The sequence below is a fragment of the Anopheles cruzii genome, chromosome 3 (genome assembly GCF_943734635.1).
Source record: "Anopheles cruzii chromosome 3, idAnoCruzAS_RS32_06, whole genome shotgun sequence".
Lineage (NCBI taxonomy): Eukaryota > Metazoa > Arthropoda > Insecta > Diptera > Culicidae > Anopheles > Anopheles cruzii.
Window position 1 is genome coordinate 70,463,761 of NC_069145.1, and position 142,949 is coordinate 70,606,709.

Below are 142,949 nucleotides of genomic sequence, written 5' to 3' on the forward strand. Positions count from 1 at the left end.
GGCTGGCAACCGGCGAAGAAGTTAAATTCGGTTTTCGCTCGGCATCAAAGACGCCCGCGCCGTGCACTGAGTTGCAGTCGGTCGCAATATAAACGCTTTTTGCCAACTACCGAAAGTGAATTCGGTTGAAGATAAAAACGTGAAGCAAGGAGAAGAAGAAAAGAAAAACCAGTTACTCCGGTTGAAACCGGTGGCCATATTATTTTTCTCGTTTTTACTTTACCCAGTCCATGGATTATTGGCGGGTGGCCCACCGCCAACACGGACGACGACGGCGTAAGTTCGAGTTGGCCCGGCGTAACTCCGGCTGAAATGGGCGAAACTTTTTTCATTTCACTTTTGATCCCCAGCGCCGAACCGGGCCGGGCCGGGCGCCGGGAAGTAATCACTCATCCATTGCCATTGTCAGCGCAAGATTACGACGCCCGGCGGACGACGTTTCGTCGAGCGGACTAGGGAAAAACATGGAGCCACTCCACCGCGCGGATAACGGCGGTGGCGCGAAAGGACGAAATGAAAGGAACAGTTAAGTTATACTTGATCGTGTCTTTAGTGAATATGTTGAGCAGAATTGATGGATTCCGGCCGGGACCGAGCACCAACATGGGCATCGCCGCTGCCGCCGCCGCAAAAAAACTATCGCAAAAAAAGTTAGCTCAATGTAACTTTCAGCGGATTCCGTTATCATGGTTGATGGCAATTCCAGGGTTGCTGGACGGTTTTCGCTCTCTGCTCTGCCGCGTCGACCGGCGTCGACAGCGATCAATTTTCCTAAGCTTTTGAATTATGCCGAGCCAAGCCGGGGGCCCGGGGCAAGGAAGTTTGCTGAAATGCTGCCACACTTTATTGAGTGATCGGATGCGGTAATAAATTCATCACCTGCCGCAATCTTGGCCATAAATGTTCAACGGACGGCAAAATATTCCTTGCGGCGTTCGGAGCAGTGGTCGACAAAAAACAAAACGGAACAGCTTTTGAAATGCTTTTATTAGCGTAGTTTTTGTGTGATTGTTAAAGTTACTATTGGTTCAAGTGCGTCTCAATCAGGCGCTCCGACTGCAGCACGACAGATGCCACCGAAGTGAGCAACTTAATTAAATTTGAATTTTGATTGCTAGTAACGTTAGTTGACCAAATAAGTTTCACTAGCTTGTGAGAGTTTGTTTTAGTTTAAAAAACGTTAAAATAATCATGAAGTTACTAGTACTATAATGATATTGCTATAGCGTAATGAGAAAAAAAGTTTTAATTAACTTTTATTTGATGCCAATGTTTAAAAAAAAGTTCACAAAGACCCATTACCGAAGTCAAAGTGATTCGAGTGCCGCCACGATGCGACTGCGTTTCTGTTAATGTTTGCTAAGAAAAGTGTAAACTTTTAGGCTCAAAGTACCCATTTTCGACGTTTTCGAAGGCACCCCCAAAAGTTCTCAAGAATTTCCAAATAATAATGACATTTCGAGTTTCAGTGCCGGAGCAATGCGTTTCCCTTACGGTAGATCAATATTTCAATTTCTCCTTCGTGCACACAATGGCCCCGAACGACTTGGGTGATGTAATGTTTGATGAACACTCCATGTGCGAAGTTGTGCGATACCGCAGGCTAAGCGCCCGCAAAAGATCTGCCACAGAGGTCCGGATGTCTGATGGAGTAAATGATTGGTAAAATGGTAGCGCTTTTCCTGTTAGTGGTAACGAGCTTGCAGAAGCCAAGGGCCTGATGTGCCGTGGCGGACGCGGCGTATTAATCTTCCACGTTTGATTAACTGAATTTTCCACCGACGCAGATACTACAGTTTGGATGGCGTTACACCGTCACCAGGGTACCAGGCCCAGGAATGGTGAGTGAGCAATCCTTTTTCTTCTCTCATCCATCATACACTTGTCATCCGGCTTTTGTGGAAGCTCTGATGAATTTCGAGGCACTCCGAGGAACGTGATGCACGGCCGCCACCGTTTCGTTGGCTGATTTTGGCTACGCCGAATGCCGGAGCGGAGCCAACTCCATCCAGGTCACCCGTCGTTGCGACTGGGAGTTGAAACGAATTTAATTTGCGTTGCCCATGACTTCCGGACAGCGACCGTTGGCGTTGACCGTAGAAAGCCCTTGAATTTCAACCCTTCCGTCGAGTGGGCGAACCAGTCGGACCCGCTACGATGCGGTTCGGTTGCGATCGCGAAGCTGAATCGAAATTCTAAATACGCCGCCGGGAATTTATGTTGCGACGGCAGCAACCGGTCGACCTTCGGACACGTAACCCACTTTCGGGGATTCGAGGGTTAACATTGTACTCATTAAAGGACTGTGGACATGTGGACAAAACCACCGCATGGTGGTGCTTTTCGCTCGATTGTCTGCAGTGGGCCCAAAAATGGGTCCCCAGTGGGAGCATCAGGACGAGGCCGGTGCAATGCTGGTGTCCAGCTGCAATGAAGGTGTTCGCTGACAGTGCGGACACTGCACGAAGTTCCCATGCAACTGGAGCTTTTCATCGCTCGGTTCCGTGATCGTGACGATGCGGATGGGTTCAAATAGTTTGCCCGTACGAATGCACAGCATAGCACCGTAAAGTGGTTTTGGGACGTCTGCATGTTGGACGATAATTAAAACGCACGCAGGTGTAGCTAAATATGGTTACATTTTACATGCGAAAGTCTTCAGCTACTGTCCACTGACAGGGGAATTGAAACTTTACTCCAATTTGCTCCAATTTCAGTCATTCAGCGTCGTAAGTGGATAATAGTTTCAATCGTATTCCAAGCAGGGTCGGAGCTGGATTTCATCATCATCTCATTTCCATTTATGATTGATCAAATCAAACCACAGCAGATTGGCAGAGCAAACAAAAACGTCGAACATCGAAACAGTTCCGCGTAGGAACCGAGGTGGCCACTTTTTGTTGGATTTACATATTATGTAAAATAGAACAACTTGTTTGGACAGTCCATTGTGTGCAGCATAATTGTTGTGCAGAAAACTACGCTACGCAAAAAAGGTTCTCCACAAAATCTGACCATCTCCGGGGCTCCACTCCGGGTGACGGCTTAATGAACTGTTCATTACGAATGGGGCCCTTGATTTTCGCTCACAGGACTTCGCACCTACTTCCGCCGATAACTTTCCGGCTTCCTTCGGCTGGATGTCCGAGGAAAACTTTTCGGGAGCGCGAGCGGTGGGAAACAAATGGACTCTGGGGCTCTTGGGTCCTGGGACCCGGCGATGCCACGGTTCGGACGACAAAGATCGCACCTTGTTTACCGGTACGGAGCGCCCACTCCGTGTTCTGTCGAACCATTCCGAGGGCGCGTCCTGCCCGAGCGTCTGTCATTACGAGAAGTTTCCTCATTTCAATTTTCAATCCCACCCAGCCCAAACCCACGGCCGAATGGCCACAATAGCTAGGTAATGTGGCCGAGAACGGACGGTAGCTTTTTGCCACCGTTGTTTTACGTGCAACTTCCGCGGTGCCGCTGGGCGGCAGTAGCAGGACTTGTTCGACTTCTCAAGGCTCGCCTTCGTCGCGGGCCTTCGTAGCTTTCTGGCCGGCCGGTGGGGCCGTTTGTAAAACCGCTTCTCTCGGTTTCGATAGTAAAACGGTTTCTATTGGTTTTTTTGTGTCTGTTCCGGTTTCAGTGGTACGGGCGCACTTTTTCGGGTCGCACCATCGTTGGTGTCCGGGCGTGAGAAAAGGGTCTTTGCCAGTTTGTAGGAAACGAAAAAGTTCCCACCGCTCGGTGGCCGCTTTGAAATGGGACACCGATATTACGCGAATCGATCAGGCTCGTGTTCCGGCGCAAGGACGCACGGCGCACTATGGGGAACGGACGATCATGAATCGACTTCACCGTTTGAGGATTTCAGTTATTTTTTCGTAAAATAGATAAGTCAACTATGACTAATCGGAATGTTTAGACTTCTGTGTTGCGTAGATTCCGAGAATTGTTCGGTCCAAGTCGAAAGAGTAATAAAAAGTGCTCTTTTAAGCCACCTTTTAATGACTACTTCAAAGCGACCACTTGCATGGTTTTCAAGCGATTTATTATATCCTTAGGTTATCCAAAAACTAAGTTCAATTGCCTTAGGTTATAGGCAGCACAGAAACAAAAAGCTTAGTCTTCCTAATATAGTTACAGATATTTTTAATTACGGAACAAACCATTAATGCAAATATCTCGATTGACCATGTATTCAATCAAGTACATAATGTCGATAAGAGTTTGTTTGAAGAAATAAGCTAATGACTATTCCTTATCAGAGCAAGTGTCGGGCAGATTGCATAACTTGGAGTACAACAATACCTGCTAATATCGAAAAATGGCTAATTTTGTATACCAAAACATATGCAAAGCAGCCAAAAAAAGGTTTAAAAAAAGTTCGTCGATTCTTCTTAAAACCATTTATGTCCGCCTGCTCCACACAAATTCCCCATTGTGCAATGCTGGCCCTGCCACTCTCGAAGGTGTCCACAGTTCGCCTTCACGCCTGAAACTATCAGTTCCAACGATGCCACTCTAATCCAATATCATTTTCGGGTGCCCGACAAGAAAAACTCGCTTCAACCGAACCCAGTTTCCATCCTCGCTGGCGCTTCAGATGGATCTCTCAGTTGTTTTCGGTTATTTGGTAACTGTTGGAGATTACTTCCAATTTTTTTGGTCGGTTCGCCCATTCTCTCGATCTTGGTCTGGGTGGAATGGATTACCTACAAACCAGTGGGACGGACCGGAAAACGAGTGTTGAGGAAATTACAAGCTTCGACAAAGGTGCGGAAATATACGAGTTTGTCGCATTACTCGAAGTTCGCACTCGATCACTGGGCCCTTCGGACGAAGAAACCACATCCTTTCGTTTTCCCTTTTTTTTGCTGTTTGTGTGGGAAAACTTCGACCTTTCGGTGGAGGTGTTGCAACAGAGGATCGTTCCAAGACCACACACGGCCACTGAAGCTGTTACAATTTTATCTTCCGACCGGATTTTTTATTGCCCTCTTACTGCAACGTTTCGGTTCTACTTCCTGGTAGCTTGGGGCTAAAGGTGCAGAAAAATATGTTACTATCATCTGCACCATCGATTGTCGGGCGTTCCGAATGGGGTCCGTTTCGAAATGGAACCCGTAATGGCGCTCGGCCCTGGTTTAATAACTTAAACTTTTGATTAAAATTTATTTCATCGGAACATCACGTCCGCGCCGTTTTAATGTTGAACAAAACTGGCGTTCTGTTGAGAAAATAAGCAGAAAAGTTTGCTCAAAACACCAGCGATGCAGCGTACTTTACATCGGCACCGGCGGTCTCAATCCATGCGAAACAGTTTATTGCTCAGCATGAATCGACTGCAAAGTGCATCGACCATAATGAGCAATGTTGGACCGGGGTCGGTTGGCCGACGGCCGATTGCCAAGTTTCCCAGCTTTCCAGCGTTCAACCAGACCAGAAAACAGATGTTCGATCCCGGTCTGGCGTTCGAACTTTCGCTCGGCACAATATTCATCCAGCCAGCCTTCGAGGTTTTTCTTTCGCCTAATTGGTGCAGCGAGTCGAGGTTATCATGCCTTTCGCTCGCCCGTTGGCACGTTCCATTGGGAAGTCAATGGAACGGATGCTACGATACGGGTGCAGGTTCACGATTATGCTTTCGAACAATTTATGCTCTGCAAGCACCGAACGGCTGCGTCCCTTTCTGGCCAAAGTTCGGGTGCCACAGTGCAGCCAAAGACAGGACTGAGACCGAGACTGAAGCGTTTTCGGCGATAATTCTTTCCACATAACTTTGCGTTAAATTGTGTCGCCCGTTTTTCTTTTTCGGTAGGCAGCCGATCCTGCGCCCTGGAAAACTTTCGAGCAATGTTGGCCGATTTTCCAGCCAGCAAATAAGCCATCTTTTTTTCTCAATTTAAAACAAGATACGAGCGCGGTGTAATACCTTCGCGTTGCTCTTCGGCAATCGACAGTTTGCAGCAACGCGTGAGTTGGCGTGTCGGGCACAGAACGGAAGCTTCGGGTGCGGAACCGAATGGGAAAATAAAGTGCAAACATGCCATCGTTTATCAGATGACTGTCCTCTCGGTTTACCCGCTGACGGTGCGCCGGCAGCCGAATGCTGCTTCTTAAATGAAAGAAACAAAATTTATGGCCCTTACCGTCACCTTCACCGGCGATGCGATCGTGTTTTCACTTTCTTCGCTTTCCGTTCGGTTGTTTGGACGCAACTTTTTCGACTTTTCTATTTTACCCGGGGATGAATATCGAAGTCAGGGAAAAACCGAACGACCGTTCCGGAGACTCAAACTGGCGGAGGCGAGCTCGCTGTTCACTTCTTCGCTGGCAGTGGTCGACAACGAACGAATTAACGGTCATTATAAATTTTATTCTTTTACCCTTCGCGAAGTGGTCGGCCGGCTGATACGGTTCATTAAAAATTTCGCTTTTATTAAAAAGTGGTGTCAGATTGGAGCACACGAAGAAAGGGTTCCTAATTCCAGCACAGGCTTCCCAGCAAAGCTAGGTGCTTGTTAAAATGATCTAAATTGATTTTAAGTTCAATCGTAAAAAGGTTTTACAAAACTCATACTAATGCCCTTCCGACAGAGGGTGAAAATTTGATGCAGTTTTCCGAAATATTCAAAGTATGTTCAGCTCCATTCTGAGCTACTTGGAGCGGTCATCACGAGTGGTTCCGAGAATCGTTTTCTGTTCTTTTTTCTTGTCTTCGCAATAAGCCCCGCAGGAGAGTGCTGCCATAAATCTTGAACAGCAAACACGGCCCTCGTTATGCTGCTTTCGACCCACCGGCAGGCCATAAAAGGACGGGCACGAAGTGTACATTTTCAATTATCAGCTTGCGCCGGTAATTTACTGCAAAGAAGTGAACCATCCCGACGCCAAGTCAATTGCAGCGAAAATCACCGATCGCGAGTGCCCCGCGGGCCACGAAGACAAGAGGCCCAAGAGACTGAAACCTAACGCAACGAGTGGCACAATCTCGGTTGTGGTTGGGTCGCCTGAGGGTGTTTCGGGGGAAAGGGATTTTTCTTTTCTCTTACTCCGAGCAGGCCGCGCACGAACCGCCGGGGGTTCGGATATTTTCAATGCTCGCCTTTTAATTTTCTTTTAACCGCACACTCTTTGCTTCTGATGGCTTCGCGACTCGAGCTGCTTCAGCTCGCCTTTGGCAGCATAAGCTGACAGCCTCGGGGTGCCGTGGGTAGCCGATCGCTGACCCGCGAGTGGGTCAATCTTTTTATCTCCTGCCGAAGCCTCGGGACAGAAAACTGCAGCAACGGCAGGATCACTTCTTTCTGGCTCAACTTATTTGCGCTGGACTTGTGGGTCGGTTCATAGTCGCGTTTGTGTGCGGGTTTCTGCACACTGCAGCCAGAGCTAAACGCTGAAATGGTGGCGTCTCAAGTAGCGCAGCACTGCTTTTCCGCAGAGGTTCACCGAGAAGAGGATTGCGGTTCTCAAGTAGAATCTTATCACAAAACGAAGCACCACCTTCCGGGAAATGTATTTTTGATTGCTTCTTTAATCGTAACGGGCTTTCGAGAGGCAGCTGTAGAAAATCTTGACAAAAAGTTCTCGACAAAATATTTGAATGAAATTAAGCATCTTTCTGGAACCGATTCCGCTTAACCCGTTTACCGATGAGCGGTACCGATAAAAATGCCACGTCAACGCTTTAATTCGCCCGCTTTTTTCTCCTTTTAATCCCATCAAGTCAATTGACAAGGATACATTTTGGGCTGGTCGCTCGCTTTTTTTGTTATGCTCCAACGACCCCAACAGCAGTGGTGGCGACACGTTCGCTGTCCGCGCGGAGGCAAATAAAATACATCAAAAACCCCGTTTCATATTCTGTCGCGCGCGATGGCCATTGGTGCTGTTGGCGAATAATGAAAAAAATTAAAATGGATCAGAAAAAAAATAAAACCAAGCAGCGCCACGTCCATCCATCAATCGGAGGCCGGGGGCGCCGTGTTCGAGAATCGGCCCGTTTAGCAGGGTGAAAACATTAACCTCCGCGCGGAAGTGAACGTGATTGCCCGGCCCGTTTGGCCCGATAATAATAAAAACATCCCGAAAACGTGCGACTTTTAAACGCACTACAACGCACCAACCGCCTGGCGCACTTATGGGCACAGTTCGGTAATTTCGTCACGGCCAATTTGAATATTTATCGCTCTTCATCTTTTTCGCGGTCGCTGTCACAATTTATGCGCCCTTCGGTAGGCAACCCGCCAAGCACCGGGCGAAGCGATCGACGAACGTTCACGCACAAACGATGGAATCCCGGTGGAGGACACACAATCTCATTGTGACAATTCCTGCCTCCCGAACGTGCGAATTTGTTTTTATTATGTGCTTCGTAATGTTTCTTTTTGTGCGAGTTGCCCGTTTTATACACTTCATGTTGGGCGGCGATATTTTTTTGCGCCGCGTTCGCATGGTAATTTATGCAAAATTCTTGGCGCTTAACTTTTACGCCAACATTCGGCGGCAAAGATGGTGGGACAAAGTTTTCGGCTCACCGAGCGGAACGACCGGCGCGATTTAAAGTTCTTCCCGCTGAACAAATCATTGTTGATGATGCGATTAATTTTCGAAGGAATGCAGTTTGTGGTAGCAGTTGGCATCCGATGGCAAAGTGTCTGTCAGTTAGTTGAACTTAAAATGGCTTCTCGCAGTGTATTTTACAAATTCCGCACGCACGCAGTGGCCGATGACAGCGGCCGCTAGCGAACGCCGAAGGTTGTCAGTGTCACGTGATTGTGTGAAAAATTATTTCATTTCCACATCCAACGAAACGGGCCAAAACTAACACCTCTTCAACGGAAACCTTTGACAGCCTCCGCGACATGACATGACGCGTGCGGAATTGCATTCGACGCCCATCGAAAACCGATCGTGACCGACGGAAGTGAACCACGGAAGTGCGTTCAGTCCCACGGCACGGCGAATTAGATGATTCGACGAAACTGTCGAGCGGAGCACAAAAACCAAAACGAATATAAAACGCAAACTAAATATTCACAAAAGTAAAAAGCTCAAACAACCAACTACACACACACACTCAAAGCGATACACTGATTGACCCTCCGGTGGTCACCAGTCGCCAGTCGCTCCACCGCCACCACAAACACCGCCATCGCCGACACCGGAAACGCGCTTGACATCGGGCTGCCAGTTTTTGTGTATCTCCGGCGGCGCCCTCCGGATGCACTCGCTTCCGATTTCAGCGTATGGTGCGCTTCCGGGTTTTTTGCTGTTGTTGTTCATACGAGTTTCCGAGCACGTTTTTTTGACGCGTCCGTGTCCATGCCCGACAGCACAAAAAAACCTCCGATCCTTGGCCGCCGCATCGCCAGGGCAGTAGCAGTGGCTGGCTGAAAAGTGAGCTCCAAACACGACATCAAACACGTGCACGGGACGGATGATGCATATCCTTGGCATCGGCTCATATTACACGCTCCGACCGGCACGGACACGGCGGAGGGGATGAAAACTAAATCCTCGGTTCCTTCGCCGAAATCAAAGACCCAGGATGTGCGATGTGCGGTGGCCACAGGACACACTGCGTCCAGCAGTCGCTACGGTCGCTGTGCCAGGATGTGATGTAAGTGATGGACCTACTGGAAACTCAGCGGCGCATAACGGCTTTGACCCTAATTCCTCCGGCCGGGAGTTTTTACACTTCCGACGTTTGTCGTTGACTGAAGGGTACGTTACACACTGGTCACGGTGAGTTGGCCAGTCAATTTACTGGCATCACCACCACGGTGTCCCGGGACTGTCAAACCTATCGGTGGAGTTAAAAATGTTCGGCAATAGTTCCGCAATTTCCACCGTTCAGAAAAGGTCAGCTTAAAAGAGCCTCGATTGGTGACGATTGCCGAGATTGCCCGTTATTCCTTTATTGCCACCCCGAAAGGCGGCGCTTAGGTGTGTTGACAATAACGTGAAGGTCGGGTGCTGGTGGCCATAGATTATAGTCTCCCGGGGTTGCGTCAGCGTCAGTCCGTTACATACGCGCCCGCCACGGCTAAGCTGCATATTTACAACCCCCAAAGCGCACCGCTTGCCGACACGTGTCCTTGTGGCGTGTCCTTAGCAGCACGAGCGACTTAACTGTCCGTCCGGTTCGGATCAGCCGTCGCTTATGATTGATGAATGAAGCGGGCGAATGGCGAACGCGTCAGGGGGCCACCACCGGCACCAGCGAAACTGTCACACGTGTGATCAACGGGGCTTTTTCTTGGCGTTCTGTCACACGCCAGCCACGGCAACAGCTTTCGGTTTCGGAGGCTACCAAATCAATGAACACGGACACGGGTTGGGCTCGGGGATCCCCAGTAGCCCAGTAGCCCAGGATTGCACTTAACACTTTCTGGCCATCCTGGAATACTGCGCACTTTTGCTTCGGGTTGCGGCCACAACCACACCATAAATAATGTTTCTTTGTTGTAGAAAGAAAGAGAAGGCTGGATCCAGATTCACCGACATGGCAATCCTTTCGATTGGTTTGGAACTAAGCCTTCCACACACGTTTGCACCGCTTCGAGGGGACTTCTTCGGAGCGCTCACTTATCCTCTTACTGCGGCAGAAGTTTATTTATACCTGACCACCGGAGAACCGGAAGTCGTACGATAGTTTCCGTGTGGACCACTGGGGTACACGGTGCACGGTGGAGCGCATCGTTGTAAGAAAGATTCCAGGCGTAATCCTAGGAATGCTTTTCAGGCCATTTGAATGGGCTCTCCAGTTCACCAGTTGACCAGCCCAGCAGACCATACTCGTAGAGGTCAGGATTTTCCAGCGTTTCACAAATCCTTCCAGATTCAAAACAATCACGCCAGCAACTAGAGCCTCTGCGACTACATTAAGAGCACGGCGGAGCTTCAATCTATTGCATTATTTATAAGGAAATGCATTAGGCACCACCCGGCTACTATCACCGGACCGTGAGTCAGGTCGGTGGTTGAGACTAGTAATGGTTTTTGATTAAAGCGGCGCAAAGAACGTGCGAGAGATCGATACATTTCCGGGCTCCGGTGTGCGGCTCAAGGACAACCCTTCAAAAAGATGTCTAATAACAGTGGAGTACCTGAACGCATCGCTTGAACGCTCGCGATCGGTTGTCAGCAGTGCCAACAATCGAACGAATAATGCCCGGTTGCCCGGTGGCTAGGAGCACGATGCGACCGGAAACGGACCGGGACCGGCACACAAACTCACACCATGCGCGAACGCACGGTCTGTGTGAGTGGTCTCTGACCCGAGGGAGACAAGGTAAACCGCACCGGAAGCTGCGGCGGACTCGACGGACGACCTTTCTGGTGCGCTGGCAGCAGCAACTGCAATGCGGGATGTGCCATCCTGGGAAGCCGGCGCAGAGCAGGCGGGTTGCGGTAGATTTATGTTTCATAACATCATAAAATGCAGCGATGTGAGCTTTAGAAATATTTAATTTATTTCCCATGTTATTCAAGCAGCACAGAGACTGCCGGGCGACCATCCGTCACGGCTCATCCCCAGGAGGTTGAGCGAAGCGGGGAATAAAAACGAGAGTTGAATAAAGAAAACGCGTTGTCTCCGTTCGATGGAGCGATTCGAGCCTCGCCGGGCTCACCGGAAGCTGAGGGTCGATTGGTTTCGAGTGGGAAAATGAAAGCCACCGGAATAAAAGTGGAATGCACTGGCCTATGCCAATCGCCACTCGGCGTCCACTTCGTCGAAAGTCCGAAAGTGAGAGACGGTGAAGAATGGTTAATTATTTTTTTGGTTCACCACTCGAGGGCTGCTTACGCCGTGGAGAGTCAATTTTACGTCCATCATGTGATGAAAGTGCACTCAAAAAAGAAACGAGAAAATGTATGCCATTTTCACGTCGTCGTAAAAAGCGCAACGGGTTTCATTCGAATCGTTTTAAGTTGATTAAACGCTTCGGTACTTGGGCGAAACTATTTTTCGGTGCATCGCGATCGGTTGGAAAAGGCCGTGGAATAGTTTTGCTTCCAACATCGACCATGCTCCCGGTTTCGGGAGAGTCTAATTAATGTTCTGGGTTTGTGTACTGGGCTTCTGCTTTAAATAAAAAATTAAGCAAATATTTTATTGCGGAAGCCAGCAAACCATAACATATCATGTGCTGATTGCTTCCGACGGCGACGTACACAATTCCTGCTCACCTTCGCGCAAACTGACGCCACGCTGGTATCCTTTTTCGGAGCCAACTAGCGTTTGCCAGCCCAACTGATACGAACCTACCTACGGGTGGACCTTCGCAGTGCTGCGAAGTGGTGTAATAAATTCAATAAAGCACAATAAACGTCTGATGAGCAAGTGCTTCGCAGCAGCTCGACCGGTGCTCGAGTATCCCGCCAAGACCCGCTCCGTGTCGGTGTAATAAAATTAAATCCCGAAAGCGTTCCTGAAACTGACCACTTTCTCTGACCCCACCACACACACATACACGCCTGTCACCCTGTTGGAAGCAGCGCCTGAGGCCCGGAAACGCGCAGCATTATCCTGCTCCGGCTCAGAAGCAGAACAGATCCCCCCCAGTACGATTTAGTTGTGGCCGTTGTGCCACAAAATGCTTTTGTACCGTTTTCATTCTCTCTCTCTCTCTGTCTCTCTTTCTCTCTTGCGCGCGCTCTGTCTCGCGATGATGGTACAAAAATCCTGGTGGCTTTTGGCTCCCGTTTTCCTTCCCGGAAAACGGGCAAAACTTTTCCCACCAGCCACCAGCGGGTTCTGTGTTCTGTGTGTGTGTGTACTGTTTACTCACTCACTCGCCAAACTCGCCGACTGGCCCCGAATACAATCGCCCCGAGACAGTGCGGCCTTCGAGGGACTCGAACTCGAACTTGTACGGCCGAACACGCTGGAGAAGGAAATAGAAATAAATGTGGAAATCAAATGGAAGTTAATAAAATAAATAACAATCATTGCCACCCCGGGGCCCGGAAGAGTGGTGCCGGGAAGTCGCAATGAATTACCGATCCGATCCTGGTTGGTTCGCTGAAAGAAACAAACTTCGATCAATGCACTCAGCACAGAGAGTGCACCGGAAGTGGTAAACTGCACCGCTTGGCAGCGTCGGACCGATGGTCGGTACCATCTGTTGGCCACCTGGAAGCCACCCCGAGGAGGCTGTAAAGCCTTCCCGTTCGGAGTCGTATTTCATTCGTTCTGTAGATGGCCGATTGGGCGTAGCAAATTGAATTAAGCCTCCCGCATCCCCGATCACCGGGATCGGTGAAGCAGCAGCTGCAGTGGACGCCTATCTTTCCGTCGAATTCCGAATCGAGAAAGATTTGTGGGCTGCCGTACCGTGCCGGGTGCCGTCCATTTGTGGTCGAAAGAAGTACATGGTATTTGAATTAGTTTCGAGAAACAATCGGTTCACGTGGCTGAGAGTGCAGCGGAGAAAAGCCGACGATTTGGAATGCATTTGAGACGACTTTTGCCTCCAGGAGGCAAGGTACGTACGAGGCACTTGCCGAAGTGTGAGTTGCCTGTTAGTTGCTTGTTGCAACAAAAAAGGGCCAATCATGTTTGCGACTCGCTCAACTTGAATTCGATGAGCGGTGGATCAATCTGGCCTCCTGGTGGATTCTCGGTCGATCCGTAATCCGGTACGTGTTCTCACGTACGGTGGATTACGATTGGTTATTTATAGAACCACTTCTGATCGGTTTTATCAAAACACCATTAAAGTGTTCAAAAAGGCCTGTTCAAATTGTTCGTTTGTTTAGTTGAAATGATCCTATTTATGGGAAAATTTCGATCCACAAGCAAAATTTGCTGTTGAGTTTCTTCACTTTAATACTTCGCACCCTAAACGTCACTAAAGCACGTTTTATGAAACGCATTTTCATGTTGTTCTTTACAACTCAACACACCTCATTTCACCCAATAATGGGATTGGGCGTTCACTGTCGCCAACATTTGCTCAGATTATATCCACCATAAAAGGCTAGTTCCGAGTCATCAGGTTGGGAAATCCTGTTGCATCCATCATCATTCTTTTACCTCCGGTGAGCCGCGCGCCGGAAGCCAACAACCGTGCCCTTCGCCACGTGTGGATGCATTTAACGATCGTCACATTATTCTGTGCCACGAATAAGCCATCTTTAGCCAACCGAGCCGAGCCGCACCGAAAATGAACTGCAAACCACCGGGGCAAGCATGGCGGCCTCTTATCACACCACAGACCACCCTCCCGGAGAGAGCATATCTCGTCAATCTGAGGGCATAAAGCAGAATAAACTCAATTGTTCACCTTGAGCCCCCCCGGGGGAGTGCAAGTGGCCCGAGTGCCGGGTGCCGAGTCTTACACAGGGACCTCCGTCGCAACGTGTAAAAGGATGAAGTGTCGCAGTGCACACACTCGCGGCGAGGCGGCGCACGAGCGCCTTTTACGGCCAATTAGTTTACGCTAATTAAACATTGATTGTACGTGAGGCTGCATTTAGATTGGAACATTTATGTTGCGAGTGGCAAAACCTGCACCAAAAAAAAAAAAAGACGAGACCTAAAATGCCGCTCCGAAAACTTCTTCTCCCGGCTCGCGGCGCGGGTTGATTATGCCGTTCGAAGGATGTTCTGGCGCTTCTTACCGGGCGCTCGATGTATACTTTGTGCCTTTCCCGGTTCCCGCCAAGGGCTGCACACACACACACTGTGCGCCACTTCGTTTCCGTGCGCCGAGTGCAACATCGTCGAAGTGCGGTTCCGGTTTGGGCGTCACGGCCCGCCCCCCATTAGGGTGCCCGTGAAGGTGCACCACGCTGACGGGCGCGGACCGCAGACGCTGTTTCAACATCCGGCGGTGAGTTACGGCGGTGAGCCTGACGGAACCCGAACCGACACAAAAAAATAGCTCGGCACTGGATTTGTTTCCTTTTCATCATGCCGACCGCAAACGGCCACGCTCGGTTCGCTTCGCTCGGTGATGAGGAGAAAATTGGAACATTTTACGACACCCCGCTCGGTCCACGCGGAAGGTGGCTCCCGATTGCGGTATTTGTAGTACCATTTTACAGCGCACACCGCGCCACGAGAACGATTGGGCTGAAGAGATGCTTCAGCAGGTGGGTCCGTCCGCGGTGGTCCGCCGCTTGTTAGTTTCGGTTCGTAGCCTTCGAGGAACACACACACCGAGCCCAGTGCCCGGGGGTCTTCAAAGTCTGACGGGCGCCCTAATGTGCTCCGCGCAAGACGCTGGAGCCGCAAAAAGACGTAACGTCCCCGAAGGGCAAATGATAAATGAAGCTTTTCGCGGAGGAACTCCCCGCTTACCGGGGCCGTACTAGGGAGGGTTGGCCACGGCGCACGGAGGCATTGGAGTACGATGAATTTAATAAACCACCATTTTGTGGTCCCGGATTCCGGGCTCCTTCCGGAGGCGTCGAGAACGTTTCGGAATCCCGGAGAAATCGACCAAAATAAAACCAAAATCATCACCGTGCGTGTTCCCCGTGCGGCAGGGTGGTGCGTGACGCGGCGGGGGGAGGACCATAATCTGCCTGGCGGTAATATGATTTCAGTTTTGATTCGCTTCACCGGCAGAGATTTTGCCACGCACCCGACTGCTGAAGTCACCATCTCGGAGGGCTTCTCCGTAGGGTTGCCGGCAAAACGGGTCCCGATGCCAGTCAGGGTCTAGTCAGTCACCCGGTACGGTCGTGTCGGTCCAATGGCCAACAACTCGCAACCTGTCGCCGGCAAGGAGCGCAATCACTACGCCCCACCATCCGACCGGGCGTGACTGTTGACACAGAGAGTTGCTTGCCACCCGGGGGGGGTTTTGCGTAAAATTTGTAGTTCACCATCGCCATCGTTGACCCAGGACCCCAGGATTCCGGTCGGGCTCGGAGTGGCGAGGAGTTTATTCAAACCCCACACTCTCTCCGATTCCTTGAGAGGGCGAAGCAGTTTTTCCCCACTTTTTTTCACTGCCAAAGAGTTTTTCCCGGGGAGGCGGAAAATCGGTTGCCACCCATTGTGATAATCCGCAAAGTGGCTCGTGTTGCACTCCCTGCCGTCTGGTTGTGTCGTAAAGCCGGTCCCCAAGCCGACCGGGCCCGGGTTTAATGGGGTGTGCGTAATTAACCTTTCTTTGGGTGGTGAAAAATCGTCTCACGCACCGGATTTTTCGTCACAACGAGCACATACTAGCCGGTGGCCCGCTTCGGACGAGGCTGAGGCTGAGTACGGTCCGGTGTTTGAATTTACATATCGACCTTAAAAAGGGCCCATCACGGGACTCAAGTGGTCTGGTTTCAAAAGCAGTGAGTCCGCATTTACTGTGAAGGTTAAAAACGGAACGGTTTCTTCGTGGCACGGAAGCCTAGAATGGAACGAAAATGTTCTCTTTTATTGCTGTTTGGCCCTACCAGAGGATGGAATGAATTTGACGTAGTGACGTCAGCAGGTAATTAACGGTGAATTACACATGCAACGTTCAATCGCATCAGGTGCAGCAACACGCATCCATCGATCAGTTTGTGGATATTTATAGCCGACCAAAGACCGGTTAGCGTCTCAATCCGGCGCGGCACATTCCGCGAGTACGCAAATAATAGCCGCCGATCGCCGATCGATCTCGTGCCGCACGCGTGCCCAGCGCGAACCGGTTCTATAGTTCGCGTCTCACTTCGGTGAGCCAGCCACGTGAGCAGCGCTGTTTGTGTTTTCGTGCTCAGATCCAAAGTGCAAAGCACCGCCAAAGCCAAAGAGACCAAAGGGCAGGGTCCGGCTTACGGATGCCCGGATAACGGCCAATAAACGGTGTCATAAAACAGCAGCATCATCGCGCAGATTCATCTGCTATCAGCGTCCGGAGCGCGCGTGTGAGAGCGCCGAGTGAGCTGAGTGACCGTGAGCGTCGTGCTTCGGTGCGTTAAATAAGCGGAGAACCGCGCAAACCGGACCGTATAAGCCGGAGCCGGACGAGTCCAATTTACCGCGAGTCAGTCGCGCATCGTTGGCCCCAAGCTGCGGAGGTGCCGGTTTCAGTTATCGTGTTCCGAGCGTTCCTCATCGTTCCGTGAGTTGAGTGAAGAGAACTGCAGCGAACCGCTTGCCGGATGCTGGTGAGAAGTGATCAGTCGCTGTTTGTGTCATCAATATTTCGCAAAACAATCCCAAACCCAACGTCGGTGTAATTTTTGACCAGCCAGCTAACGGGACTCTGTACGGAACCGTTCTGACGGAACCGGTTGCGGCATCATGGCGGAACTCACGACGGTGCTCCACGGTGTGTTGTCGTTTCTGGTGTTTGCCGTGCTACTGAACTGGCTGCTGAAGCGATGGCAGCTCAGTCAGATCTACGACAAAATACCGGGCCCAAAGGCGTACCCGTTCGTCGGTACCATGTACTCGTTCTTTGGCAAGAAGCACCACGGTAGGTACAAGCAGCAGCCACTCTCGACCCAAATGAGCCTCTTCTCACACTTAATCGTACAAACATTCAAAACTGTCGACACCGATTGTTCCGAGCCCTGCAGGGGCAAAAAATCGGGTAACAAGATAGAGAACCATAAAAGTACGATAGGGCCATCATACAGCGACTAGAGCCGGGTTTAACTGCAAGTCATGGGCCGCACATTGCGCGCTCTAGTGCAGATGGTTCTTTTACGGCTCAGCGAGTCGGCCAAACGACAACAACAAGCAACAGCCACCAGTGGCAATCTTATCGCGTGTGGCGCGCCCTAGGGCGCCAGGGTCGATCGGGACCGGGCGCAATGCTAATGGGTGCACCTCAAGATTAATTGAGCAATCCGGCTGCACAAACCAGTTCTTCATCTAAAGGGGGCAAAGGTTGCTGATTGCGCCTCTTGGAGGTCGTACCGGTCTAAAAGTCGAAAATCGGATGTTTTCATAGAAATCACATGTTTATTGCATTGAAACAAATAACATTTTTCGATCAACGAATGGTACAAATTGCTCATTTGTTGTCAGTAGCGATCTGAATTAACGGTTTCACCAGGTTTCAGGAGCTCGTGGTACACCACACTTTTCTGGTCCCATCAGACACGCAGCATTGTAATTTTTGAGGAATCGATCCGGTTTTGCAGGTGTAGTTGATAGTTGTCCTCGACTGACCCATAATTGTTTTCTTTTTTAGATTCCTTAAATGTATCCAATATCCATCCCCAATCACGATCTGATGGAGAAATGACTTCCTTTTGTACCTGCCCAGCAGAATTTGACATTTTGCGTTTCACTTTTTCTGCTGTCTTTCGTTCATTTCATTTTCTTATTTTCTGGATCATTCCCAGGGCCTTCATGACGTATTGGAACACATTTAGCTAATCAGCGAGTTTTGGTTACATTTGCGTGTCATTTTCGTCCAAAAGTTCTTGTCGTTCAGCGTTTTCGAGTCTTTTTTGGAGTCCTAAGACGCTTGTTAAGTCGAAATAGACGTTTCTAAATTTTTTAAAACGCCTAAAGCACTGCGATTTTCCAAAACCATTATCATCGTAAGCTTCGGCAAGCATTTGATGCGATTTTGAAGTAGTTTTTCTCAGCAAAATGCTGATCCCCGAAAAAACCTACGGTCCTCGCAAAACGTTATTTGTAGGCACAAAAGTCGACATGGTCTAACCACTTCAAAGATAAGTTGCAAACTAACTTGTTTTCGGCTTGAAATCATTTACCTGATGTCAAAACAAGGTAATGTTTTATTGTGAAGATCATAAGTTACAGAAAATAGAAGAAGACCTATTTAGTCCATAATTAGCAAGACAAACTGACAGCTATAGTCATCTGTTTACACAATACGATTTTCAATTTTTAGTCTTGGTAGTTGTTAATAACCGTACCATTTATTATCCGGCGCAGAGATTTTCTACGTGATCGACAAGCGGACCCGCACCTACCCGAACATACACCGCCTCTGGACCGGGCTGGTGCCGGAGGTGCGCGTCACCAAGGCCGAGTACGTGGAACAGGTCATCAGCTCCAGCAAGCACATGGAGAAGTCCATGTCTTACCGCTTTCTCCACGCGTGGCTCGGCGATGGTCTGCTCACCTCTAAAGGTTCGGTTGACCAAAGTGTCTGACTTACTGTCGAAAAATCGCCTCAAGCTCATGACGTGAACCGCCGCTTTTTATTCCCGTCCCGTCCGTGTGGTTGGGCGCAACAGGTGAACGATGGTTCCAGCACCGTAAGCTGATCACGCCCACCTTCCACTTCAACATCCTGGACGGGTTCTGCGATGTGTTTGACGAAAACTCCCAAGTGCTGGTGGAGCAGCTGCAACCGCACGCCGACACCGGGACACCGGTCAACGTGTTCCCGTTCATCGCGAAAGCCGCCCTGGACATCATTTGCGGTAAGTCATTCGCCAAACCTCCCGTGCGGCCTACCGTGCGTAACGGAAGATGGATGATGATAATTCGGCCGAAGCCGGAGCCGAACACTGATGGGATGATGTACGGCGACGTGGTCTCTTCAGAGAAGCCTTCCGGGGCTTTGATGCTCTGCTGCTGTTTTTTTCCCCGGTGTGTGTAGACACGATCTTTAATGGAATGTTGTGGTCCTTTTCATGTTATCCGGCCGTGGCCATGCGCGCAGAAACCGCCATGGGCGTTAAGGTGAACGCCCAACGGGAGGAGAACGTCTACGTTAACGCGGTGTACGAGTGAGTGTCCGTTCCATCGTGCTGCGTGCAGGAAGGATTACGGTGTTACGGCCGGCACACGCATTCATGTGTTCTTTTGTGCGGTTGCAGGATTAGCGGCCTGTTCCTGGATCGGCTCGTGCGCCCGTGGCTGCATATCGACTTCTTCTGGGAGCGGTCCCAGTTTGCCAAACGCCACAAGACCGTGCTGAGCACCATTCACGGCTACGTCCGATCGGTGAGTAAGCGATGGAACGGGTTTCGCAGTGCCAAACATGAAACATAAAGCATATTGCGTTGAATGTAAATGTCTCAAAGATTCCAAAGATCTATGCGCCCAGTTGCCTGACCTGACCCAGTTTAGGTTAACTTCCCCAAGTTGGTTATCGTCGAAAAGTGAAGTACAATTAATGTACATTTACATCAACGGGCCCGTTGGGAGCCGCTTCTGATCGAGGTGCATCAATCAACAGTTCCCGATGTGGGATTCCCACGCAAGTCCAGTGCATCCATTATCACTAGGCCACGACGCACCAGCCCTCATCAATAACCCTCTGATACGCTCTGGACCCATAGCCGGAGTGGCGAGAGAAAACAATTATTTCCACCTAATTGCCGGGATTGTGCTGCCCCGACCCGGAGCTGAACCGAGCTCGGCCACCACCTGAGTCTGCTGACCAGCCACGCGGGTCGACTCCCGGGGCCTCTAAGGCCGGAACGACATCAACCGTAACCTCCTGCAGTTCGGTGTGTGCGCTAGAGAACCACATTAATTGTCAGTCAACATTCTTGCCCGTTCCCGGAAATGTGTCCCTTTGCTGGGCACCTCGTGCAAATTCTTCACGTGCCACGCTGCTCGATGCAGTGCATCCTTCGTCACTTCCTGCGCCAGCCCTGGAAAGTCTTCTAGGGTGCCTTTGTCGTTCTCGCATGCCGAAGCAATGCAATCACTGTAATGCCATCAATTACCGAATGCACCTTGCTGTTGCTGCTGCTGCTGCAGGCGGGACTGCAATCACCCCGATATTGACTCCCTGGCCCCTGGCATTGTGCCCGTGCCGCGCACGCCGGTGCGCCGGTGCTTCCGTTCCGATTGCTTTCCGGTTCCGGGCACCGGTGCGATACAATGGACAATGGCCGGCGCGCCGGCGTCGGCAACTTCTTTCTTTCCGCCGACCGGACGGCATTCTGCCCGTCTGCTTTGATCAGGCGTTCCAATCGCAGCGCAATGTCGGCCGATTCGAAGATGTCCTTGTCCGGAAATTCCTCGCTCTAGCTCTCACGCTCTCTCTCTCTCTCTGTCTCTCCTGTGTGCTCCAATCGAAATAGGTCATCCGGGACAGGAAGGCAGCACTGGCCAAGTCACCGCAATCGGATCTTCCGAGCGATGTTGTCGACGACGGTAGCGGCAAGAAGAAGCGGCTGGCCTTTCTCGATCTGCTGCTGCAGGGCAATCAGGTGAACAATCTGCTCACCGACGAGGACGTGCGCGAGGAGGTGGACACTTTCATGTTCGAGGTAAGTCATCGCCCGGCGGAATCGTTACTGCGAATCGCGATCAACGCTGCCGAAACCTCGTAACACTCTCCCAAAGGCCATCGGGGTCACTTCGGTGGGAAAATGGACGCAAGTTGCCCTTAGCGCTCGGAACCCTTCGATTGTTTTCGAGCACACAACCGAGTGGTGCCAGTTTGTGCCAGTAAATTCCGGAGAAATTTGTGGTGCTTTACTCCCGGCGCGGCTCGCGAACGATATGTCGCCAGTTGGTTGGCCATATTAACGTCCTCGCCATCTGGTCCAACGTTTGTAACAGCTCAATCGAGGCCACCTTGGGAACCGGGGTCAATTTGTTGTCCAATTTTTCAGCTCACCGGTGTAGTTCCGAACATAGCCCTTTGGGAAGGTGTACTGTTTTCGGGCGTTCTTCCGTTTTTTTGTCATATTTCATCACTCGACCGCTTTGGGTCTTAATTTTGGGCGTACGGACGGTAGGGACACGACACGACGTCGGCCGGCATCAGCTGGGTGCTGTTCCTGCTCGCGCTCCATCCGGACATCCAGGAGCGGGTGTACGAGGAGATTGAGTCGGCGCACGGCACGGACGACACAAAGCCGGTCTCCATGCAGGAACTGGGCGAACTGAAGCTACTGGAGCGCTGCATCAAGGAATCGCTGCGCCTGTACCCGTCGGTGCCCTTCTTTGGCCGGACCACCACCGAGGACATGCAGCTCGGGGGCTACCACGTGCCGTCCGGGACCATCGTCGGCATTCAATCGTACCATGTGCACCGGGACGAACGGTGAGTCTGGCCGGAAACGCCTACCGCCGTGCCCCCTGTTCTCATTTTCTTTTTTCGCACGCCTTTTGCCAGCTTTTTCCCCGACCCGGAAACCTTCGATCCGGACCGATTTCTACCGGAAAACACCGAAAGCCGGCACCCGTACGCGTACATTCCGTTCAGTGCCGGGCCGCGGAACTGCATCGGCCAAAAGTTTGCGCTGCTCGAGGAGAAGAGCGTCATTTCGCGGGTGTTGCGCCGGTTCCGGCTGCGTTCGGTTCGCACGCGCGACCAGCAACTCATCCTGCAGGAGCTGATCGCGCGCCCGAAGGATGGCATCCTGCTGTACCTGGAATCGCGCAAGTGATCCCGCGCCCCATCAAACTGCCCAGCCCGTTTGGGACCTTTATCGAAATAGATTTACCCTATAGAACCAACTTCCGGACTTAAAGTGAATCATTAATGCTCGAATCATCGGCGGGAGGCACATTTTAAAAACACTCTCACTCGACACTCCTCGACCAATAATGTGGACGACCACCACACAAAAGGCAACCGGTAAACGTGTGCCGACCGGGCCAGAAAAGCCAATTACAATCATTCGGGGCGGGGTGCCGATATCCGAATTTTCAATTTCCAATCGCGCACCCAGCGGCTGATCGAAAGAAACTTTTCCAAACAAACATCGATTTATCATCGTGCGCTCAATTGCACCCCAAACGCTCGTCGAAGTGTTGGCCGCTGTCGCTGCCGGAATTTTGTGAAAAACGAAACATTACACCGAATCGTGAGCCCCATTAGAATGATGTCGAAGGGCGCTGGTTTTTCTTTTCTCGTCTCCGGCTTGCTGACGGAAACTTTTGCTACTCCGGCCCACGGCCCCGGCTCGATTTCGTTCCATTAGGCAAATGGGCTTCGGATAAGCGCACTGCGTAAAACTTTGATCATTTATGCGATCCACCGTGCGATCCCCCCCGTGGGGCTCCGATTCCTGGCTGGCTGGCTGGCTGGCTGGCGATAAGGTTTGAGCGGCCCGAAATGGATAAATGACAATCGCATTTATCAAATATATCGATAATAATATTAGTCGCTGTCGGCCGGAACGCACGCTTGATAAATAGTATCAAGCGCGGCGCTTGGAAAATGGATGTACTACGGCGAGGTGAAAGTTTTCCCGATTCCGCAGGTTAAAAGCCACACACAGGCGCTTCGACCATCTTCCGACTAAATTACACCTTTTTGGGGTGGCATGTCCGTTACTTCGAGCAAAATTGCAATGTTTTGTGGCCACTACGGCTACTTCTCTTTGGAAAACGTTGACTGCGTTGGTGCCCCGGGGCACCCTCCCCAGAACTACACTTATTTGCAACAATAGACTGACCACTTCAACAAAGGACGAAGCTAGAGCCATGTTTACCTGTTTACCGAGAAGAGGAGCAGCATGGAGGTCCAGAAAACAAATTCTGCAACGAACACAAACTACCGACTCGGGCCGCAACTAACCACCGCCGTCGGTGACTACGAAAATGTTTAAAGTAATCCCGTGCCACATCACGTCGCTGACGTTGGGCTAGTTAATGTGCTTCTTGCGCCACCGACACCCGGGCAAGTATCCTCGTTTTTCGGCCCGAGGACCATCGGAGCACCGTGCCGGAGAAGAAGCCACAGCACCGACCATTCCCGGCATCTCCGGCACGGTGCAATGATTACAAATGTTGCGCTTTCGGACACACCAAACCCGGGCCCGGGCTCGCCCGAGGACAGGTGTCCAGGGCTCGGTCCCGGGCCAGCGAATGGGGTGCTTCTTCGAAATAAATTCAATTTGTGCTCGTGGAACGGTTGAGTTTGGTGGCCGTACCGGGCGGGCACAAATAAACAACACCAACACAGGGAAATGGTGAACAAATACACACATAAAATTTGCTGCCCCTTGCTTGCTACCACCGCTTCTGGCCAGTCGAAGAATGCATCCTTTCGCGATGAACATTTGAAGCGCAACCGCTCGAGGGCACGACCAAAGCAGCATTCGTCGGACCCGGCGATGCGTTTGCAGCCCGAAACGAAATGGTGCTCCTTTTTGCCAGTCGCACTCGCTGGCACTGGTATTCGAAACATTTTCTCATCATTTGTCTTTCGCCAGTGGCCGGTGATGGCCACTGATCCTGCCTCTCCCGCCGCCGAACCTTAACGGGTCGGATAAGCAGCTGTAGCGCAATGAAGCGAAATAATTTTGACTTATTCAAAACAATACCATTTACATGCCAACCGGGTTGTTGTTTCGCATAAAAACCGGGGGACTTATTTATGAGGCGACGGGAACGAAACCGGAGCCGTAGCAAATGGCAGGGCGAACGTGAGACGGGTGGCCGGATCATGGATTGCCATGGAGCGCATTGGCACGGACGCCCCATTTGTTACGCTGCGCTCGGCGCTGATCAACGTGTCGAGCTAAGAGACACTGCACGATTGATGATCATTTCAGAACGAAACGATATTGCTGCTCACGTCAACTGAATTTGAAGTAAAACTCGTAACCGTGGAATAAAATCTTAATTTTGGAAAGAAATGTTTGGCCTCTTGTTTAATCCGCGCCTTTTGGAACGTACCTCTCGGAAAGAAGACTTTTGATTGTCGTTTGGCTAGATGGTTATAATTATTATTTACAATAACTTTACTCGTGTTGCTACCAGTACGACAAGCATTATCGATGATTTGCTTTAAATTTTCTTGAACATATTTTTCAATCTCTCGGAATACATGCACTCGAGGGGCATTTGGTTTGCGCCGGCTTAGGGCGTTGCCCCTGATTGACAACTTATGCGTTTATAATAAAACTAATGGCACCACTAATCATATCTGACGATACTAAAACAAAAAGCAGCGATTCGGTTTAAGAAGTGATAAATGACAACGCTACAGGCCAAGCCAAGAAAATCTTATCGTTGATTTGTTGAAACTATAATTTGTTTTCGTTTATTTTTAAATGTTTTGTGGAGTTTGTCTACCGTATTTCCTAAACATGTTACCTCTGCAAATAAATACTGAATAATCAAATTTGCCCGTAACATGAGAATATTACTTTTTGTTTAACCTTGGCTTTAACAATGGTCTGTTTATAACGCAACGATATACTAAATAATGTAATTTAAAAGAAAATGTTACAAACTTTAACAATGCAATTTTTTGCTCCCGCATCATAAATATGCACAAAGTTGAACTACACTGAGGAATGAATTATCAATTGTGGGCTCTCCACGGGCAATCTCACTCGGTTCCGGTGTATTATATTTCACTTTTCTCGCAAGTTTGCAGAAGAAAAACGTCATACCCCATCACAAATCTTGTAGAAAAGTTTTGCCTTTACCACCCCACCGCTTTGTACGGTTTCGCACCTTTTGCGCCCATCGACTAGCAAACTAGCTACGGAAAGCCAGCGAACCGGAACGGAGCAGCGGAACAACAAGGAAAAAATCGCCGCCCAACAAAGTTCGAGTGCCACGGCGCTCGGTCCCTCAACAAGTTTTAATCCTTTATATCTCATTAAAAGTTTGCAATCTGCCGTTCCGTCGTTCGGTCGGTACGCCTAAGATCGTGTTACGCGCTCGATGTATCGAGTGGTCCCCAGTCCACCGGGACCCCCGAGTCGTTATTTCCGGCCGGTCCGCATCATCTGACCCCCAGGCCCGCTGCGCTGCGGATGATCCCATTAGCAAACCATTGCTGCGCCGGGTTGAAAGGCTCGGGTGCCACAAGCTAACCCCCGCCTAAGGACCATAAAACTTAAAATCGACTCTAAACTCGCACGGCCAGCCGGCCGGACGGCGACCCAGAGGTGCGACCTTCGGGCCGCTTGCGAATGGAAAGTTTACGAGTGTCAACCATAATCCACACTATCCGACCCCGGGCCGGAGCCGCCTCTGATCGTCCTCGTCAACAGTTGTCGTTGGTGGCCGTTGTTGGGTCCCCGAGGTCCACGCACACGCTACACGGAACCGGATTTGGGTCTCTCTTTCTCTCTCTGTAGCTCTCTTTTTGCGCATGTAAAGTTCGCTTTTGGAGTGCTCACCCTCGAAAGACCGTCGTTGCGGTGGAAGCATGCTAACGAATGCATCGCGTCGCCATCGCAATGGCTGGTGACCTCTGAGCCACGTGCCCTGCAGAGTATCGCTCGCGAGTCAGGACTTCAGGACGACCATTGAAAAAAAAAACACACACACACAGAGAGACAGCAACCAGCCAGCCAACCAACCAGCCATAACCGGTGAAGCCTGGGTTTTTCCAAATCCACGTCCGGTGCCACAATCCCGACGAGGATTTTGCGGGGCACACATACACACACACACGCGGGCACGCGAGCCTCGTAATCGGGGCGTATAAATTCGAATCCGAATGACACACGGCATGCGGATAATACGACAGTTATAAATGTAAACTTTATTTCGATTTCCCCAAGCCCTCGCAAGGTTCGCGCGGAGCCCACTTCCGTTGCCGTGCGGGATCAAGGATCGAGGATCGGCAGTTGGGGTGAGCGGATGAAAAGGACGAATGTTGTTGGTGTTGTCCCGGGGCGACCTATCGCCTCGATTGCCGTTTGCAACGAGAGCCCAACCGAGAGCCGAGGCGTGTTGCGCTATTGCGCTAAGCTTCTGAACCCTTACGATTCTATACAACAACCCGTAAGTGGGGCCGCTAAAGGGCGGTTTAAACGATTTTTATTGATTCGTTAAAACATTCGTCGAATCGTGGAACTAATACCAAATCACAAAAGGATTCATCTTACAAGCAAATTTTTATACGAGTAAAAGCTCAGGCTAGTCTTTAAGCAATGGCAACGGTCTTCACACAGCAAGGGTTCAGCCGGACGGCGCCGGATCGTTGGTTGCCGTTGGGACACGACACTCTGGATGCAGCTCGCTACGCTCGGAGCCGTTGGCTTAGCCGTATTCGTAATTTCATATTATTTCTCGCACGAGAGGCTCCCGAGCCGTGGTTACGGTTCATTTCGAAGCAGTAGGGCAACAATGCTACGACCGCCGATTGCCAGGAGCCCTCCGACGATTGCGTGGTAACGGCCGTCTGTCGTGCTCATTCTTGAGCCAACCTCCTCATTAGAATGTCGACGGAATCATTGACTGAAATCCTAGCCTGTAATTAGTGATGCTCCGCAGGAGCAGTGCCGCCATTTGTAGATAAAAGTGGAATCCAATTAAATGTAGTGGTGGCAACAACATATTTTTACCGGAAGCAGTGCCTCGATGGCGCGCTTGCTACGTCTCCGAAGTACTCAACGTGCGATATAACAATAATTTCATAATATCGCGCATCCCAACGCGGGCGCTGGATCAACTCGGGCGGAATAGGATGCACGTGCATCGTTGAACATTCTGCTCATAACCAACAACGCGGCCCGATTTTCGTGAATCATTTCGGCCACATTAATGGTTGTGCCATCCAAAGCGAGATTCTTTTTTCCTACTTTGCGTTCGACAATGCGTGAAAATTATTATTTGACGGAAATGCTTGCATTTGACGGACTTAAATGGGCCCCGCGGGCGTAAATGTTTTACGGTTCTCCGGCGTGCAATTGCATTTACCGGTCAGCATGAAAAAAAATTATTAAATTAAATGGTGAAAGAGCGATATTTTTGCAAATGAAAACCCCTCAGTGCAATTCGCTTAAGTCGTTGAAAAATCAAAGTACCGCCTAAAAGTAGTGCCGAGTGTGCGTTAAAAGTCAAATGCTTTACGAAAGCGGCCAAGGCTCATATTCGTAGTGTGAACGACTTATTGATCTAGAAAATTGCTGATACGTTAGCGCAGCATTGGCCCATCAATCGAACCTGAAAAATCCCGACTTCTTGATTGCGCTGCACTTGTTGCAATTTTTGCTCAAAATTGCAACGCAGCCAGCATCAAAAGAAACTTCAAACAGTCACCAACTTCCAACTCGATGGTCGGCGATGTAAAAACACGCAACACCGATAGCCTGTTCCGTGGTCCGCTTTGGCCACCTGGGCTGGTATTGGTTCCTTTACAAAAAGGGGCAAACTTTTACGATGACAACGCAAATTAGTTATGCTTGCTCGTACCGGACGACGCAAACTGATCTTCCACAGGGCATGTCAGCTCGGGACAGAAACGGCAACGGCTTGGTAGCAGAAGTAGGAACGCAGAACCTATCTGCCGGTTGGGTGGGTTTGACCGGCGGCAGAACGAATGACCAATTCAGGCAAACTTCTTGTCTCTCTCTCTGCTTGAGCATGTCGTGTCGGGGTGAACACTGGGACGGACTCCGGTCCTTTGGTCCGGTCGAGTGGAAAACATGTCAAATGCAGGCCACCCACCGGACGCCCGGTTGGCCAAAGGATTGTCACACATTTCCGAGAATGAACTTTTGTGCCCCCTTTTTTCTGTGGTCCATGCGTCGAGATCGCTTCAGTTGTTTTAGCTTTCTGGCTGATGGGAACGAGGGAGTGCGGCCGGCAGTGGACAGTGGAGGGTGGAACTGTTTGAGGAAGTTATTTTCACAATCATAACTCGCACGGCACCACGAGCACTGCAAACTGTCGAACTGGAGCTCTGTCCTTGGGCTTCCCGTAGCTTCGGATGCCTTCGGGTTCCGAAGGGCGCTGCCTGCTGGCTGTAGCTTATGATCTGTGCGGTAATTAAATTTATGGTACCGTGCAAACATCCATGGCCAGAGGTTCCCTTTGGCACCCGAGAGGCCCGCAAAAGGTATTTTTGCGTCACTCTGGGTATTCGTCAAAATCAACTCCAACTGCGAGGCATCCTTGCGTAGCGGAGAAGCATAGCACATGTCAACATTGTACGCACTAACGGGAAGACGTACCGGGCACGGTGAGGATATCTTACACCGGCACCGATCTGTATCGCTTGAGGAGCTTTCACAGCGATGAAGCAAATACACTACCCGGACATGTGCAATCTCGTGCAACAATCGATTCGTTCCCCTTCGATGGCCTAATTGGTGGCAGCCATTCGATTCAATTATCTCTTCGAGAGCTGCGACGGAACACAACCGCAAACACCTCGAAGGCTAATTGAGTGCCACGTTAAAAACAGGAAGGGTTTTCAAACAGACACACACACAGACTGTGGACAGGAGGCTTATCAAGTTCAAGTCGATAACTTGATTCTTTGCGTCTAATGCACGATCAACGCATGGCTAGACTGGTTGTGGCTCTCGATGGTATGCAAGAACAACTTTTCCTTCATCAAACAAATGGCCACATTAGGATGGTTGAACGCCAACCATTTCACCAGTGGAAAGTGAATTTCTTACGAATTTCAAGTGCTAAACTTGTGATTGAGAAAACTGTGATTATGCGTACAGATATTGGCAGTTTCTCAACATTCTTTGAATGATCGCTGTCAATTCTCTGACACAGAGCAGTGACGTGTAGCTAACGTGTAGCTGGAATGTGTCTGGCGAGTGGTTTGAAAACTAAAGAGGATAGTGGCAACTTCAGCCACATTGACATCCGTATCCCGTGGTTGTTATTTGAGCATTGTTACTGTACGATCTATTTGTGAAGGAATGGATCAGAGCCAAATCTCGGCCACAATTTTTCCATCGCGAATTCTCCATGGCCCTCATGGTAGAAAAATCGAGCCCATCACAGCGAAAATGAATTGATGCTTGTATGGTGGAATGAATAAATAAACGAGCACGAACCGAATGTAAATCCGTACTCCAGGAGGTCATAAAAACCGCTCCCCAGCCGATGGCAAACATAAGCTTTTTCCCGTGAGCCCGAACGAAACGGTTAGGTGCGCAGGACAACACGCCTTGTTATGCCACCCGGTGGACATGCAAACAGCAACAGGCGCTGGTCCAAAGCGAAACGATCGGGCAAACATCGTGCGGAAGTAAATAGCGTACCGTGTTTTAAATGTAAATAAAAAAGGCAAAAAACCAGAAAAATCTTTCGTTTTTGATTCTCTCCAAAACGCACGACCATGGCTATCAAATTATGATAGCGGCCATCGCGGTGGGCATTTATCCCGAAACTCCCGTGACTCGCCCACGGTTCGCTTCGCTTTCTGACCGCCCACTGGTTGGTGGACTTTTGTTTTTTTCATAGGATATTCATTTTTAGCTGCTCGTTAGCTGCAAAAACAAAATTCTGGTACGATGGGGCTCGCTTTGATTCCTCGCGATATTGCGTGTTACGGATAGAGCCCCATTTGGCGTACCACTTGATGAACTAGAAACTGAAAGAAATTGTTAAAAAGCTCATCGAACTGATCGAATGTTGGAAATAATGACAAAACAGTAGACCTTTTGCCTATGCCTTTTGTTAACCAATAAAGTTTTGACACCAATTTGCTATTCTCACATTTCGCAGAATCCCATTATTGAAATACTTCCTGCCAGTAGCTCCCATTTCATCCGAGAATTGCATTGGCCAAAACCTACCCTCGAGCAAGCGGAACTGCCGGTTCCCGAAGTGGATGATTGGAAATTTATACGTCAGATCTCGTTATGTGCGCGCTCCGGTCCCCCACCCCGCCCGAAGAGCCGGGATATTTATGCTAAAACGATCCAAACGCTGGCCTAGCAGCGGTAGATGAGCTTTTATTTTTATCACTTCCATCCACTGGAACCCTGGGCCGGGCCCGGGAACGAGGTTTCTGATGAGCCATCGAGCAGCATAAAAGGAGCGAAAAGAATTGAACGATACGAAGGACAATTTGATCTGCATCCAAATCACCTGGTTTCGATTACACCCTTTGGGGCCATTATGCAGAGCGCAAGCCGCCGAATAGCGCCATCGAGAGGCGAACCGATGAACGGCTTTTGTTTTGTTTCCCGAGTTTTCCCCTTGCTTAAAGATTCTTCGGATGAAAATCATTACGGCATGGTAAAAAAAAGCTTCGCAAGTGCTTCGAACATACGAGGATTGCTTTTCGATTGAGCGCACCGTGAAACAGTTCGTGATACAAAAATACAGCTCCCATCATCAGTATTCCAGCTTCGCAGAACCTAAACCACCCGTCCGGGAGACTGGACACTCTCGCAGCTACCGGAACGGAATGGAAAATCGAATTACAAACAAAGTTAGCCAAACAATCGGTTCACCGCATTCACTCTTCACTGCGGCCCGCCGGTATGATTTGTTCGGATTTATTAGCATGTGTAGCATGATTTGCGGTGCAATCGTGAATGCAGTGCCGAAAAACGTACAGTACACATACACACCAAAGTTTTCCTTCCAAAGTGCACGATGCACTTTCGATCGGATGTTGGTTTAGCATGCAGATCCAGCGTTCGATTTTGGTTACGACGCTAGTTGGGCTGCATCGCAATGGGTTCCCCACGGCGTTTACTTCGGGTGGCAAACAAAAAGCTAGCCAAGAGCCAAACATTGCCCGTAGACCCATCGACAAATCTGTTCACGGAAAACAATCGGTGATTTTTTGTAGTATGTGGACGACGAATATCTTGAACTGACACTACGGGGTTAAAATTATTATAGTGTTACAATTACCCGGAACGAAACTATGAGATATCAAATCACTGTTTTATGTTGGATCAGCAGCGGTGAAAAAAAGGACTCCCTGGTATACACTAATTGCATTCTGTTCATGTTAAAAATGGTTTACGGGCGATGACATTGATACTCAATCTCGGCACGCGAACGGCCTCAATTGTCGTCGGCCAATAATGCAACAATGTCCTCTCCGTTTAACCTTTTTTGCGTTTTAAATCAATATATGGTTTGCTTCTATTACATACCTTAATTGCATCGATTGTAATTGCTTCAATCTACGATACACTGAAGTCCAGCATAAAAAATAGTGAAACCGATGTCTGTGACAAAAATGCTGACTATCTGTCGAGTATCAGCCGTTGGCAAGCAACGGAAATGCTGCTGTTCATTCAGATCATTATCAGCCAACAACCAACGTTTTCTCTGCTCTGCGAACTGCTCTGCGCATAACATGCAAAGCACCATGGTCCATCGCTCGTATTCAGATGAGAAACTATTTTTATCAAACTCGGTACCATCCACTATTTCTGCTGCTTTCTGCTATCGTTCGAAACGAGCAAATCGATGAAAGCGACAACCGGACCGACAATGGGCGATACGCGCGATTGCTGCTGAATGTTTAATGTAAACAGTGTTGCAATTTCATTTGGTGAAACTCAATTTCTAGTCCCACCATCCTCACGAACTCACTCCCTGTAAATTCGCGAAGAACTGAATCCGTTTCCAGATTAAAGCTGTTACTTCAAACGACACGACACGGGCGATTGTCCTGTCCACGACATTGACGCCGCTGGAGCATTGCATGCAGTTGAAGCGAAATACATCGCCCGGGGACAGTTTGCGATGTATGGCGTAAAATGTTTAAGATTTAAAATAACCTTCCTATGGACTTCGGATGGGTTCTGCTTTGATACAAACGGTACCCAGGTACAGTATATAATATTTTGATTTATAGTATATTAGCAGCCATTTCTGCCCGCAAAGATCATAACCTCATTTGCCGTTTTACTGTGCAATGCGATGCCAACGGCTCACTAGAATCGAAAAACTTCCGACCCGAATTGCAGCATAACTCTGACTAATTTTAAGTCAGTGCACTATTAAACCGCCACCATAACCATTTCGGGCGTTATTTTAAGCCACAAATTTTCAAACTACTTCCCATCGCGCGGCCAACCGACCGCAACCAGTTGCTACACATACGGCGCCCGCTACCTCCTGAAGACGGAGCTCAGTGAGGGAAAAGGATTTAGATCCCAAGCCGTTCCGCTGGCTTTGCTAGCGACCACATCTCGATGGGCGATAAAATTTTATCACTCCTTCCGGGCGGCCGCTGAAACTCCACGACTCAATTTGGTGCGCGCAACCCATTTCTTTGGCGGGTCATGGGCAGAAAATTACCGCAAAAGGTGTTAAAAAGCTCGTGAAATGATTCATTCGCCCGTGCTATCCGGAAAGGCGTTAGCTGGAGAAGTGTTCCAACATATTAACAATGATTAGCAACAGTGAGCTACTCCACATTACACTAAAGTGAAACCCAAGTCACAAGGTGACGCTTCGAGCTGCTTCTAAAAGAAACTCAACAGAAAAATAAAAAGGAAAACTGTAACCATTAATAACAATCGACGGTATTTGTTTACGAAAAAAATTAATAAATATCACATATCAAACACTCTGGCGTATCGGTTGCACGCTATTTGCTGCATATTTGCATATAATTGACTAGTTTTGCAGTTCTTTTGGGACGATGTTTTTTTTCCAAAATATAAAACAACGAAACCTCACACTCAATATAAACAGCCCCAAGCCGTTGCCAGTGCCATCGTCCTTGTGGCCCAGCCGGCTGAGTGAAGGACGATTATGGATCGGAGCATCCGCAAATGGGAATATTTAATTAGCGCTCGTTTTGACTTTTCAATGTTTTTCCCAACAAGCCGCTTCGCCACCGAAACACGTGAAACATTAAAATATTTATTCGCATCGAATTAATATCCACAAATTGATAATTAACACAAACTCATTACCGGCCGCCCGTGCCACGGCAACACTGTCCCCGGGTCGGGTTGGGTCAGTTTTTTCCCGCAGGCACGGAATTTTCTCCTTTCCACTAAATCAATGGTGGTTGCACGGAGGGCATGGCCACCCCCAGCCAACCTGGTCCTGGCGGGAAACGGGTCCTCCACCAGAGTGGATGCTGTCGATCACACTCACCGGACCGGTTCCTTCCGCTCCATGCGCGATGGCTTCATAAAAATTTACGAAACACCAACACCGAACCCGGCACTGACCTGACACTGGGCACGCCGGAGCGGTCGCAATAAAACGGTCAAGTTTATGTTTAACCAACGCATAAAATAAATATATTTGTCTCCGTACGCCCGCCGTACACCGGCCGGCCGGCCGGCGCGGTGGTCGGGCCAGCAGTCGGGGGCCAGTTTGCACATTCCGGTGACGGATGGGTTTGTCAATCGTGGTAATGGCTTGTGGGGTGCCCGGGAAAAAAGCCGGAACCGGCCACTGCCGGTTGCGAGTGGCAGGCGCACTGGCTGGCGTGACAAATCAATTTGAAGCTTTGCCTCTGACTCTAAGCTTTGACTAATTAATGTCACCATTCCGGGGCATTAGGCGACGGGTGTGGTTTACCCGCTGCAGCGAGCGGAACGTACGTTTTGGTGTGATTTAAACACGATCGGTGTTTTTAATTAAGTTCGCAATTAATCCGCGGCGCTTAGGGTAAGTGATCGTCAAAGCAGCATTTGATTAAAACAACATAATCACACCCACCGGATGGGGGAAAATTAGTGGAAGATTGTAGCAAACTTTGGTGCCCTCAGTCAAGTGAGGTTCGACATTGGAATGTTTGCTCGCCGCAATGATTGCAGCAATGATTGGAATTCCTAACAGACGAGTGGAGACGCCTAGTGGTCCGTGATGGACTGCATTGGGCAAACGGCGCATTTCATTTATTGTAATTCTGTGAAAATATGGAACAGCAAATTGATCATCAACTTACACTGCCCCGTTACCAATCGTCTCAGCGGTTAGGTTCTATGGTTCTATTATTTCGCGACGTGGTACAATAACCGCAGGTACGTGTGCACAGAAAAGCCCTGCAATGATTCAAAGGGAATCAATTCGCGGAACAAATAAAAACACTATCCTATTGCTCGAGCGCAGCCCATGTGAACATAACCATTCGACGCAGAGCACCACTGGAGCACAAAACAATGGCTCACATCCTTATGGCGCTGGCGCGTTGCACGCGAATTCGTTTCATGCGAGATTTGATTTCGGCCATATTCGCTTCACAAACGGCTCGCGATGCCATTCCGCCGGGGCCAAATATGCCATCAAATGCAAACAGTCTCACCAATCCGGCCAGCTAATGCAACCAGCACCGCTACCACACCGCAGCACACCAATCTTGACAAAGTCTTCGTTTACACGAAACAACGGATTGCCCGGAACGATCCCGATAACACTTCCGTGCCCGATAATCGGCGCCAGTAGTCGGCATGGTCGGTGGCGAGTGGCCTGGTGGGCCGTTCCTTTCGTCTGTACCGTGCCGATTAGGGGTTTGTGAGATGCGTTTTTGCACGGCTTTTGCGGCGACCGTCAATTCTCGTAACAAACTTGTGGCCCTAGGCCCAGGCCCAGGTTGTGGGTCCAATGTTTGCCGAACGGTTGCAGCTGCGGGTTTCTTCCGCAGCCTGCACGGAATCGCTTTGGCACAAACAAATGGGATTCGTTTTTCGTCGGGCCGCCCGGAAGGGAGCTCGGTGACGGCGCTCGGTGCCAACGATGTGCCTCGACCGTTAATGCGCTGTACGTGCCGATGGGAAGCGGCCCGAGGACGGACGGACCACTTACTGGCTAACGGGTAAGGATGTTCGTAAGCAGCCATCGCCCGTCCGGGCACTGCAGTTTCAAGTGTCCACCGCATGCAACGGCGAAGAAAAGTCACCACTACCGGATGCTTTCGATGTGTATCGCGCTCACCGTCAGGATGCTCGCTTACGGTGCGCCTGACGTAAATGCAGCCGTAATATGCATAGGACCACCGCTGTTTGCGAATCGCAGTATCGAGATAGTTTTTTGTTTTATTCTTGTATTCTGAAAAATATAGGAAACATTCCTTAATGCTATTGATATTTGTACGTTAAAATAATGTTCTTTTTTTTGTTCATCGCAACACAACAACTTTATTCGTATGAAAAATCGAAACCTAATTTCTTTTCAACTCGTCCTCAAACATTCAATAGCGTTATCGAAGCTTAAAGCGTGTTGTACTAAATTATCCCAATTTGTACTAAATGTATCCTGAAGCTTTAGAAATATTTCGGTCGAAGCTTTGCAACTAAAAGCTATACGCTCGGTTTTGCCGCAACCCGATGAGAGCTTTTCGTTCAATATCCTGCGAGCATGCGTATCCTGTGTGCAACGTGGCAAATATAGCGAACAATGTTGCACGCCTGGAATACTGTATTTCAGAACGATTGCCGATGCACAACGATTGTGCCGAACATCGAGTTCTACAGAATACGCCCGACCATTGAAATAGAAACAATAGAACTGATGGCGGCAAAAAGGAATGCCGTAAAAATAAATGAATTCCATTCGTGTAGTATAATTTAAACGCTCAGGAGGGATGATCAATTGCCGTCCCTGCATTTGCAGCTCCATTACTGGTTTAAGCGAATTCAACCTTCATCTGAGCGGATTGGTGCTTCACAAGAAATCCGTTCCACCAAATCTGTATCACGAACCCGCGACTGTAACCTCGGGTGAACCCCTGCGCTGGAAAATCCAATTACATAAATTGCAGCCAACTCAGCAGCTTTCCGTCAGCTAGTTTAAAGACTGTCCACTCAGACAAACGGTACGCCAACTGTATAGCCATTTTCTGGGTCGGGTGGATTGAAACGCATCAACAGTGGCAGTCAAAATACAAAACGCCCCGGGGCAAAACAAGCCAAATGATGGGTGACAAGCGGCACCACTCGGAACGGCTAATCAATCCGCACCAGGTGCACCGACCAGCGGAGTGTGGCCCCGAGCGTGAAAGGACACCGCTCAAGCAGCATGATTAGGCGGAAAATTAGCGCCCCGCCCCGCCGTCAGTGGGGTCACATCTTGAAATGGTGAAAAATCGAGACGACACCCAGAGGTGGCGGACGCATCGGGGGGCGGTTCTTGTCGTTCCTGCTGATTACCAGCCCCGGCGGCCACCGTCTTCTGTTGAGCTCGGCTCAGCTATTGTAACAGCTGCCAGCAGGACTGTCGTCGTGGGATGGGGACCAGGGCGCGAATGGGCGTGGGGAAAACTTGTGGCCGTGTGGTGTGTGGCTTTCGTTGTTTTTTCCCGTCGTCCCCCCGTACGCTGACAGGCGTCTTGTCGTGCGACATATTTCATGCTCTTGATCACCCATCCCACGCGGACGCTTGTGGCGTTGGTGACAATCTTAATTAAGCTCCGAGTTTGCCGCGACCTGCCGCATGTGGACGGGCTTGAAACTCACCAGGATAGGGCGCCAGTATTTGTGTGTGTGCGTGGGTGCGAAGAAAAAGAGAGCTATCGCAGTCACCGCAAACACGTCCCCACGGTGCCGTGATATCCGGTGCCTTATGCATCCATTCCGGTACGTTCGGTTGGACTCGCTTTACACCACCACCGCCCAGCCAGCCAGCCAGCCTGCCACCGGATCGGCGGCATGCTTAGTGAGGCGAGCATAACATATGATAGCGCGGTGCGGTGCTGGTGCGGCGAATTGAGCCACTGCACGGAATGAGCGGCGTGCGATTTCAACCGACCGGAAAACATCACAATTACTTCCGAATCATTACAAAGACTAAGTGCCGTTACAGGGTTCGTGGGGTGGGGGGGATGGATTTCCGGCGTTCGGCCGGCGGGGCCGAGTGAGTAAAGCAAATGGACGCGTGAAACATAATCGACACGATCTGTCGTCCCGTCAGCCCAAGCGGTTCAACGGTTCGCAATGATGACAACCCCGGAACGAGTCCATCAAATATTGTTCGCCAAATTTTGTTCCGAACAAGCCGGGCCGGTTGAACCTATTTCCAGTTCACTATTTCGGCCCATTTTACATTGCACAACCGCGCCACGGGTCATCGAAAATGGAGTGAGCCAATCAATAGGAAAAATGCCGATTCGTTTGAACAATTTCAGGAAGGTTTCGACGAATTGTCGTTCGGGTGAATCGGGCAAAATTTTCTATTGTTCCAATGCGTGCAATTAAAATGCGTCAATTCGGGTTAGAATTTTTTTCCATAACAACCTTTGTTGACTTTGTACAAAACAATTCCCAAAATTGCTCAACTCCCAATGGCGTCGATTTAAATAGCCCATACTTAATTAATGCATACACTCAATCATTTTCGGATCGGTTAGATCGGTGGTTTGTGAGGTCAAACTCTATACGCCGGTTATTATCGGTGATGTTTGGAACGGTGCTTTTGATATCTATATAGTGAGGGCTGAGGCTAGCCATTAGCTAGATGTTCCACGTATGATATAAGCTGATTTATGAAATATGATATCGAGAAACGGTGTGGATCTGTGGTGCAGCAATCGCACTATTAGTGATAAAACGAACCATTCACAAAGCATCCCGAATTCGCAGCCATTACGAAATGACTACGCACACTCCGGAGCCGGTAGACCGTAACGGCGATGACATACGAGTGAAGCGGAATGGAAACTGGATCAATTTGTGCAAACCCCCAAAAAGATGATGCCTTACGTTTGAACGAAGAAAGGCGAAGAACTTCGCAAACCATAAGCCAGTTACGGGCAGCTCTTGCCCGCTTATCCGAGATTGATCTGCAGAAAAATATCGACAGAGAAGCGACCCTCTTAAAGTGGTTTCAAATTCTTCTTCCCAAGGCTTGAACAATATTGACCCGGCGTCCCGGTGTAAAGGGACAGAACGTAACGGCAAATCGGTTCGCCCGCACGAACCCTTTTTTTTCGTTGCGTGAAGTGGCATTGCTGGACGTATAAGTTTTACATAGGCTTATCGTTGATTAATGATGGGACAGTAATGGCTTCAAAGGCATGACGGCATTGCGAAACTGCCCGCTGGAACGAACGGGGATATCATCGAACATGCGCGACCTGGGTCGGAAGAATGCCCATTTCATTACCTGTGAAAGGATGATTTGCCAATATGGACCCACTGCGAAGGACGACCATGCCGAACGAAACCAACATTCTACAATGTTGCGCACAAGAATGATGCTTGTTAAGAGCATTAAGTTAATAAATAAAAATTTGATGCCATTACGATAACTTAAATAAACTGAATGCTTCCTTGCAGAGCGTGAAAGTGAAACATTTGCATTTCAACAAGCTTGTGCCAACTTTTCTCTGGTACGGAATTACGGAAACGGGTGCTTAAAAAACGTGTTCAACTATTTGATTGCTAACAAAAAGTAATAACACTGGCCTTACCTTCGCGTGCTGAAAACGGAGAAGTAAAGTGGAACGGTCAACAGTTTGATTTTAAATTCAGACACTTTATAATTTTCCTGTTTCTTTATTTCCTTCTCTAGTGATTTTTCCTTTCGTTCACTCGGCTCGCTCACGCCAAAGTACCTTCTCCTCTGCTCCGCTTGCCCACCTAGCGATGCCTCCGGCTAACAATCTTGTAAAATCTGCAATTCAATCAACCCAGCACCTGAATCAACGGTTGCAACCGGTGTTGTGCAACTGGTTTATCATTTTTTTTCCTTAATAAAGTGCCTCCATTCACTCCGTCACACGTTCACGCGTTGAAATATGTTGATCGAAAAGTGTGATGGCCCAAACAAACAAAAACAAGAAGCCCCAAGTTAATGAGTCCCGTGCCCATTCGAAACGTGATTTAACGGCATTTTAACGTTTGTTTAACAAAACAATCACTCCGTACACAAACCGAGTCGTTTTGCCTAATGATGGGAACCATTTCGCACGAACCTTTCAATTAAAATTGCATTATGTTTCATCAGTGCACCTCGCTTTTATGACACGGGGACCCCTGGCGTCACTTTTCGGATTTTTTTTTCGAGTTGACCGCAAACACAATGCCGGAGCCGCAAACACTAGCACACGTCCGCTGGCGATTGACATGTCCTGCTGTGTGTGTTTGTGTGTGTAACACGACGCATTGCAATTATCTAATGATAAAAAATGGGAGGTAAAATCGCGCCCTCACTTTACTCTCACAATCAATCATTGTGACCGCAAATTAAATTATCCTACAGTCCCTTTCCCCCCAAACGCTTGGCGTTTTTTGGTCAACGGTTGTCGTTCAGTTTAATTAGCTCCAAATTCCCGGCTTTGATCAAACAGCGCATGCCAAACAGCACTTTGATGTGTACGGGGTCGCCAGCAACCAACACCTCACCCTCATCGGCGCCCCATCAGGAAGCTGATCAGCCACAGGACGAACACGTGGAGGGGATCGCCTATCCGCAGCTGGCCACCGTGCTGCATTGCCGCCGGGTGTTCACCTGCAAGGCCGGAAAACAGCGGTACAATTAGGAAATAACATGTCACCACGCCGAGCGCCGAGAGCCGGACTGGCCGCGGCCTCGCTTACCGTTCAAGATGTGCACGTTGATCGTGGCCGGATCCGCGTTCGACGGCGAGCACACGTACTTGCCCGTGTCGGTCGTCCGGGCGCGCTGGATCAGCAAGTAGGACGTGGTCGTTTCACCCTTCTCCGTGATGACGGACACCCCGCCCCGCGGGGAGTCATAGTTGATCTCCTGAAGCGAAATATCCTAGTTTTAGTGCCGTAGAATAAAATATGCAAACCACCAGAAAGCATAAAAATAATGCAAACCAAACAAAGACCCATTTGCATTGGCGCTTCACGGGGGGTTCACTGTGAAGAGCATTGAACCGCCGAAGGTTTGCCTACAGAAATCGAAAACCCGTCAGCTGGCTTCGCTGTAGCTTCGAACCGGAAGGATGGAACACATTTAATTGACGATGCGTCTCCGGTTCGATATCAACTTTCAAACGAACCAATCCGAACCGATCCAGAAATCGGCTGGTGATCAAGTCCAGCCCTCGAGTCACCTCGATTGATGGTGCTCTGCCAACGACCCATCAGGGCGCCGAAGGCTGCACGGATTGCATCGGTGCGATTTTGCATTCTTTTCCCCATTGAGCCCTACGGAAGCGGAACCGTTCCGTTTGGCTGACCGCGGGCACCACGGTGTGTTTGTGTGCGAAAGTATTGGAGAATCGCACAATTCGGATCGCATATCACCAATGAGCGGCCCTTTATGCTGCGTTTCTATGATCTGACGAGCACGTTGACCAACCGGGTCGACGCTACTTACAACGCAGCCCGACTGTGCCTGTCACTCCACGCCGTACCGTCCCACCAGCGGATCGACCCATTGCCGTACGTCACTGTCGGCGAAGAAATATCGTGTACATAATTTATTGTGCACCCTCCGCGTTGTCCTCGCGTCCCAGGATTTTCCCATTGCAAAATCTGGGACTCGGAGGCGCGTGGGTTTGTTGATGCAAATCGGGCCACTCGGGCAAAAGCAAACCCACGGGCGCGCATTCGTTCGTGCCAGCAACGATCCAACAGAGTCATAATCATTTCCACAGCCATCATCATCGGCACCATCATCGCCGTTGTCGTCACGTTATCGTGATGCTGGACACGCCAGCAGCGCCAGTGCATCCGGATTTAATTCCACATTTTTGGTGCGAGGGTCGGGCGCCGTGGCCGTTGAAGTGCTTTTGAATAAATCGAGAGGGTGCTGATAAAAGCATAACTCTCTCAACAGAGAGGTGCACTCCACCCTGGGGTTCCCCTAAACAACATACCTTCATCCCATTAAAATTCACCTTCACCCGGCCCCGGCTGCTTGCCGGAGCAATGATTTTATTTTATGAATTTTCAGATGCCCCGGACTCCGGCTGCATCGGTGTGGCCCGATGGGCGGCGACCGAAACGAATATCCCGTGCCATCGATCACCGGGCATGCAGCGGGAGTAAAAATTGATATTGAAATCACGTCGCCATTTTTCTATATTTTTTTTGTTGCCGCTGCATCGATGTTTCCGTTGTCGTTGATGTTTTTCCAGCTGTGGACGCCAAAAACGCGATCGCGGTGCAGTGAAAACACGGAGGGCGACAGTGAATTGAAAGAAAAAAAAACGGATGGCCCGAGTGCCCGAAGTGCCAAGGGTTGGAAAGGGGCCCCCAGGTTGTGCTCTGGCTGCGCATGCATTGAAGGATCCATTTATCAGCTGGCAAACTCAATATTTTCCATATCTGCCTGATGCCGCCCGACACACCGATCCGGCAATGGGCGAACGGTGGCTGGTACGTTAATTGAATCATCAAGTGATTTTGAAAATCAAAAAGAATTTGTATGACATAAATTAAGTTACAAAGCTGCACTCGAACTGCACCAGGTGTGTTCGGACTGGGTCTAATGTTTTGAACCGCCATGATGGCCGCTGGAATTCGATTTCGTTGGACCACAATTTTACCGGGAACAGAATGACCAATTAGTGAAACGCGTTCATCAGCGTGCTGTGATGCGACAGTGAAACATGAGCAATTACATGAGGGACGAGCTTGAAACGCGATTTACTATTAACCAGGTTAATGTGTCTATTGCATTTCCATTACATTGGCACGTAATAGGGTCCTCGATTGAAATGCTCGGATCGAGTGCACTTGTGCTCCACTTTAAAACACTCGAATCGAATCGATTAAAGTAAAACGGAAGATCGCTGGAGAAGCAAAGCTCTTACAAAGGTGCAGACGGATTGACGCTTGAAACCGACTTTAATCTGTGATAAATATTTCATTAGTTGCAAGAATAATGAATTTATAATATTTAAACAATTAATTGAGATGTTTGTTATTGACACTTCTTCCAAAAAACTTTCAGAACCATTGAGAATCGTTTAAGAAGAATTTAATTTAAGGAACTGTGAAGTAAAATGGTCTTACACGGAACGAAATGAACGATCCGAGAGGCTAAAGAGTCTATCTTTTAATTTTCTTAGCGAGTCATTAGTTTCCAAACCATTGAGAAATGCGTTCGCAATCCGTCTTACATCCGTAACACCGCTGTATGAACTGCTGGCCAACCGGTCGGGTCGTTCAACATCTTGTTTAGAGACTCTCAAACGTGTCTACGTGAAATATGAACATAGTAAAGCACCGGTAATTCCCGCCCATCAGCCACCGGAACTCTCCGGAAGAGCTTTATGACGATGGCGGCCCCACTAGAGGGCGGCCGGAACAGAAAAAAAGGAGACGGCAGAAATGCAACAAATGGAACCACGGTACAGGAGCGGAAGACTGCACACGCCTGCGCCTCACCTGGTTGTTGTGGGTCCACATGATGGTGGAGGGTGGTTCGGGCGAGTTGCGTACTATACAGGTTAAATTTACAGTGGAGCCGGTGTTGATGTACAGATCCGGTACACCGACGATCGTGGTGATGGGCTCTGGAAGGAAGACCGAGAAAACGGACGCACGCGGAACGCGTGGGTCAATATTGCACCATCCGGCGGTCGGTCGATCGGTCATCGGCTAGGCGAGCCAACATCGGCAACAAACACAGCACAAAAACCGACCGCCATGTAGCGCCGGTCAGCTGCCCGCCCTCACTTACCGACGACGGAGAGAAACATCGAGTGGCCGACCGGTGGCGTCGTCGAGATCTGACACTCGTACACTCCGGTGTCCCGCTTCTGAGGGTATCTGATCTGAAAGAACAACGCAAAGCAAAGCACGATGGTGAGTCGAGTGAAGTCAGTGAGGGTGGCCAGGACCGGCCAGTGGACCACGCGGAATGATCGATGGCTTGGCTTGGGACGGGCGCACCGAAACGAAGGCTCGGGTTTCGCCCCCATTTTGTGCCGGGCACCGGGCGTGAACCCGGACACCCGGCAGGGAATGCGGAAAACTCGGTGAAGGACAACGGAACGCGAAAAAAAAACACAAGTGGGACACGGCAACACCGCTCACTGGTGGCGGACCACTTACTTGCAGCGACCAGTCATCGTTCTGGGGATTATGTACAGCCTGGAATCGCTGGTCGGAAGTATAGGTGAATCTACCTACGGTTAACAGATGAATGTCCCGGTGCCGCACCCAGGAGACCTGCCGGAGCAAACGGAGAAGAAGCTTTATTAGAATTCATGGACCAATCGGAATGCAATAGATCCCGGCCACCGGGTGGCCCCCGGCGTTTCGAATCCCCGTTACCGTTTTATTGCCCAGATTTTTGACGCGACAGTTGAGGTACGCCGTTTTGCCGACCAGCGCCGTGATGTTCTTGGAGGTCGACAAATCGAAGTGCGGCCCACGGTCGAGCGGTGTCCGGAGCCGGTTGCTTTCGTCCGAGTCGTAAATTTCGTTGTCGCTCGTCTCGGGCCCGCTGCCGGACAGACCGCCACCGAGGTGCTGATGGTGAGAGCTGGCGGGCGCCCCGTACATACCGAGGTACGGTGGCCGGCTGCGCAGTGGCGGTGGCCGCCGGGTGGCCGGCGACTGTCGGCGACCGTCTGGCGAATCGTCGTCGCCCAGCTCGGCCAGGAACTGTTCTTCGGAAACGCTCTGGAGCGCACTGCTGAGCCCTGTGCCGCCGCCGCCGCCGAGTAGCGCCCGGAACCGGAAATGAAACAATTTAACAATGGTGGACCAGCAGAAAGAGAGGGAGAGAAAGAAAGAGAGAACCAAATTAGATCGAAAAACGAACACGCCGAACGCATTGGGAGCCATTGGAGGAGTTGTCCTTGGGCCTTAACGACGGTAGCTCGGTGATAGAGGAGACACTTTGGCTGGCGTCGGAGCATAAATTCATGTGAACGAAACAAAATTGAGTACCAAACTGGACCCTCCGCCGGACGTGGAAAAGGTTGTGCTTGTATGATCCAGCCACTTTCGGTAGTCAATTGAAACGCCGAGCTGGCGTCACCCCGTGCAACAACACGAGGCTCCGCCGGTACGGAGGCGAACGTTCCTGTTTGGAATCCAATAACTTCTGGACGGTGGAAGGATGCTACTCGGAGCCACTCGGTCTCTCTCGCTCTCGGACACGCTCAACAAGGAGTTGCGCTGGTCCAGGAACCCCAAGCTTCCAGCACGATGGCTAGGTGGCTTCCCCGTTTTTTTCCTTCGCAATCCCAGAGTCAGCTCATCAACGGAGCTTTTCTGCCTTAATTGCTTCCCGGGATGAAGTAACTCTTGGCGCACCGAGGAGTGTGGCAAAAAAAGAAGAGCAGTTTCGCGCCGTCCGGACGAGACCGGAGCGGAGTGCTTCGCTGCTCGGCATTAAGGGCGACACGTCGCAGACGCCGCACCGAATCCTTCCGGTTTCCGGATGAAATGAGACACCTAATTTACTTCGTGCCCTGACCGAGCCCGGCTTTCGGAGCTTCCGCTTCGTCGGTTGTCGGATGGCGTCGCCGGGCCCCTGATGACGCCGAGAATTAATTTATCGCCCAGTATCAATCTTTTAGGGCGCGGGCTGCTGCCAGTAAGGCACTGGAGCAATCAGAAAAATGGTACCAAAGCGGAAGTCACTAACAAGCGGCCGGCCGCCGGACGAAACCGCAGCTGGACATGCGTGAAATGTGCGTCAAACAGAACGTGGGAAGGGGGCAGACCGGGGTACATAAATCACCTGTCATATCTGTGTCCGCATTCGCAGGCGTCGCTCGCTGATTGAACGGGGCCGAGGAACGATAACCGGGCGGGATTAGTAGTTGTTTAAATATTTACGTTTCTCCTCAGCATGTGAGGGTCGTATGGAGGGAAGGACCATTATTATGTCGTGTTTGGTAGTTAATTCAAAGAGGGACTGCTGTGCCGCACGCGATCACTAAGTGGTGTTCCGTTCGTCGTGTTACCCGTTACATCTCACAGGCGAGCATGTCATACGTCTTAATAAAGCGAATTATTAATTGCACCGGTGGGCGCCATTCTCGTACAAAAAAGAATATTAGTGATTAGAACGTCATTTTTATGATGAAACGAATGTACTTTGCCAAGCAAAAAGTACAGAAAACATAAAAACATTCCATCATTTGAACGCCTTACAGAAAGTTCATCCATAACCTCTTACATTTTATCCCTAGCTAATGAATGTATTGCTCGTTTTTGTAAATTACACAAAAGCCAACAAGTACAAGTACTACAGTAGCCACTTTTGTCTTAACTAACAAAATCCTGTCATTATATGTTGAATGTTTGACATCGATAGTGATATGTGAATATTCAAATATGAATTGGTTTAACATTGAGTAGCTCCACAACACGATATAAGCTGCATCAATTCCTGATGTCGTCGGTGGATTGGTTTATAGCTTGTGCATCGGTTGTGTTGCATCAGGAACAGCATCATTACACACATTCCGCGATCGAATGTTGTTAGTCGACGGTTAATTATGTTTGATGCAGTAAAACAGTTTATTTAGCGTCAACATAATGAGAGAGCTTGCACGGCATTTCTCAGTAATGCACACATTTTGTAAGTTTAATATCAATCACACATTACCGCTGCATCGCATAGGGAATGTGCACATTTCTAACACAAAGCGCATTGAAATACATCATCAATGTGCGATTCGAGGGAACGGCTTGCAAAATACATCACGATGCGAATATTCAAAGTTATAATAACCGTAGGCGCACCGACTTCGGACACATGCATCGGACACACTCATATAAGCGGTTCGTTTGACGTGGAAAACTCCATCCAAAACGTCCTTCAAAATCTACCGACAGCCACCGACAGATATTTTACCGGGACACTAATCCCGGAACGGGACGAAGGGCCGGAGATGAGGCCGGTTGACGAGCGGTCATAAACAGTTAATTAGTGGAAAACAGCCAGGCAGCCAGCTAGCGGGAAAACAGCGGCAGGCATCATCGTCAGATATTACCGGGAATGCGCATCGGGTCCCCGGTGGCTGCCAAAACTTTCAGTTCCAGCTGACACTCGGCATTGGGCACGGCACGGATTAAAATGGGCACCGGTGCCGGTGCCGGAAGTATCTAAATTTTATGTCAGCGCAGCTTGGCCATCAGTACGCCCCGGGTGGGTTCACAGAACCGAACCTGGAGACCGGATTTAGAGGCTACCACCGACCGGACGGCGGCTACGCATCGGAACAGATGCGCCCCGAGAGCAAATGGTTGATGAATTATTTATCGCGCGTATTGTTCATTTGATTTGACTATCATTATGCTGGGATTGATTCCGTGATTTCGATTATCGGCTTCGCAGGGAAACTCGGGAAAAACCGTTACCATCCGGGTCGACCGGCATGTGTGAAGGGCCCTTCAGAGGGATATTAAATTTGCATTTCGCAGTCGTAGACCCACGTTAGGATGAATATGCATTGGGAGGCACAGGCATGTTTTATGTAGTGCCTGTGATTTCTGAGAAATTTAAAATTTTATTTCAATAAACAAACATTTAGAGAGTCGAGAGAACCAGTCAACGGTTCATTCCGTGCACTGAACATTGGAGTGGTTTCAGAGAAATTGGTATATTTATATGTTTCATAGTCTCATTCAAGATTCAGCTTCACGCACAACCTCTAAACGCTTGCGCAACAATATTCACTCTATCATTACGCTTTCATGTTCAGATCGGGCTCTAAATCGTCGCCCCACGACGATGCGGATCCTTAGAACCGCATCCGCCATTGCCGTATGTTCGGTGCTGGTTTTATATTTTCACAAAACACCAAACTTCCTACGCCGATTGAAACGTTTACGAATTCAAACGAGCCGTGTCGCAGGCGGCATCCTTCAATCAATTCCGATATGGGCTAACGATACAATTTGTGTGACGCAAAAGAAACACAATCGCCCCCGTATCGCACGTTGCCCAATTTGATCGGTTTGCCAAATCCCAGCGATGGCAAATCGAGAGAAGCGCTCCTCACTCCGAGAGCCATTCCGATGGATTTTCCGACCCCGGAGCCCCAAGTTGTGCTAGGAAAACGCGTGAAAACACCGCGAAAAACAGAGCCGCCGAAAGGAAAAGCAAAAACAACGCTCAAATAATGACAGCCCTAATCGCACATTGCCTGCCTCATTTTCGATTCAGTTGATGCGAATTTAAATTGATATTTTATGTTCTGCCAGTTCTCGGAGCTCGGAGGCGGGAAATGGAATCCGGGGGAGGAGGGCAGCAATTGGGAAACGCTCGGGTCCGGCCGGGACCGGGAGCTATGTTTCGGGACCCGGGCTGGGATTCGGAGAAGCTTTATCGAGCCAGCGCCCGGCCCAAAAGGACAGCCTTTGCCGGCGGCACGGTTTCTTATCGCATTCGAATTATCGAGGTGATTTCGGTTCCTTATCGCTTATGCATAATAATTACAAAGCATTGCCACTTTCGATATTGATACTTTACGTCGATCGGAAGGATGCCGAAGAAAAAACGGGAACCGTCCCGTTGATCAATGGAGGACCCTTTCCCGGGATGACTAAACGATGTTACTGATTGGATGTTTAATTCAAACCCCCGCAAACGGGCCAATTAATGGTGGCCACCGGATAAAACAAAAACGGGGTGTAATATGGGATTTGATAGCACAACGCCTCGCAGGTGTATTTCAGGAAATTGATGCTATATCGACGGTTCCATGTAATTGCACCGATAACACCAACTAATTAACTATACCTAGCTCGTGACCCCATTGCACTCCAATCGATCGACCAATCGAAAATGATCCCCCGGGGTTCGTTGGCGGAATTGTTCCAAATGAAGAATCGGAGACCCGTGAACTCTCGCAATCGGACCATTTACGACCGCATCGGATTATGTTTGGACACACGGTTCACGTTCCCAACGGGCGCCGAAGAAAGCGAGAGATTTATGAAGTAATTAGTTGGTGTTCCTCATTTCCGGGCGGAACCAACTAACACCAGCACCACCAGGCTGGCTGTGAGTGCAAGGTACAAGAAAAGTGCATCGTTCATGTGCAATTTGCTGCACCATGATCCAAGTGGTTCATTTACACGGTTTCCGGTTCGGTTCCGGTTGCGAAATGGTTTTTACGTTTTGCAATAACGGAGAAGAAAAGCGCCCGGGGTATCAATTTATCCCCCTCCGATCGATAAGCTCTAATCCTCTCGGCAGCACTCCTTATTCAATCATCAGTGAGCTGGCATCTTCTGCGTTACGGATATCGAAAATCTACCGCCAAAGCGGCTAATTAAGCACATTTCTGGTCTGGGGCAGTAATTTTGGAACAGACTTCGAACTCTTTTTCTGGGAAAACAATAAATTTACCGAAAGCTCATGTTATCTCAGCTTATCGACCCACCTGGATATGAACCTGCGCTTCTGAATCCCGCTATTGGTTGGAGAAAAAACAAATAGTTGAACCAAAAAAACACACCTTGAGAAATTACGGCACGCGCACGGGAGGCCGTTGAAACTTTTCACATTTCTCGCCATACTTCGCCGGGCCGGCACTTACCGGGCAAGAGATTACGCAGATTAAAGGATTACACCGGGAACCGGGTAAGGTAGTGGTAGATGCAGCATTAAATAACACGCAGCCACCTTCGAGTGCCCGTGACCGTGGTATTCCATCTCGCACGGAGTCTCGAACCCTTTCCAAACGAAACCTTTTACCGTTCGGCCGGCGTAAGCCAATGGGGGTCAACATTTTAAAGTTACTGAAAGGTTGCGCCAGGCCGAGACCACGGTACGCACGAAGCGACGCTAAAAACGAAAACACTTTCTGCAGTTTGGAGAACATACTTTCGAAGCACACTCAAAGCCAGGGTAGCTCATGAATATTCTCGGGTTCGTATGCTTTGGGTTTAGTTTTATGCTACCAGTTTGGGGTATGTATGTTTCGGAAAAAAGTGTGCACGGTGATGGAAAAATATGTTTTAACCACGCCAACCAATCAAATAGTTTATCGGCATTGTTGTGTTCCGTTCGGCTCCTTCTGCGGACTGTGTCCGGATTGAACGGAAAGGGCAGCATTTGCGTGCTAAATTTGAATATTATCAAGAAGAACCCACCGGATGATCATATTATCATCGTCAGTCCAATACTTTAGCAACGAGAACACATCGGGACACTTATATTCGAACGAAAAGCGCAACATCGTTCGAGGGAGCCTCCAATAAAACACTTCTGAGTCATTGAATTCACGGCCCCTACTGCCGGCCATTGGTTCAATCTTAATTAAATTACTCCATTTTTCGCACCCAACCAGCTCGACGGACTACGGTGGGTCCACCGATTCAATCAAGCGCACGCCCGGGCCGGGGGTGCAAATATTGGCATAAAAATTAATTACAAACTTTTCATTGTTCCACGGCCCTCTGACCTTTGTCCGGCGCGGTTGCAATTCGATGGGAAAAATAATCATAAAACGAAACGAGAATGGCACCATAAAACTCCACACCGTTTGAAGAGCACCGGTCGGGGGTCGGTTTGATACGCGGAAAATGGAACACTTCCGGGGTCCGAACCGCAGAACGATGCGCAGCGTTCGGATTGAATCACGCTCACGCGAAGGTGCATGTTGACTTTGCCACGATCGAGAACGAGTGCCTCGCGGTCAAACAAGTAAATGTACCGATTGTTTGGTTTTTTTGCTGTATTTAAATTGCGCCATTACGTGTAATTTATACGCGTATCAGCGACCACATCCTGCGGATTTTTTCATACCCGAATCAACGCTGCTGGAGTGACTCAATCGCGACAAAAACCCGAACATCGTGGAGCGGAAGGAAACTTTCTGAACAGTTTCGTTCGTTTTTCACACTTCGGCTTACCGGGCCCTGGAGCTGGAGCTCTAGCAGGTCGTAGGAAACGCTGTTAATAAATCAACGCACCTAGGCAAGAGATAACCATCGAAGCAAGAGAGCTGCTGGAAGCCCACGCAGTCATGACATTGCTTAACGATGGCTTCACAGCATAGGCCCAAGTCCTCACTGAGACAACGACGACAGCGCCGGCGACGACTGTTGACAAAGCCGTGCGGTATTTCGGATGGCTCGGCTCACTACAAAGCACAGAATCCTGTGGGCTGTACGTGAAGAGCGCGCCCGAACGTGAAGAGCTGATTGGTGGCCACACACAAAGAACGGAAAGAAAGAAACAACATAACAAACACGGCCACACGGCGGCGGCGTGCCCCGGGGGCGAGAATGACTGCCGAGGCTCTGGTGGGCCAAAAAGCATAAACACTCGAACCGGGCGGGCTCAACTGAAGAAGAGGCTTCACGCCCTTACGCACACCAGCAGCTGCCACCCCACCGATTGGACATATGCTCGGTGGATTGCCCCGGGGCCTCGAGGGCCCAGCATCCGGTTGAGATGAAATTCAATTTTGGCAAACCATCGCGAGGGTGTTTCATTCGACAGCCATATCTCGTGGCAGGCAACGGCACACATCGCGGCTACGGCCGGCCCGATAAGCGATGGCATCGATAGCATGTTAACGGATGTGAATGTCGACATTTTTGCGGGTGTTTCGACGCAACGTAACCCGGGGGGGAAACGCTGGGATGCCGCTGTTTTACGGCGATCTGCGCCCTTTTTTCATTCACTCGCTGCTCACGCATCCGCCGTATCCGGCATAACCGCGGCTCAACTTTGATTCGATGCGGCAAAAGGGTTTTTTGGAAGCCACGTAGCGTGACGCGTTCGGGAGTAGAACCACACAGCAGCAGCAGCGGATGTGGCGTTGCGGATTCCGGGTTCCACGGCGAACCAAGGCGAAACATCAAATGGATACGCATTCGGGGATGAAATTTCGGTGCGCAAATGAAATTTTCATTCGAATGAAATTAATTACCTTCACAACTTTGGGATAAGTAGATTAAACATTGACAAAAGAATTCGCGGAATAGGCATCGGAGAGCAGGCAGACAAAATTGTTACACTGAATTGGCGATACGTTGACTGGATAAATTGAAGGGTCCTGGGTTTAACGGATCCAGGAAATACAAGGATTCTGCGAAGAACAACCGGAATTGGACAGCATTTTCAAAGTGATAACGTTATTCCAATTTCAGTACCAAAACAAGAAGAAATAAAATAAACATTAAGTCAATCGGTTTATGGTCAACTTGGTTTATGGAATAAGATATTTAATAAAACCAAGCATGTAAAGTTGTTTTAAAACAAGTTTTGTTTCTAGCTCAGTTCCGTTCAGTTTCTTTCGTAAAAAATAAGCAGTAGCTAAGCAAGAATTACGGATGCAGAACTATTGCCTTTGTCGGCGTGGTGTTCGTCTTTCGGAAACCAATAAAAATGCCAAATTAATGACCACCGCATAAGTAGAAAAACGATCGAAATTATCTTCAACTTCAATGCGATATGTTTGGTTTTGACATCCACGCGTAAACCGAGCGTTACTGTCACCGCAACCGCACGGAGTTGTCCTCGGCACCTTTGCAGCCGGATAAGAAGAAAGGATAACGCCCAAGTACTCCTCCCAGAGCATCAAAACATGCCGACTCAACTCTGTCTGTCCGTTATCGCTTCCTGTCGTGTCCATTCGCTGTCGCCATCGTTTGCACGCCTAGGTCGTTCGATTGAATCGCGCCACGGCCACGGCGGATGTTGGCCCGTTCGTCCTTTTTATTTCATGCGCAGTGATTCGGCGTAACTGTAGCGGAAGCCCCAGCCGGCCCATGTCGGTCGGCCCGGCTGCCATTGTAGCTGTTTTCGGTTAACATGAGTTGTGTTTCGGATCTTTTTTTAGAATTCTCTTCCGTCTGCCACTCTGAACGACACTAGAACGGTTCGCTTCGCTCGCAATTTGCCAAACGGACAGCGCTTTGGCATCACTCGAGGAGTTTGAGTTTTCTTTCCGCAGAACCCATGCACTCATCGAACGGGGGGAAAAATACGTTTTCCATCCAGCGAATCTAAAGGGCCGCTCCAAAGAAGCGTTGCATTGCACACGGCGTTGGGAACGACGGCGCAATGTTTGATAGTTGCAGCAAAAATGGTAATGGGAGTTTCAATGCGCATACATCAATTTGCACCCTCAGCTCTCGGAACGTGATTTCCGATTGTGCCTCGGAATCCCGGGAAAGCCAGCTGAGAATTGCATTGAAACGCAACGAACGGACGGCTCCGGATTGGAAAACCCCCATCGCATCCGATCCATCACCACATTTTCTCGACACCGCAGCACCGGAACGCAATGGTGCTGCGAAAAAACCGGAGCAGCAAACCTTCAAAGAGGTCAGCTTTCGTGAAGCAACGAGCCACAGTGGCCCTAATGTAGCAATTAGATACGCGCGCTCACGCCACGTTACATTAATAGTCCCGCAAAACTTTCTGCGTTCCTTCCGCGAAGGCTTCCCACTTGGCTTCCGCTTCCGCACGGGGTCCTGCGCGGACGATTCTTAGCATCGAACGCGAATTCGCTTCTCCAGCCATCGGCGTCGGCTTTCTTTGTTCCACTCCAACAAAATTAACCACTTGAGCTTTTCCGGAAAAGTCGGGCGTTCGGAGCGCCCGGCAACCCGGGGGAAGCATCAAAAATTATTCAAATGAAAATAATGGTTTTCGATGTCCCGTTTTCGGTAGCGAGCCTAGCTGCGGCGGACGATGCCCCAAAACGACCCGAGCCGCTTCCGGTGAACGATGAAACGGAATGGCCGCTTCTGCTAATGACTAACGGGGCCCCTCTGTCGAACCCGTGGCTCGAAGCGGAAGCAATTGAAATCCGAGCCCCCGGTTGCGGGCCTAACCCGAAAGCGATTTTGCGTAGTGACCGGTATCCATGTCACAGACGGCGCGGAACCAGACCGGACCGGTCGGTAGGATTGTCAAAACCGGAAGCCATCCCTTTCACTTTTTCTCTCTCTGTCTCTCTCTCGCGCGCTCGGCCATAGGGACATTGATTGACGTTGACGAATGGCCGGAGTGATTTACTTTGCGTGCCCCTGTTTTTGTGTCCCGCCCTTTTCGACCCGCCCGAAGACCGGAAACGTATTTAATATAATTACGCATCGCGTGGCATGAGCCATCGTGGTCTCGTGGCGTGGCTGCTTCATTTGTTATGCAGTGGAAATTGCGTACGTACGAAGCGCAGGAAAGGATGCGAAACGAAGCAAACGTCAATTCTGGCCGACCGGGTTGATGCCTGGGGTGAATAAATTTCTAAACGCCACACAAAACCCGCGTTGAAGTGAGACATACTTGTCAGTGGAGGCGCATGGTGGCTCAGTCTCGACTTTTTTCATCCACTGACCACCGGTTTATCGAGAATCGAGACCTCTGTTCTGAAAAACTGTGCCACAAAGAATGATTTTGCTGGCACGTTCCTGTTAAAGGACCACACCATCGGATCGTTTTAGAATTAAAAACAAAACGTATGAACTAAAGTTACAAAGCCAACCGGCGATATGTTGGACTTCTCAAACAATGCTTTGCTCCGTTCCAATAGCTTCGAGCCATCCGAAGGCTATCAGGGCTAATAAATCAAAATACATCGTACGTACCGGCACCAAAACCGCCGAGGACAGGCAAACCCTCGAGGGTAAGCCATCAAGCGAAATCCCAGATTCAGCGGATCCAACGGATGTCTTGAGCAGCTTGGCTCCCGGTCGCACGGTACGTTTGATGCAGGGTTTTCTGTTTGAAAGATTTTCTTCGAAAAAAAAAACGGAAACCCCGAGAGGTACCATCGCAAGATTTAACAAGAAAAGTGAATTGAGTGAAAAAGTGTACCGAATTCAATCCAATATGTGCCGTATTAAGGATAATGGAGCCTTTTTTGTTTGTATTTTTAGCAGAAATTATTTTGTATTTTTAGCATGAGAGCAGCAGCGCTTAAATCTATTTTATTATAAGCAAAAACACATTCGTCACATTCGATGAAAAATGGAAGGTGGTTGCTTCGTTTCTGGGAACCAATGAGCAAATGATGCGGAAGTTCTGACGAACGAAACGAATTCGGTTAGCTTTTCTTGTGCTTCAATTGAGACGTTTTCCACGAAAATCCACTCTTTAATATTGCTTTCCTTGAGGTGCCACATCGCCACCAACGCCCGAAAAAGAGTGTAGGCGAAAAGCTCACATCAATGAGAGCGTTTCATCGAACACAAAGGGACACACAAGCCAAACAACGTTTGGGTGGTAGCTCTTTTTGCCTGTGTAATAAAATTAAATATAACATTTTCAGGTACTTACCATGATTCAGATAGAAGATAAAAATAAGTACAGTTTTTAGTCCGTGTTGGGTCCAATGTTGAGCCATTTCTGTAATCAAAAAAAGAATTACATTAGTAGTGGCTAACTATTATACTGAGTGATGCTCTTTCCCCGATCTGCTTGCCGATGATCGATTGATGGAATCGTACGTTACCTCCCAAGCCGTAATGTATTTAGAGGAAAAAAAAGTCTAGCCCAACACGTTTACCAGAAACCAATTAACAGTCTGCCGATCTGCCAGACGGGCACGGCGTCCGTGAAACAAGTCGAAACTGAAAAAGGACACACAACACAACAAACATAAAACAATAATAAAACACACTCGGCGCAGTGCGCTCTACGACTGTCGGGGCGGGTCGCTGTGTCGCAGCTTTTCATTGGTCGGTTATTTTATTTTTATTCTCACCCGGAGGCCATCTCGCGGGCAAAGATAAAAACATGGATGTAGTTCCGTAGGGATTCGCTAGCACCGTGCACGCGGCACACTCAACACAGCGCCACAGCAGATGAGCCAAATCCTTTCAATAGTCATCACTCGGCTGTCTCGGCGAGCGCCCGACAAACTACGGACGATGGCTACGGTGGAAAACTGTTGAATGATTTATTGCAGCACCATTTCCATCAGCATCTGCCGGCAACGAAGACCGATGGCCCGGGGGCGACGACGCAGGCAACGGCCGTAGGCGGACGGACAAACGTCACACGCAGACCCCAAAACTCCCAAGCACCATCCATCCCGGGGAATATGGGGCCGTGCAGCGACCGATGACGAGCGGGTTGCAGGTCACGCCAAGCGTGGCGCGACGATTTGCCGGAAGTTTCCGTGGCAAAACTTCGACGCGCTGTCCCGCACGTGGGACCCATCTTCAAATTTTCACCAATTTCCCCTCGCTCGCTCGCCATCCCACGTCGTCCTGTCAACGTTTGCCGCTTGCCGCAGGTTTTGCACCGCGCCCGCACATTTTACATTCACACCGGAAACTCATTAGCGGTTCCGGGTGGCCACCGGCGGAACGGAGCCACCAATTTTGCACGACCTGCGACCTGTGTGGGCGATGTGTGTGTGTGTGTGTGTGTGTGTGTGTGGGTTTCTCATTTGCGATGCAGTTGGTATGCTTCGCGATGCGTGCTCGTCGTCGCTCACGTAACGCCCCGGGTGCCCCGGGTATAGCCTGTCGGCGGGGAGGTCACAGAGCATAGCGGGAGGAGCGTGGTGTCCGTGTAGATCTAGCGACTGACGGGCGACGCAAACTTCTAACCGCCAATTTTGGGTTACCGGCCAAAAAGTGGGGATTCACTTTCGACGGCCAGCGACAGTCGGAGCGACTGCGGACGGTGGGACGGCGGTGGTCGATTGAAAATAATCGTCACGATCACGGCCAGCGGTTTGCGAAGCGGCGCGGCCTAGCAAGTTGGGTGGCGGGTGGAGCGTGAATCTATTTTGCTTCCCTTCGGGACCATTTATAACGCCGTTTAGCCGGATATTACATCATGAAGAGCAACCTTCACGAAACCGGGAGCGGTTCCGTCCTGAATCGCGAGGACCAGTGCAAAATTAATCAAACAATTCAATTTGTTCGTGGCCACGGTACAGCCATCGCGACGCTCCTCGGAGTTGTGTTCACTTCTATTGGTTTTAATTGAATAAGTAATATTTTTCAATCATTGTGCTTTTAGGATGGAAAGAGTACATAGAAGTTGTTAAAAAATTAAAAAATATCCGAACATCCCAATACATCCTGCACCAAAATTGGAAACTCAGAATTATCGAACTTTTCAAACACAAAGGAAAAAATAGATTACGTTTTGGTCATTTGTGAAAATATATTTACGTTTGAACACGAAATGTATCGGAGCGACAAACAATGTTTCCGTATAAGATTGGAATGCTTATTGGCATGATTTATAAATGCGCATGCGATCGGAACTCTCTTACCCTTTCTGTCTCTTTTTAAGCCAAAAGCATCAACCCAACCCAAACCATTAACTTCGTTCAATTTAGCAACCCATTCGTCTTGGCGCAAAATGGCTTCATTGAAGAGAAAGAAATAACTGAATGAGAAGAATGAGAAGACCTTAGCGAAAACTCATCCATCGATTCCCGTCTCGCATTCCTGGTGAGTTCAAAGTTTCGTGTGTCTCTTATTTCCACAGTCAACTCCACTCTACAGCGTAACCGCAGCGAGGAAAAATGCAATCAAACATTCATCGTGACAGAACCATCCCAAAAGTGGGTACAATTTCCAGCCGGATCTGCAGCAGTTCCTGTGGAACCGTTTCGCTAGTTCTTTGCCGCGACCGAGTGAAACTTTTTGGCGGATGAAAAATTTGCGCTCTTCCCCGGCCCCGGGAAACGGGCAAAGGAAAACTTTTCACTCTCCGCCCGAGGGCACGAGTTAACCTCGTTCTCGCCGATCGACGCGTGACCTAAAGTCGATATAAGTGTAGGGAAGAAAAACAGACACGGCTTCCCTTTGATCAACGCAAACGCCTTTCCGATGCGGTGCCAGCGAACCGGTTGCAATCCTTGCAAACAGTATCTTTCGAACCGGCGAGTGGCGCGAGCGCGCGCGCGCCTTCTTCGAATTTCGTGGCGAATTCATTGCGTTATTTCTGCTTTGTCCAAACACCGCACGGAGCCGAGGCAATTTCGAAGATCAAAAGCATACCGTCGTACCGAAACGTTTTGCTACCGTCTTGGGTTTGGCCCGTTCGTTAGCACATAATCTGCCTTCGATCGGCGAACGTATTGAGCCGGCACAGTGGCTAATTAAAATCAAGCTACACAACATAATCTATGCACTGATTATTCTCGCACCGGTTCGCCGATGAGCAGCTAAATAAATCGAGAGCTTCCCGAGCGCCGACCAGAAACGTCTTCGGAAGCCAATCGGGAGGCGATAAGCACCGTGCGAAAGCGACTACTGTCTTGCGAAGGCATTAACTTACTTCGCAAGTGCACTTCTGCAATCAACCAGGTTTAGAGACCTCTCTGGCTACCCAACCGGTGAACCGGATATCTTGCGTACGGTCCGACACGCTAAGACAGAGGATGCGTACGTGCTCGGTATTGAGCGTGGCGCACTTTCCTGCGAAGCGGATGTTGGAAATTTAATTACAATGATACACACAATTTAATGCACTCAGCATGTAATACGTTTTAAATAGGAATCTGAACATCTCCTGCCGGCGAAGTGCCCATGAGGAAAATGTTGAAGCAAATACGACTTCAACGAAAGTGATGTAGCACCGAGATCTGAAGGAACTAGTATTGGGTGCGTCACAAGAGCAAGGCATAGCAGAACATGCAGTTTATTGCACTTGCTAAGGGAAATTGTAAAGTGGACTTGAGATAAAATTACAATCTCGTTACACAAGGAAACTCATCCTAAATCAAATTCATATTGACGCAAAACTTTGCTAATACCGGTTGAAGAGTAATAGTTTGAGAGTGTGTAAGATGTCATGTTTGGTTGTTCCAAGTGGTAGTGAAATTCTTATCATTTTTATATTAAAAATATAAACATTATATTTAATAAAGTACCAGTTTACTAGCTTTGTTAAAACACATTTTGTTTCCAAGCAACCAACATTAAAGCTCGATCTGTGGCGAGAAAATGGCACTTTTTCTCGTTTCAACGTCACATCTCATTGGTCAGTGTGCGAAGTAGCACAAAGATGCCGAAAATTAATTTATACACAGTCACAGTTGCTCTCGTTTTGCGTGGCACCATAAAAGCATTTGCTGGTTCCGTACCAGCAGAATTAGGATCCCCGGGGACGCCGAAGCCAATGAAGCAGGCGACTCCATCAAATTGCCTACAGGTCCATTTCGGATTTATATACCGGCCTGAGGTTTTTTTGTTCTCGCTCGCTAGTCCGCAAAAACCTTCTCGTGGGATCTCTCCAGTAGCCTTAAGTGATATGCTCTTGTGCGGGAAATAAAATCCGCAGCAGCCATGGTGAATAATGCCGCAATCATCCCTTCCAAGAATTGTCGCGTTGGCCAATGCTTACCATGCTCTCCGGGATCACGCAGGTATTGCGGTAAGAAACCGCGACTGAACCATATTTTAAGCAGCACCGTATTGGAGTGAAGTGACTCACGATTGTAATATAAATTGGAAACAATCGCGTACAGTCAAAGGATCCGCGTTCAATCGGTCTTCAGCATCTTTGCGCGAGGGTTGTCATCGAAACAATCGTATGAAAGGCCAAACATTGTAATTCCAAGCAGCAACTCCGGTTTTTCCGACGCGATACAGCTTATTTCAACATTCCTTCATATGCTTGTCCTTCGACTGGTAAGAAACAGGCTCACCAGATCAAGGTTAACAAAATTACCGTTTGTCTTGGCAACGAGGCACGCCCAACTTATCTGCGCCTTCGCGCGTCTATATGGAACAACCGCCAAGACAGACACCAGAATTGGGAATCCATGGTTAGACGTTGCTGCGCATCGTCACGAAGCGTATCTGCTGGCTAATAATGAAAGTTTATGATTCCGGCTGATGCTGCAATTATTATTCTTTCACGACCTTGGGGCAACCTTTCGCCGGCAACGGTTGGCCAACACTGAACGCCTTTTTTGCACATTTCGCCGGAACAATGTAGCAGAAAGTCGGCGGACATATCGGCGATGACGGCAAATAAAATCACTTCGGTTAACCATCGAGATGTGAAGATCTCTGTCAGTGATGCGTGTCGCATCGATGAAAGCGGACGCTGCAGTTTATCATGGCCTTCGGGTGCTATTTCATAAAGATTATCTCGCAAGGCACGAAAGAAAACGACTATCCTTCGTTCGTGGCCTTGATACAAAATGTGCAACTATGAAGACACGTGACGTGTCATCGTTTTCTGTTATTCATTCAAAGCCTTTTTTGAAAAAAATTCTCACATCAGCTAAACGTCGGCTACCTTAATTATGAAAATATTTCCGTCGCAATGCCATCGCATTTTATTTCGCAATGTTTCCAGCATAACATTAGCCAAACGACAACCTACGCTCGCTGAACAATCCAAACAATGAATATGCCCAGGGTTCGGGTTAAAACATTGCACACCCCGTTCGTATCATCAGGTGCTTTTGCATAACAATTCTTGAAAACATCTCACTGTGGAACAGAATAAACGAGTCGCGTATTTGCATAAAAGCATAAGGCAACTTCCAGACGCTACGGTTGGCAGCTGACCACAGATACGAAGCGCTGAAAAAATAAAATCCAAAGAAAGGTAGAAGAACAAACATGGCGATATGCATTTGCTACGGGGAAATATAAAAATTGCAAGCCCCGGAACGTTAGCGGCAAGCCAACAGAACCCAGCGAAGAGCGGAGAAACGCTAAACCCCGAAGGTACTTCGACTGAGCGTCTGAGGAAAAAAGGACAAAAATCAAAAGCCAGCCCAACGCAAACACCCGTTCGTTAGATGTCTGGTCAGGCTCGGCTCGCCTTCCCAATCAAACCGCATGTGGCATGCGGAACCGAATGTTTAATGAAAAAGGAAATTGAAAATTCTATTGCCACAAGCCGCAAAGTAAACGCGGTCTGCAGCCACGTCCACGGAACGAGCTTCCAGCTGAACGGCTTAGGCTAAAGGAAGCGAGCATCGAAGCCGAGTCGGTGCTCTTGCTAGGACTTTGTAAGTTACAAAATGGTACCACAGTCTAACGACCCACAAATCAACCCAGGAGCATGTTGCCACCGTCAGCGGAGTAAAAGCCGAACTTCAGGGAACGCTGTTGCGCCATTCTATTGATTTGCTTTCCCTTATTTTATTTTCCAACAACTTGTCAAACTACGCTCCATTACGTATCACACATACACAGCATTAAGAGTTGCACGACAACGAATTGATAATGTCTTTGTCAACAAACTGCAAACAGCAGTGATGGCTCGTCCGCAGATCATCCGTCTCGCTGCACCGATCAATCGGTTTCTATGCGAAAGACATCAGTTCGAACTCTTGAGGGCGAAAAGAGCGTGCAACTTGAGTCCAAAACTTTAAGTTGTTTCTTAATCCGATTTTGTTCGTTCTCAGTTTGAGGCCGTGTTGTTGAAAATGTTTCTAAACTTCCGCGTTTGTGAGTTTTCAATGGTGTTACGTCCTTGTAATTGCTATAATCAATGAACAGCAGTAGAAAGCCAAGTGATTAAAATAACTTCCAACGTCTCTCGTTCGCGTTCTCTCTCTCTCAATCTCTCGGTAAAAAACGTCTGTTGGTGAGGCGATGATGGGTAAACAAATTTCATGAGGCAGCAAAATGCCAAACAAAGTCCTCGTTATTCAGCAGCTTTACCAACGCCATGCAAGTAGCAATCGGGGATGATTATTGGATTATGGTTTCTGCCGAACAAATGGGAATCATTTCGCAAGTCATAATACGACGATGGCAAATGCGGTACGGTTAAACCTTGGAAATGCAAATAAGGCACGATACGTATTCAACGCCACAGTGTTCCACAAGGACAGCTCTCCAGACAGAGAGCGAAAAAAAAGGGAACGGCAACCGTGAAGTGGCACTCGGAAGATACGAGTCAAACTGTCGATCCTCTCTGCGAATAGCATCGATTACTCCTTTCAGTGCACTTTATCTCTGCTCGGTGCAAGGATATCCATCAAGCATCGTTTCCCATGCACTATCTGCAATGCAAACGACGGTGTTTCGAAGCGAGAACCCCGATGCCCGAATGGAAGGGTTTTTATGCTTTAATTCTTGTTTTCTGAATTTTGATCAAATTCACATTAGCTCCTTGATAAAAAACCTTTTTTCCGGCTTATATTTTCATTTTCCAAAACTGAACCAGAAAAAAACCCTGAACTCCGTTTCAAGATGCTGCTGGTGCTTGAAACGTGCTCCTGAACGAAGCGACCGAAAAACTCCAAAGATACGAGCACCGGGAGAGTTCAGAGGAAAAAGTTAAATTGATTTCGCTCCTTGCTGATGATGCATCTGCACCTTCTTTCAGTGGCAGTGATTGGTAAAAATTCAAACTCATGGACCCCGGTGTGAAGCGCAGTGGGAAATGCATAGCCCAATGCAATGCACGAACGAACAGAACTGACGACTGATGCACCGAGGCACTCTCGTCAACTGTGAACGGGGACCGTGTCTCTGGGAGAACCAAAACGGTTCGGAAAGCAAACGACATTCTCACTTTACAGCTTCCGTGTTTCGTTTCGCAGCATTTTGTGCTTTTTTGCCACCGGCATGCTCGAAACGCTGTCTCACGAAATATTCAAAAGTGGCTGACTGTGATCCAGAAGTTCTGGATGGCATTTTAGAGCGACGGATCGGATGCATGTTGACAACGAAGCGTTATCGGAACGAAACCATGCTGATGGTGATACCGTATAGAGAGTATCGAAACACATCGGTATGTAAAATGCAACACTTGAACTTCCAATGTTCCGCCTTTGACCTGTGCACTGTACAGAAATTGATCGATTTTCGTGACAAATTGAAACGAAGAGAAGAAAATGTGTAAAGTCACAACCGTATCATCGGTAACGAAATCCTTTTCGGTTGGCAACGGATCGGCAAACACAATTTACCAATACAATCAATACGGTAATGGAAAGCTAATGTTTTGAACAGTGGGTGTGTGATACAGAATCCTCTTGATGCGCCTTTAATAACTCGATAACGAGTGTGAGATAGCCCGCGGTATCATAAATAAACATAATGTTGGCATTAAAATGGTGTTAGGTACACACACGAAATGAAATATCTGAAGTAAACAGAAAGGTAAACAAAACTTCCATAAATCAGACGCTTCATCGGTGCCGTTTGGAAAAACACGGTTCACTCACCAGACAGTGTTGACACACTTTGCCGTGACTGTTCGCGCTTGTGTAGGCCGGATCAAAAGGACCAAAAATTTATTGTCATATTGTCACCACACCCCGGCAATCAGGCTGATGCTTTTCCGTTCAATATTTACAATCGAAATTTATCCTCTCCACTCAATTCAGCGCGCGGGGGACGATTCATCTTGTGCCATCTGGATGCGTGTATGCGAACGGGATGTGAGCAAAAAGGCCACACAGCAAGGTGTCGGCGGAAGATGATTGTCAAACCAATCGCTAAAAGCCTCGTGAAAGTGCTTACAGGTTTACATAAATCTTTCTATGTTTCCAATTTTCTCCATGAATAAATTTCAATACCAACAACCGGGCGACCTTCAATTCGGTGCAAACACCTCCACCAAAGCCAAACTCGTCGCACGTGGTACAATTTAACAGCGAAAACCTTCAGTCCAACCAACGACCAAGCGTCTCCATTCGCGTGAGACACCATGCGCCTCCATCGTTCGGCGGAAACGGAAACGGCACCCGATGGATTGGGATCGTTAAGACGTCTGCCAGAAACCAAGGTTCACACACACACACACACACAGGCACACACAACACGTGATAACAGATTCGCGGAAAGCGGAGTCTCGCCGAGTGTGCATTCCGCGGAAGGATTGAGATTCGCGAACTGAATGAGTGTGGCCGGGATCATAAATCTACACTCGAATTGCGGCACTTAGATAAATGACCAGCATCGTTGGTTCGTCCGGCCACACGATAAACCTCGCGCCGGGGCATAAGTGTATCAAATCGGTTACTGCTGGTCCACGATGATTGGTGGATGGGCCGTGCATTCCCCCAAAGCCCAGTCACCGGAAAGAGCGCGTGACCTTTCCGATGGTTTCGAAAAATGATTTATGCCCCACGTACGGGTAAGTGCCCTTCCGGCAAACGGGCGGACAGCAACGGCCAACAATACACGGATCAAGCCGCTAGCCGCTAGCTGAGGGCGACGAAACTCCGGGTCCCCGTCTCCGGGCTATCGATAGAATCGGAAGAGGATCGTAAAGTGTGGTATTGCGTGAGAAGAGAAAAAGAAAAATAGGAACAAAACGCACAATAAAGGGCGCAAACTTTTGCGGAAGGCTACCAAGGCTAACGAGGAAGGAGCAGAGAAAAATAAGAGGATAAAGCTGGCTTCCTGTGCCCCAAAGTCGACGTTTGCGACGATGCTGGCACAAGAACAGGCGTAAAGGTCCCGGTGCCGGTGCCTGGCTTACTGGAACGCAAACAAAGCCCCCAGCAAAACAAGCTGTTTGCTGAGCTCAGGACCGTGAAAAAGGGTTACGGTGGCCGTTGTTTTGTTGCCGTGCTCCGACCCCAAAATCAGACTAACCGGGCTCCTGGTGACACGTTTGCCGACTGCTATTCTGTAACTCGCAGAGTTCTCAGCAACATCCACGGAAGAGAGAAATGTTTTGATCGAATCGAACATCGCCTCAGGTGGAATGGCGGAAAGAGCATAAGAAATGTCGCTATCGCGTGTCGCTTGACTTCGTTTTAAGCAAGAAAGCGAGAGAATGCTTAAAATACAACACAACAGGGGCTGTCAACCAAAATTGGAAAACATAATTTAACCAAAAGCGAAGGCTCGTAAGCTCGTCCTTTAGCGATACACTTTGTTGAAGGTGCCGAGTACACTAGCGAACTGGGCCGAATTTCATAAGCCGTTGGGTATTTCCGACTAAGCCAATTAAATTTGATGTACGGTATGGTGTTTCGATTTTGAGTGAAGTGTAGTTCAAGTTCATGCCCCGTAGATCACAGTTTGAGCCACCGTGGATGTTGGAATGTTGAAACCTGCAACCCTTGGCGTGGGCCTGAGTAGAATGCCAAACAATATTCACTTTCGAGTGTGGCCTATTGCAGCAGATCCCGCCATCGAAACCCATTATACTGATGCATTTCACAGCAGACGTCGCTTGAAACGTTACACGTCGTGTTCATTAGAGCACATCCCATAGTGACTCGACAGCCACGCGTGACTATTACTTACACGACAGGGCAAGTAATTCAATATTTCAAAGCCAATATGCCATAATCAAACGGCACATCCAATCTCTGTAACCAAACTGCAGCTATCCAGTGTGCTTGTTGAATTGAGTTTGCAGTAGTTTTGATAGCCAAGGTCACTGTACCTCCAAAACTGTAAGTGAAATTAGTTTGTAACACACATTTCCTTCAAATCGCATGCACAGGTTGGCCACAGTGTCTGAGTTGGTGGCACAAAAAAGGCCGCTGCTTGAAAGGCAGCCCTCCGACTCGTCGGACGAAAAACACTCGCACCTTGAACCATTCAATACACCGTCCGTAGAACTAACGACTAGAAGAGTAGAACCATCCTTTAAACGGACGGCAGTACGGAACAACCGACCCGACCCGTTCCCGGACAGCATAAGTCGACCTATAAATTCCAGTATTATGGTAGCTCTAGACCGCCGTTTTTCGAAGGCGAGAGGTTTCCGTGCCAACAACAGTTTTTCACCGTTCCGGTTGCGACTTCCGGTGGCGCACGTAGCCCCAGCCACGTGACGGGGTTTTCGGGGGTGCCTACTTGCGTGTCCGTGGCCACCGGAAAGGGAGCGATACAGTTTAACAATTAATAACATTTATGTGCTTATAAACTGCAGCCAGGTCGGTCATTAAAGCCGAGACCGAGTGGCAGCGGTCGATGCGTTCGACCCATCCATCGGTACCGGTACCATCCAGCTGCTAAGTAGTTTATGGTTTGGTTGTGGGGTCGGGTGAAAAAAGACACCACCGAAATGATGCCAGGAAGTTCCTGCACCATTCACCGGATTCCGCTTTGTCCGGATAAAATGTGCTCCCGGGAGGACATTATTCAAGGAAATGGAGGGAAAAACACCCAAACAGGTTTCGGTACAACGGAGCCCAGACAGAATGGCCCTAAATTTTGCTACCGACACCACAACGATCGATTGAGGTCCAACCATGAGTATAATTTACGGGCGGCTGATTAAAAAATAAAACCAACAATAGGTTGAGGGCGCTGCTCGTTCACTTCAGCGATTATAATCGAATGTGTTAAACTGACATTAATCCTAACGTACAGTCGTCCAGTTAGCAGTAGAAATGAGTTATTCAATATAAAAACTAACAATTATCAAACAAAAACAAAACCAGCTCGTCAAACCTCTTTTGCATACTCACTCCATGCAACGGCTTCATGCCGAACAATAATTGATCGCTCGATAAACGATTAGTCTCAAGCTTCCTCTTTGGCAACACCCCGATCAATCACTTTTCACCGCAGCTGGAACGAATGTTCACGCCAACACTGATGTTGCGAGCCATGCTCCCGGCATGATATATGCTCCACGCGATCGCAATGGAAAGCGATTCACGGCGGAAAATGTATGCGTCCCACGCGTCGATGAATAATTTTCATTTTCCGCAACCACACACACCGCGGCAACAATTGTTTCCGCTTTTGCGTTTCCCAAAGGTCGTGAGCCTCGGCCCGGCCGGTGATTAGATTAGCCGGGTGTCGGTTCAAACGGCGTGTATCGCAGATCGATCAACGACGAGGGCCCCCTTGGCCCGGTGACGGTGGAGCTTACACAGGTTGCGAGATGTAAAAATGATTCACATCAAACCCACCGACCGACAACGACCGGCACCCGCAAACGTTAGCGCCTAATGGGAGTGGCGCACGCTCGCGAGAAGCCGAGGACGAGACGACCGGGCCACTTCAACCCTGCTTGCCCCTGGGCAAATGGCTGGCAAATCGGCTACAAATCAGCCCAAATGAGCTTTTCCCGACACGCGTTGCATAATTTACTTCCCGCGGGTTGCAAAACGGGAGGGTTGGCCATGGGGCCATGCGGGAGCCGGGAGTGGTAACCAAATCTCGAAAAGAGCATAAGACATGATGTATGCCGGTGCGTGCGCAAAGTTTGTTTTCGGTCGCCTCCGGCATCTTCCGTATGAATTATTCCGGCGACGTGAGTAATGAACGCGCCAAACGCAAACGTTGGCCCCTTTCACGAAATCCCGTCAGGTGGTGGTGGGTTTTGAGTTGAGTCCGCCCAGTGGGCCAGCGATCATCAATATTTCGTGAACTGTACATTTGCGTTGTACAGTTTGTGGTTGAATTTGAGAGGGGGTTCTCGAGTTGCGGCAGCGGGTTTGCCGCAAACCCTGGGGCCAGGTTTCACCCGCCACTGTCTGCTTTCCGGGGCACTAAGACAAATTGATTCCATGGAGCAAGTGTCATCGAGGCTTATCGGGAAGCTTTCGTAAGACAAGGCTCGGGCTCGCACCTTTCATCTCGTACGGCCTGTTTGATGGATATGAACTCGAGGGTGGCGTTCGCGCTTCTTGCGCTACAGATTGCGCTAATTGTGCAACGAAGCAAGCCACGAGAATGCATCAGGGTAATTCATCTGCAACTAATGCTGATGTGTAAATTCTGCACCGACAGTGAATTCGTTGAAAGTGCTCAGATGAAGCCACCATCGGGTGTCGAGTGAAACAAAGTGATCGCTGATGGCTCATTGCTGTACGGCTCAATAATGTCAAAGGTACTGAATCATTGATTGTTGCTCCAACATCGTGCACAGTTTGATGTCAGTTGATTTCTCCTAGGCTGTTCAAACCAAATAGAAACATTCTGAAGCCTCAAATGGCCAACATCAAAATGAAAACTTTTTCGATTCCGAAGTTTTATTTGTTATTCTGCACTCACGAAACAATTGCTCGGCCGAAGGATGTTGGTCCAATACACATAAATCCAGAGCTTTTATCTACTCTAGCTGTTTGTTTCGTTGCAAGAAGCTATATATTTACTTACAAATATCGGTACTTCGGATGGCTTAGAAACATGGAAGAATTAAGAGTGAAAAGTTGAGCAAATAAAAGACTCGCGGCTCAATAGGAATCCATAATTACTATTCTTAAATTCTTAATCTGAGCAAATTACCTGGAAAGGGTCTCAATAAAAATATATGCACTATCAATAAGAGTTATTTTTTGTATGTACAGAATTGTATCTTGTCAGTTTGGATCGAAAATTCTCTCTGAGGCTCTAATTTATCAATGCTTTCAACTTACTCCAATCGGAGAGGAATCTTTGTAGCTTCGTTGACTTATTGCTTTTAACCTCTTCAGTTATCGTTGCAAAACGAAAGAACAGTGTCCTTCTGTGACACGCCCGCTGTGAACACCTTCGCAACCCGTTTTTGTCGCAAGAAACCTAAACTGATTTTATCATCAAGTAAACTTTCGCTCGCCACCAGAAACAGTGACTGTCTGCCTGCCAATCATTTCCCGGTCGCCACAAAACCTCTTGCTAGAAGGAGGGGTTTGGAAATGTTGCGCGATAAAATAACCAACCACGAAGGATATTTCGCGAACGCCGACCGATCTCGTGAAAGTAGCGACCGGAGGCGATTTGTTGTATAATCAATTTTCTGTCACGTAAAACGCGCCCGATAGTCAAGTACAATCATTTTAAATTTAATTCTCCCACCACCACCACAAGCGCTTCCGGAACGGGCGACGGAGCAGGACGAAGCGTCTTGTTTTGATCCACCACCCATTTTGTTATCATTTGCTTCGCCGCAAATAGGTGGCCAAATGTTGTCGTTAATGGCAGCTGCTCCACGGTTCGATCCTGATTAATGTTGACTACCCCCGGCCGGTTAAAGTCGTGACGAAGGAGTTGTCGCACCAAATTCTTGCCAAAAACCGCGCACTTTAAAGCAGAGTTTGCTGTTTGTGGCACCGCCTGGACTAACTGTCACACTTTTGGGGTAACCACAGTTTATCACGAAGCCTGTTAGTTGATTTCTCTTTCTTATTGTTCAGTGATTCAAGCATAACGTCACCCTGCCCCGGACAGAACGGGCGACCGCCCCGGAGTGGCTCATAAACTCATCAAAAAGCCTAATGAAAAATCAACATAAATCAAAGCCCTCTAACGAACGCAGATAACGCACTTCGTCCGCCGCTGCCACTTCGCCGCGCCAAAACCGCAATCGCACCACAATAATCTCTTCTTGAAGCGCAACGCTCCACCGAAAAGCTCCACAACTTTGCCCATCGGCAATCGACACGTTTGCACCCCTCGCTTTTCCGAGACGCCAGCCCCGGGCACAGATTTCATTACGTTCGCAGCCGAAATAAGATGCGAGCCAGGTTTATGCTGAGCCAGTCGGGGAAGTAAAAAAAAAAAACGCCGCTCAGCACCATGTGAGCCGAAGGGAACACATTTGCCGACATCGCACAGGCTCAGTGTCTTGCGAACGATGCGGCAACCGTACTGGTGGACTTGTGGACGGCAAAAACAGCGCCTCGACGAATCGACCGAGTGGGCCGTTTCTTGCACGCCACGTTCCACATTGCGACCGACCGTCAGGAATATGCTCGCTCGATGCTTTAATCGAAAAATGTTCCATTTCCGCAGAATGGGTTGTACTGGTGGTCAACCGGAATGGTGGCCGCATTTAGCACTTGCTGAGGATTTAAAAACTTGCTTCAATCATTCTTAAACCGCTTGGTATTGGGCATCAACCAAATAAATACTGCAAAAGCGTTTGCTTGTCTTTGGTCGACTCGAAACATTGCGAATTTTGACCGATGCTGCACCAGTGACGAGTCCACATTGCGCCGCTGGACGATGTCCATCGTCCCTGACCAGGCTTCGATCGACCAGCCGAACTTAAAATGCACAACACGTCCGCTTACTCTTTCCGGTCTCCGGTCTTCGGCAGCACAATGATGAACACAAAAACGCTGACGAACAAAATCCCACGTCGCATCGTAACTGCACTCCGTGGTCCGGCCGGCTGGAGCTGGTAAAGTTCCCGGTTGAAGTGCGTTGAAGAAATCAAAAGATACTCGCTCCGGCGGCGGCCGATCATAAGCGCGTAGGTCTGGACAATGTGCACGTGTCCCACCGCACGGGCCCCTTAACTAGTTTCGCAAAACTTTGCACCGTCCGTTCATTTTCTTCCAAAACACGCACCCAGCACGCAGACACGGAGCACTGGGCTGCTGTTTTCCCGGGAAAAGCCAAACAACAACAACAACACCCGCAACACGGCGGGTGAGAGAGTTTCGAAAGAAAGTTGCGAGAAACGTAGATTTCCATTAAAACGTGACCCCTACGGGTCAGGTGAATCAACCGGCGGTGCGGCGGTGCGCTTCCGGTAACAGGAGTTTCCGGTCTCGGTCCGGCGCAGAAGAAGCGGTCGCTAATGGACCGACGGTCGGCGTTAAACGGTTGCCATAATGAAATTCCATCGTGATATAATCTTTCATAAAACTCGGTCCCATTTTGCTCCCGACCCTACCCGGGAAGCCGGTCAATAAAACGGTAATCCCCGAGAAATGGCTCCACACTACTGGAAAAGCATATTTGTTAACAACGAAAAGAGTGGCCCCATTTTAAGGACGGGATTATAGTGGCGCAAAAAAAAACACATTAACCATAACGTGTTAAAGTAATTAATTCCACACTAAGTGCTCGACCCGGACCCGGGCACCCATTTATGGCACCCATTTATTGCGCTCGGACCCATTGGAAGCGTGTCGGAGGGATTTTACAACGGCAGCCATTTTGATCGCACAGTTTGCCAGCCCAAAAAAACGTGTATCCCACCATTCCTGTGCCAGGTTACCAGACCGTGTACCTTGCCAAACGGTTTAATCTGTTCGCAGACAGTTCTGGGTGCTGCTGCTAATTGTACAGCCTTCCCGCTCACGTTCGGCATTAATTCCACTCCCGGGGACGGTTAAGGATTCATCCACCACCCCTTCGAGAGGCCATTTGCTAATTGCAGGGTTTTAATTTTGAATCCAAGATATTTGACCAAGAAGGCGAGAGTTCTTTTTGCGCCTCAGACGGCCTCCGTCGTTCGGCCTCCGCCTGAGAGCGAAAGGACGTCACGCGCTTAATGCAACGCGCAAGAAACAATCGAAATGCGGTGAGCCATACATCACACGAATTTACCCACCACCAGCATCACCGACCCGGGAAGTCCGGGAAATTGGCCGACCACAAACATTGATGTAACTCAATTTGTGGTTCAACATCGTCCGCGTACCCAACCACGATGCGGCCCGGGTGCTGGCTGCCCCGAATAGCACCGAATGCTGCCAACATAGCAAGAGCCGATGTCGAGATTGCATGTTACACGTTGTGAATGCGGAGACCACCGTCTGCCGGGTCGGTTTCTGCTTTGCGCTGATTTGGAGCTAATTTGTGTTATTGTTAATTGCGATTGCGTTCGAACAGTGAACGGTTTGCGGACCCGATCATGGAGTTCCAGCTCGCAAGACCTATTAGTGACCCATTCATGAGACGAGCTCCGCAAAATGGGCATTCATTTAGTTTTACATATTAAATACTATGTAAGCAATATTTCAAGTTTGAATGATTACATTTAGGAACAAAATCTTATGCAATACAAGGAGTTCCGTCTAACAGAGGGCCGTAGTCGGATGGATCGGAAATGGATGGATAGGATAGAAAACTGAACCTACCTTTTACTACGCGGATATAGAATTCTTCGAACGCTTCGTTGCCTAATGGTTTCATCGTGTCCGTTGATTTAATAGGCCATTTTGGTCAACCCAAAACAATAGTGGACTACACAACGTCTTCTCAAGTTACCAATCACGGGAAGAGCAATTTTCTCCCCGAGCTGCTCCACCAAAAGTTTATTCCTTTCTATCTCCTCTCTCAATCCGCTGGACCAACAAATGTTCTTGGAATTCCGGAATTCACCTAGCACAAGGAGCCGCCATCGGAAAACAGGCCCCATCGGAAGTCGCCCCAACATTCAAAGCATCTCAAAACCCTGGCGCACTCACACTCGCAGGTAGTTAACGAGAAAAAAAGTGTGCCACTCCACAATATGCTGGACCTTTGGCCGGAAAGAAGGCAGCGGCTGACTCGAAAATGGCGGTAGCAACCTGTCGTGAAAAGGACGCGTTTCAGCGATCGCCGGCCACCGGTCTTTATCGCAATTTTCTTGATCACCGAACGCGGCAGACGTCGTGCCTGTCTGCGGCTGTCCACCGGCGGCCACCACACAGCACGGGGGCAAATCAAAAACCGCTTTGGATAAAAATAAACTGCCAACTTGCAGAGGGCACAAGAAGAAAAGTGCGAGCGAGGCGTATACTTGACGTCCTTCCGAAACACTGGCCCAAAAATCACGCTTCCCGCACACACTGCGGTGGTTGTTGCCGTAACTTCCGCTAGGAGTCACCATTTGCTGTCACTTCAACCAACAACAACGCAGACCGGAAGCAGAGACCGGTGGCCATTCATCTCTCCCGCTGAAACCGGATGCCGGTGACCTCCGGTGGAAGTTTCGCCGTTTGGACACGGTGCTCCGGAGGTGTTGGGAGCGCTCGCTGTCACGATTAGCGTCATTTAACAACGACAGCGACAACGGCGACGACCAAGACGACGACGACGACGGTTGTAGGCCTCACGTTGTCCATTTTTGCCAATTTGGAGCCTTCAGCGAAACTGCGAGAAAGCGAAAAAGCAAAGTCAGAAAAACGTGGACCTCGTGTCTTCGTGAAAGTCACGCGTCGAGCAACGAAACAACACAAAGCCAGGACGAAAGCTGGGCGACGCTCTCACGTAGCCACTTGCTGTCACTCACCACCAGCGCTGCGAAGCGTGGCGAAACTGGAAATCAAAAGACGAGATCGGATGATTCATACCCGACCCCGAAATCAACGGGCGGTTGCGGTTATGGCCAAAGAGCCCCCTCGCACGGCGAAACTTGATCCCCGGGGAGCTGTGGCAGCAAGTCAAATAACACGATATCAATTACATATCGCCATGTTGTAGAGTGCTGTCGTTTGCGCGCTCCCAAGGATGATAGATTTCCATGGGGTTCCATCCCATCGCTCGGTGGCGGGAAATCGGCGGAAATCCGAGCAGGAATCGCTTCCACGCTTCGGAGAAAGCTGTAGAGCTTCGTAAGCTCCACGGGAGGTGCCGCACAGCCAGCCACCCAACCGACCTGCCGACGTCGTAAAGCCAACAAACCGTGGAAAATCATTATCTTCCCCGGGACACTCGGCAGCGACTGCGGGAAGCTGGACGGGACAACTGGAGCACAAAATGGCATCGGCCCTGTGTACTTCTCGGCTCCAAGACTTGGCTAGTACACTTGGCTTTCCTAGCCTGGGCGGGCGAATGAAATGCAGAGAGACAGAGCGAAAGAGGGGAAAAAACCCAACCTACAATTCCCCGAATGGGAAAAAGACCATCCCGTGGTGGTCTGGGTTCGATCGATTTTCACTTCTTCGTTAAATCGGCACAAACCCCGGAACTCTTGGTCCGGATTTCACTTTTGGGCCCGTGGCCGGCGACGGAGCCTCGTATTTCAAGTGTTCAGCGCGCAAGACCTACTCCGCCGAACCTGCTTCCCGTGGTGAAATGGAAACCTCTGACTCACACGGGGCCGTCGCTTATCCCTTTACGTCACTAGGCTTCTCCGGGCTTCGTGGCGGGGCTTGGCGACGGGTGGTTAAGCATTATCAATACCAACACCATTGGCGTGCCAGCGCGCAAGAATCTATTCTCCATTTCCCGGCTGACCGGGGTTGGGAGGGCCGGCAGGAACACGGTCTTTCAATTCCTGTCCCGGGGAGACCTGTAAATCAATACGCCGAGATTGCATGCCACCGGATCGCTGTTGCTGGTTGAGTTATGGACACCAGCGCAACGGTCCTGGACGAAGTCGGGACTCTCCCTGATATCGTAAGTGCTGCCGTTTTGACTATCGAACCCTACCTTCGGTCGTAGAAGATTGCAATTTTCTTCGATGAAGTGACTTGACTTGGCCTGGAGCATCGTGGCCGTGGAAGTGTCAGCGTGCCAGCCGTTCAACGTTCCGATCAGGCGGCTGGCTGGACAGCTCAATAATGCATCGAACGCTGCCGGGTCTATCAAATCCGAGAATTACTGGGTTCTGGGAGGCAGCTCTAGGATGCCATTTCTGTGGACGCCTGCCAAGAACAACAGCAACTGCAACCGAAAGTTCGCATTTCTTCGCCAAGAACACCGACCGACAAGGGTTGGTCTGAGTGTAACTGAATTGACAGGCCTATGGGCTTCACACCTGGCTCGGAAAGGCGACACACTTCTTGCGATTGTGTCTTTCGAGAGAGTGTCTCTGCAGGCAGCGTACAGGCTGACAATATCCATTTCTGGGAGCGCACTAAACGGAACTCACTCACACACACACAAGCACATACAGACACCGGAAGAAAGGCTAACCATCCATCCTCTCCCGAGTGCCATTTCGAGTGCTTAGTGCGGAGGCATACCGACAATGCTCCGGATGAAGATCTAGCTGGGTGGGCTAACTGGGCTGACTGGGCTGACAGGACGCTCCGGTCGGTCGGTCCCTGTGCTGGGCCATGTAAACACCCTGACGTCTGTTTATCCTAATGCAACGCTTCCTACAGCATCTGCAGGCGCCGGTAGAAGGATATGTTAATGTCCGGAAGTGCGAAACCGGAGGGCCGACAGAACGGGACAGGAAAGAAAATGAAGCGAACAGCAGTTGATGATGGTGGTGTCCGCGGATGCTAATGGGAAGCTGCCACATACGGTCGAATGCAGTGCCACCGAGTGCAGCGCGCTGGAGCCCAAATCCGAGATGAACCCGGTGACAGTGCGGGCCCGAGGAACCCCCAGGGGGGTGCCTAGAAGCTGTCGGATCGCATCTGCCACACAATGGTCATTAATAATCCCTCGCTGTGTCAGTGTGTTTGTGGGCCGGGGCTCGCGCGCGCGCGCCAGCCTTCCCTTGGCGGCGTTATCAACAGCATCTCTCAACATCGGCACTCGGGCAAGACAAATTCTCTGGAACTCGGCGCAACTGCACCGTTGCAGTCTCCGGTTGCCATTGTGCAAATGTTACGACTGCATTGCTCGCGCCAACGGTCGGACCGCTGTCTTGCGGAGGACCTCCAGTTTGTTTTTTATCCCCCTTTGGACTCCCACTTACCAGGTGGAAGAGGGGAATGGGAAGCAAAATATTCTCCCTACAGCTCTATCTCGGATCTAGCCCGGTTTTTTTTGGTCTACTTCCTGCTAGTTGGTTTATATTTTTTCAAGGTGAATCCTTGAGTTTGCTTTCCGCACCCAGGCACGGCAAGAACACACGGATCGGCGGAACCGGACAAAAAGCGTACCGACAGCGAACGACGTCAGGACGGTCAGGCTGAAGGAATAAATTTCAATTTTCAATTTTCCACCGCACACCCTTCGATGGGACCCTTTCTCTCTTTGACTGATGGTCCGTGGTCGGCGCACAAAAAAGGTAGCCACCAATCGGCAGCTTTTGAATAATATGATCGGACGAGCTGAAGTACAACCGAGCGAGAGAGAGAGAAACAGGGAAAATAATAAAAACCAACACTTGAAGAATAATAAAACCATCGTCGTAACGGCTGCCAAGGGTTTTTCCTTTTCCACTGATGAAGGCACGGCCACGTTTCAACTTTTCCCTCTTTCCCGTCGATGCGCGAATAATTTGGCGCACAAAACATGAATTTAAAACTTGCCTTTGGCGCATAAAACAATGCAAAGGAGCACCCCGGCGCGCGGGTCAGGCAAGGCGAACTCTGGAATGAATAGTAATATCGAGCGGCCATTATTCTGCTTCTCTCCACGACCCTCGATTTAGGCGTAAGGACGACCGCACGTAGCGTGCTGAAGCTCAGCGGAACCGGGGAAAAACCAGGAAATTAGAGCAAAATCGATACGGATCGGAAATTGAGGAGCATGCCCAACAAGGATTACGCTCATTCGGACTGCGGAGTTTTTCGGGCAGACAGGCCCACCGGCGGCGGGTCGACCGACCGACGACGGCTCGTAATGTAAATGCCCACACAGTGATCCCAAATAGAGTTCGCTCGGATTTTCTACAGACCACACAGGCCCCCAATGAAGAAGAGGATATTAAAACCATTTTTTTAAATCCATTTCCGTCATTTTATTTCCCGGCGATGGTACAAGATTTCGCATTTTAAACAACCCTACACTTATACACACGCACGTTTCCGCACGCTCCACGTGGCACGGGGAGTCCATGGGGCAGAAATAATTTGTTGGCAGCAGCAGTAGCAGTGGAGTACTTAAACCCCACTTTTTAAGACCATTACGCATTGACGCACCCGGTTCTTTGCGAGGCACCCCGTAAATCCCGGGCCAAAAGTCCTGGTCGGATCCTTAGCACGGAGCCGCTTTCTCAGAAGCGAGGGCAACGCCTAGGCAACGCCGACCCCACTAATGATGACGTCAAAAAGGATGTCATTTATTTTTGTCTTCCGGTCCGCTTCCCGCCTCAGATTGTGAGGTGCGCTGTGCCCAACACGACGGGACGGGTTCGTAGTTGGATGCCTAAAGTAGGATTAGTTTCGGAACGAAACCCGGATGGAACTACGCGTTTATTTTGCGTCCATTTTAAAGCACACTCAAGCGGACTCCGCTCACGTGACGGGATCCTGTGGCGCGTGTGGAGCACCTTCTGACCTTGGGCTTGTCCGCTCGCAACTGTCAGTTTCGGTCAGTGGTTCGTTGCTGTTTATGTAGCGATTCCGCCGATGGGGTAGTTTAATTTCGATCCCACCCACCTACGGGCCCGAACACGCTACGCCAGGACCTGCCATGAGCGCACGAGACAGTTGGCTGGCTCCATCGCCTCCGGATGTAGACATCCCGGCCCTGTGCCGAAGCTTATCTCCGGCACCACCGGAAGCACCAGCAGGGCCCATCGGCGATAAGCGGCCAAGGCCAGTAGGACCGGAAGCAACATTCTAAGCGGCAGGAGCCACTCAATCGCCACTTGCAAACGAACGAACGAACGCACGAACCCCGGCGCTCCTCCAGTTGCAGTCCGGCAACGCTGCTCCTTCCACTCGACACATCCGACTGCAGCGAAGAGTGAAGCAAAGTCAGATGCACCGCTTCCTTGCGGAAAGTTGAATCGAGTTTCGCAAAGTCACCCCCAATGGCGGAAATGGGGCTCCGGTCGGTGTCGAAGTCGGAGAAAAGTCGTAAAACCGGATATCCCGAGTCGCCGGCGCCGCAGCAACCGACACCGGTTTCATGTTGGGAATCGAATAAATAATGTACGGCTATTTATCAGCGCGAGCACGCGCACCCCGGCGGCCGGCGACAGGCCCTCGGGCGAGAATTATAGCCGCCAGGTCGCCGTTACCACCTCGTCCATTTCGCCAAACCTCTCCCTATCTCTCTCTCTTTCGAGAAAGCAGAAGGCAGCGGGAGCAACAACAAAAAAACAGGTTCAAACTCCAACCCAATCCGAACCCACGGCGCCACGGGAACATAAATAGCACGGGAAGCGAAGCAGTTGTGTTAGCCACCGGTTGGCCGAACGGTGGCCTGATCCTCGGCCCGTCCACCCGTGGGCTTCTTGGCTTCCCCAGTGGCCGCGCCCGTGATTTAATGACACCGTCCGCCAGGGGGTATCCTTTTTTCGTTAAATTTCCGACGATCGCCGTCCGCCTTGTTTTTTGCCTTCCCAACACCGGGTTGGGTGTCCCGTTTTTCGTTTTTTCGTTTCAATCCTCACACCCGATCCATGGACACGGTGAGGTGAGCGAGTGACCGGGTTTGCATAAAAGCCCGTCCATCACCGATGTCGTGTCACGTGGTGATAAACACGTGTGGGGCCGTATTTTACACCGGCAATGCATCTTATGTTTCAATGTACCATCGCGCGGAGCGTGTTTCGGACCGGAAGTGACCGGATGGGGTTGCCGGATACAATAAATTACGGGCCGGTTTCTTCACGATTACCGGCACCGTTTTCGCGACAATTCCCGATGCTGTCGGTCAATTCAATTTAACGGTAAAAATCAAGATTTATAAGGAGCATATAAATACTTTCCCATCGGGGCAAGCACGGGCTCCGTTGGGTCAACTGGAAAGTGTTCACTGATGCACTCTTAGGAATTGGGCTTGGCAAATCGTTTGGGGCCTATATTTTCTAATATTTTCATCAAATCTTTCTAATTTTGGTTTGCAATTTAGTTTATTGTGTGCCCTCTCAGGTGGTAGATATTGATCATGTGGCGATGACTAACCGTTACGGGCACACAGTGATGGTAACATCCAATTACTAAAAGTGGCACCGAACGATGGACAACGATGACAAATATGTACATAATTCGAAATGATTCCCAACAAACAAGGGATCCTTTTGTGATTCGAATCGATCAGCATGCCAATATCCACTTGGGTCACAAGAATGCAATAAAAGATGTCACCACAAAGATGTACCGCACAAGAGCAAGGACATTTCACCCGAGAGGCTTATGAATTTATTCATTACGAGTTTCTAATCATGCCACCAATCCCAGCGATCCCTGTACCTGCAACATACCGCAACTTTGTTTTAATTCAATTTCACCGTGAAGTGGTCTTTTAATTTCAATGCGCCCGAGTCTTTCAACGTTCGAACATAATTTTATTCGAGATAACTCCGGCAAATTATGGGAAATCAACACAAGGCTGCGCTCCGCTGGTGCCGGTGGCGAGCAGATTAAAGCAGCATAAACCTAATTAGCTTGCTCGGAATTAGCAAACTTTGCAAGCGAGTTTTTTCGAGTACCTATCAACGAAACGCGTCCCACATTCTCTCATCGTCCGCCGATTACGTGCAGTTCATCAAAGTGGAGCTTAATAAAACGCAAAAGTTCCGGCGACGTGCGACAGACATAAATCTTTTCTTAATTAGCTACTTTCACTTCTTTCTCGCCCACCGACACACGCGTGTGTGCGCGATGGTTGAAAAGTTTCCATGAAAAATTAGAAAAGTCCTCGTCCCAGCGCTAGACGACCGGCGCATCTTTTCACTTTTCACACACACACACACACGGCATGGAGCCGCGTTCCTCGGGGGCAATAAAAATACCACCTGCCGAAAGCGTTCGGTCGGTTGCCGGAGAAGAAGGTGCCACACTTTACCGCAAGACTACACGCAATAAAAGATGGCTCCGCACACGGCCGCGCGTCACGGATTTGGCACGCCGGAACCACGGCCTCCCGGCTCGCTACGCCACGCGTGCCAAAGTAACGGCGAAAACAAAAAAGGCACTCGCTCTAAATTGTGAAACATTCCTAAGCCACACAAAGGGAGAGAAAGAGAGAGAGGGCGCATGCAAGGTTGGGGAAAACAAAACATTTTTCACCGCCACATTCCGGCGTCCAGCGGCATGTGGGGGTTGGGTTGGGTTGGGTTGGGCCCCGAATAGCTTTTGCGTGTCGCGTAATCCTTGCCGAGAATCCGTCCTTCGTCGGCCGCCGCACGTGCGACGAAACGACTCCCGGAGGTCCAGAACCCTGGTGGCTCGTTGGTGAATAAAAAATGGATTGTCACTGGTGGCCCGCAGGAGCCGGGGTGCTGTGTGACCCAGGAGACAATCTCGTAAATTTGGCACCTCGTTCCGGGCGGACCCACAGTGTGAGCCACCGGAAGTCACACCAGCACGGTGACGGTTTGATACATGCTTTATGAAGGGCCCGGGTTTCCCCTCGGCCGACCGGCGACGCATGCAAATGGGTCTGGTGGCACGTGGGAGGCGCCGTCAACAGTACATCAGGCCGGTTGTCGATGGTGACAGCGACAGTTAACCTCAAAATCCCTTGTCTACGTTGCGCCCCACGAGGAATGTGGAGAAGGAGCGAAACAGAGAGCGAGAGAGAGAGAGGCGAAAATGTGTTCACACAAGTTAACCCGAAATTCCGGTGAGGTTCCTGCGGCGCTGACGTATGATGATAGTGCTCCGGGGAACCTTCCAACCGTGACCCCTACGTGGCTTGAAAACTGGTGATCCTCACAACACTGAGACCGCCGTCGATACATTGAGAGTTTGGTTTCTGTTCAAACACACAGATACGTCTAACAAACCGGTTTTTTTTTTTCATTAAATTTTATTTCATTCAATTCTATTTTAGCCAAAGAAATTCACCCTAAAGTGACCCAATACCCACAATTCCATACCCATTCGGTATTTCAATCAAAACATAAACAATTAAATAACCCATAGATCGAACTGAAATGGACCTGATTTGGATGTAGCAGCATCCAGGAACATGATTCTAATTCTCCCCCTTATGAAACATAAATTATGAAAACTAAATTGAAATAACTTAATTTTCAAGATTAACACCTTAATAACTGGAAACTTATCAACAAAATCCATTCTCTACCCATTTGCTGGAATGCCAAAAAAATCCTTTCGTTTTTTGTTCTCGATCCTGGCCTCGATCCTACCAGAAACTTCAGCAGACTCGTTCGTTTTGAAGCCATGTAATGAAAACGGTACCATGAGTTACGACCCAATGATGGGACGACCCGCAAAAAAGGGGCCAAGATTCCTTTCCCGGCGAAACAGCTTACGCGTGGCTCGTCTAGCAACTTTAATTTATCTCAGATAAAACTTTCAAACGCTCTCTTCGCAACCCCCAACTTGGTAAGTAGCACCGCGTTGCCACCAGAGATTGGCCCAAAAAAGGCCAACATTCCATCTTCCGGCATACCGGAAGAAGATTAAAAAGATCTCCCCGCTCACCCGCAACTGTGATCACATATGGTGGCGTCGAGTAGGGCATACTCAACGCACACATTGGCACACACACACACAGACACATGCCACGCGGTGGGCTTACAGTCTTAGAATAATTTCTCCGAAAACTTTACCATCGTAGCCGAGCGAGAGCGAAGCGGCAAGAAGTTGTCGGAGCCGGAACTCGCACAGCACTTCCGCTCAGCTTCATTAACTAGGATTTTAATGTTTCATTTCTATTGCTGGCCGCCCCTCCGCTGCCACCCAGCTCGGGCTCGGGGACGCACGCTCGGGCATTGTGCCGTGCGTCCTTTTCCGTTTGTTCTTTGGACAGTGCGCCGTGTTTTGCTTGCGATCACAAACTTGCTTCCCCTTTGTTGTCGCAAGTTTATGTGTGTGTGTGTGTGTGTGTGTGTGTGTGTGTGTGTGTGTGTGTGTGCGCAGCAAACAAGCTCCGTCCGGCACAACGGGCATGATAAATCGTACACCTTATGTTGCCAGTTGTTGTTGCTCCACAGAGAGAGAGAGACAGAGAGAGAGAGACAGAGAAAGAGAGTGAGGGACTGAATGAAAGATTTATTAGCGCAGTGCGCTGCGCGCCGTATGCTGTGCGACACGTGCGAGTAAATAAATCAATTCCCAACATTGTCAAGCCGTTGAGAGCATCAAAAACGCATTTCGTAGCCCACGCAGCGATGCTACGGTTTTGTTGGGGATTTGTGGAAAGTTCCACAAAATCTTCGCTCCGCTCCGGAGGTCCATGATCTACAGTTGACCAGCGGATACAGTTACGAGTTTAACACCACTTGGAGGGTTAACTCTTAAGCCACACGCGCTACGGGAAACGCTAGGAGATCGCTACTTTAATAAAGCTTTCCACCCAGACCGACCAACCCAAAACCTCGGCAGCACAGCGGTTTTGATGCCCCACGCCGCTGCCGACCACAAATTCTGTTCTTGCCGCAGCGATTAAGTTTCAATCATCGCCCCCACCTAACTGCAACGACCGCCCGGCCAGCGTCCCCGTAGCCCACGTTAGAACCACGGGTCGGTGCAACGGGAAACCGTAAGCCACAGCGCGGCCGGGCAAATCAGGGAACAGAGAGATTGTTTGTTCGCTTAGCGCGAAAATTAAGCGCCAAGTATCATGCAACCGTTGCTGGGTGGTGGTTTTGGTGGAAAATTAAAGGAAAACTTCCTGTCGCGATCCTACGTCGTGGTCACGCGACCTCGGGATGAGCGGGATCGGTGAAGTTTCCCTTTGGAGCAACCGCATCTTCGAAGACGACGGAGTACGTTAAACATAAAACTAATTCCACGGCTCCGTGGATCCACAGGGCACAGGCGACCGTGTGATGGTAGTGGTGTGCCCGGAACATGCATCTATCACCTCTGACAGGATGCCGTCTTCCGTGGCGAAGATTGAGTGAACGGTGAACATTTTAATTTATGTTAAAAACCAAACCCGATCGCGCGCGAGGATCAAAAGGACCGAGCGCTTCCCGCAGGAAACTGCGGTACGACCTGGTTGGATCAATTATGGTGACGTTGTTATGCAGCGAAGCGGCCGCTAAGGGATCCGTGCAATTGCGGAAGAATTTCCGAGCCTACATGTGTTTAATCAACACGCAAGAATGCCGGGTCGGGTGATCGTCAAACGATTTTAATCGTGTGTCAGAAACTTGTTTCCTTGCCATGCAAGGAATAAATTTATGCCGTCATCATGTCGGCACCCTGAATTCCGTTCGGGCTGAAATCACGGCGGAGCCCCATGTTTCCTACATTTCTTAGAAGGCGATTACAGACGTGCGCATTTACGCATCCTCACGCCTGGCTTAGCGCACTGAACCGTTCGGTGCAATACCGGGTAAAAATTTCTGCTCGACAGACGCTGCCACTTTACAGGGATTCCTTCCGGGGGTCCCTAACCGCTTCTGCGAGGCCAACCGTATACCGCACTTTCCGAGATTAAATAATATCCCCCACACGTACGGATCTGTGCCATCTGTGCTCTTCTCATTTAAACGGTCCCATTAAAATAAGCATTCCTGGGGTGGGTTGCAGTTTTGAATATTTCAGGTGCACCAGCGCCATCCGGAGCTCAAGCGTCGTTCCCATGGACCGGGTTTTCTCGGCTTGCATCACAGCTACCATCATTCGCTACGAGCGAGTTCATTTGAAGGTTATGTCATGCCAAGCGAAGGCAACATTGTTCGTGTCTTACTGAGCTGCTCCCAGCAATTTCCAGTGCTGTCGAAAGCATTACTCCATTATCTGCATTTTCACAGCAGAAGTCTTGCCATTGTTTCCGATCCCTCGAGATGAGCATAGTTCGCAAAACATTCCAAGTCAAGTGTTTTCGCTTACTTTCGGGCCAATTTATAGTGTACTGTTCCAAACGCGCTAGCTTTGCACAGCCATTACTTCCCATCCGCTGGCACCGCTGAGTTTGACTGCATGTCGGCGAGTCCTCGTCCAACGGAGGCCATTACATTTTTGCCTTGCCTTGCTTCATTGTCACGAAAGTTGATAACTTCCGAACTTTGGAACTTATTGGCTCACGGCCCTAATTGGGACGTTAATGCGTACAGCAAAAAAAAAAGAATACATTACGAAAGTCCGCCGCCGAAGTGAGAGCTTTATCGGATTTTCGTACTCAATTAGTTCGTAGAAGAAATCATTTCGAATCGAAAGTTTTCCCGATCGTTTGACGTCGTCCAGTCCGAGCACGGTTTATCGCAACTGGAATGCACCGGGGACCGGCCAAGATTGTAGATTGTAGTTGTACTGCAGTCCGAAAGTTTTCCATTCCTTCAACGGCATTCCATCGACATCGGCACTGATCCGCTGAAGTCTTATAATTAGTTCGCTTTCGTCTTCGCCCACTACTGGCGAAACCATGGAAAATCGTAGCGCAACGAATTACACAGAGTAAAAACGTCGACGAGCATGGAAATCCAAACACATAACAAACCAAACCCTTCCGGGCGGGTCGGGCAGGCAAAACATTCCTCAAGTGAAGCTTCCCTTATCAACTCCGTTTGACGTTTTTCCAAAACATCAAATTGGGAAAACGAACCAAATTGCGATACCGTGCCGGAAGTTCGAACAAGAAACATGCCAGAAACATACCCCGGCTGGTTGCGACGAGCGAACTACACAGCCCAGTAATGCAGCTCATTCATCTCACTCGGAATCTGGGTCTACTCTGCCCTGGTTCGGGGAAATGTTCATTTTTTTCCCTGACTTTCGGAATCGCAAAGCGGTTTTCGTGTAAATTAAGTGTTCACCCATTCATAGGAATACAGAAGGTCAAAAGCGGTCGACCACGGTTCGACCCTGTGGCACGTTCGGTATTGTGAGGAATGCCACAGTCAATAAATACTATCACGCCCAATCGATATATATTGCCGATGGATGTGTAATTAAAACTGAAAGCACAGCAAACGAACGGCGCACTACATGGTCCCATTCCGCCCCGGCATTTATTTAAAACAATTTTCATTAGAAGAGCGCGCACAGAAAGTACCAGGCCCCATTCGAAGAACCCGATGGAATCCGACCCAAATAATGGCATTCCTTCAGTTGGCGCAAGATCCTCGCCGTACCGAAAACTTCGATCCTTCGCCATCGCTCGAAGAACCCCTAGTCTCGGGCCGAACCGGTCGGGCAACGACCGCGGAACAGTCAGGCGCCAACTACTTCCGGCCACCCGATTCTCGTACCCCTGCCGACAAGTAGTAGAGCGATAGGGAGTAGCGACAACCAGTTCCAATGGTCCCTTCCCGAGCAGAGTAGTTGTTCCCAAGAGTAGTTTTCATCATGGCGGCGAATATCCGACTCGTCGGAATACCGAAGCGAACCGGCCAGGGCCACGTACAGATGCCCTGTCTCGGTGAAGTGTTTCGTCCGAAGCACTAGAGCGAGAAGGAGGCTCTTTTGAAAGATGAAACGGGCACAATGGGCGAACAAAGTAAAGTAGTTCGTTTCCTTGCTGAAAAACGACCGGAAAGGCGCACAACAAAACCGAAAGGATTTATCCGCATAATGCATGTCGCTGCTTGTAGTGCGGTTGCATCATTCCGAAACTGATTAAATAATTCGCACATTGTTGCGGTTGGTTTTTGGAGCACTTCAAATTACACTTACACACACACATACGTCGGCCACTGATAACAATTGCAGAGACAACGGACCGCGAAACGGACCCGGGCCGCACCACCGAAGGGCAATGGAAAATCCGCAAAGCCACGATAAATGGCTTACCATCGGAGGCATTAGTTCGGTTGGGCCCAGTTAGGGCTGGCAATAACTTTTGCTGTAACCCATTACCCAAGGGGCGGCCCCACCGGCGGCCTTCAGTCCCACCGTCCCGCGCCACGAAAACAATGGCCCAATGGGCGATGTCCAACCGGGTGGAAAACAAATGCCCGGAAGCCCTCGCACGAAGCAATAGAGTTTCGCTTTGTGTTCTTTTTGTTCATATTCCGACTTCAGACGTGTTGCACTGCACCGCCAGCGCATAACGAATCGTGCAGTTTTCTTGCCCTCGTTTTTCCCATCGGCCGCTTTCCACTCGAAACGCTGGACGGCACACAATCAACGAAACGGTTCGGACCCTCCTTACGAGCGCGCGCGCGCGAGACGCGAACGCAAATCAAGACTTCCGGCGGTCCGGTCCGTTCGGACGATATGATTCATTTGGGTGAAGATATTGGGAAATTTATGATGCATTTTATTGCACCAAACCGAAGCCATTCGGACGCTCGGTCTTTACGGGTGGGTTTAAGGGCAAACCCTACCAGACCCTTGTTCCTTGACTGCTTTTGCTGATTCCCACCTTCTCGGTCGGAGTAAAATGCTCAAGTGCAAGGCGGACCAGAAAGCGGACTCAACATATATGCGGGACCACCGGGCGTAATGGGTTGGCAAAAAAAAACTGTTTCCAAAAATCAAACGTTCGCTCACGGTGGCGGCGCCGTCAGCGAACCGGAAGTGCTTGAAAATTAAATTAACATCAAATGCCGTGTGTTTGCCGTGCGCTCCAAAAGAGGCCAACGGAACGGAGTTTTCGAACGGAGCGTTTCTTTTTCTCCATACGATACGATCCCCAGTGAAGGGTGCAGGTGACCTAACCGTTCGGCAGCAACAAGCGAAACAAAACAAAAAACGACCCACATATTTACTAATTTGCACAAAACAAATTGCCCACAAATGCCTGTGAACTCCGTTTGCGAAAACCGGAACTGTAGTACACCAGACCCGACCTCGACCTTCTCGGTTACAGTTTTACTGGAAAACTTTTGGAAAAACCGCAGCCTTTTCATTGGATTCCTCCGAAATGGGAGCAAGGGCGGCGGCGGCGGCGGCGGGCGCAACTTCGGTGCTCTCCACTTTGAATTTGTTCCCGCAATTACTGCAGCTTAACTCAAATAAACCTTTACCGGTTGTTGATTTTTTTTCCCAGTGTTTAATGTTGCTTCTTCCTTTATGTCCACATTCACTGCTCTGCTGTTCACGCCCCACCCCGGCGGACGGTATCGTTTAGGGTTGTTTGGGAAAGAATTTCGCTTCCTTTTCTTCCAAACAGTCCCATCACTTGATGCTCGGTCATTACCGGAAGCATTCGCAATGGCCGCCGGTGGTCGGTGGGATTTGAAACTTACCAAACGCGTCGAGTCAAGGCTACGACAGAAGTGACTTTTTTTCTGCGCTTGCTGTTGCTGTTTTTTTTTTTGTGACTCTTTCACTTTTAATATCATTACCATCAGTGACCGTTTTGGGAAAGTTTTATTTTACTACCCGGTACGGCCAACATTTCACCACTGAGCGGAACGCACGGAACGTGCCCCAATCGGAGGTTCGGAGGAAATGAGTGGACCTTTCTGACCAAAATTTCCGTTTGCAAAATGAGCCAGCAATATAAATGAACCCGGGCCCGGCGTTTAAACGTTTGGAAAACCAAGGAATTTCCTGTGTAAATAATTATTGGTTTGTTCCGTCGCTCTCTTCAGCAGAACCAAAAGTGTGTCTGCTTTAAAATGTATCAACGGCATCGGCAAAGGAACGCATTTATCAGATCCAATTTCTCGTTAACCAAGGGTGGTGGAGGTCCAACCAAATTGCCTTAAGACCCGGTCCTGTGCATAACAGGTTGCTCGGTGCAACGCCACTGCCACAGGCATCGCGGGCACCATCGGGCGGGTTCTTCAAAGTCGACCGGCCACGAACCGATTATGCAACAACCTCCCAGCAGCGCAGCAAACTTAGCATATTTGCTGACACAAAATTTAATTTCACATAATCACTTTTTCCGCGCTCCGCACTGCGCTGGCCCACGGTCCTGGCCCAACCTAAACGACCCCGGCACAGGAGATAGGGAGTGAAGGAGAGCGAAACCTCCTTCACTTCCATTCAACTATTTCTTTTCAGAGCCGCTGCTTCAAAGCCGATTATGTTAAGCGAGCGCAGCATCCTTTTCGGGGCCGCCTCCGGGACGAGTGATAGTTCATGGCTGACGCTTTTGTCCAGCCCGTATCGGCGGGGTACGGGCGGCGGTACTTTGCTTTTTATTTTCGCCACTCAACATCTTCATCCTGGCCGGCGCCTAAGCCGACATACTTGGCCGGAGCCACGGGCTTCGGCTACGGATCGTCTCCGGTGCTTTATGAAGCACCGCGGCGTGGAGTATAATGTTTATGTATAATTTGCCCGTGTCCTGAGCTGCACCACACCAGCAGCGTTCAGCCCGGAACGCAGATTAACCTTGGACGGGAGACTTCTAATTATTGGTTCCACCCCGGAAGGTGAAGCCTTTCGGGGCAACCAAAGAACGAACCCACCGCAACCGGCAGAAGCGCGCAACTTTGACGGTAGTGAATTGATTTGCATTTATTTTCCATTTTTTACCTACTCTCTGCCCAGTTTCCTAAGGGGTTTCCTTTCCGCACAAACGAGTGTTCAAGATTTACGGAACAAATTATAGCGTACCGTGCTACCAAGTGCACCACTTAACTATAAAATATTGGTGGGTTTTTACCTTTTTGGGCATTAAAACACGCTTTGCCGAAAGCGGTAGCGAAAGAAAATGCTAATGGCAAACAGGTGGGCAAACCGGTCGGTCGGCCTACGGATCGAGGACCGCTGAAATTCCATTACACCGTGCACGCTTTCGGCCACTCAAGTGCTTTTGGCGACGTTCGCTTCACTTCGCAAAAGAAAGTGAGTTTAATTAAGCTTTGATTGACCGGCATCCGGTGCTGCAAAGCACACGAAAAGCGGAGAAAAATTATACCAACAAAGTGGCTCCTTCCCACAGTCAACCAACGTCGTACGTTGTTTGGTCGGGCTGGGAGTCACTTCACCAGCCACAGTAGTTACGACGAACGCGCGCGCAAGACTTATTTCAATTAACGGCAAACCTTATAAGTGGTACACATTTCACACCTGGTGAGTCTGCCGGCGGGCGCCCCGGGAGTGTCTGGTTTTCTTTCTCGGTCTCAGAAGCACGCTCCCAGACGTCTGTTCTCAACTGCCACCCCGGGACGTGTTTCAATGGGCAAACTTTTAATACTGTGCTATCCTCAGCCAGTACGCACCGGCGACGGTGTAGACAGACAAGAACTCGGTCCGCCGCAGGTGAGTTCATTTTCATCAAAATGTCGTCCAGATGAGCCCTCGAAAATAACTACTCCGTCGGTCGGAGACGAGCGAAGCAATCATCGATGGCTCCGCTTTTCACGAACAGCTTAGCTCTGCTCAACGGCACTTCGAGGCTCGAGGTTGACGATCGATCGGAGGAAAGCACAACCGCAGCAGCTGGGCCGGAGCGAAAACATCTGCCAACGTTCCCGCAAGCTGCCGTTAATCAACATGATAATCAGGTGCACAATCTGTGTAATTAACGAGCGGGATCGCATAAATAATTCAGCAAACCAAACGCTGAACGGGGCGGCCTTTAGTCGGGCACGAAAAACTGCATCCACCAAATTGTGTTCGCCATCTTTGCGGTCGATCGATTAATGTCAGTAAACTGTCAGCTGTAAAGCACAGAACGGCCCACACAGTGTGCGACATGTTTGCTAACACATTAGGGAACTTTCGAAATTGTTTTTCTTGAAATCCAAATAAACCACTGCAACCAAAGCAAATACGCCCCACGTTGGCGTTCGGTCATAAACAGTGAAGGCTCACCCAATTCAACAGACACTTACGGAGCCCTGTCCCGGAGTATTCCAATCGGGTGCCCAAAATTACCCAGAAGACACAGTGGAACGAACCTGCGTTACCTCAACGGCGCACAAACCTCGGCACCGAACGACCACGTAACGTTTCGCCGTTCCACTCTACGCCGTGGCGCTTATCAGCTGCACACCCGCGCAGCGCAACATTTACCGGCAGACAGAGCACTTTCCGGTGAACCTGAGGAAAATGGCCACCTCCGCAAACTGCTGAGAAAAAGAAAAGGGAGAAGCACCATCCAACGTTGAGCCAGCTCTGAAGAGTATTGGTTGGGCGGTACCGAAAAGTGGGGCCCATGGTTTTATGACACTTTCGACAACCGAGCATCACCGAACTGCAATCGACAAACCACCGAAGCGTAGCGTATCACGGTCCCATGATGTGCTCTTGGGCCCCTCCCCGCCGGTGGCACAGAAAAGGTTCACCAGTCCCGTGAACAGTATGGCCCCGAACGCTAGAAGAGAGGCCTCGCTGGGGGCGAAATTTAAATTCTCTCTCGCTCCGATCCCCGGCGATTCCCCGACCGCAACAACCAACACGGGTCTTACATACGGTTCCTTACGATTCGTTCACCTTCTCCGGCGGTGCTAATGTTTGCGACAAACCCCAACATGACTCCGTTTTCCCACGAAACTACCCGGTGGAGCGGGCGGTGAAAGAGTGTGAATCACATTCTTCGATTTGCTTGACAAACGATGAATGCGGCAAAAAAAGGGAGGAAGGGAAATTCCAGCCAGGCTCGGGCCCACTCCAAACGATTCGGATTGGCCTTGAGGCATACCGCAGTAGACGATCCATTTCCGGGCCTGGGAAAAAGCCACCAGTAAGTGGTGAAAGTTTCAAGTCACGATATCGATTTCCGGCACGCCACCGACCGACCGACCGACAGCTATGGGTGTTTCACGTCGTTTTGCACGTCTCGAAGGACACACGCCAGAAAAGCTCGCCATTTGAAACGTCGTCCGGTGTTTCTAAGCAAATTGATGCCGGTTCCGCGAAACGTGAATCGTTGCTTATTCCTTGAATGGGACCATTTTTATACCGACCCCTCAACCCCGAACCGGGTGCCATAAGCTAATCGCTAATCTCATTTTCCGCTACGTGCCGTGCGATGGTTAGCCGGCTTTTGCGGTGATCTCCGCGAAAACTCTCCGGAAGCAACGGTCAAGCGGGTGCATGACGCAACGCGACCCGACAAAACATGAAACGGCATCCGAAAGGAGCAAAAGCTGGCGTGAAACGACCCGCTGCGGGTGAAGCATAATTGGGCGGAAAGCGTAAGCGAAGGCCCGACGGCCACCGGACACACGGAATGTCACGCTTTGCTTAAAACTCAATTTATAAACACGCTATTAATATTAACGACGACAACGCGGCACCCGAGTGGTCCGGTGCCCAGCGGAATGCGTTAAGTGAAGGAAAAGGAAGCCGAAAAAAAACACACACACACTCAAGACCCCACTGCCCACATCGCATTTCACCTTTGAACCCTCAAACCGGGCCCCATTCGTTACTACTTCAGCCTGTTGTTGTTGTTGTTGACGAAATGCTTCACATGCCTGTCAAATGTGACGGGGCGCAGCAGGAGCAGGACCAAAGAATGTAAAGCATTTTCCGCGGGCACATTTTGTGAACGCATGAAGCGTTTCGAGTGATGTGGGTGGCAAAACAAAAAGCGGACCACTCCCAACTAAGCTCCACGCGACGCAGCAGACGGTGTGAAAGAGGCCTCCGGCATCGGGATCGCCGTGGAGGAGACGGAAATTTCATTTCGTGCCCACCAACAAACCAGCGGGTCGGTGTAAATGGAGCAGCACAAGGATGGCGCACCCTGGCTAGAAGCATCATCAAACGAAACAATAATATTTTTTCAGACGTAGCGCACCGACAAAAAACACGCCACGCCAAGAATGCGACGTAATTGAAGCCCGGTCGTGCTACGGCACGGCATCCATCATCCCCTCGGCGGGGCTTGCAAGTAAAGCGTCGCACGTTTCTTTCATTGCCGAGGGCTCCGTTTTCTCCGACACAAAAAAAGGCCAAATCGGAACGTCTTCACCGCGTAAAACGGAGCCTGCCCCGGAATGAAGACATCGCTTCGATCGCTTCAACCGACACGCGCAACACGCTAGCTCGTAATCGTAAAAATCGACGATAAACCTGGTGCGCTGGTTCGCGAACCTGCTGCCTGAACATGAACCTTCTCCGCGGCCAATAGTAACAGTTCCGATTCTGGGCCCACGCGCTCCATAAACTCGATGAAGTGCAATGTTAATGCTGCCCGAAATTGATGCGCGGCCGAATGAGTATGACGAGGTGATAAAAACGCAAGCGGATATACATTGTCTGCATTATCTTAAGTGTAAAGTACACCCGTTTCGGGTCGGTGCTCGAGTCGGGAACGCAAACGCAAAGTGTCACCGACAGGGCTGGCCCGCGATGGAGGCGCCTGGTGGCACTCCGGGCGCAATGGAGGCGCCCGGTGTTTTTCGCTCCAGAATTGGTTTCCAAATTTAACACTCTCTTGGCTCGGCGCCACCAAATGCCAACGCCACCGGCTTGCCGGTTTTGGGCTGCTTTTGTTTGTCTTCTTAGTCGCGCCTTCTCTCCGCTGGCGAAGGGTTCCGCGGACCAAATTTGATTAGGTGGATCCATTTTACCTTTTAAGATTTCCACCGGGACCCGCTCCGACGAGGAGACGCAACACTGGTGGGCTTCCAGGTTGGTGCCGCACGACGCCGACGGACCAGAAAAAGAGGGGCGGCAAATGTGAAAATTAAAACCATCACCCACCAACGACACGAGCGAGTCAGATTCGCTCGGGGCGCATTATTAATTCAGCGAGCATTTCATCTCAGCTGCCACCAACCCGCGGTATCGTATGCAGCCTGTGCAAGGCGCTCCTTTTGGTTGCCATAAGTGAGTGTCTAGGTGAAAGTGAAATGCCTAATATTTGATCATTAGCCAGCTGCCGGCAAATGGATCAGCCACTCTCCACGCTCGAGCACCATTAGCTATGCCGGAGAACTGTGCAACAATCGCGTGCAATTTAATTTACAATATTTCTTTCGCCAACCCTCGCGGCCCGGGGGACAATTGGGGACTCTTCATTTAGAAATAAATCAAAAGTTGATTATCTTTATTGCCCTGCCCTCGTAAAACGAGTAATCAAAAACGCATCGTTATCGTTCGAGTTAATGGGACGGTGTTGGGTGTTGGGGCAAAATCAATTTGTTACGCTGCATGAAAATGTATTATTATTTACGATTATGCTGTCACCTCTGGCAGCCCCAAGAGCGCCAGTTAGCTCAAGTTCATTATTCTTCTAAAACCCACCCACCGGTCCGGTCCAACCGGCCAATCGGTTGATGGGGCCATCTCTAAACTTGATTCATACGCGTTGTCGCGCGGCCGCGGCCGGGACTATCAGAATACTTCCGAGTCATAAAGATCGGATGGCACGCCCGCAGCGCGAAAAGTTTTCACCGACTTTATGGCTTCATCGCCGTAAACGCTGCCTGGCGTACCGTCCACCGGGCAACCCGACCCGCCCGACTCGATGGCACAATTTCGCCAAAGGATCCGCCAACGCTATCGCACCGCCGAGCGGGTGGCTTAAATTTTCCAATAAATATTTATGATTCTTTCGCTTGCGGTTAACCGTTCCGTCGCCGGCCGGCCGGCCGTCCGGGTGAAATCTGTGTCCCGGGATCGGCCACTTCAGACGAAACACTCGGAAAAGTCCCTATTTCCTGTGCCGGCATCCGGCACCGGGCAGTGCAGTGCGAATGATGGGAGACAGTCAACTCGACGGGCCCGCAAACGAACCTACTGTAGTTTGTCCCGCATCAGTAATTAAGCTGAAACAGTGATTTAGAAGAAGCAAAAAAAATCTCACATTGCAGAAACTCCGTCATTCGGACACAAAACACCTGGCCACACGCGACGGCTACACTCGAGGGGAATCACAGCCGTAAATGACTGGTTCATAAATTATTCACACGACCAATTAAAAGATGAAACAATGTTGCAGGCCGGAACTGGTCACCTTCACAGCGGTAATGACCACCTGGGCTGCATAGAATCAGGGCCTATCTGGCAGTGAACAATTATGCAAATTAATATGTCAATATTAATTGAAAAGACCGACAGGCATTGTATGAAAAATGTATGATCAAAAGTGGCTCGCTGGAATTATTCTAACTCTGACAGCTGCGTAATGACGAGTGGCACTAATTGTGCACGACATTGTAAATAAACGTTCAAATATTTCTATTTGTGCTTTTTCAAAGCCCAGTTTTATGCAAATGATTTCACTGTTGGTGACGTATAAACGATCCTTTGAAGCTATGCGTTGTCCAATTCCTTTGTGAAACGGAGCGTTTATCATGTTAAACTATTGCGGTCGTTTTGCTTGCCACGTAGTGGCAACGTGGCACCTTTTTAAATGCTTCCCATTCTTGCCATTCTTGGAACATGCTGGACACACACGTGTTGCTATCAATCGCAAAGTAGCATCAGGCACACGGTTCATCACCTTGCCAACACATGATCCAGGCATATCCGGAGCTCCGGAGCTTCCATCTGTATTAATCCCCAATCCCACTTTAGTCTGATCCGGTCCATCGATCCGGCCCGCATCCGAAGTGTATGGTTTTGCGAAGTATTTTTACATAATTCATCCAACGCACTAGCTAGCCGAAGCGTTCGGTGGTGGTGATCAATAAATTTTGTCACGTTCAGTGACAGGCGATTACGGGGACGAGTTAGTCGTTCCATTCTGCTGGACACACTCTGCAACCAGCTGGCTCACCGAAGACGTCGCCGACACACGGGTACAGTACTTTGTGTGTTGACAGGCAGGGCCAGAATCCATTACCGGAGATACATGCATCGAAAACAAGCACAATTTCGATCTCCCGGGGGTCGACTCGATGTTTTCACCGAAATGTTGTATCTCCCTATGAAACGCTGTGTACAACAGTCGACCAGTCTTGCGCTTGCAACTGATGCCAGCGATATGCCCATGGGGACGACATTACGAAAACACTTTCCTTTTAATGCAATTGATATGATATTTCCGAAACGTGCCAGCGTTAGATTAGATTAGAAAAGTAAAGGCTTAGACCAAACGTTGAACTGGGAATCTTTATACAAAATTAAACATAGTTTTTCTGTTTTTTTACTCCTTTTCTGCCCTCTTCCCTGTGTAGTCCGTTTGCCACCGGGAATCGGTTACCAAACCGCTGGTTATTATTTCGGAAATGAAACGATCCGGAATTTGTCGAACAGTGAAAACATTTGCCCTATGAATTATTGCGCCCTGTGTGTGCACAAGGCGGTTGATTCAACATACCTGAGGCCAGCTGCTATCCAGTGTATCGATAATATTTTCCCCGGCGCACCGCCGGAAAAAACACAAACCCGAACTCCAACCTCTGCACGTATCTGGTTCCACTTTTTTGTGTATCGAAATCCAGCCGGGGAAGGCTTTTGGCCCGGCTTTCGGTCAACCGGATGTTTGCCGCGCCAGGGAGTAGCTCAACGGCTCTGCTCTGCCGACCGCAACGCAAATTGTCAATTACCGTAACAGACGTGCCAGTGAGCCGCAAAAACCAGCGGACAGCGGATTCCCGGACGGCCAGGTATATTCACGCAAGTGTCAGGCTCCCGGAGCGACTATACGCCCACTGCAACAGCACCGCAGGGTGTGTGACCGGTTTGTGCTCCATCCTCGCCGTGAGGCCTCGGCTTTAATATTACTTTTTTGCTGTCACTGTATTTTTTCAATTAATCATCCACTGTTGTTTGCCATTAAAATTCACCATTCACCGGAATCGCGTCACCACTGTGCACTAAAGATCGACGGCGGCGTGCGTTGGCACACCTTCGAGCAGATCTATATCGGTACTTTCGGTGTCACATCGTAACCACCCTGTACGCCATCTGGCAGACGGGACAGACGCTAACGTTTGCAGGCTTCACGATTTATGCACTGCAATAAAAAAAAATGCCGAAGAAAATAAGCACGCAGCCAACGAAACGGAGGAAAATCGTTGCTGCAACAGCGATCGTCGAACACTACCAATGGCGCACCGGTACCCCGGAGAATGCCAATAAACGGCGAACATGCAAAATGCGACAAAACGATTACTCTTTCTCTCTCTCTTTCTCTCCTTCTATCCATGCTCGTCGCACTCACAGCACACAGATTATTTGCTGGACGTTATGCTCTCCATGGCAACGGATACACGCACAAAGACCGACTGCAGTTAAGCATCGAGACGGCACTCTAATGTCCCAGCGCAGAGCGACGACGACCCTTGCGGCTGATGCGGCCATGTTTAGTGCCATCCCAATGCGACGGTATGAATTTCTAATCGTCCTTTAAATCCCATCGCTTCCCGGGGTGCCTCGAGCACCGAGATTACAACACCTTTCGATGTTCGATGAGACGGGCATTTGGTTACACCGTTTGAACAATGTGGCCCAGCCAACGGTACGGCATATGATTTAGATTTTGTCAGATAAAAGAGAAACAATTACTAACAGCCAGCAGTTTGAGCTGGGGATAACGCGAAAAACAAAAAACAAACGACACTAATTTTATGTTCACCACACACTCTCATATGCACAGCGCAGGTAAGGCACATTATCAGAGCTTTGGTATCCGAAAAGGTGCCACCATTTACGAAACAAGATAATCCTCTGCCAACCGCCCAGGACATATAGGGATCATTATTCACCGTACCGGCGCACTCGTCGGCTCGGCTCGGCCCACACACAACACACTTTGAAATCGCGCTCTAATCCTACGCTCGACGGCGGTGCCTTCACCGTCCGCTCATTCAAAAAGCAGTGGCCTTCGGGTGGCGTACTTTTTTCTTCTTTTCCACACCGTTTTATTTTTCTTATTTTTCTCGCCTCACCTTTCACACCGGGATAATTAGAAAAATTGTCATGCCGACTGACGTGACGCACCGCTCCGTTCCATCCCGATGCTCATTCACGAAATTTAACAAAAAAAAAAATAAAACCACACTAAGCCATCCATCACCATTCCCGGTTCACCGGGCGGGACTCTGGCGAGAGGTTTTTAGGTTTCGTTTTGCGCGACACGTTGCTACGAACAGCTTGCTAGATGATGCACCGAGCTTCAGAGCACAGCAACCATCGCGAACGCTTGACAACGGACAACTGAGTTACTGCTCGCAGCGCAAAGATCCTGCTTCGGGCGGGCGCACGGAACTCACCCCAAACGGAACGCGCGACAGCTGATTCGACGAACGGGAACTTCGGCCCGGGAAGCTCCCGGGGCCGAAGTGTGTGGGTTCGCAGGATCCGGTTCGGCCATCACTCACTCGTTCGGTACGGCACTCACGCGGCGCGCCATAAACGAACCAGACAAACGTGGTTTTGTTTACGTTTAAGGTTAAACCCGTGTTCAAGATGGAATGGCTTGATGGGATGACCGTGTTTCGTTTTTTTTCCCACTGGCATCGCCGTCCTTGCGCCGGAGGAGGAAGCTGGCAAAACGGTCAACCGGCCAACTATCGGCCGACGCAAGGGCCCGCGGACTGACCCGACCCGACGCGACTTGTTTGCTTTTCATTCTTCGCCCTACTTTACTTGGGGCGAAACACGAACCCAAACTAACGAACAAGCCGGCAGCAGTGAGGCGTTTGTGGTTGGGTCCCGGGGACTCGGGCACAAAGTGTCATCCATTTTGCGCGTGTCACCGCACGCCGCACGCGCACTCTGCCCCGCCATCCCGAGCGAGCGTGATGCTAATATTGCATAAAATTATGCCCCGTGCCCCGCTTCGGGAACTAGTGAAGATACCACGCCGGAACCAACGCTATCTCGACGCAGTAATCTATTTATACCTTATTGATAGTGGATAACGCCACGGAGCACCGGGCACGCTGCTGTAATGCCGTAAAATTAGCGACAGTGTCATAAAAACAAACAATATTATTAAGTTGTGCGTTCACTACACGCATCGTGCTGGGCGGGTGCTCAGAACCGTTGAGCTCACTATTTCATCGGGAAAGCCACTATCAAGCCCGGCTGGCCGCCGGCTGTGCCACAATTTTGCCCGCTGCCCCACTTTCGGGACCCGTCGCCGACGAGGTGGTCCGAGGTGGGGCTGATCTTTGACCACCGACAGCCGTTCGCCCCAGGACCGGCAACGGGCTTGCTGGTTCAGAGCAAGCTTCGGTGCTTAACCGTGGCCGACATGTTATGAGTTTTCCGACGACGACCACGATCATGCCGCGTTGCCCTCGTGCGCTGCCCCGGTACAGTTTGCTTTAAAACGTGGTCCCTGCACGAAGCCTACCGAGCGTTCCAGGAAGGTGCCGCTTGCCGGTCCTTCCTTTGGTGAATGATGGTGGTTTCCGATGTGGAACATAGTTAGGCCTTCAGCAGCATGGGGCATGTGAATGGTAGCCCAAGGTAACACATTTATTACATGCGTACAAAGTGTGATCCGACCAACGATCCAATCTGATGCAATTTACTATCTTTTCTTAGCTTATATCAGCCATAAATATTGTAGATAAGTATTACGGTTTGCTGAAAAATGAACTTTATAGTGTAGCGTTGCTTAAGAATCGATTAATATCACACCACAAACACTGTTGAGTAACCATTTAGCCTTGGAAGCCTTTTAACCGGCAAATTCTGTGAAGGGAAAGTGTTTGTAAAGGATCAACGTGAATGTATCGTCAATAAAGCTACGAGCGATTACAGATGCCCATTACGGTATTTGATAAAAGACCCTTTACAAGAAAAGCAAGAAAAATGCTTCATCGTCTGTTTAATACTTTTGCAAAATGTGTCTTATGCTGACACCACATTTCCTCATCACGAGTGGTAAGGTTTACAGGAGCACTCCTTGTCATAAGTCGTATTTCAGCAGCCAAGTTTTCCAGTATGCAAATGACGCACTGTTTTGCAAAAATAAAAACCAAACTATTTTCCATAAAAGGCGCTTGTTTTCAGTTATTACCCACCAATGTTGCGTAAATTGCGTTCTATTGTTCCACATTTCCGCTATTCTGCAGGATGCTTGGTTAGGCTTGAAACCGTTTTACCCAATTATACTCCCACGTCGACAACGGCAACACTGCTCACCCGCAACACGGTGGGCGTCATACGTTTTTTTTTTCCTCGCTCTATCTCTCTGCCTTTCGGCAATCCGGCATCTGATAGCGTATGGGGCTTCTTTGATGCATCACCACCACCCATCATCATCATCATCATCATCAGCAGCAGCAGTATCCACTGGTCCTCTCGGTTGTAGCTGGTGCCGGCAGATGAACCAGAGCTGATACCGCCAGTCAGCCTGCTGCGGCCAGCACGGTCCGATTTGGGACACCGGAGGAATCGCTCGCAGCACGCCTCGCTGAAGGACCCCAGGAGACCCCGGGAGCCACGTTTCGCTACTAAAACAGAACTTTCCCGACCCGACAGCGAGCCACGCAACACTGGAATGTCGTAAAATAAACAAGATGTACATGTTGCAATCGCTGCAAACGGGTTGTTTGTAAACGTTGAGGCGTCGAAAAAAGAAATAACAACTCCAGTCCCAGGACGCGGGAGCAGTCTCACCGTGGACAGCAGTGGGTGTACTGGCGGAGTGTAAGCCACAAAACTTTTCATCATCCTCCGTTCGGGGGGGGCGATGCTTCTTGCAGAGCTTTTATTTGTGCCAACCGCAGCTTAGCCAAGGCGACGCGACGACCACGGTGGATGGACGCTCGGTGTGAAGAAACATAAAAGAAATCCAAGGATATAAAAACAACTGCCCTGCTGGGCGGGGGCACCGCGATACTATGGTCAACGTGGTCCAACGTGGACAGGGCTTTATGGTTGGCGCCAAAAGCAACGATGAGAGAAGTTTTTCGGGAATCGCTTTGAGTCCGATTTGTTTCTTCTTTCTTTCGGACCGTTCTCCGGCACCCTGTTCGGCGAGCTACGGGTTCGGTGCAGTGTCACCCCGGCTAGTGTCGGCTAACCAAACTCGGCTAGTTGAGTCAACAAACTCGACAGTTCCACGTACGTTCTACTTGCGCCGTAGATCTCCATACGTGCGGCTTCTGAAAGCCTTCGGTCACAGTGCGCTCTAAATGAAATAGGATACGTCTGGATGCTGTAGTGCTTCGTAACATTCGCTTCTTAATTCTTCTCCAATGTGATAAACGTAGCGTTTTCGAATAGCATAAGAGAATTGAATGATACGATACAGTGTGATAACATCTTCGATATTAATGTCCACACGAACTGACTATGATTGAGCTGCTACATCGATCATCCAAATTTTATTGACACGCACCGTTGACACTCCATCAGTTGTTCGTCAGAAATGCTCACTCACGAACGTCACAATGACCTCTTTATGTTGTTTGCACAACTCCCTTTCCTCACAAATGCAATCATCTTTCATTCAGCTGCCGGTTTGGGCCGTAACTTTCGGGCTGCACCGTGCGCAAGTTTGTTGTCACTCCGTCGGCGCCTGCCGGGGTTTTGAAACTCTTGTCACGCCGATTCTTTTACGACTGTTATGGACAACCGCAAATGCACACACACACCCATAGTAAGTGTGGCGTGGCGTACCAAGTAGAAACCCCTTGAGCAGTTTCGCCCGACGACAACAGCAATCACCGTCAGCATCACAGGATCGGCCCAGAGAATGGCCATTTGTTGTGTGAGCGACCATCATCAACCATTCGAGGGCCTTACCCTGCAGCTGCTGGTCCGTGGTCTATAAAACGCAATTGACATTCCTCACCTTCGCCACTCCGGCCGGGCCGGACCTGGCTTGGGTTAGTCCAGCACTGTGACAGTAATCGTCAGTTATATGATAAAACTGGTCCCATCTTCTCTACGGGCTCTGCGGTTGATAGCATCCTCTAGGGAGAAAACAGGTGGCCTGAAGGCACGGTACGTCCCCGCAGCATCGTCCTATGTCAGTGACAATCGATCTCGACGGGCCGACGGGCCAAAACACGCCCGTGTTCTGACAGCCCGTTCGATGCGGCCTTCTTGCTAATCTTACATTTCTACCGCCGAGTCGTTTAACTCCTGTGACCACCCCTAGCAGTAGTAGAACGGCTTACTATCCTAGCACGCCGGGGAAGGCGGCGAGGTAATTATCTTTTACCCCCGTTTGACGTTCGACAACCGACGCTCCTGGAGGGTGGCCGTTGATTGCCGTCTAATAATTAAGCCAATTCGCAACGATTTGGCGAAAGCGTGCACCGACCACCGGGGGGCATCGTTGGGGCGATGGATTTTGATCAATTATTTAAACAAACCCCTCTGGGGACGACCCGCTCGTTCTAGATCGTAGTCCGTTAAGGATTGTTCCGTTAAGGATTGGACAAATGTTTGTAGAAACCTATTGGATAAATCACCGAACCAACCTCATGGTAGATTTCGTTGCAACTTTACAAAGTACAATTACGTTATAAATTAATTTCAGCTGCAAACCATTCAAATTGTTTGGAGCTATGGCATCCCTAGGGCAACTTTCTCAGAAGAAATTTTGAAGCAACCCCCCCGAATATTTACAACGAGTTTCAGCAGCCCACTTACTGACGAGCGCTTCACGTCTCAATCTGAATCTGAACTTTAACTACGTCTGCCTCCACTTGGCGCGTTTTCTGGCAATATTTTGGTCTCAAATCTGTCATGATGCGCATGTTAAATGGACAAACATCCATGATTTGCTGCTCAATCAGCCACATCACATCTTTCACAACGACATCACTGCTGCTGATTCGATAGTTTCCGACGAAAGGTCACAACAGACTCGAAAACATCGCATACGGGCATCGCACAACAACAAAGCTCTTTAATAGCGTCCCGCGGGAGCTGTAGATACACCATCCTTAAAATCACTGGTGACCGCATCGAAATTCAACCTGTTTGCGTATGTTGGCACCGAACCACCGGCATCGAACCACCATGCTGGGCAAAAATATGTATAAAATTCCGGGCATACAAGTATTTTTGAACGAAATCAATCTCAGTTTTGCGCTCACTCGCTGTAGAATAACGCGAAACTCTGTACCAATTCGTGGCTTCAAAAGTTCCAATTACCCGCGCGGAAGTGCATCATTTAACATGCCATGGAAATGGAAATATTTCTTCTTGTTTCGCTCACGCTCATCGTCAATTAACTCAACCCGTAGGCGTTGTAACGGATGACGTAAAATAATATTTGTTTAAGGCACCGTCCACAGTATCCGCTTTTGCCGGTAACGCTACCAACAGTGTCTGTTGGCGGCTGCACTCGCTCGACACGTTCAACATTAATTTTCCCGCCCCATCGATGTCGCCGCGGACAGGAAAAGCACTTAATGCGTTGATTAAATAACTTAAGCCAGTGCGATGGGCCGTGATATATATTTTTTAATGTCGCCCATTTTCACCGAAGGTGTCACGGTGAGTCCTGTGCGGCCAGAACTATAGCCACGGCTGCTCACGAGGAGCGAATCCCTTGCAGACGAGTGCAGAAGTATCACATAAAACCATGAAATGAACTGATTTCAGCAACCGGGCCCAAGAGTGGTTACAGCAGAAGTATAATCCTCTTTCGCTCGATTGGTGAGGGAATTATTTTTTTCAAGTTCCCTTCACGCCTGATCCCGACTCTACGATGTTATTGTAGCCATTTCTGCGTAGTCGCTGAAGTACGCTGTTTTAAAGCACACGCCAGCTGAACAGTTGGGAGCGAGTCGGAAGAAAAAAATAACTTTTGGCATCCACTACTGTGGCCCATGGCGTTACCTACGGAACTGCCGGAAATTGTTCAACGCGACAAACGAAACGACACTTACACGCACGTGTCGCCCGACTCTTAAAACCCCGTCGGGTTGGGCGGGTACATGCCTCTAGTCCTTAGCGACGCGAACCTCCCGAGGTTGCGAGTGGAAAATCGACTTCAAAGACGCTTCACTTGCCGCCATGACGCGCGCAGACCACCAGTATTCTGATGGACGTATCGCTGAACTAGTAAAAAATTATCCAAACGATACCGGGTGTGGAGAAAACATCGCACCAAGCGATTCCGGGCGGCGGAGTGTTCGTTTTGGCAATCAGGGGAACATATTGAATTATCATGGTAATGCTCGATGTGCTCAAGTACAACTGATAGATGCGCCTACTCAGCAGCATCGCCATCGCCAAGGCGTAGCCAATCATTCCGCCTTCGGTTGAAAAGTCACTTCAAGTAACGTTTCAGAGGTCAGAACAGCCCGTAAAGTTAGGTAAAAAAGTTAGGCAAAGTAAACTTTAAAAAAAAGTCAATTACTTGACATTTAATACGTCAAACTTTATTCTGAAAATTAGAAACATTTAGTAAGAACTTAAACATTTACGAAATAGAACGCTATACTCTTGCAGAAAATTGGATATTCGAAATGTACGATATTTGAAAACCTCCTCGATGGCTATGGTAATAAGCAAAATTGTCGTATTTTAAGCTCAGAAAACTAACACGTCGTGCAAGAGAAGCCGATGCACCCACAACGAGTGACTGTTGGTGCGGATTTTGGCCTGGCGGCATTATCAACCCCTTTTTTCAAAAATGAAGAAGAAGCCCTCACCGCCACTCAGACGGAAAGGTGTTTTTAACGGTTTAACAACATCCGGAATGGGAATCAGTTGGTTGCGGCTTCTACGTTTCCTATCTAATATTTTATTGTGTATTTTCTAACACCTACTTACGTTTATTAATGGTTGCAGCAATAGAACTTGCATTTGTATGCCAGCCATTAGAAGTAGGCACTATCTTTACCACCATGTAGTATCTTAGTAAAATTTCAAACTTTTTTTGATCTTTGAAAATCGGACCGGGCCGTATTTATGAATTTCCAACTTAGTTCATGGGAGAAAATGCTCACGAGAGCATATCGAAAGATCAGCAGGCAAGGCGATCTACAGCAGTAGCAGTTTCATTGATAGTTTCGTATATCTTCCGACCACAAACTTCTCAATCCACGGCCCGATGAAGCCAACACCAAGCGTGACATGTGCCGAAGGGGAGCCTCCCCGCGGCGGCCCATGCGGTCGAAGCAATTACGCCACGGAGCCAGTACCGTACCGGCAGGAGATTGTTGTTTTATCTAATATTCTTCCGGCGCCCACCGATCTCACTACCGGATGCGCGCGGCGGGAGCGAAGAAGGCATTCGCTTCCTTCCTGTTCCCATTATTCGCAAATTCACAAGCATGTGCTACGCGTCGCCATCCGGGAACGGTGGCGCAAAGGATCGAAGCGCCCAGCTCCAGAAATTCCTGCCGCCTTCGGGAGGTCCTTCGGGGGCTCCCCGGGCATGGCAGTTCCGCCCGGTTGCCTCGCTTTGCGGGCATTAATTTCCGTTTGCGCACGCTGCCATTTCCAAACATGCAAACAGGACCGCGTACGGGTGACGTACGCAGCAACGTCTGCCACGGGCAGACCTGCCGTGGGTCCGCGCAGGTCGGTCGAAGTGCTGTTTGCCTTCATCCTGGGCGAGTGATCATATCGTCGAACCGAAGGCTCGCGGCACCCTTCAATCGACTTGATTAGAGCCGGTGGCGCACGAGGCTGCCTGTCATGTGGACTGCTGGCGAACGGCGACCCGACGAGGCCGAATTATTACTAATCGCATCAAATTATGCCGGGCGAGAGAAAATCACGCATTCAGTAAGTAAACCAACCGAGCGAGCTTGAATTAAATCATGCCAGTGACGTTGGTAGAACAATGAACACAAGCACTACTCAAATCAAGATAATATTCAAATCGACGCAGTATGCTAATGTAAGCTGTTCACCAAATTCGCCATTTCATTTTGGAACCGGTATTTTGGATTTAAAACAAATAAAATCCGGTCTGACCCCGGGGCACGCTGCAAACCAATAATCATTCACTGTAATCGCGTTGACCTAGTGCGCTGTAAATCATTCGATTAATTAGACTATCCGATTGAATTTCGCTTTCCGTTTATTGTTCGTTTAATTAAACAATTTGTTCGCACACTGGCCGGCAGGGATGAGATCTGCTGCCCATCAGTTTTATTGCCCCATCTAGAGCCTCCACTCAGCAACATGGCGGCAAGAACATTGTGCGAAGGCGGTCAAGAAATCAATTAGACCCCCAATAAAGCCCACCAACAAGACGTACAGCCATTGGCGGGGATTGGCATAAACCTATTCACACAACCCCCAGCACCAACCGGAAGCCGTCACGACATCCGGACGGCAGATAAACACATTCAAGGACGCCCTATTCAAACCGTTACGATATGCACGGACAGGCATTGCGCTCACACGCAGTGGCCATTTTTTCTCCATCCATTTTGGGCAATTGGAAGTCCTTCAAGCCTGCAGCAAGGTTCCACCCGATGTAGACTCGCTGATCGTTTCGGAATCATGAACATGATATTATTCCGATTGGCATCGGGTCAGTAAAAACGCCCGCGCCTTACGGCACCATAAATTCCAATAAAACTTTATCCTGTCCCCGGGAAGGATTCTTGTGTTTGAGCTTCGTAAACCTTTCTTTACGTTCGTCTTTGTTTGAGCAAGAAAAGGCGTTAGTCCGGAAGTGCCGGCCGGCTGCCCAGCAGTTATGCTCCGCTAGGCAAACCAAACATCCGCGCAACATCACGATTTGGTGGAGGTACAACAACCATCGTTTGTTGCCCTCTCCCTGCGCGCTGAGCAATGCATATGAAAAACACTCAGTTTGCAGTTAGTTGGGAGTAACAGAATTTTATATGAGTTGTGACTGTCCAGCTAGCTAAATATTATACAGCTCTTTCGCAAAAACTATGAGAGAAAATTCTTCTTTTATTATACCGTGCCCTATGGCGAAGGTTCGTCGTTTTACGCTTCATTTTTGAATTTCTGTGCGACTCTAACCGGCGAACCGACCTCCATAGGCATCTAGTTCCATTACATTTACCATTGCTACTTCTCGCACTGCTGCTACAGTTGCAAACTGCGGCAGCCAACCAGCACCGCTGGTTTGGGGCAGAGGAAGCCTCGTTGTTTGGTTACACCGAGCGCAAGGGCTTGACACAATGTCCCAACAGCATCCCAACGTGCCCCGTTACCGTCATAGAGTTAAGCAGAAGGTGAAATTCGAAAATTATTTAGTGAATTATTCTTTCTATATAATGGAGAGTTCTCTTAGAATCACGCGAGTAGGATCAGGAAGCTGCCTAAGCACTTTTGTGCTTCCTGGAAAACCACTATTGTCCCGGATTCGGGCCAACATCTGGAATCATGCGTTACAAAAGTTTCTTCTTAATGCCGTCATGCTTCTTAAAGGCTTCTTAGCAACGCTGCATGGGATGAAAGGTGAGTAACTCAAAGTGTACGACATTGGCGACTATTCACCTACCATTCTTACGTGATCGAAAAAAGCAGTCCTTATTCGTTGCAATAAAGACTAAATTATACTTTTGATCCAATCAACGTACGACTCGACCCGAGTGTGGACCGTTAGTATAGGGAACACGTAGCTGACGATCCCGACCAGATACTGCACCACCGAACCGCATGCCGGAATCTTCCCGCTTGCAGGTTGGACTTCTCCGGCTATCTTTGCAATAGCGATATCATTCCGCAAAGTGCTGGGCTCGAACTGAGGATGTAGAGTGATTTCTTTGATCCACAGTGTCGGTGCTGTGGCGTTGAAGCCTAGCTTCACAACAACCTGCTTAGAGGTGACCTGTTTAAGACAGTTGGCAGTCGAGAGAACCACACTTTTGGTGATCAGCGTCCCGGCGCAATCGTAAAACGATCCGTTGTCCGATTGCCAGGCAATATAAACCTGCAACAAGTTGAAACCCGATCAAAGAGAGCAAATATTAATCTGATGCTGAACGAGTTGCAAACTGCAGCCCTACCACATGAGGAAACTGATCGACATCTCCTTTGTCCGCTTCGAGCAGTTCGTAGTATAGATAGGTCTTTCGGTGTACCGCTTTGTAGCGGGCTTCACATTCGTCCAATTCTCTGCTCGCGGCCGATTGCTCGGTGACGTTCAGCACGTTATGGTACGGACAGCAAACAACCGATGAGTTGCCACAGAACGTAACTTGACGCTGAATTTGAAAGTCGTACTTCACTTTGGGGCACCTGTCCACATCAACGCACATTCCGGAACCTCCTGCCGGCAGTCGACAGTGATCCCGCACAGACAAATCGGTATTGTAGAAAAGTACCGAACTGGCTGAGTCCTTGGGTCGATTTCGAAGCAGCATTTTGTTTAGCCACTCGAAATGGCTCGAAATGCGCACGCCAACAGCCGACTGACCGTAGCCACAGTCACGACCGAGCAGGTTCAGGGCGTACACGTGCTGGAAGTACTTGTCCAAGCGCACCACCCGTCGCTGCACAGGCCCGCCGTACAGTAGGTCGCAGGTTTCTGGCACCAAAAACGGTTCATTGCCGTAGCACAGGTGCTCCTCGCTTAAGCCGTTACGCAAGCGCAGTAAATACTTTTCCGGAAGCGAGCAATTGACGCCCCGCTGCTGATCTACCCTTGACAGAAGCATCGTTCGGTCGGCGTCTGGAAACAGAAGAAGATGGTTCATTGTGCCTCATTTCAGTCAGAAAATATCGCTCCGTACACTACCTATAATAGGTGTTTTTGATTCATAAATTTCATTGAGATCTCGGCGTCCTCTGCCGGTGATTTCGAATCGATCGTCCGGTAGTTCGTGGTAACGCCACAAGCAAGCCGGAAGAAACGAACCACGGAAGAAGAAGTGATCGCTCAGCTTCACGATGGCGATGTTGTTGTACAGTGATCCTGGTCGGTAGTCCGGATGGTTATAGGTATGTGCGATGTCCATTCTTTGGTTTAGTTCCTCGGTGATGATGTGCGTCGGCGGTTTGCTGAACAAAATCGAAATTCAGTTTTATTCTGAATCCCAGTACGAAGGAAGACACACTCACCCTTTGAAAGCAGTACACTGTGCAAGAGTGAGAACAGTATCGGTGTCTATCAGTACCCCGTAGCAATTATCGGCACCCTCGGTGCCCTTATCCCACCAGAAAGAAACCGTCGCTGGGGACCCTTCGATCTGCAAGTGTATATTTCTCAGGTCCAACGAATCGGTCAGTTCGTCCTTCGAGAATATCACGTCCGGTTCGTACTCCCGCAGGGTGACGTATCGGACCGCACAGGCATAGGGCTTAAATTTCCACTCTGCAACGAAAGTACTTCAGATTAGCAATGCCTCGAAGCGTTGGTTGCCCTACATACCGGGAGCTTCTTCTCCTCGGGCCTCCAAAACGGACCGTATCCAAGGAATGTAGCCGGCCACCTTTGTATAGACCCCAGGTGTCGATTGACCACAGGCGCTACCGAACGACGTTACCGCCACAATGAACGGTGTTACTTTGGTGTTGTGCAGAAGCTTCACTTCCAGTGGTCCTCCAGAATCTCCCTGCAACAGAACGGGTCGTTTGTAATCAGTGTTCAGGTTGACCTTCTGACAGGCAGTGCTTACCGGACAGGTGTCCATTTTCACGTCGCCCGCACACAGCTGGTACGGTTGCAGACCTTCCTTCAAGCCACGATCACCAGCTCGATAGAATTGATTGCAGTGCTCCGTGTCCACTGGCCCTAGCGATACTTTCAACAGCACTGGCGTTTGTGAGCTTCCTGTAGAATTTTGCAACGAGCAGTAAAAAGGTATATCCGACAAGACATGAACGCTGGTTCACTTACCGTACCCAGTAGCTCCCCAACCGGCCGCCTGTAACGTGGGAAAGCGCAGTTCCTCCTCATCCCATAGACATGCCGGTGCCACGGTCTCGTTTAGCCTACCAAGATCCAATTAAAATTAAGTTACTACAAAACAAAACCGACACGTTTGCCGTTCACCCAGATCTTACGTAATGTGCTTCTCCAACATTAGCAGCGCTATGTCGTGGTACTTGCCACTGTACCTATGCTGCGGATGGCGGATGATCTCCGCTATGTTGAACTGTTGCGCGTACGCATCGTCGGTATCGTTGTACAGATCAATGTCTCCGAAACGCACCACATCCGGGGCCTTGTTGCTGCAAAAGATCGCGGTCGAATCGTTTAGAAATCAGGGATTTTCCCAATTCTTCTGACTTACTCCAAGTCTGCTGCGCAATGTGCGGCGGTAAGCACGTAGTTCTCCCAGATCAACGATCCGCCACAGTTCCACAGGATGCTGCCATCATTCTGCCGCCATCCGATCGCTCCCAGGTGGGCAAACTCTCGAAGATACGCCGGTACACCGAACGCAGGTGCTACCGCGCTACTCCCTCCTTGGCTGTAGTGCCGGAAGTGGCAGTCTTTCGTACGAAATCATTAGAAAGCTTTATTGGCTGAAAGTGTTTAAGAGCGACAATAGCATACCATCCAACGACTCGCGCTCGTTCGGCATCAGCGCATCTTGCAGTCGTTCGTTCAGGTGCGTGCGGACTGGTGCAAGGTCGGAACGAACTGCAATAGAAATATTACTGTGAAATAAAAACGTAAGCGAATCTCGTCGTTACACGGACGGCACAGTACCCAACCCAACACACAATAACGCCGATGTGAGAAATATTAAACGCATCGCGATGCGTTGCCAAACAGAGACTGAAACATACCGCTAGCTAGTGGCACCCTTCAAGAAACAGGCCGCGGCCTTGTGGCGACCGGTAACATAAGCTAACCGGTTTTATCCGTAGAGACTACCTGGAAGCGGTAAGCGTGCAGACTAGCAAAGCACAGAAAGGGAAGAAGCTTTACGCTCAACATCTGACAAATGTTAATAATAAAAACAACATCTGGAATTTACGTCGCGTAGGAGCTATAGTTCGTCACTGGAAATACCCCGGGGTATTGGTTTATTTTTGAAATAGAAAGTGTCAACCGGTGCAGAGACCAAGCTCTGTTCCCTGTTCCGATCTTTAATGCTATTCAGAAAAAGCCAAAACGCTAAAATGCATACGTTTCTGTCATGCACAAGAGCAAGACAGAGCGAGAAACAACAAATAAAACGATGAACTGGAAGGCAGTGCGTTGCCGGGACATTCGAACTAACAGAGGAATAGAACCCAAAACGCACGTACCACAGAAGTCAAAGCGGATCCAAAACGATCATCGAAAAATATCGAATCAGTGACGATCATAAAAGCAGAAGGGTTTGAAAACATAGTGGTAACACAACATAGTTTTGTTGAACTTATTCAAATAGGTACCTGACCGATTAAGCGCCGATTACTCTCCAATTTCCCATAGAAAGAACGATGCACCGGAGAAAGGGATCATACAGGATGCAAGTTTATTATTTTTATCGTCATTTTTTTTAACAACGCAATTTACGCTATTACCTTCAGTGGTACGTTTCACTTATTAGTCTATAGTTCCCCCTTAATCCAATCGATGTATGAGGAGACGCGAGTGTGGATGAATACGGACCGTTCAACTGTAGACCGATGGCTCGCTATTCCTATCAGGTATGACGCTCGACTAGTACCAGGTTTCGTCCACAGCGCCGGCATTCCTTGGTCCACGAAAAGTTTGTTTTCCGGATCGTTTACATGAAGGCAAAGTTCGTGGGCCTGTGGTACCCTTCCGAACGCACGCCGACAGTCAGTGTTGAACTTGAAAAATGCATCCGTCGTTTCCACAGCATCGTTGACTTTAAAGAAGAGCCTGAAAGTTAATTTTTTTTGCTCTCAGGCGATCGCCGGTAGTGAACTTACGGAATACGTATTGCTGCAACAGAAATGGCGTGTGGGTTGTGTTTCTCCAAAGACAGGCACGCGATCGTCCAAAGTTGCCGTCGATTACGCTTTTCGTTCTGATCAGGGCAATGTCGTGTTGTTTTGTTGAGTTTTCAAACTGTGGGTGTATCGTTACCGAATCGAGCTCCAATCGTAGCTCTATTTCAGCATCAGGATGGTCCACTTGCACGTAGGATGGAGCCATGGTCACATCTAAACAACTGGCAGCGGTCACCAAAGTTCTCGATGAGATGATTGTTCCCGTACAAACGCGATTCCATTCTGGATAGGTCCAAACAATGACAACCTGCGGAAGAGGGCTAAGCTGTTAGAAAACCGTCAGCTCGTAAAGAAACATTTCATACCAGGTGTGAAGGGGCTACGATCTGTGATTCGTCCATGTCTTCTTCGCCACCCTGATGGTCGACATTGCAGCGATCTATCTCTTGCCACTCTTCATTGGTTCCGTTACGAATATACCTGTGCGGACAGCAGACCAGTGAGCCACTCTGACAGAATTTCACGCCACGGTTCTGGCGGAAATCTTGGGCTACCTTAGGACAGTACTGAGCATTGACGCACACTCCAGTACTTCTGTCCTGGGTGCTACATTCATCACCTTCCTCTAGTTCGGGATTTAGAAAAACAACTGGCTGTGTTTCGACTGCCTTTTCGGTCGTTCTCGGCGGCAGTAGAACCGATTGCAGCCACTTCACGTGGTGCGACAGTTTGACGCCCACGGCAGACTCACCGAACCCACAGTCCTTGCCGAGCAGACTTAGTGCATTGACGTACATCAGTCGACGGCCCCAGCGAAAAGCCTCTCGCTGCAGCGGTCCACCGTAGGCTAAATCACAGGTCTTCGGAACCAGAAATGGCTCCGCTCCGAAACACAGATGTTCCGCCGACAGGCCTTTCGGCAGCATTGTAGCATACTGCCTGGGGATGGTACAATTGGTGCCGTTCTGTGTTACTACTACTCCGACGATATTTATCGTTCCGTTCAGAGCTACGAAGAAGAATTGGCTTGTTCAGTGCTGACAAAAATCGTGACGCCAGAATGGTGTACTTACTGGAATTATTTATCTCCGGTTTCTCCTCTACTATTGCATTGAGTGCCTGAAGGCCTCGGCCCGATACAGTCAGTTGTCCGTCCATTCCGTTCTTTCGGCTCCAGATACAGGCCGGATAAAAATCCCAACTCGAAGCAAACTCGAAGGGATCCTTTAACTCCAGTATTCCAACGTCATTGAGCAACGAGTGGCCGTCGTAATCGGGGTGTCTATGGTGGTGCGTGACGATGTTGCTACCATTGCCCAAATGCGTAACATGCGAAGGTGGAACACTGCAACCAGCGGTGAGTAGTGATTATAATGGTGAACATTCATATCGTCTTCGTCATACCCGTCAGCTTCGGTGCACCGAGCGAGTGTTACAACCGTACTCCGGTCAATGATGACACCGTAACACTCCCTGTTGCCGGGCGCTACCGTCTCGTTCCAGTGGACCGACACCACCTGGGCGGAGAATTTGTCGAACAGATGAGCTTCCGCAAGATCAAGCTGTTCATTTTCACCACCAGTGTGCAGCACTACTCTGGGTTCGTATTCTCGCAAATGCACATAACGCAGCGCACACGCTTGGGGTTCAAACTTCCAATCTGTGAGTGTGTTTTATGCCAAAAATGAATACACATGAAAAGTTCAGACGGACCCGCTACTAACCTTGGGCATCTTCACCACTAGCCCGCAACACTGTCTGTATCCAGGGTACGTATGGAGCCACTCGACTGTATACTCCCGGCACCGCAAAGCCACAGGCAGTCCCGAAAGATGTGACGCCAACGATAAACGGAGTGAGGCGTGTGTTGTGAAGCAGCTTCACTTGCAACGGTCCACCAGAATCACCCTACGATGAAGACGAAGTAAGAATATCTACGAGTTTCGCTTGTGGCCCGTAGCAAGTAATTACCGGGCAAGTGTCCATCTTGGAGTCTCCGGCACACATTTGGTACTCGTGCAGGCCAGCGCGCAGCCCCCGAATGCCGCTGTAGTGCAAAACGCAACTTTCCCGCTCCACCGGGCTTAGCGATACCTTCAAGAGCAGTGGCGTACGCGATTCAGCTGTAAAGATCAGCTTCAAACACTGATGGAACACTCCGATCGCCCGAACAGTCACTTACCGAACCCGGTAGCACCCCAACCCGTAGCCTCGAACGCTTTGAACCGGACCTCGTCGTCAGTCCATAGGCATGCCGGAGCAACCGTGTCATGAAGTCTGCAAAGTGACTGATCATCACCCGAGATCGCCCTTGGTCTAAGTAACACCAGACCGCCGTACTTACTCAATCTTTCGTTCCAAGCGCATCAACGCTATATCGTGGTATCGAGCACTGAACCGATGCTCCGGGTGGCGTACCACTTCGACAATCTTCAACTGCTGGGCGTACTTATCATCCGAGTCGTCAAACAGGTTAAGATCACCGAATCGGGCCACATCCGGTTGGGTGTTGCTACGTAAAGTGAAACGATACAGGTGTTCTCTGCCGGCGCTGATCGTTTTCCGGGGACCTTACTTGGCATCGACCGCACAGTGCGCTGCGGTGAGGATGAAGTTTTCCCATATCAGCGAACCACCGCATTGCCACAGGATGGTCCGGTTGTCCGGCTGCGTCCAACCGATGGCGGCCATGTGTGCAAACTCCCGCAGGTACGTTGGTCTCCCGTACGTGGGCTTGAGTGCCCACGATTTTCCGAATTCATAGTACCGAAAATGGCAATCTGAATAGACACATGCGTCAGGTTGTTCCATTCTAGCAATTGCCATTGGTACACGTACCGTCAATGGACTCCCGCTCGTTCGGTAATATCGCATCGTTGGGATTGTCATCCTCCATGAGAAAAGTCGGTTCCACCAGTTGGCCATAACCTGGAGTTCAAAGACATTCCCGAAGTGTTAATTTAATTAGCTGAAAAACCGGGTATTTTATGTCCTCGGTTGGACTAGCTTACCAACTGGAAACCATAAAATAACCAGCAGCACCCCGATCACAAGCATCTCGTTGAATCACAGAATAGTACTGAGACGTTCCGTCTTGATAACCCGTTTATAAGACTTGTCTGAACGGTGAATGCATCTCGGCAACGGCGTCAGTGGAAAGTGAAGCGGCATTCATAATCTGAGATGCGTTACAAGCACACACATTCGCTGTCTCGTTAATCAAACTGAGCTTGAAGGTTTGCATTTAGTCTACCGGCCTCTAGACTCGACTCGAAGTGGGACTCTACACATCTTTAAAAGGCATTCATCAATAGATTACGCTATCGCATTAGCAAACCGGCAAGACTAGACCAACAAATTATGCAATGCGGCGGAGATGCGCAAACGAATATGATAATCAACATTTTTTCTTGTTCAACCAACCAGCTGTTGCAGGAACTGAATACAGCTCGGATTACGAGTTCAACACCGATCGGCACACCGAGAGGTACGTTTATTTGTTCGCTACATCGCTACACATATTATAGCATACTTTTGATCCACCCAACAACCGCAGCCATGCGAGTGTACACATAAAAGGATCCTTCTTCGGGCGACCCGTAGCTCATCAGGCCCACCAGATACGGGATGCTGCTACCGTCATCTCGAACCTCGGACCAATACAAGGGATCTCCGCTCGATACGGTCGTGCCTTCGGGGTGCATGTCAACGCACAGTTGGGCCGAGCTCAGCTCTCCCGTCGACCAGCTACAATCTGCGCTGTACTTTGCCGTTGGGTAGGCATACGAGTTCTCGTTTTCATCTGCAATCGAGTAAGTAACTATAGCGACTGTGCTTGGCTCGAAGCAAAGCTTTACTTACCAATCACCGTCTGTACCATCGTGAATGGTGTATGCGTTTGATTGGTCCAAATGCACGCAGGATATCTGCGGGATGATGCTATGTCGATCGGGGTGCTTAGTTTGACCAGCGCTACATCGAAACGCTTCGTATCGTTGCTGTACTCGGGGTGATGGATGACTTCCTTCACCGCAATGGTCTCATTCATTCCTAGCCGCACAATCGTTGGCGGTACTCCGTGGTTCATCAAACAACCGTACCCCGTTACGACGACCGTCGAGCTGACGATCGTTCCTCTACAACCCCACCGTGGCTCTCCCTCGGGCGTTAGGGAACCTATTTGTACCTAAAGTAAGGTCATAGTTTGAAATTCGCCCTTCCCATCTGTGTCATACGGATCATACCAGGAAAGGAAGATCATCTTTGGATGGTCCGCTACGGAACCAATCGCCTGCCGAATGGTTGGAGTCTGCCCGGTAGTGCACTGCTGCACACTCGTCCAACTCACGACCGGCGGCCGACGTTTCGTTTACTATGTTCTCATACGGGCAGCAAACGATGCTGCCACTGTTGCAGAACACTATTTGAAAGTTCCTGGCGAAAGCGTACTGAATCACCGGGCATCGGCTCGCATCCACGCATGTTCCGCTAGCTCCGTCGACGTGCCGACAGGTATCGCCCTGTTCCAGATCGGAATTGATGAAGTGAACCGATCCACTATCCTTCCGGTAGCCGGGCAGCAAGATTGTTCTTATCCAGTTGACGTGATGCGCTAGTCGCACACCGATTGCTGCCGACCCGAAGCCACAGCCTTGCCCGTGCGAAGTCAGTGCGTACGCATAGCGGAAACTCCTATCAAGCCGCTTGATGAGGCCACCGATGGCACTCCCGTTGCCCTGGGTGCACGTCCCCGGAACCAGATACGCACTGTGACCATAGCACAAATGCTCCGCAGACAGACCATCTGGAAGTCCGACGCCGCTCTCCCTGCTATACGAACAGTTGGCGGGCGGCAGTACCGTGGTACGAACCAATAGTTGAGCGGTCATAGGGCCTGGAAAGATTAGGATCGTATTAGCACACAGGGATGCTGTAACAAACACCATGCGCAAACGGCACTCACTGAACACATCCACAGGCTTGGCAAGGTTGCTGAAGAAGTTTAAATCTTGCCGACCAAATCCAGTTACTTGTACGCGATCGGAAGGAATCGCCGGTTCATGCCAGATGCAGAACGGAGCGAATCGGTTCGAAAATTGAAAGCGATCGCGTACCTTCAGAATGCCTATATCGTTCCGATACTGTCCCTCGCGGTATCCTGGGTGGTTGAAATGGTTAACCACTGTATTTCGTTCGTTCCGCAGGTACTCCACGTATTTCGCGCGTTTGCTGCAAAGCAAATAAAGGAGTGATCCAGAACCAGAACGGGTCATGATCGTGATGGGCCCCTTACCCGTATTGTGTCGTACACTGGGCCAGCGTTAAGACGGTGTACTCATCCACGATTACTCCGTAGCAATTCTGGTGGTTGCGAAAGGTTCCAAAGTTTATTTCCACCACCGTAGGCGAATACTCTTGGTTAATTAGGGCACGCTCAGGGGCTACACGCTCGATGGACTCCGTTCGATCGAGTACCACCTCTGGGATGTACGGCCGAAGGTAAGCGTAACGGAGGGCACACTCTGCCGGCTGGAATTTCCAATCTACGCCAAGAGAAAAAATAATTTGACATCAACCCGTGTGGGAATGCTCGTTACGATCGATCGATCACTTACACCAAGCAGACTCCCCGCGGGCTGTAAGGGTACTTTCAATCCATAGCACATAGTCCGACACCTTCGTGTACAGGGCCGGGCTTGAGGGACTACAGACGTCATTTAACGGAGAACCGCCAATGCCCACGATGAAGGGGGTCATCAACGAGTTGTGCTGCAGCCTTATCTGCAGTAGTGCGGCTCCGTTGTCCTACAAAGAAGTAGGACTACCTTTTTCACTGAAAAACACTTTCAGAAGCCATGTGGCACGTACCAGACAGTGTGGCGCTTCATCGCCTATAACACACAAAAGATTGCTGGGGCCAGCGTCACCCGTGGGAGCCGTCTCATTGCAAGCGTTAGGAGCTGGACGTACTGTCACTTTTGATTCCTTCGGAAATGTTTGCTGTTCTAAAACACAAACATCAATTACGATTTAAAGTTACCTTAATACCTAGGTACTTGCTTCACCGCTAAAACCTGTCGCTAACCATCCCGAAGCTTCCAGCGCACGGAAATTCACTTCATCTTGTTTCCAGAGACAGGCAGGAACAACAGCAGCTCCCAACCTGCGAAAATATGGCACAACTCCTTTCTATTAAATTACCCGTACACTGTAAAACAATCTCTGGAACTCACGTAACGTTTTCCGCAAGACGCAACAATGCGATATCATGGGCTCGCTCGGCCCTGCTGTAATCTGGGTGACGAATAACTTCCGCGATCTTCAGCTGCTGCGCGTACTGGTTATCTTGTTCATCGCCAAAATCGACATCGCCTAACCGCACCACATCGGGAGCCAAACCGCTGGATAATGAATTCGGTTTCGCATTAGCATAGTGGATCTGCGGACGGAGCGACCCACCACATACTTCTCGTTAACGGTGCAGTGCGCTGAAGTTAGAACGAAACTTTCCCACACGAGCGATCCGGCACAGGTCGAGCTCCACTTGATCGTGTTGTCAGTACCGGTCCATCCGATGGCTGCCATGTGCGGGAATTCCCGCACCGGCTGACGTTGCCGCTCCACGAGCGGTAAACTGTCTTCTGCGATCGACTGATCGTACTTGTAGTAGCGCATGTGGCAATCTGGTATAGCGAATCGATTCGAAAAGTTCTAAGTCACCACCGCAGTTTTTGCGTTCCTTTACGTACCATCCAGAGACTCGCGAACGTTGGGCATCATGCCCCGAGCGATGCGATTGACACGGTCCAGATACGCCATGAACGATCGGTCAGCATTGACCGCAAGCTGCAAGTAGCCGCCACTAGCAAGCAATAATAATCCCACCGAGAGAGTCGTTCTTATGAAATGCATCTTGTACTAAACGAATCCAGATTGTGACTGAGACTGTTTAGTTGCGGACAATTGCGCGAGTCTAGCCCTGATGTCGATCGACCTTCGCGATAGTGAAACCGGTTTGTTACTGTTTCCCAGTATTAACGGTTCACGTGAATCCCCTAGCGATGCGTGAGATGCCGGCAGCAACACTGGAAGTTCACCGGCTCAACGGTGACCGTGTGAGGAGATCTAGTGCTGACAGCGGTCAGATCTAGTCAAACAACATTGTATCCTACAGTTTTCAAGTTCTAACTAGATGATTTGGGCCATGTTCAAGAGTCGGTAGAACAGCAAAAGAAGTTAAACTACTCGAGTTGAGGCCTGTTTTATTGCGGTAGTAGATGGAACACATTAGTTCCCACAGTAATTGTGGATGAACTGGCTTTAATTTCGTCGTGATCGGCATTTCTCCTAGCAGGGTATCCTATCTAAATTCGACATAGAATTCCCCTTTATTCCTTAACGAAACATGCGAACCTGTCATTACCATTTTAAAATGGGTTACGGAGCAGAAATCCCAATTTTCAACCAGGCGTTCCCCATATTACCCGAGTGGAACGAATCGACATGGCGTGAGCTTTCTTCGTCTTGATTGACTAAAGCCTTTCGCATACGCATTTGGCCATTACTGTTTGAGATTCGTTATATCGAGTCGTAATCGATAGGCTTTCGCAATTTTCCGTTTGGTACCCACAACAAACCCATCTGGGTGAAGGCAAAAATCGATGTCGATGTCGCTGCACAGAGCGTTGGCTAGTAAGACGGAAGGGTTTGCCGAAACCGACTCCTATCGATTACCGTACGGCAGCTTTCAAAAAGTGTAACCGTGACATGTAATACATATAATTTATTCTGATTTGATTGGGGCAGTGATAAGTCTGGCGGTCGATTCCGTGGTACGTAGTATAGTCTCGTGGTACAAGGGTCTTGGTTTCGATGACCGATACCACAAGTACATCGTTATCTCCTGTATCAGTAATTGTAGACATGAAGTTATAATAAAATACAAATGAGACTTGAATTGTTGTCCTGTTAACTGAGGTGGAAAGTTGAGTAACTTCTACGTCCTTCTGCCGGTGCCATTCCACGCCAAGAACTATACCAATGTTTCTATTCCTGTACAATATGTTGTTTTATTCAACCAAGAAAATATCACAAACTAAGGCTTTTCTGTTGGCGTTCCATCCCTATGTTTAATTAAATGTAAACCAAACGCCATACATTAGGCAACTACACTGAAAGAAACAACGACATTCTTGGGCGCGGATGGCCGATCAGCTTCAAAAGCCCCACGGTGGCACTTCAAACCGACCGGAAGTGTTCTGCAGTCAGCACGCAAGTCAAGAACGTCCCAAGCAGCACTTGATAGTTGATGAAATGCTAAGCGGTCACAGTTTGACCTCCGGAGTTGCTATGCTGTGTCCGAACACACTCTTTGGACCGGATGTGCGCCGTTACCCATCTCGCTTTCAGTTCCACCATTCGGTCGGGAGCACAGGACCATAACTAGCAAACCGTCCTTCGGTCGGATCACGATATCCTTTTGTCACTCGCACTGCGCCCCGGTACTATGGCAGCAAGGGGGCCATGAAACAGTGGACGCCGAAGAGAGCCACCATAAGTCACGACAGACCAGCGTGAGAAGCGTGTTACCGTTTAATGGTTAATGAGCATCAGAAGAAACTGATGGAGCTGATGGTTCTGTGCCACGGTCGAAAGCTTCCCATCATCGCGTGCCGCGCCCGAAGTATAAGTTGCGCATTTCCTGTCCGGAGAAAACGAAATGTCTTACTCCCTACAAAGTATGGACACTAAGCTGGCCAATTAATTTCTGGTGCCTTGTTTTTTCAGGAACGTTGTTGAAAAACTTCCACCCCGCTCCGGCTAGTAATGGTTCCTGGTAAGCTCTGGAAAAGTCACGCCTCGGCCAAAAGACATCGCCAGGACGCAGGCCAGCCGGCTCCCCAGAGCGACAGTTCCCAGGTTCCATTTTCCATTTTTCGCTTTCATCTGTACCATTGAGCATAATTTCTTTCACCATCCCGCTGGGAGGCTTGGAGCTAAAATGTCTCTAGCACCTCCGTCGACCAGAGACCCTCGTTGTCAAAAGCGAGTAAATAATTGCGTACCATTCGCAGCGAGCCATGACGCCAGTTTAAATACTCGGCTTGGCTTCCCTTCGACCGCGTGGACTAACGTTAGTACAGTTTGAAAGTTCACCGAGTTGTATCCTTCAACGAGTATCTCACAATGTATCCCCTTTTAAAAAGGGACCAATTCATTCTGTGGGCCAATGAGAAGCGCGGTGCGGAAGTAGATAATCGATCCAAACTTCACAAACATCTAACTTTTTCTGTATTTGCGCGCTGCGCAGTCGTCTCTCTCAGGATATAACTACCCGGCTATTCCTCGTACGTATAATGATTACTTGTCACTTTTTGAATAAGTCTACTTTAGTATAATCAAATTACAAACCCCTAAGAAACGTGTCAATAAAGAAATCGTAAAGGCGAATGACACGAAATTTAATTCAATTTTTTCGAAATAATTTTTGCTAGTAATGACCAAAAACCGAACCCATCAAAATCATCCCTCATTCAGGTCGGTGCACCCCGAACGACAAATTTAGTTAATCAAAGCCCTCCCGGAACCGGCCGGAGCGCAGCGAAAGCGAAGTGAAAACAATAATATTTTCATCGTGACAACTCCATTCCGTTGACCACGTCCGGGTTGACTCCCGACCCGACCCGCGGAGGGCCGAAGTTTCGTCGAAAACAAATTGTTTCCAATTCCCAGCCCCGGAGGCCGTAAGGAGAAAGTCAATCAGAAAAGTCGGGAAGACCTTCCTCGTCGCCGGCGCGGCACCACACGGTGGCCACTGCAAATGGTCCCCCCGCACACAGAAATCGATCGATGTCCCGAAGATGGAGCCACAAAACGGAAACAAATTGATCTCATCGCCCGGGATGACAGTCGGCCGATCGACCGGCCCCGAACGGCTTGTGCGCCAAGCAATAAGATGGAGCGAAAAATAAATTGTCTTACCACCAGAGGCCACCTCGGCACCAGCTGGCTGCCGCTGCTGCTGCGGCGCGGGCTACGAGACCGTCGCTGCAGCCTCATTGCCCAGCATCCCGACGGCAAGCGACGGCCCATTAGCTTTGTTTTCACTTCCTAGGGCCATTTCCACTCGGCCCGCCCCGGGGGCAGGTTTTCCCCGTGCCGTGGCTTGACTCATTCATTCCAAGCCGGCCGGAAGACACGGAACGCAAAAACTAACCCTCCGTACACCGACTCATACCGCCCCACCCTGCGAGTCCTGCAAAGCGATCGAAACAATATTGGTGATTGATTTCTGAATTAAATTTCCATCGATAACTTCCGAACTGAGCCCCCCGGGGGGGGGTGGGGCGACCCGGCTTTGGTGCAGGTCAAAGCTCAGAAGCGCCACTTTGCGGCATTTGCATACGCAATGGCCGGGCCGCGTGTGTCGGTGTTTGTGTGTGTGTGTGCGGGGGTTAACTTTTGCTCCCCGCTGATTGCGTCATTTATACTTTATGCGCTCCGCCGGCTGGTGGCAAACGACAGGTCAGGGTTCGCCGCCAAGATTCGGGGTAACGGTTTCCGTTCGTCCGGTGTCCGGTCCGACAAGGGAAACGAAACTTCTTGGTCGGGACTTGGAGGTTTCGGCAAACGTGGCATCATGTGACCCGAAACGGCGCTACTAAAACAAGCCAAGTTGGGCAATAAATAAGGACGCAAATGTGGGTCGCTGGTTCGATTAAAAAGGCAAACTACTTCGGCAGCTGTTCGGCGCTAGCAACATCCATCGGTGTCGTTACGGTGTCGATGTGCGTTCGCAAGCGCCATCTGGTGTGGATATTTCGATGAATAAATACTTGACTGACCTGGATGCGCCTGCCTTTGGGTACATTTCGGCCGAAACACCGTTTTAAACGGGATATTAAAAGACAATCCATTGGTCGCGATTGATTGCCGTGCTTTAATTTCCATCTGCAATAACCTACTCTATCGCTCGACGACTCGACGGTTATCTTGCCTGATTGTATCATTTATATTGTCGCCGCTAGCAGTACCGAGGCGAAGCTGCGGTTCCCGTCAATCGCTGCCGCTTCTTTCCACAGCCTCCGGGGAAATGATACTTGGGCAAAGAGTTGACATCATATTTCACCGCAAACGATGAGCTACGGTGCGGTGGCTCGGATAGCTTGCTGGCCGTTACGCTCGGGTTACGCATTATTAATCCATTAAGTAAGCAATCCAGCAAACGCTTCAGGGCGATAATGGGCCTAGCTTCACGAACCGTTTCGCGTGCCACCTTCAACTACTTTAATTTGGCGCTCAAATAATTTCTGAGAAATTCTAAGCAAAAGGATGGCTTGGTACCTCATGGTACCTTATTGTCTGAATCACGTCGACCTATCAGTAGATTACTGCCACTTGCATTAAACCCAAATCTGGACCCATTTATTGCGCAGACAACTGGGAACGGTGCCGACCAGGCAACTGGTTGTGGTTTTGAAGCTCCAGAATAACTCACTCCCGTAGCGCGCTTGTAAAAGTTGACGGATGAAAAATTAAAATATATTTCATAAATTTCCATAACGTAATTAATCAACGGTGGCACCCACCGCAATAGGGCACCGCCATGAATGCTCAACCCTCCGTGGGTGCTGCTGCTACTGTGTGTGTGTGTGTGAGAGTGGCTATGAGCCTCGTCTTCCTCGTTTCTGTGGAATAAAACCATTTTTTCCAATTTATTTCTACCCTCGCTCCGTAGTTCTCCAGACGCAAGCAACGCCATCCATTCTCGAAAGCTCTTGTCACCAACCGACCCACCGATCGATCCAGCGATGGGAGTTTTGGGGCTTCCGGTTCTCGCTGCTCGAACGCCAAGCAGAATCCCGGAATCGGACTGCATCCATCGACTAGATTTGATGTCACCTCCGGATGTGTCCGTTGGTTTGGTGGGATATTGTCTCGGTGTCTCGTTTAATTTGTATGAAAATTTATAGCATTCATTTGCCTTTTAACCTCTCGAGCTGTGCGTTGCAGGGTACCTGATGACTAAGACAGAGCCACGCCGTCCATCATAAACTTCCTGCAGATGCTTGCGCGTTTCATTCGGCAACGCAGAGAACGGTCTTTTACGGCACCACTTTTACTACGGTGCCGCTCCGTTCGGGATGAAACCCGAGTACAAATATGAACTTCCAAACCCATCTTGGCGATGTTGCTCGAAATGGCCGCATCCATCAGATGCTTTCGATGGTAACGTAGCACCTACACCAAATGGATGTTATCTAATGGGGTTGAGTTTGGGGGTCGAATAAACAGCTAGCATTGGCACTGGAAGCGACGCGGTCACTGTCACGAGTAAGAGCTGGACACTATCGACCGAAGGCTACGCAGAGTTGGGTCCCGGTTACCTTAATTGCTCCATCTTCAAGCTGGCGTCCGACCGTTCGCCTCACTCGGAGATAGTTTCGGAAACTGTCGGAATTGTTGTACCGCTTTGGCGGAAGTAATAAGGTTTGTTTTTATGATAAGGTGAATGTGGTTACACCCACCTTAATTTCAACCCCTGATGCAGGATCGCTCTGCTCCTCTGCACAGCCTGTCGCTGGAGCGAAGGCAGATTGGAATGTTGGGGCCTCGGATCGTAAATCGGTTGCCATTAGTTTAACGGACAACCGACCAAACAGTTGGACAGTGCCGGAATTCGCAATCACGCCCAAAGCCTAGGGTGGGGCCTATGAAGACCGCAGCGCTAGGGCGTACCCGAAGGCGGACAGTCATTAGAAATTAATTGTAGCTTTATCGCTACAGCAAGCACCATTAGGTTTCGAATCTGGAAGAATGTGTCTCCGTTGAAACCGGCGCTCTGGCAACCGGGTGTACCATCAGAAAGGATGAGGGTTTGCAAAAAATATAGAACTTGATTTTGTCCGAATAATGATTCTTTCATCCTTTTTCTGCCTCGATAAGTCTCTCATGTTTGGATGAAAAATTTCACGAGCATCACTTACCGGCACTTACAGGAATTGATACATTAATTTGCCGCATGATGGAGCACACGAGTTCTTGTGAATGAAGGTGCCGCGCCCAAAACAAGGCCCCTTCAAACAGGCTGAGACCAATGCGATACATCATCCCCGGGAAGTTCGTTCCGAGTAGAAAGGTTTGCTGGCTGAAAAATATGCTGTCCCCCGGGCGATACACCATCCCCATATCAGATGTCAGGTTTTTTGGGGTTTTTCTGGCTTCCCCTTCCCACCTGAGCCGGGCGGTTCTCGGAACAAAAACAAACTACGCAGACTCTGTCCCTCTCGAGCCGCATCAGAAATGCAGCAATGTTTGCATAATACACTACTGCTCTCGTCTATCCGGGAGTCGGACAAATTAGGAGAGCCCCACCCCCGGTTGGCTTCTTGGGGCAGCGGTTGAAAGCCTCGCCAACTATTGTTGCTGGGATTTCATCCCGGGCCCTCAACATCGTTCCCGAACAACCCTTGTTTATGGGAGGCCGGCAGACATAATCCCCGAGGCAGAGTTAAATGTTGGGTAGCCTGTTGGGTTTCGTTTTTCTTTCAGCCTGCGGTTAACCCACTAAGCCAGTGCCGGGAAAAACTAGCGCTTGGCTTCCTAAAAATATCAAATGCAAATCCGCTCACACCCAGCGAAAGGAGGGAAAAAACATACGGGAGAGCCCAAAATAGCCCTTCCGGAGCGCATTATTTAATTTCGTACAACGGCAAAGATACGATGATTTTATTGCCTGGCTTACCCCGGGGCGGTTTGCTATCTTGTCAGCCTCCGAGCCTCCTTGTCCTCCGAAACGATGCACCGGGCCGGTATTAGGTTATAATCAGTTCCTTCCGATTCGCAGAAAGCGTCAGATCCGGCCCACCATCCTGCCTGCAGCCGTGTTGTGCCGCGGGTAGTGTGGCCCGTGGAACGGGACGCGAAAAAAGGCACTCGAACACGTGCAAAGCAAATTGGGAAACCGGAAACGTTCGGCCCGTCTCGCACCTTGATTTCGCACTCATCGGAGCAACAACATACGGCAAAGAGCCTGGGCCGTGGGTTTATCGGGGCCCCAACGAGCACGGGATGCACGCCCGGGGATATAAAGGGATCATCAATTTAATTTGTCCCCTAACCTAATCTGTGCTCTCGTTTCTTCGTTTCCTTCTCTCGCCTCCTTGCGAAAGGATTCACAAAAGTTAGGGCGACCAAAGTACAAGCCCCGCAAGGACTTTTAACGGGTGCTCCGGAACTGAACTTTGTTGCTTCCGGTTTCCGGACAAGTGGGTGGCCGACAAGTTTCGGCTCAAACGCTCCCGGCCCGGCCCGGTCTTCCCGGGAATGCCGGTAAACAGTGTAAAACTCTTTGGAAAAACTCGCCGGCGCATGAGCTGATTGGTAAACGGCGGGATAATTCAGCCGGAATGCTGCCGACCACGACGACGTCGGCGGTGAGGCTGCGTTGAAGTTTCCCCACAGTGAGCCGTAAAGATCCCCGTGCGGCGCCCAACACCAATCGGGCATTGGTTTCGGGCAAGTTTCCTTTCCTTTTTCGATGTAATTGATTAACTCGAACCGGTTGACGGCACGCCGGCAGCCCAAATCCGAGCGCCAACGGTATTCGATCCGGCCTGACTGCAAGAATTCGGCCAAAAAGTGAGTCCGTCCTGGTGGGCAGGATTTTGTTTTTCGCCACCGGACATCGCCGTGGGCCAGCGGGAGTTGTCTAACAACCGAATCGCACCGGCGAGGGATTCCAGGTCGAAGCCGGCGACCCCCGGAGGCATTTTGATGAACAAGCGAAAGTGATTTCGGTCTTTCAACGCCCACGACGGTTCGCAGATCGTCCGCTGACCCCCCACAAGGCGGCGAGTGATGATAGCCCCGGCGCTGTCAGGAATATTAATGCTGGCTTTTCAGCACTCAGGCCATGGGGAGCCCCGGGCGATGGTCGTTAACTCGAACCCGAGCAAAAGACTGCTTTTACACTATTTTGTGCAAATCGGGTATCGGGGTTTTTTTTTTGTTAATGTCACGGGCTAAAAAGCCACGCAAACTCCTGACACACACACATGCACGTACAAACAAAGTTAAACGACGAATTTTCGCACCAACGCTCATCACCACCAGGCATCGTTCTAGGTTCTGGCCGGCGACTGAGATTAGCATTGGTCCAGTGAGTTTTCTACCACGGACGATCCTTGCAAAACATCGTTCCGTTCGACGTTCGAAAGCTTTTTTCTATGGCCATTTCGGGTTCAGCTCTTGGCGGGGTCCGTCTTCCGCCTAGGGTAGCTAGGGCCAACCTAAACTTCCAACACAGTCACGCCCCGAAGTGGTGTCGAATGGGTTTTTCTCGCGGAGACGTTGACGACTGATGTGCGACTTTGAAGAAGAACTTTCTGGACGAAGGTTCGTGGTCGGAATTTTCTAGATGACACAAATGAAGTCTGAATTCGTCGAATGATTTTTTGTAATGAAACATAGGATTGAACAACTGCTCTAAAATTTCGCTATTTTGTACTTCGATTGACCCTTTTGGTATCTCGCCATGCAGGGATTAATTAAAAACATTGTCTGCCTCTGGCAGTTTGCAAGCCTTGCAACGGAAAACAGTTCCCTGCTCTCTATATGTCTATGCACGAAATTGACGCGGAATGCAATTGATAAATTGTTCAGTTGGTGCATCGAACGAAATCCATTCCAAGCGAACACGACATGTGTACTAATCTGTAAATGTTTCAATCATAAAATGACATTCACTGCCTGTGTCAGTAACGTTGCCACCATTTTACTCAATGAACGGGTTTGTAAGTGCTGAAAGAAGTATGGCCCAATGCGTTCCGGGGTATAGTACTAATCGGTCGGTGTGCGATATGAGTGCAGCTTTCCGCCAATCCGTTCAAATATTTTATTCCATTTTTTGTCCATGTTACTATTCTCTGTTTCCATTGTATTGTTGGCACCCATGAGCATTAGTATTAAAAACAATTTCCACATGTTTTAAACGTTTCTTGTTGTATGCATAAAGTATTTTGATTGGATGATGCTGCTTCTAATGTATGTATTGGCGATAGCAAATGCCTGACATTATGATTTTTTAACTATTTTAAGGATTATAATATACGAATTTCCAAACCGTTAGTTTGGAGCAAGCAACCATGACGCTATAAAAAGCGATACATGAAGAAAGAAATTGAAACGCTACATTAAGGTTACATACACACCAATCAATGCATCACTTTAAGGATCACTTCTTTTGCTACTCATTCTCAGCATCTGGCATCTGCACTTTTGGGTAAGAGGACTCCGGCCCGGGTTAGCTTCGGTAATGAAAATGCCACTTCCCGCGCTGAGTGCATTCCCGGCTGGTGCAACGGATTAACGCGATGGAAAATGCAGTCGAATATTTTGTTTTCACTGCTCCGTGCCAAAACAAAAGGGGGCGACGCAAAACAAACAAACTAGCGTTTCAAAGGAGCCTCGGCAAAACGGCGTACAGGAAATTTCTAATTAAAACTCGCAACACTGTGCCTCGCACACTCGCTTCGGCTCCGCGTGCACTCCGGGTCCGTGTAAGAATGTTCGTATCCTTGGTGCCCTTCCTGACGCGCCCTGGCGCCCCGTGGGCCCACTGGTTTGCCGGTGCCGAAAAAGTTACAACTGCTGCACGTGAAGCAATTCCCATCAGCCCGAGGACTTCCGGCGCACGGTGCCGGCTTGGTGGCAACTGCAAGTACCAAACTGCACCCCAACTGCCAAAAACTTGCCGCTTGTAGGAGTTTTTCTTTCGCCACCTCCGGGCATCTTCTCGTGGCTCGGCACTTGGCAACGATTTGCCCAAGATCTGGAGCTGTAATTGTTTGTCCTAAATCCAGCGCACCGGCAATCCCCTCCGGTGAATCGTTAGTTTTGTGCTGATTACTTCATCTGCACCTTCCTAGCCGGCCGGTGCAAGTGCAGCACGATGCACGCTGCACCGAGCGGGCGAGTGCGAGCATTAGATCAATAGTGAAGCACACAGCACCGCAAAAGTACCTGCCGGCGGTGGGCTACAAAATAATTAAAACTCAATCCGAACGCATCCAACGTTCGTTCCGACGACGACGACGACGACGACGATGATGACGATGGCGTGGGAAAATCTTTTCTTAATTCGAACTTTTCCCAAGTTCCCGTGCCCCTTTTCCGGCCACCGATGCCGGAATCACCGGAACCGGTGCCAAAACTCCTTCCAATCCGTCCGCCAGCCGGATCCCCGGAAGCTATGCTAGCGATTCGCAAAGATTATTTGTCGATTAACCGATTGAGCTGCTGGATTGGATCGAACAGGGCCCGTGATGCCGGGTGGCGGGAGTTTTGTTTCGCCAGAAACGTGGAGCATTCTTTCCCAGAGGTAGAAAATTAGAAACCCGTTCCGATCGGTAACGCCTCTGGCGCGGGGATTCATAAACGTGGGTTGGGCGAAAGAATGGCGAAGAGCGCTTTTGAAAAGCAAAAGTTTCACCATTTTCCCGATAACTGCGCTGTCGCGTTCGAATTCTGAAGCGTTTCCACTTCGTGAACCAAAAATAGGGGACCCTTAAGCAAAAAAAAAAATTTTGGGAACATGTTAACTCAACATCGACGAGTCAAAGGCGCTTACAATTAAAACTATTTTTGTGCAATGGTTTTTGTCCGATCTAGGAAGAGAATTTCCCAACCGTCAGACCTTGATAGACCAACAATGTCAATAGTCTCGCTCATTTTCAATCGATGTAGCACTTTCAGGGCTTCCTCCACGTCACGGTTCACAGTTGGAGCTTCGGCTACGAAAATCACGTCGATGAAACGGTGCGATTAAATGTCGTTCCCAGAAACCGTGATCACCCTTCTCTCTCTCCCACTCATTCAGTCTCTTCCGTTCTTTCCTTAAGCGAAACTTCTTGCCTTTCTGGAGGGCGCCTGAAGCGCTTAAAACTAGGGCACGTTAGACTGCAATCCGATGCAACTCGAATGCGTCGCCTTAACCTTGGCTAAAAAACCCTCGGCAAGGGCCACGGTACACGGACAGAAGGACGACGCGACGGAACAATCAAATCACATTCGACACCCCTCCGGGCGACCGTGTGGCAGCCAGCAAGATGTGCCAAAAACAATAAACAGCACATTTAATTTCACGGCACTCACGTACCGGGTAAGGGGCGGAGTGCAAAACAGTGCCGATGCACTTTTGTGGACCTTTGGAAAGCCCTCGTCTCGCCAGGCAGGCGGTGTTAAGCAGGTTTAAAGAACGGGAGCCTCGTGGAGGGACCCCATCGAAGTCGGGGAAGGGTTGACGATAATCGTCGGGTGTCGGATTAGTTTTTTTTCTGTTGTCGAACCCTGGGTCCTTTTCCGAACTCGGTACTTTCTCCGGGTCGTTCAGCAGTTTTGCAAGCTGTCGATCGTCTCACTCGGTTAGGTAGACAAACTGCTCCGATGGCCCACCGGAAACGGCAGAGCCACTGTTGCTTGGCCATTATTTTCCATCATTGTCCTGCTCCAGAATGTGCCTGGGACCGGTGCAATCCTCCCCGGGGAGGGATGTTTTCAAAGGTCCAATTCGCAGCGACAGTGAGCTGAGAAGTTGAAATAAATTGGATTTTTGCACCAACCGACAAACCGGAACTGGTGTTTCCCCACCACCGGCGGCAGAGCGGCCAACGGTTGACTTAGTTTAATTAAGATATAGCGTTTCGGCAGGCGGCAGGATCAGCGCTTGGGGGTAGCAATTCCGAAAATGGAGAAAAATGAGTTCGAACATAACCGATCCGTCGCAGTGCTACAAATCATACGACCACTCGAACTCCGGAACGGCGGCAAGATGGCGATGTGTTACTTGGCAAGATTAACTGGTTCTACCGGAGCGCCAAGTGTAACGCAAATAGTAAATGCCCGAAGGCCGCAAACATAATATTTCCTAATGATTTATGTTTGTGACTGTAAATTAACCTTGAAGGAACGTTGTAGCAAAACAGGATCTTCAAGTCGACTGAAAGTGCTCGTGCATCGAAAAATGTGTTTAAACGACAGAAAACGCAACGGAGACGATTTGAAGAGCGGATGGCTGTTGGAATTTATTAAAGGATGTTACACGTCTCAATCAACCTACGTCAAAAACACGCTCCTCTTGCTACTTTACCTCGCTGACGAGACCCTTATTTGAAAAAAATGAGTTTCCCCGACGCTGTACACCTTGAATTTTTTAATTAGTTTTTTTACTCTTCTCCCATGAACGATACTTACCCGGCGTCTTAAGCCGTTGCCCAGCCATTAGCCACGAAAGGGAAAAAATCCATTCCCGTAGGAAGCGGACGGTTATGTTGAGCGATAACTTCCATTACGAGAGCCAGCAACACTGATGGCAAAGTTAGGGTTATTATTTCGCTACAGCAAACAAATGGAAAGCACGAACTAAGCAACGGCCATTTTGCAACACTCTCTGAGCAGCATTTCAAAACACTTACATTCGATGTTTACACCGCGGCAAGCCACGTGTATGGAAAGAAAATCGTAACAGCAAGGAAAGGATATCTTTCCAAACAACTTCAATCGAGTAAAACTGCAATCAACACCCTTTGATGCCATGTTAAAAATTATGACACACTCCTTTCAGCAATAGCTCCCCGCAGGCCCATTTGCATACGACAACCGGTACGCCGGAGCCAGCAGCAGACAACGGCCGCCCAGCCGGAGGGCGGAATGGTACGGGCAAGATTGAAATAATAATTAGAAATACCTTCCCCGAACCCGGTCGGGTGCCCCCGAATCCGCGCGGGGCGACCGGCCACCGAACAAGGCTCATTATGGTAGGGTGCAAATTAAACATTTCCAACATACAAAACGGCATGTCGTTGTGTGGCCGTGTGGACGTGGAAGAAAGCTCATCGACCACCACGCCCGGGGGGCGGTGTCGAAAACATTCATGTATGCAAAATTAGCAGCAGCATCACGCAAGCCCCACGGACGGACCGCATACATCCACACGCAGAGCTCACCGAATTTGTTGCAACGAATCGGGAGACCGAGCCTGGCAGATCGTAAAACCGGACCGAACTTTTCAAATTTAATAAACAAAACAATTAACATCACTAATCATCTCGGTGCCCGGTCCCGGGCCATGGGCCTACCGTCACCACAAGCAGGGACAGTTCGGCGTTGGTTCGCCGAGGTCGAGCGAGTCCGGACTGGAACGCCGGCGACAGCACCCGAGACCCTGACGGATCCTTGCTGTTGGTGTTTGGTCTTTGGAGCGGGTGACTGGTTTGGTCTTTGGAGTTTTGAATGAAACCGAATGTGCGGAACGTGGGGCTGACGGTTGACTGTTGATCTGAGGGCACACACAGCGTCCCCCAGTGGGACGAACAGACGAATCATAATTTCATTTCAACTCAAAACCAGACCGACGAAGGACCGAACATCGCAGGGCCAGGGCAGCGCACAGGAACACCAACAATAGCGACTCGAGCCGGAAACCCGACACAATACTGAATGAACCGAGCCAGTACTTCCAGGAACACTCGCTGCCTGGACACTCGTTGTGTCGGGTTCATCCGTGGTGTCGGAAACCCGGGTGACGGCCGGGTTCCGTCGAACCGGGGCCTGAAGCGACGAGAAAGCGAATTAAGACATTTCGTTCTGTCGTGTTTCTGCCAACGCTGCATTCGTGTTGGCCATTTGCATTCGCTACGCGCCCCCATTTTCTCGCTTAAGGTACTAATTTTATTACTTGTCATTACGATAATAGGCTTACAGTTTCAACGAGTGGTACAATAAACTAGGGTAATAATTTTGATAAGCACCGGCACGGGCTACGAAACTGCAAATCCACGCCGCGCCGGACGGTCCCTGTGTTGTCGTTTCGTCCCAGGGCACGGTCAGGGAATACGGCAACGCATTCGAGGTCGTTCTGTGGGCCCTTCCCTGACCCGGGTGCCGTTTAAAAGTGAAAAGGATGAGGAGTTTGCGCATCGTCACATCGGCGGCCAACGCTGGCCACCGTCATCACTGAGCATTAACACGGTTTAATGCGTTCGCTGCTGGAGAATTCACCGTTCCGCGGGGTCACTGTTTTTAAGAGGAGTCCCTTTTCGCCAGGTTTAAACTAATGATACCGAGAAAACTATCCGTTTTTTCACCATATTTTTTCACTTTCTCGGATCGCGACACGATTGCCGTGTTAAGTCATCGTTCGGTTTTTCATTTCTTATCATCCGTTCGTTCTGCTCGAAATCCTTTTGCGCATTCCGATCGTCTCCGGTGCCATTTTACTGGCGGCTGGTCCATATTTCGGGGACAGTCGTCCGCTTCAGTAGCAATTACAGTGGCAGGCGGTAACGATGGTGGGCATTAATTCTTATTTCGTCGACTCGGGCAACCCACCGTCGGCCGTCGGCGCGGGCACCGCTACCGCGCCCCCAGCAGCACCGCCAGCAGCGGAATGATCCGAAGCGGCGACCGTCAGCTCCTGCTGCTGCTGGTAGTCCAGCGTTGCCTGCTTGTAGAGCGTCGCTATCGTTTTGGCAGCCGCCAGTATCATCTCCGAGCGAGCCACGGACGTGTACGTACGGTGCCATTCGGTGTGTGGGGTCTGAAATCGAGAAAAAATAGGGTAAACGAAGGGCGTAAAAGACAGATACCGTGGCAAAGGAAATGGGTCCTGGTGGGTGGATAAATTATCCGCTCCGCCACTCGCGGTCTGCGCGACGAGGCGACGAGGCGAAACTTTCGAACTCGAGGGACGCACTGATAAGCGAACCTAATGAATTTTCAGTAACATTCCACGGCGGCCACAATTCTCTTCCGGCCCGTCTGGCTTCATCGCTTAATCAAACGTGCGAGCGGTGGCCGGCGACGCGGCGAGAGTTTTCCGGATTCCGAAGTTTGCCAGCAAATTGAAGGCGTCATCCCGCTCGTGGGCCGCCCCGGGGTGCGAAGAAGATTTCGTGGGAAGTAATTACTTTTATCGTAACGAAAATACATCAATCACTACCACTCCGAGCGTCCGCTTGCCGGGAGGGTCCGGAACACGGAACGAACGACACGCACCGGCACCGTTCGATGTAACCTAAATCTGCGAATGAGCCTTAAAATCAAATATTCCAACGCGAGGACACCAAAAAAAACCAAGGACACAGGGACAAAATAGTACCATCTTGCATCGAACTTTACACTGCGGTCGATGTAAATTCGTTAAGAAGCCAGCGTGAGCCATTAAACGAGTGGCCAGAAGCATCTAACGATTGTGCTAATAAACGGGCGGCCCAAAGAAAAAGAACACGGCTACGAAATAAAAGAAGGTGTCGACCGCCGGCCCCGTCGGTTATCTTCTGTTTGCAGTCGGAAAGGGCGTAAAATGGGACTTTATTTTATTGCACAACCTGGCGGCACCAACACAGCAATCCCCACGTCAGCAACGTCAAAGCGGGACACTTGGGAGGCAGTCAATTATGTTGTATTATGTTCTATAATCCTCCGCTTCGAGTCTTATTTCATTCACAGCGCGCCAGCCGAGCTCCGACTAAGCTTGAGCAAAATTCTCACTTCCGAGAAGTCGGGAAGATTACGGCCAGCCCGAGGCTGCGATGAAAGCACCGGTTGTTTGTCCATCCAAGCGCATTTGCTTTCAACGAAGAAGCGTTCCTTCAGCCCAGGGAGAGAGACCTCCAGCCGGCGCCGGAAGAACCGTGTGCAAGCGGAAGTGATGACCATCCGGCCATGGCCGTGCGGACGTGGCGCACGTGGTTTTTGCGGTACATTCGTTCGATAAGTTTCAATTTTCGCCACCCCCCCGTAATTCCACGCTGGGCAGCTGGGTGAGGTTTGTGGCCACGAGGCGGTCCTTTGACATCGTTCGGAAAGTGTTATTTCAACTAGTACAGGTCCTACGGGGGTCGGAAAAGTGGTCCCCACAAACATGATTGCCGATGGCTTGTGCGGGAGCCATTCAACGGAATAGTTTATAATCCAATTTAACTCTACATGCCTCAACCAACGCAACCCGTAAATCCTCTAATGACTTAAGCCCTCCGCCCCGGGAGCAACGCAAGCCGGAGAGAGGTGCCGACGGTTCGTTCGGCTAATCTTCAAACTCCCGGCGCTTTCCCTTATCCGATCGCGCCCAGCAGCACGATCAGCCGGATGTGGATGTAAGCCACAATCTAAATGCTGGTTTACCGCTCCCTCACTGCCGCCGTCCCCGGGATGGCCGTTCCGGATTGGTTGACTTTCGGGCGGTTGGTTGGCTGCAAGCAAAACTGTTTCGCATCATATGCTACGGTGGCTCGCCCGGGAATCGGCCGGGGTGAGTATTTTGCATTCTGCAGCAGCGGAACGATGTGAGTAACGTAAAAAGTGAATCCCGCTGCTCGGAGGAGAACGACCGGTGTAGGACGCGGTCGGTGCTCGACACTGGACACCACCGGAAGCCCGAAAGTCGTTCCCTGTCAGCGTTGCCCGCTGGAATCGGTGGCACCAGCAGGTCCGGTGCAGTCTGCACCTGATTAGACTCTGTCTCGCCAAAGTGCTCGACGGATGCAGATACCGTAACGAAGTCGTTAGCCCGGAGAGCCGAATTAATCTTTACCTAGCGCCCGGATAAACGGTGGTCAGGACCCGGCCCAGAAGTGAGGTAGTACAATGTTTACAAGCTCCATTCCATTATGCCACACACCCGCCGCACCGAGAAGACCCAACCCTGGATGCTTGTTGATACTTTTGGGCTGGGCTAGGATGGGCAAAAACACGGAGAAATAAAGTTTGCCGATAGCATAATCTGCTTTTTTCGTTACGGAGAGCAACTCTTCCCAGCATCCCTGCAGGTCGATGATTTAATATTTGCCGAACTCGTTTTGAGGTCATCGTGAGGTCACAGGGCAACTGGGCGATTCCTGCTAATTGAGTGCATTTCCGAAAGCAGGTTGCAGTTAGATAAATTTTAGCAGCTGAATAGAAACCAGCTGAAACAAATGAATTGCGTTACTGATCGATTGTCAACCCAGATATGGAGTTTTCCCTCCTTACTTGCTATTGAATTCCAACGATCTTGACACAAAGTCCGTTCTTTTCTTCATCGTTTTCATTCCAGCCGACAAAACAATCACAATAAAGCTAGCCCATTACACGGTCCCACCGTCAAGCGAGCGCCTCCGAGAAGCCCGGATTCCGTTTTGTGGACCATTGGGTTGATCCCTAATTCCGAATCGCAGCCACCCGACAGTAGCATGACAAAAACATTGCCGGCGTTACGAAAACAACGGACAGCGGACTGTTCAAAGTTCGCCGGACGCTTTCGAATACGGTGGAATGTCGAGCGACAAGCAACTATCAAACCCCGGAGAGCGTCACAGTAAACCGTGCGAATGTTTCGGCAGTAAATTACCATATTCTCATTTGATCCTTTTCTGGACGACGGCACAAAACACGACACGAAATGAGGACACTCCTGTTTTTCTTGTTCACATACATAACAGGGGGCTTGGGTTGTCCGTTTTTGAGCAGAGTTTCAGGCAACAGTCTAGCGTCTAGTTCACCCGGTGCGAAGTTGATATAAAAAGCAAATTGCTACTGCCTTTCAAAATATCTAGCACTCCAAAATACTTTTCACCGAAACGGGAAAACAAAAAAAAAAACAAAGTTAGAACCTTGGGCAGCGCAAAAGGAGCAACTTTAGCCATCTTCGGCTTGGAACAACAGTGTGGTCTTTGCTGTTTCCCACCCAAGGCCGTTTTGTTATTGCAATTCCGCCGGATCCGGAGTGTGAATCGAGGGCCACTTTGCCGGGCAACCCCCGGCCGGGTCCCCAAAAACACTGGCCCCGAGAGTTTCCCGCGCACCCTCGCGCACCGTTGGCCGGGTGAGGAGGGAAAACACACACACACCGACGAACCGACCGACCGACCGAACGCTGGGATTAATGGAAGCCCGCCCCCATGCCGGTGCCATGGGCCTGTTTGCCCGGGTGTTGAAGACGAGCAAATCAAAGAGAATATAAAATTTGTTCACCAACCTCTTGGCAGACCCATACATAATAAGGTGTACTTGGGTGTGAGTGGGATCGCCCCCTTCGGGTCGACCGCTCGAAGCTAATCGATTTAGATTGGATCCACAACCGACGGCGTGCACAACAATCCGGCGGACGGTGGGCAACCAGCATTTTCGATTTACGGTGAGCACTAGCCCCAGAGCGGTATCGAATCAGGTTCGGGACGGAAGATGATCCACACGGTCTTAACCTCAAAAGCGGCACTGACAGGCACACACACAGAGAGCCATCATCAAACAGTAATCAACGCTTTTCGGTATCGGTTGGTTTGTGGACACATGGGGCAGGCGGAACACCTCTGCCAACAACACATCCTCCGCGTGGTCCGTTACTGTGGGGAAAGGTCCTTCGGAACCGACTGATATTCACCCCCGCCGACAGGTAACCATCAAAATCCTTTTCGATCGTTCAGCAGCAGCGAAAAGCTCTGCAATTCCTTCAAAGAATTTCACACTTCGCCCCGTGGGCAGCTGTTTGCCCAGCATGTTAGACCAAGGTTCAATTTTCCGAACACCGGCAGTACCGGGCTGTGCGGCCGGCTGCCGATCCACTCGCACCACAGTGGGCTATTATTCTTCGTTAATACCACAACAAGCCAACCCGACACAGGCCGGGTATTGTGCGCTGTCGAAACAATGGTTCCGGTTCCGGTCCCGGTCCGGTTAGTTCCAATGTCGGTTCGGTCGAACAATGGACTCCGCTCGCTGCGGATAAACTTGGTACTCTGTCGAGTATCGATGGCCAGTGGAAGCCGATGCAACGGCTCCCGCCGGCCGTTCGCCACACTAGAAAACACCCATCCATTTACCGTATCAACACCTGATTCGTGGTGATACTTCCTCTCGGGTTCACGGCAAAACTCTCGGTAGGATAAGGTTCGAGCAATCACAACGCCGGGGCAACCTCATAAACCATAAACCGACGCAGAGAGTGCAGGAGGCAGCAGGGGGCGAATTCGGGGGGTCAAATTGTCCATCGTGGTTGATTTCATTGATCAACAACTTTTGAGACGATCCCTTCCCTCGGGTGGACGCCAGCTAAAGGACGGTGTGAATTTTGTCACTGCGAAACACACTGGCAACGTGGTCCCCGAGTGTCTGCCGAGACGCATTCGCTTCGCTGGTGCAAAAAATAGACCACCTTCCCCAAGAGTCTTGGTCGACTTCGTTGCACAGCTCCAGGAAGGACGCTGTTGTGAACTTGCTAATCGCCGAGTTCACCCAATCAAGATAGGGTCCCGCATTTCGACACAATCTTCTTCTTTGGGGTCCGACCCTTGCCTACAGATTTATGTGATAAGTTATCGCGGTCTCGTTTTGTCTAAAACGAAGAAAAGACAGTAAATAAATAAGTAACTCAATTTAAGCGAAGTAAACCATATGGGGATGAAAAGTTCGTATCAAATATAAAAAAAACTGTAAAATATATTAAATAAACATCCAAACTATACCAAAGTGGTATAGTTTTGGTTAACGCAAGCATTTTATTTAAAACCACAGCAGAATGCTAGCACAAATAAGCGGTGCTTCGAAGAGACCGTTTGTCAAAGCCCTACAAAAAGCATTTAGGATCGGTTCCAAGAAGTTTAATCCCCCTACGCAGCGGTCTATTGATCCACTCCTTTTGGTGGGCGTTATCCTGTTCCTTTCTGTGGGTATCGATGGTCAATATTAAAGTAGTGGATCTGTTCATTGACTGCTTGGCATGTATGGAAGAAATTCAGGTTTCAGCGGTAGTATGAATAAAGTTTGGAGCCTGAAGCTCAACAAACCCAGATGCCCGGTTCCGTAGCCGGAAAGGAGGACTGTTCTCTTCACGGTTGATTGAGAACGTCCTCGTTCCGCCTGTCAGCCAAGCATCCTGGTCGTAAACGTAATCAATAAAATTAATCGGCTGTTGTGAACAATTTTCATCGTCTTACACTGCACATAAGCCATCAAATTGAGCGCATCTGTTTGTCTACTAACCGCGCTGTGCCGCGTGCAGTACCCGAAACGGACTGCGAACCTACTCTCGACCTGCACCCGATCCTATCCCACTTCTTCTCGCCCGGGTGCAGACAATTTTCGGTGATTTTGTTAAAAGTTTCGTTCGAAAATAACCACTTTGTTGCACACACAAAAAACAACATCAATTTAAAGAAGAGAAAACAAGCAACACCATGACGAACTTTAAACTGTATTAACTAACTTCATCGCACAAACTAGTTTCGCAAACGCCCGGTCGTTGCCTGCTGCGCATCGTACCAGCCAGACATAAAAATTCGATGGACTGAAAAAAACCGGTAAAACGATCAACGGTAGGAATTTAGATTGAATGGAGAAAAGGACAGAGAGTAACGGCCACATGCACACACACACGCAGCAGGACAAAATCCACAAAACTTTCCAATCCGTTCCATTCATCGTTCGGGTGTCCACCTGGCTTGGAAGCATGGCAGCAAATAATAGAAGCGACTTACGAACGATGGTTACATGGCTGGCTTCGGGAGCTATCCGTGGCCAGAAAGTTTGGTCGGCTGGAAGCGGAACGAGGCGAAAGAGATTTTCTTCCCACCGCATCTCACTCAGCGTGACTGCCGTTCGAGTGCGTCGTCGTGTGGTGAGGCGGCCTCTTTAGTGCACGCCTTAGTGCAAGCACCCAATTACGGTGTGCATTTATGTCGCCCTCGGCGGTGTCCGATGGCCAGATGACGAGGGGCATGGTCAGACTTTTGGGTGACATGGCAACGTCAACCCCCAACGGTGCCACCGGTACCACACTGTCTGTCTGGCGCCTGGCCCACGCGACCAGCAGCGGGAGCCAACTGTCCCCTGGTGCATGTAATTGATTGGAATTAGATGAAGTACACGGTGTAAAATGGGAAAACTTTTGCAGCTCTCGTCGTCCGCGGGTTCCGGTTTCCGGTGCGCCACGCGTACCATAGCGTAAAGCGTCTTCTACATAGTGCGCTCGATCCGCGTGGTATGCATTCTTCGTTTGCACACCCGGCGGTCGTGGGACGCCGACCGGCTTGGCGCAAACTTTCGGACCAAAGCAAAAGACGCTCGCGGTGAGAAGGTAATTTTATCAGCAGAGAAAAGCGCACCGTGTGGCCTTACTGGGAACTCGCTGCAATGGCAAACGCCGACACAGTGGTGGTCGGAAACACTGTATTGGGCACAAATATGATAAAAATTTGTCAAAAATCGACTATCGAAAAAGAGTTGAATTTGTTGTGCAAAAGCGCCATGGAAACATCGTAGCAGCCAAGTTACTTATGTTGGTAATCAAATATATGTTTGACTTTTTCAGCTTCGTCAGACGTTTGCAAGGTCAGAAAAACTATTTTTCATGTATCGAGCTAGTTTTTTTAGTTCTTTCTATTCTTTACAAGTTTTACAATATTCCGATCTACACGAAAGCAGCCGTTTTCTGGAAAGTGTAGACAATCTTCAATTCAAATTATCTTCACATATTTTGTGTGGACTAGTCATCGAAGCAGCCATCGATAAGACTGCAAAGAGAATACACTCAAACGTCAATTCCATCTCCAATAGTGAATATTATTATGTACTTATGAGGCAAGTTAGTTTAAATTTGAAATTGGAAATATTTATTCCAAATTTATTCCAAATTTTGAAGAAATGTAAAATCCACAAAGTGACTGACTTTCTCCGTACCGGGTTCTTCGTGCTGCAAAACACCTGATGCACACTGTACCGTCGCTCCGGTCACGCAAACACAATGCACCATCGTCCAAGTAATAGCCCAGCATCGTTTGGCTTGGAGCAGAGCGACGCAATCATGCTGCTTTTGGCGCTACCGCTGCAATGGCGCTCCCTTAACGACCTCCGCTATACCAAACGCTATCCTCAGGCCGGCCTTCTTTCCGACTCCAGCACACTCGATGCCGGTGTTTGGGTTCTGGGTCCTTACCGCAGGTCCTCGCTTCAGCCTCAACGCTTCGGTTTCAAGCCCACCGACCGTAGCGAACGGGATAATGCAGAACATACATTATTTTAATAGGCAACGGGCGTCGTGCGCACTTGGTACCGTGCTACCGAAAAGTTTGCTATTTTTCATCCTGCACCTCTTGCAAATGCGCCGCTGATGGTGGCGAGGCGTTGCATGCCCCTTTGAAACAGGAAGCAACTCTGCGTTTCTCCCCAGTTCTTAGTGACGCGTTTTCGACCACAACGGAAATCGACGCTCGGCACCCTGTTCCGGGGTGCCCTGGAGCCATCGTCTTGGCCAAAAACTGCTCCGCGAGAATACAATAAATCATCCCACCATCACGAAGTGCACGAAGTGCACTAGCCTTACTGGTGGGCACCGACAACACTCATGCGAGTGCAGAGTGCACCGACGCCATCCATTGCCTGTGGCTTGCAGCACACATTCCTTGCTGCCTGGCGCGTTCACGCATATCATTGCTTTTACTTCAACTTTTAGTAGTCTTCCGGCAGCTCGAAGATTCGATTGCAGGAAGTGGACGAGAAGAAAAGTGGGTTTGTCACTCGAACCGTTTGCCTTGCTTTCCGTGGGAACAGACTGTACACCTGAAACAATTCTCATCCCATGGCGACGTCGTGACGACAAAGGAACCATTTGCATACCGGTGAATTGATTAGTGTTTCACATGCAACGTTTCACCGGAAGAAACTGACAAACCACAAACGACACCCATCTCGAACGTGTTGAGTTTTGTCTGTGATTTATGATTAGTTTCAACATACGTAAATTAATTGTGGAAAGAAACTAGGAAGCAATGAAACTTCACAACACCGTTCGAGTTAAGTTCCTCTCGGCTTTATGTTAAGGATGAACAGTAAGTGAACCGGTTTTAATACAAAAACGATGGCACCCAGCGTTTCCCTTCAAAACCACATAGTAGGTCCTGACACTCTATCAATGACTGTAAAAAAACCCAAACAATAAATATTCAAACGTCGGAGTTGTCTTTCAAGTTTCTACGATTCGATTGATCCAGTTTATTAAAACCGCATCGCTATTGTATTGCCCTCCAAAAACCACCGAACGCGATAATGCGAAAAGCAGGAACATTTTACAGTTTGTCTGGCAATTTTCACAACCGATTCGTAATTAAATATCTTTAATTGCCATTTTGAACCTGCCGCCATCCCATATTATGGAGTGGGCGTCTTTAATTTTATTAAAATTAACACACCCACCACAGTGGTAAACAAATTGTAATCGTTGAAAACTGACCACTCGTCCGACAGATTCGGCAAATGAAGAAGCGCACATCGAAACCCGTTTATTGCAATGGATGAGTTCGAAACCTTTTTCCACCGTTCGTCAATATTTTTTCCCGGAATGATTTAATGATCATGACGCATTGAAAAAAAATTTATTATTCCTTTTGCATTTATACTACGTCAGAGAGTCGAAATGATACTGTATTTTTCGTATTTCAAAACTAAAGCGTCTTGGTGTGGTGTCTATAAATTTCACCAAAGGAATTGTCCCATTTCCTATGAAGTTTTTTTATAAATTACTGGTAAAGTGCATTTTCCGGTCTTTGTTCTGGATCGATGGATTATTCTACAATGCACAAGTAAACCAACAAAAAAGCCCTTATTAAAGCCATTCAGCACTCATTTTATGAATAAGATGTGTTCCATAGGATGAATGGGATCTGTCCAAAAGAATTTTTATTAACTTGCAGCACGCATACCGGTGAACATTGAAATGATTTTTTTTCAAATTCGATAAATTATTTCATTTTTACAATCATCCTTCAAATTTCAGTGGTAAATTTTGGCATGTGACACCTCTTGTGCATACAAAAATGCAGTGATTTTAACACCCTCGGAGAGGCAAGAATGTCCAATAATTCATCATCCACAGTAATTGAAAATAGCACACGATACGCAGGGTCGTCGATGGTAGGGAAGGGTGGTAGGTGACAAACCGCAAAGCCACACAGAAAAATTGGTCAGCATTGGCCACGGCTGAAAACAACCCTGCTAATTGCCTGTTATGGTATTCGGCTATGGTCGTTGGCAATCATGTTTTGTACATAGCATGTATATATCCTATTTGCACATGGTCATTTCAGACATAGATACGTAAAAAATATAAATACCCCAAACAACTTTCGTGACAACGGTACATGAGAATGTCTGTTTATTGTTATCGTCTCACCCGGCCCTCCGTTTAATTAAAACATGCATATCTGTTTCCTTTTCCGTACATAATGCTTCGCGGAAGCGGATCAGTGAGCAGCTGGGCAAACGGCGAATGAATGGATTATGATGACACCACTCGTTGGTTGGAGCCCGTGGGTTGCGGTTTGCCCATTGCCGGCGTTCCGCCATCGACCAAAAAGCAAGTTGACAATAGGTCATGGTTTTTGCCACTGAAACAACCGCGAGTGTGATAATCAACCAAAGTACTTTTCGCACGTGCGAACCTCAATCTCGTGCAATCATCATCTTGTTTTAAAACATATGCCACTAAAAAAGTTCGCAGCGAATAGCGTAATCGCTCCGTTTTGCGTTCTGTCACCGACCCGGCAGCTGGGATAGTCGAGAGATTTATGCCCATTCCACGAATCCTGCGCGAAGGCTCACGTTCCGTGAAGCGTGTGCCCCAATTTGGATACTCTTTCTCGGACATCGTGGAAGTTGCTTTTACGGCCGCTACACATCTGGCGCCTCCCGCGTCGCGGCTAATCCGACTACATAAAGCAAAACCGCAAGAAAGGGCCACAAGTGGAAGCATAACATTCAACAAATAAGTTTTAATCGTTGCACTACCAGGCGACAGCAGCAACGAAACAACAGCAAACCGCATTTTATTGTTCTGTCCATCCCCAGTGGAGTTGGAGAGTTTTCAAAGTTGCATAAGCCAGTCGTCTTAAATGTTTTGGTGGAAATTGCAATAAAAGCCGCTACTTACATTCAGATTCCGGGCCATTATACTACCGACCGTGCAGGCAAATCCCGTATCCTTAAGCAGATAGTCGTCCGGTGTGTCCGCTTGCAGTGCCGCTACCACCGGCAGCGGGATCGGTGTCATCTGCGTGACGGTTTTCAGCAGAATGTTTTTGGCGTAATCGAACAGCAGTATCACGCCAGCGTCGAACCATCTGTGGAAGGAGAGGGTTGAAATTGGGTGGTCCGAATGGCGACCACTACACGACCGACAGAACTTACTGAGATGGGAACAGTTCCACAAGAAAGTTTTCGATTGCCACCACAGGCAAATGATCGTCAACGCGCGGATTTTCGGCCCGAATACTGTTGATTCGATGTTCGGCGCCCTTGAGGCCAGCCGCAAAGCCAACCGGTTGAGCCGCTATACCGGCCGCCTGTGCCGGAAGCCCACTGCAACGAAGGTAAACATTGTGGATTATTTTGCTCATGATGTGCCTCTGCCCCTGGGCCGAGATACGCACATTACCGTTGCCTTGCCAAACACCGTCTGGAATGCTTCGCGTATCGGGCGCACCTTATCGTCTTTGTCGGAAGCCACTATGACCTCTGTATCACCTCCGGAATCTGAAACCCAACGAGGGGACAATCAGTTTGTACACCATGCAAAATAAAGCAAGGCGGTTCGCTCACTTATGTATTCTCTCATCTGCGGGTCCAGTGTGGTGACGATGGTGTCCACCGAATTTTTCGCTTTCTCCGCAACCTTCTGCAGAATGCCACCGCCCGATACGGCACCCTTCATCCACCCGAACAGGGCCGATCCACCCTGCGTTATTGGACTCAAGGCGGCCGCCACCGGTTCCGGGTTTAGAATCATGCTGGCAAAATCCTGATTCATTGGCTCCGATGGTCCCTCCGGCAATGGTCCCACTCCGCCGACAATGGCCGCACTCTGTGACGTGTCTTTGCTGGGCGGTATTGCCGGGCTGAACGTCGTCGGAATGAATGGTTCTGTTTCATCTTTCTTCGTATTCGCTTCATCGCTGCGGATCGGACTGCTGCCGATGCTGCCTTGAGTCATCGCCATTTCCGCACCAGCTGTTGCCACGTTCGCCGTGATGAAACTCGGCAACTCCGACGGAGGGCTTACGTTCGAGAGGATGTTACCCGTCTTTTTCTGCTGATCCCCCATTACAGTATGTTTTACTCCACACAAACTACACAACTAAAATCGAACGAGAAATAAATTTATCGTTCCCAAACCGAAGCAAATTAATCAATCCCACCACTGTTTGTTTATGTTTTGTGCGTTTTTAACAAATGTCATATTTGAAAGCAGGGTTCGATCTTAAGCTACGTGAACATAGATTTGTCAGCGGGGCTCGATCTTAAGCTACGTAAACACTGTGCCGCGCTAGACCCCACAAAGAAATCCTTTAAATTATTCTCATGTTGCGGAAAAATGTAAGATTTATTCCAAATCTAATTTCTATCGAACTGATTTTCATATTAGTGCAGCATCTCACTAGCAACCTTGGTCGCAACTGTCACTTGACAGCACAAAGGTCCTTTTGACGTACTGATCTTGTTTTTGCTGACGACAAGAAGAAGTGGAAGAGGATTTCTTTAATCATCGTCGTTCTCGGACGGAAAATAAGATAAGTGCAAAGTAACGCAAACGGCGCTCCCGTTTCTGTGCGCTTCGTCAGCTGTAGGTGATAAAAGCAAAGTAAATCGTGTTTGGAAGCGAAAAAAGACTCATCGAGTCATCGGCGTGCAAGTGCATTGGCAGGTGCTGGTGGCCGCTCCTTTCTTTCGCGGACAGAACCTCCAATCGCGTAGCTCGGCAGTCCTAGAGCCCAAGTCGTGTCGCTAGCAGAACCGATAAGCGGCCAGTAAAAAGATGGAAACCACCAACGG

At 49.5% G+C, this 142,949-nt stretch overlaps 6 protein-coding genes and 1 pseudogene across 9 annotated transcripts in view; 2 read left to right on the forward strand and 5 right to left on the reverse strand.

Annotated features, from left to right (window-relative positions):
* Positions 1–16,960: 16,960 nt before the first annotated feature.
* LOC128269685 (cytochrome P450 4C1-like) lies at positions 16,961–22,341 on the forward strand. 2 transcript variants are annotated; one of them, XM_053007072.1, is made up of 9 exons: positions 16,961–17,100; positions 17,184–17,411; positions 18,851–19,048; positions 19,156–19,344; positions 19,587–19,653; positions 19,744–19,870; positions 20,962–21,150; positions 21,625–21,932; positions 22,005–22,341. In XM_053007072.1, the coding sequence occupies exons 2-9, from the start codon at positions 17,237–17,239 to the stop codon at positions 22,276–22,278; spliced, it is 1,527 nt and encodes a 508-aa protein (XP_052863032.1). In that variant the 5' UTR covers positions 16,961–17,100; positions 17,184–17,236; the 3' UTR covers positions 22,279–22,341. The 2 variants fall into 2 exon arrangements, with proteins under 2 accessions (XP_052863032.1, XP_052863031.1); XM_053007071.1 differs by having other exon boundaries at positions 17,002–17,411.
* A 17,474-nt stretch (positions 22,342–39,815) lies between these two features.
* On the reverse strand, positions 39,816–93,870 carry LOC128275607 (zwei Ig domain protein zig-8-like). The gene is made up of 8 exons (XM_053014168.1): positions 93,694–93,870; positions 54,620–54,688; positions 43,687–44,057; positions 43,465–43,581; positions 43,091–43,184; positions 42,796–42,923; positions 40,027–40,195; positions 39,816–39,937 (listed from the first exon to the last, which is right to left on the reverse strand). Exons 2-8 carry the CDS (start codon positions 54,684–54,686, stop codon positions 39,834–39,836), a joined length of 1,050 nt encoding a protein of 349 aa, XP_052870128.1. The 5' UTR covers positions 54,687–54,688; positions 93,694–93,870; the 3' UTR covers positions 39,816–39,833.
* A 10,914-nt stretch (positions 93,871–104,784) lies between these two features.
* LOC128270896 (uncharacterized) lies at positions 104,785–108,126 on the reverse strand (annotated as a pseudogene).
* Positions 108,127–108,646: 520 nt separating this feature from the next.
* Positions 108,647–112,007, reverse strand: LOC128271811 (serine protease snake-like). Of its 2 annotated transcripts, XM_053009462.1 has the most exons (11): positions 111,936–112,007; positions 111,673–111,877; positions 111,442–111,609; positions 111,280–111,374; positions 111,069–111,220; positions 110,831–111,005; positions 110,502–110,763; positions 110,171–110,442; positions 109,463–110,106; positions 109,077–109,404; positions 108,647–109,012 (listed from the first exon to the last, which is right to left on the reverse strand). In XM_053009462.1, exons 1-11 carry the CDS (start codon positions 111,991–111,993, stop codon positions 108,729–108,731), a joined length of 2,643 nt encoding a protein of 880 aa, XP_052865422.1. In that variant the 5' UTR covers positions 111,994–112,007; the 3' UTR covers positions 108,647–108,728. The 2 variants fall into 2 exon arrangements, with proteins under 2 accessions (XP_052865422.1, XP_052865423.1); XM_053009463.1 differs by lacking the exons at positions 108,647–109,012; positions 109,077–109,404; positions 109,463–110,106 and having other exon boundaries at positions 110,214–110,757; positions 110,822–111,005.
* A 582-nt stretch (positions 112,008–112,589) lies between these two features.
* LOC128272252 (uncharacterized) lies at positions 112,590–116,002 on the reverse strand. Its single transcript, XM_053010027.1, has 11 exons — positions 115,847–116,002; positions 115,564–115,780; positions 115,331–115,498; positions 115,163–115,260; positions 114,966–115,102; positions 114,713–114,902; positions 114,391–114,640; positions 114,061–114,326; positions 113,342–113,991; positions 112,959–113,283; positions 112,590–112,899 (listed from the first exon to the last, which is right to left on the reverse strand). The coding sequence occupies exons 1-11, from the start codon at positions 115,914–115,916 to the stop codon at positions 112,619–112,621; spliced, it is 2,652 nt and encodes an 883-aa protein (XP_052865987.1). The 5' UTR covers positions 115,917–116,002; the 3' UTR covers positions 112,590–112,618.
* Positions 116,003–129,836: 13,834 nt separating this feature from the next.
* Positions 129,837–142,305, reverse strand: LOC128272725 (protein PRRC1-like). The gene is made up of 5 exons (XM_053010592.1): positions 141,720–142,305; positions 141,551–141,653; positions 141,309–141,479; positions 141,052–141,241; positions 129,837–130,692 (listed from the first exon to the last, which is right to left on the reverse strand). Exons 1-5 carry the CDS (start codon positions 142,219–142,221, stop codon positions 130,459–130,461), a joined length of 1,200 nt encoding a protein of 399 aa, XP_052866552.1. The 5' UTR covers positions 142,222–142,305; the 3' UTR covers positions 129,837–130,458.
* A 452-nt stretch (positions 142,306–142,757) lies between these two features.
* Positions 142,758–142,949, forward strand: part of LOC128271348 (sorting nexin-2) — a 4,547-nt gene continuing 4,355 nt past the window's right edge. For both annotated transcript variants that reach the window (XM_053008831.1, XM_053008832.1), the window contains exon 1: positions 142,758–142,949. This exon is cut by the window's right edge and continues 115 nt beyond it. In XM_053008831.1, the coding sequence (XP_052864791.1) occupies positions 142,933–142,949 (17 nt within the window). In that variant the 5' untranslated portion in view covers positions 142,758–142,932.

What these genes read in the sequence shown, in the direction of transcription:
- LOC128269685 (XM_053007072.1), top strand. Translation starts at nt 17,237, where the DNA reads ATGGCGGAACTCACGACGGTGCTCCACGGTGTGTTGTCGTTTCTGGTG. An exon ending in TACGTTAACGCGGTGTACGA is followed by an intron (nt 19,654 to 19,743) that starts GTGAGTGTCCGT and finishes GTGCGGTTGCAG; the next exon opens with GATTAGCGGCCTGTTCCTGG. An exon ending in TTCACGGCTACGTCCGATCG is followed by an intron (nt 19,871 to 20,961) that starts GTGAGTAAGCGA and finishes CAATCGAAATAG; the next exon opens with GTCATCCGGGACAGGAAGGC.
- LOC128275607 (XM_053014168.1), bottom strand. Translation starts at nt 54,686, where the DNA reads ATGGCTCAACATTGGACCCAACACGGACTAAAAACTGTACTTATTTTT. An exon ending in AAAATCTGGGCAATAAAACG is followed by an intron (nt 43,582 to 43,686) that starts GTAACGGGGATT and finishes TTGCTCCGGCAG; the next exon opens with GTCTCCTGGGTGCGGCACCG. An exon ending in ACGATGACTGGTCGCTGCAA is followed by an intron (nt 43,185 to 43,464) that starts GTAAGTGGTCCG and finishes TTGTTCTTTCAG; the next exon opens with ATCAGATACCCTCAGAAGCG.
- LOC128271811 (XM_053009462.1), bottom strand. Translation starts at nt 111,993, where the DNA reads ATGGAGGATGACAATCCCAACGATGCGATATTACCGAACGAGCGGGAG. An exon ending in CGCTTGGAACGAAAGATTGA is followed by an intron (nt 111,375 to 111,441) that starts GTAAGTACGGCG and finishes GTCACTTTGCAG; the next exon opens with ACTTCATGACACGGTTGCTC. An exon ending in TTGGGGTGCTACCGGGTTCG is followed by an intron (nt 111,221 to 111,279) that starts GTAAGTGACTGT and finishes TGATCTTTACAG; the next exon opens with CTGAATCGCGTACGCCACTG.
- LOC128272252 (XM_053010027.1), bottom strand. Translation starts at nt 115,916, where the DNA reads ATGGCGTATCTGGACCGTGTCAATCGCATCGCTCGGGGCATGATGCCC. An exon ending in CGTCTTGCGGAAAACGTTAC is followed by an intron (nt 115,261 to 115,330) that starts GTGAGTTCCAGA and finishes ATATTTTCGCAG; the next exon opens with GTTGGGAGCTGCTGTTGTTC. An exon ending in CAGTGTACGACACAATACGG is followed by an intron (nt 114,327 to 114,390) that starts GTAAGGGGCCCA and finishes TTTGCTTTGCAG; the next exon opens with CAAACGCGCGAAATACGTGG.
- LOC128272725 (XM_053010592.1), bottom strand. Translation starts at nt 142,221, where the DNA reads ATGGGGGATCAGCAGAAAAAGACGGGTAACATCCTCTCGAACGTAAGC. An exon ending in TTTGGCAAGGCAACGGTAAT is followed by an intron (nt 141,480 to 141,550) that starts GTGCGTATCTCG and finishes CCTTCGTTGCAG; the next exon opens with TGGGCTTCCGGCACAGGCGG. An exon ending in GTGGAACTGTTCCCATCTCA is followed by an intron (nt 141,242 to 141,308) that starts GTAAGTTCTGTC and finishes CTCCTTCCACAG; the next exon opens with ATGGTTCGACGCTGGCGTGA.